This window comes from Ornithorhynchus anatinus, chromosome 7 (genome assembly GCF_004115215.2).
Source record: "Ornithorhynchus anatinus isolate Pmale09 chromosome 7, mOrnAna1.pri.v4, whole genome shotgun sequence".
In the NCBI taxonomy this organism is placed as follows: Eukaryota; Metazoa; Chordata; class Mammalia; order Monotremata; family Ornithorhynchidae; genus Ornithorhynchus; species Ornithorhynchus anatinus.
Genome location: NC_041734.1, coordinates 55,138,558 through 55,261,043, shown reverse-complemented (window position 1 = coordinate 55,261,043; position 122,486 = coordinate 55,138,558). Strand labels below are relative to the sequence as shown.

The 122,486-nt window shown below is 39.8% G+C and overlaps 3 protein-coding genes and 1 long non-coding RNA gene across 6 annotated transcripts in view; 3 read left to right on the top strand and 1 right to left on the bottom strand.

Moving 5' to 3' along the window:
* Positions 1 to 7,293: 7,293 nt before the first annotated feature.
* Positions 7,294 to 28,808, top strand: LOC100074592 (bile acid receptor-like). 3 transcript variants are annotated; one of them, XM_029069224.2, is made up of 11 exons: positions 7,294 to 7,534; positions 11,445 to 11,572; positions 15,960 to 16,178; positions 18,612 to 18,752; positions 20,947 to 21,086; positions 21,183 to 21,287; positions 21,405 to 21,504; positions 23,883 to 24,011; positions 25,576 to 25,695; positions 25,876 to 25,989; positions 27,108 to 28,808. In XM_029069224.2, exons 2-11 carry the CDS (start codon positions 11,482 to 11,484, stop codon positions 27,344 to 27,346), a joined length of 1,398 nt encoding a protein of 465 aa, XP_028925057.1. In that variant the 5' UTR covers positions 7,294 to 7,534; positions 11,445 to 11,481; the 3' UTR covers positions 27,347 to 28,808. The 3 variants fall into 3 exon arrangements, with proteins under 3 accessions (XP_028925057.1, XP_001506185.3, XP_028925056.1); XM_001506135.5 differs by having other exon boundaries at positions 15,960 to 16,322; XM_029069223.2 differs by lacking the exon at positions 7,294 to 7,534 and adding an exon at positions 10,374 to 10,418 and having other exon boundaries at positions 15,960 to 16,322.
* Positions 28,558 to 94,879, top strand: SYCP1 (synaptonemal complex protein 1). Its single transcript, XM_016228058.3, has 30 exons — positions 28,558 to 28,606; positions 29,797 to 30,152; positions 34,628 to 34,712; positions 34,829 to 34,872; positions 38,062 to 38,226; positions 39,906 to 39,973; positions 43,065 to 43,138; positions 44,842 to 44,900; positions 47,869 to 47,938; positions 50,386 to 50,459; positions 51,281 to 51,389; positions 52,297 to 52,391; positions 52,535 to 52,719; positions 54,049 to 54,116; positions 58,821 to 58,882; positions 61,352 to 61,456; positions 65,610 to 65,713; positions 66,933 to 67,050; positions 68,436 to 68,506; positions 71,607 to 71,685; positions 74,567 to 74,629; positions 75,784 to 75,900; positions 76,934 to 77,044; positions 79,044 to 79,136; positions 80,767 to 80,841; positions 85,977 to 86,036; positions 87,327 to 87,506; positions 89,237 to 89,383; positions 93,941 to 94,027; positions 94,118 to 94,879. The coding sequence occupies exons 1-30, from the start codon at positions 28,558 to 28,560 to the stop codon at positions 94,259 to 94,261; spliced, it is 3,117 nt and encodes a 1,038-aa protein (XP_016083544.2). The 3' UTR covers positions 94,262 to 94,879.
* Positions 94,880 to 120,644: 25,765 nt separating this feature from the next.
* TSHB (thyroid stimulating hormone subunit beta) lies at positions 120,645 to 121,750 on the top strand. The gene is made up of 2 exons (XM_007670009.4): positions 120,645 to 120,896; positions 121,395 to 121,750. Exons 1-2 carry the CDS (start codon positions 120,735 to 120,737, stop codon positions 121,620 to 121,622), a joined length of 390 nt encoding a protein of 129 aa, XP_007668199.1. The 5' UTR covers positions 120,645 to 120,734; the 3' UTR covers positions 121,623 to 121,750.
* LOC120638531 overlaps positions 120,898 to 122,486 on the bottom strand; it is a 4,015-nt gene continuing 2,426 nt past the window's right edge. The window contains exon 2 of the long non-coding RNA XR_005660227.1: positions 120,898 to 121,038. This is a non-coding gene — a long non-coding RNA (uncharacterized LOC120638531). The remainder of the gene's footprint in view (positions 121,039 to 122,486) is intronic.

The following is a 122,486-nucleotide window of genomic DNA, read 5'->3' as shown; positions in this document are numbered from 1 at the left end:
TAAGCTCTTATTAAGTGTCAGGTACTATTCTAAATGCTGGTGTAGATAGAAGTTAATTAGGTCAGACACAGTTCCTGTCACCCATAGGGCTCACAGTGTGAGTAGAAGAATGGGTATTGAATCCCCATTTTACAGATGAGGGAACTGAGGACTAGAGAAGTTAGCTGCCTTTCTCAGGGTCTCAAAGCAGGCAAGTGGTGGAGCTGAGATTAGAACTCAGGTTCTCTGACTCCAGGCCTATGCCTTTTACACTAGGCCACGTTGCTTCCCTAATATTATACAGTAAGTAACTTTCTTCATGTCAATAATATTATTGTCACCACTACCCTTAGGAGTTAGATTAATTTGCTGGGTCTCTGTAAGCCAGAAATAAAATTAGCAGGATTTCACATGACTTCAGATTTAGTACCTTTCTCCTTTCTTCCTAGCTGCCCCTTCGTAATTTTAAAAAAATCATCAAAGCTCTTTTATATGTTGTTTCAATTTAAAGGTTTCTTCAGAGTTAGAATGACACTAAAAGATAGTTCCACCTATGTGATGTAACATCCTTAAAACGCAGGCTTCTTGGGAGAAGAAAGTCTTCTGCATGACTTTTTCATTACATAGGATCTCATTAAAAATAATTTATGATTCCATTAACACAATACAGATCTCAGTATGAGTTTTCTAAACAGACAAGTGGTGCTTTATCTTTGTACTGAAGATTCCAGGTCTTGAGTCATTGCTCAAAATAAGGTTCTACCTGTTTCAAATAATAGCTGTTACCATCCCCCCACCCCCACATACCTTAAAGTGGGAATTACAGCATGTTTCCTAGTGCAAAGAGCACAGGCCTGGGAGTCAGAAGGACCTGCATTCTAATTCTGTCTCTTCCACTTGTGTGCTGTGTGATTTTGGGCAAGTCATGTGTCTTCCTTGAGCCTCAGTTATTTCATCTGTAAAATGGGGATCAAAAATGTGAGACTCATGTGGGGCACGGACTTGTCCTACCTGACTATCTTGTATCTACTCCAGCGTTTAGTAGGCACTTAGCAACACTATAAAAAAATGTGGTTGTACACATGACTCTAATATGGAGTACTTTTTCCCACAATCTTGTATGTTGTAAATGAGGATTTATTCCAGAACTTCTGGAAAATAATATTCAACTATTGTTTAATCATTATTCAAGTAATTTGAAGCCTACTGTAAAGATTGTATATTATAAATGATTTATTTATATTAATGCCTGTCTCCCCATCAAGATTGTAAGCTTGCTGTGGGCAGGGAACAGGTCTACCAACTCTTTTGTGTTCGTAATGTGACTATGAATCTTTGCTACAGAAGAAGCTTGCTCCGCTGATTGTATTGGATTGTAAAACTTTGATGTGGTCCTGGATGAGCAATAATTTCTATGAATGAGATGCAATTAATTTATCAATATCTACATCATATAATTCTAAACTGAATTGTCTCTCTAGTTCAACAATTTATATGGTTATCTATTAGTCTGGTATGGCGGGGGCTGGGTGTTGGGAGGGTCTTATCAATGCTGTGAAAATCTGACAACAAACTGTAGGCAAAGCTTCCTCCAAAATCCACTTGTTGTTCAATTCTTAATCTCAGTTCAGGTTGGGGAAGAGACAGGGATTTCTTATCACACTGAGCCTGAATATGGAAGTCGTGGGAAGCAGAGTGGTCTAGTGGATAGAGCACAGGCCTCAGAGTCAGAAGGACCTGGATTCTAATCCCAGCTCTGAAACTTGTCTGCTGTGTGGGCAAGTCATTTAACTTCTCTGTGTTTCAGCTAAAAATCTGTAAAATGGGGATTAAGACTGTGAACCTATGTGGGACAGGGACTGTGTCCAATCCAATTACCTCATATCTACTCCAGCGCTTAGTACAGTGCCTGGCACATAGTACACTAAACAAATACCACGTTTATTATTATTATTATTTTTAGAGACTATGTCTAGGGAGGTAAAGTAAAAGGCATCAAACAATACTGGTTGAATCCCCGGGATGATTACACTGTGGGCTTACCTGTAGTTTCTCCTGCAGAATGAGACCTTTATTGATTGATATAATAATGACACTTTCTTTTTTTATGGTATTTGTTAAGCACTTACTATGTGCCAGGCATCTATGCTGGGGTGGATACAAGTTACTAAGATTGGACACATTCTTTGTCCCATATGGAGCTCATGGTCTTAACCCCCTTTTACAGATGAGGTAGCTGACACAGCTAAGTTAAATGACTCACCCAAGGTCACACAGCAGACAAGCATAAGAGCCGAGAAAGCTCCTTCTGACTTCCAGCCCCGTGCTCCACCCACTAGACCACATTGCTTCTTTTTCTTTTGCATCTGAATTCTTTGGAGTTGTAATCTCATATTTTTCAAGGTTGATTAATTGATTTTTGTAAGTAAAGCGGATGATGGAGATTAAGAAAGTATGTATTGTAACAGGCGGTATTGATCTTCAAAACACAAATGGTTTAGAGTTGTCAGACATCCTGTAAATGCAGCCTACATTATTTTGACCCGTTCTTGACCAATTCTCCCAGAAAGTTCTGTCAGGAGGAGACATACAACTGCTTTAAGGATGGACCTCTCTGGAGGATGGAGGGAAGATGAAACAAGATTACAGTGTGTCCTGCTTGAGCAAAATTCTATACTGAAGCACTTTAGAGACTCTTTTCCTATTTCTTGACTTCAGCAAATATTTAAGAATTCAGACGAGAAATTTTGTCTCTTGGTTCTTAGAAACTTATTTTAATGTCTGTCTCTCCCTCTACACTGTACACTCCTTATGGGCAGGGATCATGTCTACCAACTCTATCATACTCTTCCAGGTGCTTAGTCCAGTGCTCTGCACATAGTAATCTCTCAATAGACACATTGATTAACTGGTAGATTGATTTCTTTAAGGAGACTTTTCTTTGGTCCTTGACAAAACAGAAAAGTGGTTTTAACTTCTGTCAAATGGGATTTTTTTTATGGTATTTGTTAAGCTCGTACTGTGTGCCAGACACCATACTAAGAACTGAGGCACTGAATTTCAGAGAAGAATGGACACTTGCTGAACAAGACCCTGCCACTCTCTCTGTCCTTTCTTTCCTAAATCAATGCTGAGTATTACCATATATAAAATCTATCTAAATGAAAACAAGGGTGATGTGTCTATCCCAGCACTTCTGTGTAAGAATAAGCCTATGTACACAATTAAGGGCAAAGTGAAGACTTCGTATTATACTTTTATTAGTGTGTGATGAAGTGTTGAAGAGAGAAAAGTTTACTTGGCTTTACTTGCAATTCATTTTGATTTTTTTGTGACCGAAGGCAAGTAATGACTTCTAAGTGAAGGCAAGTAACAACTTCTAAATGCCCCAGTTAATCTATCTGCAAAATGAGGATATAACATTTACTACCAGTCAGCAGTAAAGTTCAGGGTATAGCGCTTGTAGCTTTTAATGAACTTTGAGATCCCTGGATGACCAGTGATGTGTAAATGAATCGTTTTATTTAATGGTATTTTTTAAGCACTTACCAGATGTCTAAACACTGTTCTAAGCTCCGGGGTAGATACAAGTTAATCAACTGGCACGCAGCCCCTGTCCCACGTGGGGCTCACAGTCCAAGCGGGAGGAAGAAGAGGTCATTATTCCCCATTTTACAGTTGAGGAAACTGAGGCCCAGAGAAGTTAAGTGACTTGCCCAGGGTCACACGGCAAGTAATTGGAAGAACCGAAATTAGAACCCAGGTCCTCTGGTTCCCAGAATTGTACTCTTTGCCTTAGGCCGTGCTGCTTCTCAGCGGATCACCGAGCTGGACAGGATCTGTAGAGGTCATCTGCTTCAGCTGCTGCTTTCATGAAGGTACTAAAATGGTAGTTACTGAGCATCTACTCAGTGCAATGCACTATACTAAACTCTTTGGAAATACATCTGAAGCACAGTACGTGTTTCTTATCCACAAGAAACATACAGAGAATCATGGAAATATTGACTAGTAATAAATGACTGAACCAGCCAGGATAGATGAATTGTTTTGTATGGCATGATCCAAAGGGCAAATGGTTATTCTTTCATTCACTCATTCAATAGCATTTATTGAGCGCTTACTATGTGCAGAGCACTGTACTAAGTGCTTGGAATGTACAAATCGGTAACAGATAGAGACAGTCCCTGCCCTTTGACAGGCTTACAGTCTAATCGGGGGAGATAGACAGACAAAAACAATAGTAATAAATAGAATCAAGGGGATGATAATAATGTTGGTATTTGTTGAGCGCTTACTATGTGCAGAGCACTGTTCTAAGCGCTGGGGTAGATACAGGGTAATCAGGTTGTCCCACGTGAGGCTCACAGTCTTCATCCCCAATTTACAGATGAGGGAACTGAGGCACAGAGAAGTGAAGTGACTTGCCCACAGTCACACAGCTGACAGGGGGCAGAGTCGGAATTCGAACCCATGACCTCTAACTCCCAAGCCCAGGCTCTTTCCACTGAGCCACGCTGGTTATTTGAGAAGGCCCCAACTTCGACAGAGTTCTCTCTGCGCTCGTAGAAAGGGCCACTCTGACCGATTGTGAGCACTCGCTTATGCCCTCTCCAGCTTCCTTCACCTAACCTCTCTTCTATCACTTCTTCCTTCCCCGGCCATGCCCACAGTTCAGGAGACTTTGTTTTGCCCATCTGACTAAAAGTGGTACTGTAGTGATCTCCAGGGGCAGACTTTACAATTTCCTTGGGTAGCCTGTTTCAGTATTTTATCATTCCTTCAGTCAAGAGTCTCCCTCCATTGCAGTTTAAGCTCATTTGCCCTTGTTTGGTCTTCTGTGAATATGAAGAACAACAGATCATTATTCCCCTCATAAAAACCCTTATTTGTTTGAAGACAGTTATCACCCTTTAATCTTCTCTTCTCTAGGTTAAACAATTTACTCTTTTAATCTTTCCTCACAGGTTCTTCAATTACTTTTGTCACTCTTTTGTGGTTTCTCTACAATTTCTCCACAACTTTTTTAAAATCCAAATTCCCGAACAAGATACTGTTCCCAAACAAGACACTGTACTTTATTGGAAGTTTGACTAAGGCACAGTTTTAGTAGGATTACTTTCCAACTCTTGCATGCCATATACAGCTGTCCTAATCCTGGGGGTAAGTGTAGCTAATAAGAGAAGCCATGGAAAGCGGCATGGTCTAGTGGATAGAGCACAGGCTTGGCAGTCAGACGGACCTGGGTTCTAATTCCGACTCTGCCACTTGTCTGCTGTGGGACCTGGGACAAATCACTTAATTTCTCTGTGCCTCAGTTACCTCATCTGTAAAATGGGGCTTTTTAAGTAAAGAAATGGAACCCCCAAATTAGAGAAGATCCCTTATAAAGTGAGGTGCCTGACCACCTTAGGAAGCCTACTCAATTTTAGAGTCATCTGAAAATCTGATGGGTATATTCTCAATTACTTTGTCCAGGTCATAAAAGTAGCACATCCTTATTTTTATTTCTTATATGCCATGTATTTGTTTTGGTTCCTGCCCCTTTTTCTCTCTTTTCTTTTGGCCTCCCCTCATTACAAGTACATTCTTTTCTATCCTCGAATCCCTGAATAAGAACATTATTGTTGGAAATTTATCAGAGTAGGGAACACGTATGAGAACATTGTCCTAGGCAAAGCCATCTACAGGTAATCGTCAAATCTCTCATGTTTGAATCAATCAATTTTTCAGTTGGTCATTTACATTTTTGTACTATCGTTTGCTGCGTCAACATCATCTAAAACTAGGCATATCTTGATTCGCAGATTAATTCACTTTGACAATTTGGTTTAGGCCAATTCACAAAAATGTAACCAAAATAATTTCCCATGGTCTTTATCCCTCATTTAGCAAATTCAGTAGAATTAACAATACATGCCTCTTAAGGCAGATTGAGTACGTGGGGTCTGGTTTTTATAATCTAGAGACATAAGTATGTAGTTGAAAAATCAGCTTTTTGCATCAGTGGGATCAACATTACCATACAAATATAATTACCCTTGCATAAGAGATCTCTGATAGGTCCTAGTAGACTGATGCCAAGAGAAATACTCTGTTTCCATGTTTCCTAATTTTTAAAATGGAAAACAACAACAAAGAAACCAAAATGTCTTGGTAATCAGTTTCAGTAGCTTTTAAAAGGCTGTAACTTTCTGAGATCCTGTTCTTTGTTTAAATTTTGTTTGACAAGTGTTTTATAAATGATTAGAAGAGGTGGTTTATGTTTCATTAATGAGGCCGATAATGGTTAATTACTAAAGTGGAGTAAACAGTCCAATACCAGATCAAGCAGGAAGGGTCAATTATGTAGAGAAGAGCCAGCTGGACTAAATATGATTTCCTTTAACTAGTAGGAACCCAAAACATGTTATAAACACTCAAGCAGGGAAAAAAAACACTAACAACCAACTACCAGTTTAATGTTTCTTAGGGATCTGGCCACACTTGCGCTAAAAACCCAGGTAGTGCTACTGTCAGATTCCAAACCACCTAAGAGCACAATATACCAGGTAAAACCTATTTTCCTTAGTTTCACAGGACTTTATTTGAAAAGACAGTGTAGTCTCAGGTTCAAGGAACTGCAACTTCCGATCATATCTCTTGGACTTCTGCAAGATCAATAAACCATTTTTGCACCTCGAAGTGTGCATACATGATTGCTATGTGGCCCAATGGTAACAGAATCCTCCAGGATGCATGGATAAGTATATTCCCAGAAATGATCACTGTTTTGCTTGTATAAAGGAATATATTCAGATTTTGGTTCTGGTGGAATCCATGCTTGGCAGGAATTCCACTTTGCTAAATGTGAGTTTATACAGGGCTTTATTTCAGGAGAAAGTTTTCTACCATGTCAGTTGAAGCTATATTTTCCTGTTTCTTCTTCTCAGGAAAGAAGGAAGTAAATACCTTATAAACAGAACCAGGTTAACGGAGGCGTGCTATCATGCCGCTGACTTTATAGAGTTAAAATGGTTGCTCTCTCTATAAATATACATATATGGAGTTAAAGGTAAATACAAATTCATCTTCCTATGCCTAGGTGTCAAAATTCCATTGCAACATTCCGCCAGCCAGTCATTTCAGCTATCCATGTTAACTCACATGTGAAGAGGTATCCTCGTTTTGCCACCAAAATGAGAGAACGTGGAACTCAATCAAGAAAACAAAATATTTATTAAGTAAACAATAGAGAACTCTGGGAAAGTGTGACGTGAAGGTCCCAAAGGCCTCTATCCCTGATGATCCAGTTATTATTTGATTTATGTAGGCTTGCAGCTGCCCTTGCTTTGACCCTAGGGAGGGCTGTGTGGGAAGTTTGTCTCTCAGATAGAGCAAAAACACTGCTCTGCAGAGTGTCTGGAGGCTAAGTGTATGCAAAACCCCCTGATAAATAGGGAAAAGGCCCCGTTTGCTTCAGCTGGAAATCAGAATGTTGAAGTAATTGCTGAATCCTCCCATACTGTATTCCCTTTCTGTGGAAAGGGGCAAGCTCTAGTTATATCTTCCTTCTGTGAGTATTTTATTTGTCTCCTTAAAGAACTGTGGATTTTATCATTTAAATGTAAGCATAAATCAATTTATAGTTGTATGTTCATTTACGATGTGATTTTATATTTTGCATAAAGGTATTATGAAGATAACCGAAGTATGTATAATTTTTAGGCTTGTAATTTTTACTGTCACCATTTAATTCTGAACTTATATGCAGGTGATCAAGCATAGGATGTATGCCACTGTAAGTATTTAGGAAAACGTATTTTTCTTCTTCAGGTAAGGAATTTGGTTAAACAGGAGCATATACAACTATGATTTGGATTTTGTGAACTTCTGAGTTACTTCTGTCCTATGTTTGGGCTTCATTTAATTAATATTTGTTGTGTTAGCGTGTTTGGGAAATGTTTAAAAAGATGCAGCTTAACTACGAGATACTTTATAAATAGTCATGTTCTAAAAGTTACTGGGATGTATTTAAGAAAAATAACAGTAATAGAATGTATTTGGAAGGAAATATGTGTTGATGTGACTTTCTATGTATCTTTTGCATAAAGTATCATATTTATTTTTTATTTTCTTATCTTCATTCAATTTATCCATTCTTTATCAAGCTTTAAAAAAGACACAAATTAATATCTTACTCAATTTTGAAAAATGTGAATGAGGACTTGGGCTATTAGGGGATAAGACATTCTACATTATATACAGATTTAATTTAAAAAATCTAAAGTGTTATGTCACCTTTTAGGAAAACAAAACCACCCATTCTAAAATTGGGAAGCTCAAAAGATTCTGAAGACAAATGATTTATAGTCTCTGGGAAATTTTAGGAAAATCAATTTCTTCCTTTTCTAGAGCTCTTAGAAACCAGAAAATGAGTTTTAGCGTAAAAGTATCTCCAGAACATGTCAAAAACAGTGAGAATGTTAAGTTTTTTGTATAGTATTACTACCTGTAGTTTGAAATCTCCACTAGAAAAAATGTTTTGAAAACTGTTTTAGTGCATCTAAACTACTCTTATTCTAAGTAGAATGTTATAGAGAAGTTCAAAAGTCTTGCTATGTAATTTTTGATGTAATCATAATTTTAAGCAATCATTTACAAAATGTTGGTAAAAAAGCTTTAGCTATTTTATAATGTTTTAATCAGTAATATGACATATAATTTAATATATTAATTAAGCTCTCTTGAATAAACAATGATTTTTTCCTAGTAAATTCTATTTACCTGGAACTGTTTTTTTAAATATGTGAATGTTCACTGGTCCTACTGAACATATGGTGCATACAAAGAAAATGTAACTTCAATACATTTTAAAATAGTTTTCAATTAATGTACTACCATCCAAAGTATATTAACATCAAAGTGTATATATACATTTATATGTATATATATATTTCTCTTCGTTTGGTTAAGAAACATATTTACTAAAGAAAAAATGTAGACTTTGTCCATGCCAAATTGATTCCACTGATAAGAGCACCTCCCTTAAGTCACTTTTGTTTTAAACAAATATTTACCGGCAGAGATAACAAAATGACAACATTCCAGGTTCATTGTAACTGTTCACCTTCCTTTACAAGGAGAGAGGGAAAGTTTTTAATTTCAAACTTCTCTTTACACAAAAAATCCAAAGTATTTTCAGCCTTTTTAACCTTTTAGTTTTGTTTCGTGTACTAAACTTATACACACAAACACCCACAAAAGAAACCCTCCTTATAACATTTAGCTCTGGACAGAAAACAAAAAGTAGTGAGCTAAAAATGTGTTCAATAGAAAATAATGCACTAGTATCAGGATATACAATGAAAAGATAAACATTACCACCAAGAATATTGTGCAGAACATGAACATACAGATACGAACAAAGATACAAAAGCCAATCAGAAAACAAAGGCTTAAATTTTCATTTTTGTAGTGTGGTATCATTGAAAAAATTCCTTTTGAAGCATCTGAATCTCCATCCAAATGATGGAGTCAAAGAGCGATTCTTCAGATGGAAGCTAAATCTCAGGTGAACAGACTGGTTGCCAAATGTCACATACATGCATACATACATAGAGTCTCTTGCTCTCTGCAGTCACAACACCAATTGCCATTCATTTCTGATTAAATAAAGTGTGTGACAAACTGCTTCCTCTGTTACTAGAAGTCCTTCCAGACTCTAGGTGAGCTGAGTAGAGAAACATTCTCCTCTTAATAAGGCTTTGCTACAACTGTTGTTTTCTTCCTGTAATAAAAATATATATTTTTCTAATTTCTAACAGAAAAAATATGGGAAGGCATTTATTTCCAGCTGAGCCTTAGAGGAGAGACAACAGATATGCATTTGTCAAAAGCATTGCAGTATAAATAATAACCTAGAATGTCCTCAGAAATCCATGAGAGTAGTTTCTTTGCTCATAGGTTGACATGATTTAAAAAAGAAACACTGATGCCTCAAAGCAATGTAGATCGTATTGGAAGATCAGAAATAATGATAGAACTTTCTGTTAATTTTTCCTGAGAGTTAATGAAGTTTTTCTCATCAATCCAAAAACCACAGTACCATCCTTAATGAGCTTTCTGTAGAAACAAAGTGATAATAAGACTTTTCTATAATCATAATAGTACTTTTCTTAATGGGAAGTAGTAGATCACATAATAAATGGGCTAGAAAAAAATCTCAAATGTTATTTATTCTTGTCTCTACAATAAGCTGAACCTAAGTAAAAAGGCATCTAGCCTCTCTAAAATCTCCAGGGAGGAGGAAACCATGACCGCCACAGGGGTGAGAAGCAGCATGGCGTAGTGGCTACAGCACGGGCTTGGGAGTCAGAAGGTCGTGGATTCTAATCCTGACTCTGCCACTTGTCTGCTGTGTGACCTTGGGCAAGGCACTTCACTTCTCTATGCCTCAGGTACCTCATCTGTAAAATGTGAATTGAGACTGTGAGTCTCATTTGGGACAGGGACTGTGTCCAAACCAATTTGCTTATACCTACCCCAGCACTTAGTACAGTGCCTGGCACAAAGTAAATGCTTAATGAAAACCATTATTATTATTAGTAACTTGTTCTGATGGCTGGGTATGTACAGTGCAAGCTTGTTTTACAAAGATCATTTTTCATTAGAAATATTAGAAATACTTTTGGGCTCAAATCTGCCCCAGGATAACATACCATTAGGTCTACCTAACATCGACAAGTATTGCTACCTAGAAGTCAAGATCCCACTACCCTTGATTCTGTCTTCAGTCTGCTGCAGAAACCTTGACACAAGCGAATGACATTCAGAATTGCATTTTTTTCAACCTAACGATCATAACTGTGGTCTCTGTTAAGTGCTCACTATGCATTAAGCACTGGGGGAGAGGCAATATGATCCAATCTGATAGAGTCCCTGTTACTTCCACACGAACTGATAACAAATGCTTTGGTTTAGGGATGATCTTCATTTTCAATCACTTTCTCTTTTTATATTTGAATTTTTTTGGGGGTCTTATTAGAAATCATTTATATTACTTCCCATACTTCTACATAACGAATATTTTACGTATCTCTCGGAAGGCAAAAAATTTCTATGTAAAGGTTGTTTTTCCTGTCGGTTGTTTTCTCACATTTTGATCAGTGAGAGTTAGTCTAATTCTGACTTTGAAATGTATTTTTTTTTCTGAAAATAAAGGCAACCTCATTCAGTTAAAATAGAATGCATAGGTACCAGAAAATGAAACAGTGAGAGCTTGGTAAATTATATTAACAATTCATTCGATTTTTATGGATGTTCTCACCACTTTATTTTGTCACAAGTGCAGATACCTATCGCTTTTACAAAGTAGATACTGTTTTCTCTTCAGCTAAATGATTTCCTTGAATCTTAGTAGCGGTATTCTTTTTTAATAGATTTTAAAGTTTTAAAATGATCTACAAACCATTTCTTTCTTGCAGGTTTTTTCCTTAGAAAGTCCATCATTCTTTGAAGTGAATGAAACAGTGGAAGTTGGGACAGAGTATGGCAAATACTTATGTGACGGTATCTGATGGGTACTGTCTTTCTGAACCCATACAGTATTATGGTATGTAAGACTAAATTTTGAAAATTCAAGGAAGCAATATCTGGTATGAATTATGTTTAAGATGGAGGGGTTTATTTAGGAAAAATATAAATTTAGCAAATCCTCCTCCTCTTCCTCCTCCGTGGTATTTACCGAGTACTTAATGGGTGCAGAGCTCACTTCGTTACTCTCCTACCACAACCCAGCCCGCACACTTTGTTCTAATGCTAAACCTCTCGCTGTACCTTGTCTATCTCGACCATCTGGCCGCCGACCTCTCACCCACCTCCTACCTCTGGCCTCGAATGCCCTCCCTCCTCATATGAGACAGATAATTGCTCTCTCCCACTTCAAAGTCTTATTGAGGCACATCTCCTCCAAAAAGCCTTCCCTGACTAAGCCCTCCTCTCCTCTTCTCCCACTCCCTTCTGCTTCACCCTGACTTGTTCCCTTCATTCATCCTTCCTCCCATCCCCACAGTCCATAGTTATATACCTGTAATTTATTTATGTATATTATTATTAATATTTGTCTCACTGGGGGCAGGGAATGTGTCTGGTGTTGTACCATACTCCCCCATGCGCTTAGGACAGCGCTTTGCAAACAGAAAATGCTCAGTAAATACGATTGAATGAATGAACGAAAGTGCTTGGAAGAGTACGACAAAGACTGTAGACATTCCCTGCCCACAAGGAGCTCACAGTGTAGAGGGGGAGACAGACATTAATATAAATAAATAATTTGTAAAATGTAATTTATAGATACCTTCAAAAGTGCTGGGGGGACGGTGGGGTGAATATCAAGTGCTCAAAGGTCACGGATCCAAGTGCAGAGGCAGTTCAGAAGGGAGAAGGAGCGGGGGAAAGGAGGGCTATATCGGGGAAGGCCCCTTGGAGGAGATGCGACCTTAAAAAAGCTTTGAAAGTGGGGAAAGTTGTCGTCTGATGATACGGAGGGGAAGGGAGTTCCAGGCCAGAGGGAGGATGTGGAAAAGGGGTTGGCAGTGAGAGAGATGATACTGGGGTACAGTGAGTAAGCTGGTGCTGGAGGAGAGAAATGTGCAGTCTGGGCTGTGGTAGGAGATCAGTGAGGTAAGATAGGAGGGGAAGAGCTTACTGAGTGCTTTAAAGCCAATGATAAGGAGTTTCTGTTTGGTGCAAAGGTGGATGGGCAACCATTAGAAGTTCTCGAGGAATGGGAAGACATGGACTGAAAGTGGTTTTTGGAAAAATTAACTGTGTAGCACAGTGAAGTATGGACTGTGATGGAGAGAGATAAGAGCCAGGGAGGTCAGCACAGAGGCAGTAGTCAAGGCAGGACATGAAAGTGCTTGGATGAGCGTAATAGCAATGTGGATGGAGAGGAAAGGGAAGATTTTAGCAATGTTGTGAAGGTAGAATTTACAGGATTTGGTGGCAGACTGAATATGTGGGTTGAATGAGATGAGTCACAGACAACACCAAAAGTAACAGACTTGCGAGATAGTGGGGAGAGTAGAACTGCTTATGGCGATGGGAAAGATATGGGGAGAACTGGCTTTGGGTGGGAGATAAGGAGTTCTGTTTTGGATATTTTTAGTTTTAGGTGTGTTGGGACATCCAGGTAGAGCTGTCCTGAAGGCAGGAGGAAATGTGAAATTGCAGGTGAGAGACATATGTTATAGCTAGGAGCACCTCTAGATCTGATTGATCGATAGAGAGGTACAGGGCACAAGTGACCAAATGCAGGTCCCCACTGAGTAAGCACTTATTCTATCATCAGCCTCCTCGCTGACCTCCCTGCCGCCTGTCTCTCCCCACTCCCAGTCTATACTTCATTTTCTAAAAAAAGTTCAGTTCATGTCTCCCCACTCCTCAAGAACTTCCACCTCTGCATCAAACACTCCTTACCATTGACTTTAAAGCACTCAATCAGCTCTCCCCCTCCCACTTTACCTTGCTGAATTCCTACAACCCTGCCCTCATATTTTGCTCCTCCAATGCCAACCTACACCCCGCACCTTGAGCTCATCTATCTCACCACCGACCCCTTGCCCACATTCTCTCTCTGGCCTGGAACTTCCTCAAGTCAATCGATCAATCAATCATTGGTATTTATTAAGCCCTTACTGTGTGCAGAGCACCATACTAAACACTTGGGAGAGTGAGTACAATACAGCAGATTGGTAGACATGTTTCCGGCCTACTAGGAGCTTACAGTCTAAAGGGGGATGCACATTAATCTAAATAATTAAATAAATTACAGATTTACACATAAGTGTTTGGGGCCAAAGGTGGGGTCAGTAGCAAGTGCTTAAAGGGATTCCAAGTACATAGGCGATGCAGAAAGGAGATTGAGTGAGGGAAAAGAGGACTTAGTTGGGAAAGGCCTCTTCAGGGAGATGTGATTTTAGTAAGTCTTCGAAGGTCGGGAGTGTGGTGGTCTGTCACGTATGGAGCGGGAGGGAGTAATAGCCCAGAAGGAGGACGTGGGCAAGGGTTGGCAGCGAGATAGATGAAACGGAGGTACAGTAAGTTGATTTTGGAGGAGCTCTCCTCCAAGAGGCCTCCCCGACTGGGACTCTCATTTCCCCTGCTTGCTCTCCCTTCCTTGTCACCATGCATTTGGATTTGTATCCTTTAATCACTTGGTAGTCAGTCACTCCACACTCAGCCTCACAGGACTTATCTACATATTTGTAATTCATTTTCATTGTAGCCTGTAAGCTCCTTTGGGCAGGAAAGGCATCTGCCACCTTTACTGTATTGTAGTCTCCCAAGTGATCTGCACAGGGCAAGCCCTCAGTAGATGCCATTTATTAATTGATTAATTAAAGAGCTGAAGTTCTACTTTCTTCTTTTCCTTCCTCCCCCTTCCCTCTGGAACAGCGGATTGAGGCTCCCTTAATGTGTTCCTTTGCTTCCCCACACCCTGTGAGGTTCTATCCCCTCACAGCAAACTTGCTTCTGGGGATGAAGGGGAAGTGGTTGGCCATCAGACAATCTTTTGATCTTTTCCCCGTTCACTGCAGCGAGGCACCCATCAGGAGTTTTGTTCATCAAGAGGGGCGAGGCCCTTGGACCTGGAACAATTACCCTGAATTTTTAAGCGGTCACAGTGTTTTTTCCGGTACTCCAGCCACCCACTGAAATTGCAAAAACAGGACTGCACTGGGGGAGTCTAAACTAGACTAGACTAGATGGCCCTGATTATGTGTGAAGAATTGGAGAGATTTTTGGAATTGGAACTGTAACGAGAAAGCCTTAAATACATCCTCACAAATTTTTGGACTCGGGGGGCAGCAGGAGCTAGCCCATCCATCCCATGGACCTAAATGGGGGCTAGCTGATGGAGAGAGGGAAGAGAATATCTGAGAGTGGAATCACCAAGACGGTGGCTTCCAGACCTTTTCAGGCCGTGGCTAGAGCATACCCCTTTTGCAGCTAGGAAAGGACAAGATTCCTAGCAGCTGGGAAAGAACTGAAGCTTGCTTCAGTCATGGGAGATTTCTGGTTTGTTAAGTCTTCATCTTTGTCTCTGTCTTGTTTTTGTCACTGCCTCTGTCTCATCTCTAGTTTTATAAAATCCCTGCCCTGGCTCCATCTTTGCCTTTCCGTGGTCCAAGCGGTACCTCAGTCCTGTCATCTCTGTTCTCTTTTGTCACGTCTTTGAACCTGGGTGCTACTCTATCTCCCCTCTCACTGCTCCCCCTTGAAAACCATGCCCCAGAATTCTTGCCCGCTAGAAGTAACTGATCTAAACTTACCTCCAAGCTCAAAATTGAAAATTGTCCCTTGCATTCCTGAAAATATTTATGTTTATTAATACCATGAATAATCTGAAGCATTACAACGTAAAAGATTCAATCCCCCTAAACTAATGCTTTATTTTGGGGACCTTATGCTACATTTGAAATGGATAAAATAGCTTTGCCCTCTGAGGGTCTGTTAATTAAAAGCCTTCGTATGTATACGTCATAGAAAAAAGGTCTGGAGTTTCTGAATTTCTTCTGCTTACAAAAAAATGAAATGTAATTGAATAACTTCAGATCTGTTATATGTAGTCTTTAAATATACTATAAAATGCTTTAGGATCTTTAATGTTGATTTTTAAATATTTCTATAGTGACTAAAGATAAGAAAAAAATTAAAATGTAAAAATTCAGGGATGAATTTTTATTTGCTTTGCCTCAATATATTTTTTCTTTTTACATTTAGATTTCTTCTACTTACCAAAAAAGAAATGTAATTGAATAACTTCATATCTGTTATATGTAGTCTTTAAATATTCTATAAAATGTTTTAGGATCTTTAAAGTTGATTTTATATATTTCTATAGTAACTAAGGATAAAAAAAACTTAAAATGTAAAAATTCAGGGATGAATTTGTGTTTGCTTTGTCTCAATATTTTTTTTCCTTTTACATTTAGATGTAATGCCAGAACATATTAATTATCAGCTTCAGGACTCTGATTTTCAAGCAGCATCTTATTGCCAGTATTCAACTGTTCAATTTCCTCCAGGACTACAAACCTCATCTTCACAAAGTCACTACAATACATATAGCCTAGATACACAGTATGGTGATGGGCAATATGTACTCAGCGCCTGTGAATTAAATAAGCCCACTTGCATGGTGGCCCATGAAGGTGAGGATGGATATCCTGGACTAAAAAGGCCCAGATTAACTCATTCTTCCATGCGCATTAAGGGTCAGGAAGAGCTCTGTGTCGTTTGTGGTGATAAAGCCTCAGGATACCATTATAATGCACTTACTTGTGAAGGTTGCAAAGGTAAGACACTGGAAATATTACACCTGCTTCTTGAAAATAACATTTTACCTTTGTAGTTTCGGATTATTAAACCTACTGACAGTCAGCATTGTGGACAGTGACTGAATATGTAGCACCAATTGAAAACAGTAAACTTCTATTATAATTTTTAGATCATAGAGACTCCTGAATTATGAGAAAGTACCCTGTGAACCCACTAATAAACTCTAGCACTTTCCCCTGCCTGTGCTACTTTCTTTAAGATCCAGGGACATTAAGAGGAAGTGGGGATCATTGGAGCCAACCTGGATCATTGTCTAAATTCTCCCAGGTCTCTGGCTTCCTCAGTCTCTGCTCTTTGGGAAAATGGAGCTGGGAAAAAACTAGAAGTGGTGAAATAGGAACTCGATTGGTGATCAAGTCTCTCCCAACACCTGCTCTTGCAACTTCACTGGTGGCTGGGGACCTGGGAAAAACATTGTGACAACCTGAAAATCCCTATGGTGCTAATCCTAGTTTGCTTCCGGATAATAATAATGTTGGTATTTGTTAAGCGCTTACTATGTGCCGAGCACTGTTCTAAGCGCTGGGGTAGACACAGGGGAATCAGGATGTCCCACGTGGGGCTCACAGTCTTAATCCCCATTTTACAGATGAGGTAACGGAGGCACAGAGAAGTTAAGTGACTTGCCCACAGTCACACAGCTGACAAGTGGCAGAGCCGGGATTCGAACTCATGACCTCTGACTCCGAAACCCGTGCTCTTTCCACTGAGCCACGCTGCTTCTCTGCAGGCCACCCCCCCCCCCCCCGGGAGCTGCGGAGGAAAGCACCACGGGAGACCAAGGGGTATCCACTCTCAGAGGTGGCAAAGGCAGGTTGGCAGAGGGGGAGTACCCCTGTCAAAAGCATGAGTAGAAGTTCCCTGGTACCATGGACGAGGCATCATGTCTTGGGAACTCCAGAGACCCAAACAGATAACCTGAGCACCTCATATTCTTTTGGGTTATCGGTGCTATCTCTACTCTTTTACTTGATTTCATAGTAAGACAGTTGATGGAATCGTGAGTTTACTATATAATGTAAAAGTGATAACCACTTTTATATTCCTTTCAAAATGGAAATTTTCTGTTTAATATTTGAGAACTATTGCTTACTGATTAATTTTGGAGCGGTTGTTAAATGAGTCTGAAGGTGAAATGGAAATTATTTATACCCTCTGATTTTTAGTTTCCAGAATGGAGACCTCTAAATGGTTCTTTAATAGTAAATTTTAATGGTCACCTGAGCTTTTAAAATGCTAATAATTGCTCAGGTGATGTTTAATTAAAACAGTTGAACATAGATTCTTTTTTTTTAGCTAGATTGCTGATGTGAAGACTTGAAGTAATTATCCAGATAATTATCCAGATTTTCAAAGGAAGGCTCTCAGGTTGTCTTCCCAGCTCAAGTAAAGTGGAAATTGGGTTGAAATATGCAATTTTTTGATTAATATGAAGTAAAGCAAGTAATTCAGGTCCCATATTGAAATATTTTCAGTTTGGTTGGATACAGTGAATGAATTTAATTGATTATTGACAAATTACCATTTCACTTTGTGATGTGAAAAATTAGACATTATTATTGAATGTAAATATATTTAATCAACTTGACCGTTAGCTGCACTAGACAGAGTCTATGCAGGCAAATGTTCTTTTTTAGAGGATTTTTTCATTTGAAATCCCTGTTTCTAATTCACATCTGTATGGTGTAAATCTAACACTTGGAGGTCAGTGCGCTGGGTAAACAGGAGTTGTATGAATGGAATTCCTCACCCCAAGTTCTATTTTAGAAAAATAAAATCTTGATATCTACTTAATGGACATATTACTTTGGATATTTCCAGGTTCCAGCTCTGAAACCCATTCTACAGCCACCCTGGAAATCTTATGACAAACCAGTGAGGCCAGGCAGGCTGGCAACAGGTCGAAAGAAGTAATATAGAATTTTAGGGGAATCTAGAGAAACAGCTGTCTGTCAGATTGACCTTTGTGCTAATTAGGAAATGTATATGAACACACAATCTCATGGCCAAAAAAAATCTATAAACCTGCACCAGCTGAAACAGATAGATTTCAGACAATTTAGAAATATTGCAATAAAAAGACCTGGATGCCAATTCCCTTTGTGATTGAAAGGGAGGCTGGAAATATTTGTGGGTTTAAGAATTTCACTGGACATAAACATTGGTTTTGCTTCATGTGAACTTGGCCAGGAACTAGCTGGAATTTCAAAAAATAATTAGATTTTTGAAAATATCTTTGTTCTTAGGATTTTTTCGCCGAAGTATCACCAAAAATGCAGTATATAGATGCAAGAATGGGGGGCACTGTGAAATGGACATGTATATGCGTAGAAAATGTCAAGAGTGCCGCTTGAAAAAGTGTAAGGCAGTGGGAATGCTGGCAGAATGTAAGTGATCCGCTGTTTGTTATCTGTCATTTTTCTTGGAAGAATTTTCTGTGACTGTTTCCTTCTCCTCTTGAGAATGGAATTTCAATATCTAAATTATACATTCCATATTTACACATGCGGAAGGTCCCTGGTTGTGAAACTGCTAAATTTGGAGGACCTATCCCAATATGTGGGGGGGCTTCGAAGTATTCTTTTAACATATTTTTTTCTGAATGGAGCAATGCCCAGCTTGTCACTTCTGTTTTAGATTAAACTAACATGAATAGACAGCTCCCTCTGGGTATGTAGTACAATCACACTTTTTGGGGGTCCCACCCTGTGGTCACTAATGGGTTCCAGTTTCTTTTAGTTGGCATGGTGGGAGGGAGCCCTCCAGTGTGGCAGGAGTGGCGACGGCAGGGGAGCAAGGATGAGGAAGAGGAAAGAAGCTGCCCACCTTCCTCTTTGGTAGTATAATAATAATAATAATGATAACCATTATTATTATGATATTTTGTTAAGAGCTTATTATGTGCCAAGCAATGTTCCAAGTGCCGGGGTAGATACAAGGTTATCAATTTGGACACAGTCCCTGTCCCACATAGGGCTCACAGTCTTAATCCTCATTTTGCAGATGAGGTAACTGAGGCACAGAGAAGTAAAGTGATTTGCCCAAGGTAACATAGCAGACAAGTGGCAGAGCCGGGAGTCCTTCTGACTCCTGAGCCTGTGCTCTTTCCACCTGCCACGCTGCTTCCTCCGATAGCAGTGGGGGTATAACTGCCACTGTAGCCGAACTGGCATATCCAGCTACATCCACAGTCTACTGAGCTGCAGTTGACTGGAATAAGCTACATATTAACTGAAACGAGGTGTTTCTGGTATGCCAGAAATCCTACTTTTTTCTCACTCCCACTTTATCACTGTCTGTCCTTTTTTCTCTCTCTGTCTCCCTCCTTCTTCTTCCTCCCACTCTCTCTCCCCTCCTTTCTCTCCCTGCCATCCCTCAAAATCTGTTTTCTCTTTTCTCTGACCTGCGCCTCCCAACGCCCATTGCTTTTCTCCTTCTCTCTGTCCCCACCCCTCTTTTCAGTCTGGTCCCCTTCTTCACCCTGCCTTGGGTGACCCAAATTTGGTGGCCTTTGATCAAATTATTTCTGTACTGGGGGTTCTCTTTGTTTTCTGATGCCTCTGCTGCATTTAAGCAGTGTATCCTGAATAAGTGGTGTTTTAAAGTAATAGTTCTGTGTTCTTATTCTCGAAGGTAATTTGTTATTCTTCAGAATCCTTGGTGAATACTACTGGCAGCTAACATGTTCAGTCAACAAAGGGTGCTCAGGGTATTCTGACTACATAGACAGAAAAGAGACTTTGCTCATTTTCACTTTCCACGAGAAACTTTCATGCTCATGTGGTCAAGAGCCAAGGATAAAAGCACGCTTAGATAAGACTGTTTGAATACTGTGCACATTCAGTCTAACTTTAAAATCGATTGACGGGGAGCATATTGCCACCATTATTCGATGAAACGGGAAATACCTCTGACCTGAGAGAAGTCATGATTTCAGGGACAAGCAGGTTTAGAATTAGTCTATAATTTGAATCTTGAAAGTCAGTTTAAAATTCTATCAACCACAAAGACGAGTTGATTCCTCAACTGGAAGCAGACTAGAAGCAGTGTTCTAGTACTTTGGCAGACTAAGAGTTATGATGGGACAAGGGAAAGATTAAGGAATAAAGCTGCGTGACTTTGGGCTAGCCACTTAACTTCTTTGTGCCTCAGTTACCTCATCTGTAAAATAGGGATTAAGAGCGTGAGCCTCTTGTGGGGCAACCTGTGCTTAGAACAGTGCTTGGCACATAGTAAGCGCTTAACAAATACCATAATAATTATTATTACTGGAGAAGAGAGGGATGAACCACAGAAGAGACAACAAATGATTATGACTGAGCTAAGGTACAAACGGAGATATGGAAATGGACTAGGAGAAAACATGATTGGAAAGACTGAGGAAGGTATAATTCTCTCTATCTTTCTAGCTGGTCTGTTTTTGTTAGTTTAATTAAGTAAGCAGAAACAGATTTGATTTCACATAATGATCAGCCAGAGAAGTGACATGTTAAGATGCTCACGCACAACACAACCATTTTGTAACTAGTAATACTTTTTGAAATCTCAAGAGCATTTAATATGGATTTTGAAATATTGCAGGCTTGTTAACAGAAGTCCAGTGTAAATCAAAGCGACTACGAAAGAATTTGAAACAGAAAGGCAGTTTCTTTTGTAACATCAAAGTGGAAGATGAGGGAGCAGACAACAAACATGTATCATCTACAACTAGATCTGGAAAGGTGGTAAACATTTTTTCTCATCTACAGATTATTTTCTTTATGAATTTTTTCTGTCTAAAGCAATAAACATTATGTTTTCTTGTATTTTTTTAAAAGATCCAGGAGAGAGTGGAACTAACTCCAGGGGAACATCAGCTCATTGATCACATTGTGGCAGCCCACCAAAAATACACAATTCCTCTTGAAGAAGCAAAAAAATTTGTACGAGTTCATACCCAGCTATTTAAATTCAGATAATTAATACCATAAATATTCAATTATTTCTACTTTGCACATACAATCTGATGAAAGTATTTCAATAAATTGTCTTCTTATTAGTTGCAGGAATCTGCAAATCCTGAGGAAAGCTTTCTGCATCTCTCAGAGACAGCAGTACTTCACGTTCAGGTGTTGGTAGATTTTACCAAGAGGCTTCCAGGTAGCAAAATTCCTTTGCAAGTTTTGTAAAGTAAATGGAAATAATTATTTGATGATTTTTTTTTTAAATCAGTCTTCCCTTAATTGTGCCATGATTTTTTGAGACGAGGAAAAAATTTTGAGCAAAATCAATTAATTATTGGCATTTCTTGAGCACCTAGTGAGTACAAACCACTGTACTAAATGTCTGAAAAAGTTCAATAGAAGTAAAAGACATGGTTCTAGCCCTGAGGGATCTTGCTTTCCAATGGAGTTGTTTACAATCTAGCTAGTACTCTTTTTGATGAATAAATATCTATCATTCTGATTCTTCCCCTCAGTAAACCTTAGTTTGGGTTATTGGGGAAGAGAAATTAGTTACACAGTGAAGATGTGGTGAGACTGGAGCCAATTTATTCTGCCCAAATTGGAAATTTGAGGTCTAACCTGATCCAAATGATCCCAGTTCTAGCCCGTCTCCTCCATCTTGGTACTGGCTCTGGTTCCTGACATCTGTGTGCCTTGCCAGTTTGGAAGTGAGCCTGAAACAAAACAGAAGTCAGTCCATACTCACGTCTGAGAGTCCCTATTCCATGTAAGCTCCCCTTTATACTGTAAGCTTACTGAGGGCAGGGACCAGGTCTGCCAGCTATTATATTATACTCTCCCAACTCTCAGTACAGTGCTCTGCACATAGTAAGTGCTCAATAAATGGTAATAATGATCATGATGATATATACAGTTCTCCACAGAGCTACATGGGCCCAGGGGAAAGCCACATGCATGAGGAACTATTATTGAACATGTGCAGAAGTGGTTCAGTCACAGTGCATAGCTTCTCAGTCTGAATCCCCTGAAATGGACTGAAATCCCGAGAGAGCGACTCAAGAAGCTAAGGGGATTGTTTAAACCTGTCTGAATGGAAATGGAAGAAGCATGGCATAGTGGATAGAGCATGGGTTGGGAGTCAGAAGGTCATGAGTTCTGATCCTGGCCCCACCACTTGTCTGCTGTGTGACCTCGGGCAAGTCACTTCACTTCTCTGGCTTCAGTTCCCTCATCTGTAAAATGGGGATTGAGACTGTGAGCTCCACGTGGGTTGGGGACTGGGTCCAACCCGATTTGCTTGTATCCACCCCAGTGCTTAGTATAATGTCCAGCACATAGTAAGCACTTAACAAATGCCATAATAATTATTATTATTAAATGGGTTTGCCTTGGTGCTTACCCCAAACCTGCCCCTGTAACACTCTATTTTTCTTCACATTATCAGTGAGTTTAATGATTGTGAAAGGCCAGTCAGCGTACCTTCCTTCCCTCTCTTCAGCAACTTCCTACTGAGCACAGAAGCAACTGGCTTGAAGACATTTTTTTTCCCCCTCAAATGTAAAGAGAGAATTTTGGAATTATGGTTGCCAGATGTCCTGGAAATAATTTCCATATTTCTTTACCTTGACTCTGTGTACTCAGAAAATTTTACTTGGAGTGAACCCAGATTTGTCTCTTATTTAAGAAACACAAATTTGTCTCTCTCTCAAGGACTGGAGGTAGTGGGAAGGTATACTGCTGCTTACATCCCATAGTCTCGAAATCGAAACACTAAAAGAGGAAGGATGTTTTTCCTTTCTATGTCTGATAATTTTGCCTGCAACCCACCAGGCTGAAAGGAGAAAATCAGGTTTAACTATGGAGGGGGAAAAGACCCTAATTTCAATGCCATCGAAATGAATATTCCCACCATCTCCCTTCCACTAAAGGGTAGAACTATGGTTTGTAACTGGGGTAGTTGCTTCAGGAGCTCAGAAGTTTAAGGGAGAAGGCTCATTCCGAGTCCTTTGGGGGGTCCCTGCTTCCTTAGAATTGTAGATAAAACTTCTATTTAGAATAATGTTTCTAGCGTAATGCAGAGTATTATGAGGTCTGCTTTGCAGCTTGAAGCAGTTCGTCCTTGTGCACATGCTGTATTTTGGGGGCTGTCACATTTTTTTTTTTAGACTTCAAGAAGGGGTGGGTTAGACAGGAGTGGCTGGAAAAAGGAGTTGGCCCAGGGGCCTGGAAAGTAAACCAAAAAACACAAAGGTCCGAAAATCAGGTTACTTCAACTTTGGCACAAAAGAATTTAAAATATATTTAGCTAACAGGCTACACCCCAAGTATGGATATTACTAATTTAATAGATTGCATCTACATAATCTGTTACTTTTATCCCAACAAATCTGATTGATTAGATTACTGAAAATTTGTTAAAAATTAAAATTTTTAATCAAGCATTTTGCTTTAGGGTTGGACACATTATTTGAGGGAGCGTTGCTTGTGAGAAGCAACTTGGATGATTTAAGATGATTGTCTTTTTGAAGGAATCCTGGAAAATACTTTAAGATGCTTTTTTTTTTTTTACAGGATTTGAAAGTTTGGCTAATGATGACCAGATTGCACTGTTGAAAGGTTCAACAGTTGAAGCAATGTTCCTGAGGTCTGCCCAGATCTATAATCAGAGATTTAATGACTGTCCTTCATCAGCTCATGAAAGTAAGAAATTTGTGCCGTTGCAACAGAGCTTTTGGATGGTAGCTCTTGTTTAAAGTTTCATCATGTAACACACCTAACTTTTCCTTTTACACCCTTAACTGCCCCTTGGATAAGTTATTACAGACCACTCATCTATTAGTTTATCCAATTCTCTTAAAACTCATATTTTCAGCCTGGACAAGTGATTAAAATACTGAATTTTGGGTGCTTATGACATGAATTGTTTCATTTGGTTTGTCATGAACTTACTCCCTACAAGCTTCTTTGGGTGCCCCTTTATTTGGTTGTGGGATTTAGTAAACAACAATTCCATGTTCTTACATTCCCTCTCAGCCTTTGTCTTTCCAGACTGAAGAATCTCAATTCTTTTCCACCTATTCTCATATGAAAAGTTCTTCTTTCCCCTGATCATCTTGGTTGACCTTCTCCATATATTCTTCTGTGCTAGTAATCATAATAATAATAACCATGGTATTTGTTAAGAACTTACTATGTGCCAGGCACTGTTTTAAGCACTGAGGTAGAGACAACTAATCAGTTCCCTGTCACTGTTGTGCCTGGAGCTCAGTCTTAATCCCCATTTTACTGATGAGGGAACTGAGGCACAGAAAAATGAAGTGACTCACCCAAAGTCACACAGCAGACAAGTGATGGAGCTGGGATTAGAACCCAGGTCTTTCTGACTCCCAGGCCCCTGCTTTATCAGCTAGGCCATGCTGCTTCTCTAGTATGGTATTTATTGAATGTCCCATGGGTGCAGTGCATTGTACTAAGCATATGGGAATAATAATAATAATATTTGTTAAGTGCTTAATACATGCCAAGCACTGTATTAAGTGCTGGTATAAATGCAAGATAATTAGGTTGGACACAGTCCCTATCCCATGTGAGACTTGCAGCCTAAGGGAAAGCACAACAGAAATAAGAATTACATTTCCTGTTCACAAGGTGCTTCCACTTTGAGGGGGAAAAAGATATAAAAGTATTTACAAATAGAAGCTAGAGTAAACTCTTTTTGCATTAATAATTGAATGTACAGTTGAGGAAGGTAATATGGTAGTAAATAACTATGAAGGGATAGAGATGGCTGGTGAGATGATAAGAGCTGGAGTGTTGGGAATTAATCAGAGAGGGCATAAGGAGATGGGGTTTTATATCACATCAAGAATCCAAATATTGAATCTTATTTTCCTAGTTCCCTTTGAACGGCAGGGGTGAAATAGCCTCGTAGTGGTGTGAAAGAGTTTAATGTGCCTCAAAGTACCTCATTTACTTTAGACTGTGGGGAAAATTAAAGCTGTTACTGAGAGTACACTTTCTAAAGTGAAGTCTAAAGTATCTTCAATTAATGATGGGGAAGTCCTAAAAGTCAAAGAAAGAAAAAATATGTTTTCTAGGGTCATCAAGCATCTAAATCTCGATACTGTGGTGAACCTTCCCAGTTAAACTTTCATTTGCCTACAGATCTTGCCAGATGAAATGAAATCAGATATAATTTTATGTGTAGTACCTACTTAATGAATAGTTAAAAATTAAACAAAATATTTTTTGTTTTCCTCTCTAGATGCAGTAAGGTTTTCAGAACATGCTTTGAATTGTCACATTCCGGGTTATGACAGAAATGTTATTTATTCTATAGACACTTCTCACAGTGAGGAGAGTCCAACTTCTACTACTACATCAGGTAATATCTACAAATAATAACAAAATGGCCACTTTATGGTATGAAATAATATTTGGTTTGGCTCGATTTATTTTATTTTCTTTATTTTCTTTTCTTATTTGAGAAAAAGGAAATTATAATTGTAACATGTTTTAGTCTATATTGAATTCTGATTGGAATATGTTATGGCACTTTTTTTAGGTATTACTGAAGAATTTATCACTGCACTGTTTTACTTCTACAGAAGTATGGGTGAACTTAATATAACTGAGACTGAATATGCCCTGCTCTCAGCAACTACTGTGTTTTTTTCAGGTAAAGTCTTCAATGGAAACTGTATTGAATATATTTTTAAATTATTGATTAGTGACATTTTAAAATAGCAAACAAAACTAGAATATCCAGAAGTTACTGAGCTAAAACTTAATGAAATTTATATAAATTTGAAAGGATCTCAATATCTTGGGTTTTCTCTTAATCCTCAATCAATCATATTTATTGAATGCATATTGTTTGTAGAGCTCTATATTAAATACTTAGGAAACTATAATGCAGAGGTGGTAGAGGCATTCCTTGACTAGAGAATGAGCTTACAATCTACAGGGGCATATAGACATTAAAATTGATTATCAATTGGGGAAATAGTAGAGGGGTGGGGAGATAAGGGAAATACAGAGTTTAGGAGGGTTAGAAGGAGCTTGGCCTAGTGGAAAGAGAAGGAATCTGGGCGTTAGAGGACCTGGGTTCTAATTCCACCTCTGCCAATTACCTGTTGTGTCACCTTAGGCAAGTTACTTAACTACTTTGGACTTCAGTTCCCTCATCTGTAAAATGGGACTCAATATCTCCTACTTACAAAGTGAGGCCCATGTGGGACCTGATTATCTTGTAATTACCCCAGTGCTTAGTACAAATACCAGTATCATCATTATTATTATCGTTCTTATTAGTCTGGGAAGCCCCCTTGGAGTTGTGACTTTAGGAGGCTTTTGAAGGTAGAGAGAGTGGTGGACTGTCAGATATGAAAGGGGAGGGACTTCCAGGCCCAAGAGAGAAGATAATAATAATGTTGGTATTTGTTAAGCGCTTACTATGCACTGTTCTAAGCGCTGGGGTAGATACAGGGTCATCAGGCTGTCCCACGTGAGGCTCACAGTCTTAATCCCCATTTTACAGATGAAGAAGTTGAGGCACAGAGAAGTTAAGTGACTTGCTTAATTTAGCTGTGTGAAGTTAAGTCACACAGTTGACAAGTGGCAGAGCTTGTAGTAAAGAAAAAATTCTTTACTACAAAGAAGTAAATTCTCCGCCAAACTAGTTATCTTTAAAAACACTGAGTAGCATATCATCATTACTATAGTTTTTATTCATTCTTATCCTTTGTGTTTTTATTAGGAAACATTAAGATAACTATGGTGTCTTTTATGTTTCAGATCGTCCGCTCCTAAAAAATAAGCAACATGTGGAAAAGCTGCAAGAACCACTTTTAGGAATTTTGTATAAATATTCAAAAATTTATCATCCAGAAGATCCGCAGCATTTTGCTCGTCTCATAGGGAGACTTACAGAACTGAGAACACTAAATCATAACCACTCAGAAGTGTTGATCACCTGGAAAACAAAAGACCCCAAACTGACAAGTTTACTCTGTGAGATTTGGGATTTACACTGAATAGTTAATCACATGTATTGAAATTTCAGAATCACGTGGCTTGTCTTCAACTTAGGGAAACCCAAATCGTTCAGGTAGTTTCAGTTTTTTTAATGTTCTAAGATATAAGGATTACTCTGATTGAACGTGAAAACAATTGATATGTGAAGATAATGACATCCTTAATATAAAAATGCACATTCAACACTATCTGCACTGAAGCTACAATTTGTGGGACACTACTGTCTATAAGGACACCTGGGGAGCTTGCAAAAAGTCATCCACAGGAGTTCACCTCTAATACTGACTACTGTTAAATATTTCCTCCCCTTGGAAAATGCTGCCGCTCAGTGAAGCAGACATTTATCTGTAGGGAACTGCCTTTCTGGGCTCATTTTTTTATCTTCAGTGGTATTTTTTGAGCTCTTACTGTGTGCACAGCGCTGCACTGAGTACTTGAGAAAGTACAGTGGAACAGAGTCAGTAGACACGTTCCCTGCCCACAGCAAATTTAGCAGCAAATTGTAATCAGAGGTGTCATTAACTGATTTTCGAACTCTGTACAGAATAGACCACTTCCAGTGAAAAGGAGGACTGATAAAAATAATAGATGGTGGAACAAATGTAGTGAAATAAAAGGTGGTTGGGGCAATAGTTGTAGGAAAAGGCATTAGGTTAATTTGATAAAAATAATATGAAACCATAGTCTCTATCTTTTTAAATTTGCATTTTCTAACTGTAAATGACGAAAGGAGAAGCAAAACACTTTTGGGGAAATGATCATCGTCTCTCTGTCTACTAAATAAGTCTATTGTCTGTTTTATTCTATGTTTTCCTCTTCTTTATTCTAAAAAGAAATTGAATTTGAGGAATGCCTAGCAACACTGTTTTTATAATAGTAAATTTTCAGGGTATGTTATTATTCAGATATAGCTATAAAATGTATCAGCTGATTTTTAATCACATTTCTTATCCTATGGTTATTTTTGTACTGAACTATTATGCATACTAATACCCTGAAATAATTCATTGCAGCCTACCCAATTTTGAAAGTTTGTAATGGAAAAAAAAAAGCCCAGAATTCATCACAAAAAGTATTCTTTGAATTCAAAAAACAAAATGCTGTAAAACTGTAAGTTACTTCAGTACATTTTCATATCACCAATAAAAAGAATTACCTACAGAAAAACGAGGTACAAAGACTAAATTCTATAAAAGAATCGGGAACCCCGATGGGAGAATCAGAAAATATCTACAGTAAATTTTGCTTGGAGATCCCAAGTAATATAAATCGAAAATTGGCAATAAAAGGTCATTTTCATTCTGGTCATAGCGAGGAAGAACATTTGGAGTCTAACCAGAACGGCTCAAAGAGCCAAAATATAGTACCAATTGATGTTTGTTTCTGATGAAAAGCTATTTTGAACGCATTCGTTTCTATCGCTTTAAATGCAAATTAAATGTCACAATTGTCACCAGCTGACAGATCGTTCACATTTTTCTAAAAATGTTTTTTGTCTTATTGGGATTTGGCAGGTTAGTATAAGTTCACCGATTTATTTGTCGAATCTGAATAAAACTAAGGTCCCTGCGAGATCTCCCTCAACAAGCTGAGCTTTTACATCAGCTCCTCCTCTATCCCTCAGCTAGTCCTACCTAACACCTGCCACCTCCAACTCTCTTCGACTCCCTGGTTTATGTCAAGGGCGTAAACTAGATGAAGTAGAAGGTCAATAAAAGGGAAGCCTTAAAAAGTGAGAAATGCTGGGAGGCTAGGGGGCTTTTCAGGCCAGGTGGTGATGTGCGTTTGCTTCATTCAATAATATTTATTGAGCGCTTACTATGTGCAGAGTACTATACTAAGCGCTTGGAATGTACAAATGGGTAACAGACAGAGCCAGTCCCTGCCCTTTGACAGGCTTCACTTCAGTGTGGCTCGGTGGAAAGAGCACGGGGTTTGGAGTTAGAGGTCATGACTTCGAATCCCAGCTCTGCCACTTGTGGGACTGTGGGCAAGTCACTTCACTTCTCTGGGCCTCAATTCCCTCATCTGTCAAATGGGGATGAAGACTGTGAGCCCCACGTGGGACAACCTGATTCCCCTGTGTCTACCCCAGCGCTTAGAACAGTGCTCTGCACACAGTAAGCGCTTAACCAACACCAACATTATTATTATTATTCACTTGAGGCTGTGAGGGAATGGCTGGGGAAAAAAGGGCTGAATGGAAAGCAGCGCACCCAGTGAACTTCGAAACCTGATTTTTAATTTTTTTTAGTGGTCACCTCCTCCCTGAGGAGAAGGGATGATTGGATTGGGGGACGGTGGGCTCCCCTCCCTGGCCCAGGCCTAACCTTCCCTCCCCGCCTCCATCTTGTCCCCTCCCCCCTCCGCTCGGCCGGCGCCGCCGGGGGCGCGAGCTTGTGCGTTCTGCGCCGGCGCGGCTTTTCCCGCCTCTTTCCGGGGACGCGAGCGCTTGTGCGTTCTGCGCCGGCGCGGTTTTTCCCGCCCCTTCCCGGGGACGCGAGCTCGTGCGTTCTGCGCCGGCGCGGCTTTTCCCGCCTCTTTTCCGGGGACACACGCGCGCGCGCGCGCTCGTGCGTTCTGCGCCGGCGCGGCTTTTCCCGCCTCTTTGCGGGGCGGCCCGGCGGGCGCGCGAGGCCCAACGGCTCCTGGGCCTCGACGACCCGAGAAGAGGCGGCGGCGGAGCGTCGACGGAGAGGTGCCAACCGTCCGTCCCGGCAAAGCTTCCAAGTCGGCCGAGCCGCCCCCCGAACCCGACTTTCCGGGGGAGGGCGGCGAAGGGAGGGAGGTGTGGGAGGACCTCGAGTGAGTAATGGCGCCTGGGGCCCGCCCTGCCCCCTCCCCCCCCACAGTGGCCTGGAAACCCCCCTGAGGCCCCCCGAGCGACCCTTATCCAAACCCCCCAATTCTGCTCTTTCCTCCCCTTTGGGCTCCCCTTTCGCCTTTCCGAATATTTCCATTTTGAAAGAACATTAGGCTGTTGGGGGAGATAATAATGGTTGGTATTTGTTAAGCGCTTACTATGTGCCCAGCACTGTTCTAAGCGCCGGGGGGAGACACGGGGGAATCAGGTTGTCCCACGTGGGGCTCACAGTCTTCATCCCCATTTGACAGATAGGGAACTGAGGCCCCGAGAAGTGAAGTGACTTGCCCACAGTCACACAGCTGACAAGGGGCAGAGCTGGGATTCGAACTCATGACCTCTGACTCCAAAGTCCGTGCTCTTTCCACTGAGCCACTCTTTACTACAAATATGTTGGGGACAGAAGGCGGAAAGGGTGGTGTGAATCCATTAGGCGGGTTTGGGCAGCAATTACGCTCCCAACGGCTAATAATAATAATAATGGCATTTGTGAAGCGCTTACTATGTGCGAAGCACTCGTCAAACGCCGGGGAGGTGGGGGGTACAAGGTCATCAGGTTGTCCCCAGTGGGGCTCGCAGTCTTCATCCCCATTTTACAGATGAGCCAAATGAGGCCCAGAGAATGATGATGATGATGGCATTTGTTCAGCGCTTACTCTGTGCGAAGCACTCTTCTAAATGCCGGGGGGGCGAGGTGGTACAAGGTCATCAGGTGGTCCTCCATGGAGGCTCACGGTCTTCATCCCCATTTTACAGATGAGCCAACTGAGGCCCAGACAATGATGATGATGGCTTTTGTTCAGCGCTTACTCTGTGCGAAGCACTCTTCTAAATGCCGGGGGGGTGAGGTGGTACAAGGTCATCAGGCTCACGGTCTTCATCCCCATTTTACAGATGAGCCAACTGAGGCCCAGACAATGATGATGATGGCATTTGTTAAGCGCTTACTATGTGCGAAGCACCTGTTCTAAGCGCTGGGGCGATACAAGGTGATCAGGTGGTCCCCCATGGGGCTCACGGTCTTCATCCCCATTTTACAGATGAGCCAACTGAGGCCCAGAGAATGATGATGATGGCATTTGTTAAGCGCTTACTATGTGCGAAGCACCTGTTCTAAGCGCTGGGCGATGCAAGGTGATCAGATGGTCCCCCATGGGGCTCACGGTTTTAATCCCCATTTTACAGATGAGGTCACTGAGGCCCAGAGAAGCGAAGTGAGAAGTGAAGCAGCGTGGCTCAGTGGAAAGAGCATGGGCTTGGGAGTCAGAGGTCATGAGTTTGAATCCCGGCTCTGCCACTTAGCTGTGCGACTGTGGGCAAGTCACTTAACTTCACTGTGCCTCAGTTACCTCATCTGAAAATGGAGATTAACTGTGAGCCTCACGTGGGACAACTTGATTACCCTGTATTTACCCCTGCGCTTAGAACAGTGCTCGGCACATAGTAAGCGCTTAACAAATACCAACATTATTATTATCATTAAGTGACTTGCCCCAAGTCACACAGCTGACAAGTGGCAGAGCCGGGATTAGAACCCACGACCTCTGACTCCCAAGCCCGGGCTCTTGCCACTGAGCCAGTCCGTCGACCCTAATAAAGGGCTGACATTTTTCTCACATAGCACCAATGGCTTTCAGTACTTAACTCCTTGAATTTGCGTAAACATTTGCTTTTCACCCCAGAGGTGGTTTTTGCTCCATGCCTTGTCCCAAAGATAAGTAATAAGGTATATTAGCAGGGACAAAATTCACACCTCTGTTTCTTGAGATGCGTAGATACCTGTCTGAAGACAGCTTTGCTAATGGTGGGATCTTATTGAATAATAAGCTGGTTGAAAGATATATACAAACCAAATCCTGTACAGACTTTAAAACGAATTAAAGGTATCTAGATATAACAGAATCCCATAAATGAAAATATACTGACAAGTATTTTAGAGTTTTACTCAAATGGAAAATCTAGTCAAATGTAGTTCAAAAAGCATACAATACAAGCATACAAACTCTGAGATGGATACAAGCAAATGCAGTCCCTTGACCCTTGCGGGACTCACAAACTCAAGCCCTGTTTTACAGATGAGGGAACTGAGGCCCAGAGCAGTGAAATGACTTGCTCTAGGTCACATAGCAGACAAGTACCAGAGTCAGGATTAGAACCCATGACCATCTGCATTCCAAGCCTGTGCTCTACCTCCTACACCACGCGAATGTAGCTGGCCAAAAGCAGACCTTTCTGAGCCGATTAGGATGCTCGTAACTAGGTTTGATTATAATAATCGCATGAGTTTGTAAAGTACTTTTCCTTTTCAAGACACTTTCACATCAGTCATTTCATTCCAGTCTCACAACAACAGCCTGTCAATCAGATATCCCTATTTTGCCAATGAGAAAACAGAGAGGTTAAGCATTTTGCTCAAGGGCACACTGCAGGCTAGTGACAGTTATAGTCATAACCTGGATCTGACCGCCAGATCTCGTCTCTTAATCACTAAACCATGCAGTATAGTCTGAGAGAATGATCTATGCCTCCCCAGCAACTAACTGGTGAATAGAAGACGACCATCTCACTTGGTTGGGAAAAAGGGAGAAGGAAAAAATGTTTTACAGTAAGCAGGATGAAAAAGTAATTTGTTTTTCAACAGTGAACCATTCTCACTGAGGCCGATTTGCACGTTTTGCAAGGCAGCAGACAGTGGTAGTGGGTGTTGATACTAAATAGAAAATCTCATCTGAGACAGCAACAGGCATTGTTGTGCCTTCACAGTTTCATAAATCACAGTTGAGATAATCTCCATATTGTTGGAAAAAGAGTTGTGGCCTTCACTGCTTGCTGGAGTTAGTGGAACAGCATATTCGAACAATCTGAAGGTACACCAAGAGCCCAAGCCTGATCTGTATTGTATGCTTTTTGAACTACATTTGACTACATTTTCCATTTGAGTAAAACTCTAAAATACTGGTCAGTATATTTTCATTTATGGGATTCTGTTGTATCTAGATACCTTTAATGTGTTATAAAGTCGGTACAGGATTTGATTCTGTAAATATCTTTCATCCAGCGCTTAGAACAGTGCTTGGCACGTAGTAAGCGCTTAACAGATACTATGATTATTATTATACAGGGCTTTGCCAGAAAGTAACAAGCATCAACTTCTTTTTCTATCAGTTTGGTAGATTTCCCTTTTTTAAAAAGTGAATTGTACATTAGCTGAAGTGATGTTCAGCATTTTCATTTAGACTTGCAGGATTTTCATATGCAGGATGTCCTTTACTTCGTATTTTCTAGTAAAAGAAAATGGAAAAAGAACAGGCTTTGAGATTGTCTGTTCCTCCAAACAACTAAGTAACAGTCAAGAGTACCTCATGTAATGGTAGAAGATCCTAGACATCTATACATATAAATCTAATTTAGTATATTTAACCGTAACCAGATAGATTTAAAGAGACGGTAAGAGAAAGAGGTAAGTGGAGATACTAGGAAGGCCAGACTAAACTCATCACACAGTGATACAGGCACATACGCACTAGAATTGCTTAGAATGGTGCTCTGCACATGGTAAGCACTCAGTAAATTCTATTGATCGATTGAATGCACAGACCCAACAAAGGCAGAAGAACATTTTCTCTGCTCTTCTTTCTCTGTTCTCAACAGAGATACACAATGAATAGGCATAGTTTCATGTAGTGCCCATTTAAAATTTGTCCTGTCCCTAAGTACCAACATGTTTAAGAGAAACTGTGAAAAAGAGAAGCAGTGTGGTCTAATGGATAGAGCATGGGCCCGGGAGTGAGAAGGACCTGGGTTTTAATTCCGGCCCTGCCACTTATCCGCTCTGTGATCTTGGGCAAATCTTTTAACTTCTCTGTGCTCCAGTTTCCTCATCTGTAAAATGGGGATTAAAACTGCGAGCCCCATGGGGAAACATGAACTGTGTCTAACCTGATTAGCTTGTATCTACCGCAGTGCTTAGTACAGTGCCTGGCACATAGTAAGCACTTAAATACCATAAAAAAGAATTTATCTTCCTATTTCACACTGACTTAATAACTTGAGGATTTTCCAAGACATGGCGTTTTCCAAGAGCATAACTACAATGTATTCAGCGTGGCTCAGTGGAAAGAGCACAGGCTTTGGAGTCAGAGGTCATGAGTTCGAATCCCAGCTCTGCCACGTGTCAGCTGTGTGACTGTGGGCAAGTTACTTAACTTCTCTGTGCCTCAGTTACCTCATCTGTAAAATGGGGATTAAGACTGTGAGCCCCATGTGGGACATCCTGATTCCCCCGTGTCTACCCCAGCGCTTAGAACAGTGCTCGGCACATAGTAAGCGCTTAACAAATACCAACATTATTATGAAGTTCTACTCTATTGGCATCACAACTACACAGTAAGATTTTTTTAATGAACTCTCTTTTTAGGAGTTTGATGAATATATTGAAGACTATTTGAGTTCACATTTTGAAATGGTTATAATGTCAAACTGTGCTGAAACCATGAATTCAGGTGAGAAGCAGAACCAACCAAAATGATTTCATTTATATAGCTTTTTTTGCTTTAGATAGATATTTCATATACATAAATATTTAACTTAACATTAATACTAATATTTTATTTTGCAGGTGCTGTTTCACAAAATGTTAAGTGTCTGCCCATAGGCGAAGAGGTCAGTTAAGCCTACCTTCATATATTTATTAAAATTTGTCCAAATGCGTAGCTGTGGAAATGAGGAAAAAACGCTCCTCTGCCTACAGTTCTAAATTAATTTGATTCCTCTTTATATCCATTAACTATTTCTCTTTGTCAGATCTCAGCAGAAAGTTTTACTTAAAGAATACCTTGACAAAATTCATTCTTGTTTTAGGAAAAAAAACCCTGATCATTTCTTAATGCCACAAATGTGTCATATTCCCTTTTCTCTCAAACCAATGCAGACAGTAGATAACTCAAAGCTGTCTGGTCCAACTTATGCAGACGTGTATTTTTGGCTATTGGACTGTATTGTGGAGGTCTCCTTATTGGCCTAAGGGTCCAGCCGACTGGCAACTGCTCACTGGGAGTGTGTAGGGCTCTCTTCTGTTTTCCTCCATAACCCTAAGCCTGTCTGGATTTCTGGGAACAGGACCAAAGTCAAAGAGAACGACTGTGGACTGAATGAGCTTGAGGTAGGTGATAGAGCTGATGGCTGCAAAAACCTAAAACGCCATCTGTTAGGCAGGCATGATCATGTCATGGGAAAGATTCTGCAGTCCCAAAACATTAACCGTCTCTATGGGGCTTGTGCCGCACGTATTAATGTGTTACCAGGAGTTAGATTTGGCCCCATGTAGATTTTGGATTGCAAGAGGAACTTTTGTTTTAAAAAAATCCCCCCAAACACTCCTCTTTCCCGATAGATTTAGTTATTCAGCCAATCAATTAGTAGTAATATCTATTTTGTACCATAAAAGTGATTCAATTTCCAGATATAGGTATTATCGTGTTTTTAGATAGTGGAAGAATTATACTTTTTGCTTCATTTTCAATACCCTTCCTGATGATGCCCAGCATTTTGTCTGTGTACCTGAAGGTACAGTTGATAATGATCCCGAGATATCTTTCCCGAGTTCTGATGGGTAGTTGGATAACGTTCTGTTGACAGCTAAACCCTAGTCCAGTCACGAAGGCTTTGGGACTGAAAACCCAAACAGTGGAATTGGTTATAATTCCAGGGGCTTGCCAGTGCCACATGCACTCTCTCGTACCTGCAAGTCATGTTCCTCCTAAGGAACAGAAACCCTTTTCTGTTCTGCGTAGACCCCCCTGCCATCTCTATCATCATAGTCCAGCTGGTGGTTGCCAGGATAGCTGCCTTGGGAACCCCTCTTGTCTTTAGTCGGTCACATTAGCCAGGTATTTTCAAGATTACCTCTGAACCTCCACCATGCCAAAAGGTCCCATGGGGTTCTTCACTCAGAAGCTTTGATCATTGATAGCACAACCCTAGCAGATATTCCCCTACCTCGTTTCAGCCCTGCGTTGTGTCAGAATGTGGGTTGGACTTTGTGTATGTGGGTGTGTGTGTAGTGGGTGCTGGGTAGGTATAGCTTGGAATGTCTTTTCCTAGATGTATTTCCTTGTACTTGCTCCCATGGAAGCTCTTTTGTTATTTTCTGCTCATTTCAGGGCGTTATGGATTGGGAATGGGTCTACCAACTTTGTCGTATTGTTCTCTCCCAAGTCCTTAGGAGAGTGCTCTGCACACCATATACTCTTTATAAACACCATTGATGAATTCACTCAGCTTTACAGAATCATCTCACGATTTATTCTCATTAGCAGTCCTTAGGGGCAGGGAACGTGTCTGCAAACTCTCTGGTATTGCATTCGACCAAGAGCTTAGTATGGTGCTCTGAACATAGAAAGCACTCGATAAAAGCCATTGATTAATTAATTGATTGGTTAGCATGGTATTTTATCATATTTATATTTCTGTTACCTATAGAATGTTTATGTAACGTAACATTGTAAACTCTTTGAGGGCAAGGATCATTTTTCTGTTGAATTTTCCCAAGTGCTTAGTAAAGTGCTGTGCACAGAGTAAGCACTCAATAAATACTATTGATTGATTAGATTAAATAACTCATAATTAAAGTATAAGCATGGGATTTAGAATTTTTTGGGTTTGATAATACTCTAATTAATCAATCAGTGATGTTTATTGAGCACTATGTACTAAACTCTTGGGAAGGTATAATACCAAAGAATTAGCAGACACATTCGCTGCCCATAACGAGTTTACAGTCTAGATGGGGAGACAGACATTAGGATAAATAAATCAATAAATACTTGTCAAGCTGAGAGAATACCCTACTGCCTACTTCCCAGTGGGCTGACTAGTTTTAGGGTGCCACTTTTTGTGCACATTAATTATCTGCACAAAAGCTGTTTAGATGAAGTTCATACTTTGCCCCAGAGACCTAGTTTTGGCACCACCACCTCTATTAACCCCCCTGAAGTTGGCATCTCGGATTCCTTACTAATTTTCTTCTATCCATTTGCTTAAGAACTCCTTCAAAGAACTCCAGCAGAATAGATATACTTTCTCCTTTATAAAAACAGGTTATCTTCCCCCATTGATTGTGTTGTCTAAGCACATACGGTTTCTAAGATTAATTATAGATTCTACTAGTTTCCCAGGGTCACCTCTGGAGTGTTTCTCAAGGTAAGTTACAGTAGCAATTTGCAAGTTTTCCATTATGAGGGTCATTTGTAATAACCGGTTAAGCACATTAGTCAGGAGTCCCACAACTTCTCCTCCGAGTTCCTTCAGAATTTTCAGTTCATTGTCGAATCCACCGTGGTCATCTAGGTTATCAGTTTGTCTAAAACTTCCCATGTGTTTACTCTAATTTGATTTGTGTCTTGGAGATTGTTTGTTGTGGGAACTTTACAAATATTGTCTCAGCTCCTTCTTTACATTTATTAGTGCACCTTTTATACCAAGATCATCTAGAAACTTCACTGATTCTATAGCAGTGTTCCTGCTTTTCACATATTTGAAGGACCTTTCATTATTAGCGTTGGCATCCTCTTAAGGGGTTCTCCTACACATTTTTTCTCCTGTTTAATTTTCTATTTGCACTTGACTGATGGACTTTGCCGACTTTCCTGTTACTGTTTTAGTAAGCTTTTCGTGTTTTGAAAGAAGATTTCTTTCCTTTAGGACTTCTTTTAATCCAACAGTTAGCCATTCAAGGTTTCTATTTTTTATTTTTTTCCTATGACACCACATGATATCTGAACTTGTAATTTGGTATTCATAAGAAATACTGTCACTCTGATGTTTTAAAATATTGAACATTTATTTCAATAGAATTCTCAGGTGATGAGCAATCTTTACTCAAACCTGTACAAGGAGCTCGGAAAGATCAAGAAGTGGAAAGTAAATGTAGAATCTGATTTGAAGCAGAAGGATAAAACTTTGCTAGAAAACAGAAATATTATTGGAGCACAGCGGAAAGCTATCCAGGAGTTGCAGGTATCATAAAATTATAATTTTTTAAAGCAAATATTTGTTACACAAATAGTTAAATTCTATTTTTAGTATTAAGACATGGATGACAAAGTTTTTAAATTATAGAAGAGTTTTTAAAAGCATTTTAGCATAAAAGTTTAATCTCACTTTACTACAATGAAACTCACTTCAGATTGTATTAAAAATAGCCTACCATGAGTGCCTGCTGGACATAGTGTACTGTACTAAGATCGTTGCAAGTACAAAACAAAGAAGTCACATGTTTCTTGTCCACAAGGAAGTTTACACTCTAATTTAAGAGTAAATTGTTTTTTATGGGGCAGGAAATGTTATATTTAAATAGCATTTGGAAGTGAAACTTTTGTATTTAAATATATCGACACCAAAATACATAGTTGTCCATTGTTGAACAAGACATACTGACTGTGAAATTCCGTAATAAAAATAATAATAATGGTATTTGTTGTGCACTTACTGTGTTTCAGGACTGTACTAAGCACTAAGATAGATAAAATATAAGCTGGTCGGACTCAGTTCCTGCCCCTCATGGGGGTCACCGTTTAAGTAGGAGGGAGAGTAAGGATTCAGGACCTCATTTTACAGATGAGGAAACCGAGGCACAGAAAAGTTAAGTGGCTTGGCCAAGGTCACACAAGGCAAATTACAGAGCTGGGATTAGATCCCAGGTCCTCTAATCCCAGGCCCTTGCTCTTGCCCCTGGAACACACTGCTTCTCTATGAGTGCATGTGTGGCTTAAATGGCTAATACGGGATCCACAGATCCAGCCACACTGGGCATATTATATAAGGCCGTCCAAACAACTGCTCAGTTATGTGATCAGTGTTAGCGGGGCCGGGTGGTGTTTTCTCTTTTTCCTTTGTTTTTCATTCCTTACAAAGTTTTTGCTTGAAATTAGCCACTCCCTTCTTGACAGCATTATTCCATGATTTTTGAGCTTCGGCAACTGACTCAGATTTGAGCCGGATGCAGCATTGTTTGAGACTTCGCTTTACTGGGCCCTTAAAATGTTTCCTGTGTCCTCCTTGCTTTCAATTTTCAGTTTCAGCTCTCCATACAGCAGTTGTTTGTTTAGAGAAGCAGCGTGGCTCAGTGGAAAGAGCCCGGGCTTGGGAGTCAGAGGTCATGCGTTCAAATCCCGGCTCTGCCACTTATCAGCTGTGTGATTGTGGGCAAGTCACTTAACTTCTCTGTGCCTCAGTTCCCTCATCTGTAAAATGGGGATGAAGATTGTGAGCCTCATGTGGGACAACCTGATTACCCTTTGTCTACCCCAGAACTTAGAACAGTGCTCTGCACATAGTAAGCGCTTAACAAATACCAACATTATTATTATTACCTTGCTGTTGCTCATTCAACTTGTGACCCTCCAAAATAAAAGATAGGAAAGAGTGAATTAAAGATCAGAATGGGATTTTTTTTGGTTGGTTCCATGCTCTGTGAAGCTGATTCATAGGAACTGACTAAAGGTCAAGAGAAGCTATGTTTTTGGATCAGGTTCAGGGATCTAGGCAATAGGGAAAGTGAGAATTAAATTTATTCTTAAATTTCCACGTAATTATTGGTAAGCAATAATTTTTTGAGGATTTTAAAACTGATTTTTGAAGGATATTTTGAATAACTGAAATGGGAACTAATATATTGGTATCTTTTTGTTAAACAGTTTGAAAATGAAAAAGTAAGTTTGAAATTAGAAGATGGAATTCAAGAAAATAAAGAGCTACTTAAAGAGTGAGTAATATTGCTAACATGATATGCTAACCATTGCCAATGTGCTTTATATTTGGAAAATACAGTGCTGGAAATCTTCAGTTTAGGTCATTCTCTTAAAACAATTTTTGTGTCCAAAACATTTCCAAAACAGAACTCTATATCTTCTCACCAAAACTCTGTCTTCCCCCTGAGTTTCCCATCACTGTAGACAGCCACCACCATCCTTCCTGTCTCACAAGCGTGTACCCTTGGTATTATCCTTCACGCCTCTGTCTTTCAACCCACACATCACTAAATCCTGTTGATTCAACCTTCACAGCATTGCTAAAATCCGTCCATTCCTCTCGATCAAAACTTCTACCAAGGTAATCCAAGCACTTATCCTATCCCACCTTGATTATGTATCAGCCTCCTTGCTGACCTCCCTGCCTCCTGCCTCTCCCTACATACATCACTCTGCCCAGATCGTTTTTTCTACAGAAATGTTCAGGCCATTTTTCCCCACTCCTCCAGAACCTCCAGTGATTGTCCACCCACCTCAGCATCAAACAAAGACTCCTTACCATCAGCTTTAAAGCACTCAATCACAGCTCCCTGAGTTCCCTACCCCCCAGCACCCATATACATATCATTTATTTATATTTTTTATATTTACATTATTTGTATATTTATGCTAATGTCTGTCTCCCTCTCTAGAATAAGCTCGCTGTGGGCAGGGAATGTGTTAGATATATTGTTGGGTTGTACTCTCCCAAGTGCTTAGTAGAGTGCCCTGCACACAGTAAATGCTCAATAAATATGATTGATTGACTGATAGTACAGTTAGAGAAGACTTCACTCTTCACTGGACCAATTTGTATGGGGCAAACAGCAGCTACAAAAATTTCACAAATTTTCCCTATCTTTAAGATGCTAATTATATCTCATTCCGGATCCAGTAAATATGAGGAGAATTTGATACTTCAGCAAAGTTTTGTATTTCACACCTTCAAACTTAACGAAATGATCCTTTGGGTATTCCCCTATACTTGTGCAACACTCCTCACGGTTGACAAACTCACTCCATGTCACATTATTTGTTCTCTTCACTCACTACTCCCAACCTCTTTGCTCCTCTTTGCTCCTCCTGAGGGCTAACCTTCTACCCCACAGCATTTATGTATATATTCTTATATCCCTTCTGTTTCCCCTTAATGCAATTCATTTTAATGTCTGACTTCACCCCTAGATTGTAAACTTAAGGTCAGAGATGTGTTTATCAACTCTGTTGTATTGTGCTCTCCCCAGCGTTTAGTACAGTGCTCTGCACCCAGTACCCAATAATTACTACTGAGTGATTAGAATATAACTTTCTGTTGGACTGGACATGTGTCATTTGCTTGTTTAGTAGTTCCAAAGTGCTTAGTAGAGGGCTTCTCACCTATTAAGTGCTCAATAAATGCTACTGTTACTTCTCTAGAGACAACTTTACGATATTTATATAAATTGTCTGCTAATCTGATTAACAAACATTTTAAGGTCCAGACTATCTGATCTCTCTCCCTCCTGATATCTGTTCCTCAGGTTTCAAACTGTAGTTGCTTCTCAGAGGCTCCTTTAAAAACATTTTCCCGAGTCCTAGAAAATCATCCTCTTCCTCTGACTTTTACTTTTGGGTGGAAGCAGTGAAAAACATTAGGCAGAAATTATATAGATTGCATTGTTTGCATGTATATGGTGTTTATTGAGCATTTACTGTATGCAGAACACTGTACTAAGAGCTTGGGAGAGTACAGTACAGTAGAATTGGTAGTCATGATGCCTGCTCACAAGACGTTTATAAGCCATATCTTTTCATGCAATCACACTGTTTTTTGTACCTTTAAATTGGACTATGAGTCTATCCAGTTGACAGCTACCTTTAGGGAATCCCTAGTAGCATTCTATCCAAAGCATGTAGTAAAAATATCTGTTACAGAGAACTGGATATACTAGATTTCTGGAACCTTGATCCTATCCGTATAGCACCTTCCTCCCTAATAGAATTTGATATTTAAATTCAGATTTGCATGATTAGGGGGCAACAAAAGTAGATTTCAAAACTACGCTTAGTTGTCTAGCCCAGCCTATGGGTAAGCTTGATCAAGTCATTTCTTTTCTTTGCTCATACTCCTTACTTTAGAAAGAAATTAAACTGGTGAGGATAACTGTGATCATACCTAACACTCACCAGGCTAGAAAATCCTTTCTGGCTCATTTTACATCAAGTTCTCAAGAATGCCTCAAGTTTTCCTAGGTACGTTAAAGAGAATTTAATGCAGAAAGAGTTTTTGATTTTCCTAGTCTCTGCTTTCACTTATCAATCTCTTTTTGTATGCCAATCATTTTATTGCATTCAATTTAGTAAAAACATCAGTTATTCAGGATTTAACCCCATGATGCATGGTCAAAGATTTCTTACTTTATGCCATGAAGATTAAAGGACTAGAACTTCTTTCACCCCCTAAGCAGCGTGACCTAGTGGAAAGAGCCTGGGAGTCAGAGGACCTGGGCTCTAATCCCGCGTTCACCACTGATCTTCTGCGTGACCTTGGGCAAGTCATTTAACTTCTCTGTGCTTCAGTTACCTCATCTGTAAAATGGGGATTAAGTTCTCCTCCCTCTGATTTAGATTCTTAGCCCTATGAGGGAATATGGACTGTGTCCAACCTGATTATCTTGTGCCTACCCCAGTGCTTAGAACAGTGCTTAAGACGTAGTAGGTGCTTAACAATTCCATGAGAAAAGGCTAGGAAATCACAGAAAGATTTATAAAAAGAAACTTTCTCCTTCTCGTTCCCTTACATGCAAATCTGGATTGTTAACTAAAATGTGAGTTGATGATTTCTAGAATAGAGTCCAGTAGCTCCCCGGGTATAAGGAAGGAACTGACTGCCAGCATTATTACTTCCTTTTTTTGCCACTGCAGAGAGCTCTCAAGTTGTGCATAAAATATCCAGCACCTATCGAGTTTATCACAACCAAATTATTATTAGCCAGATAATAACACCTAAATATAGATTTGCTATACTGAATTTGCTACTGTGACAAGTTCACATTATATTTATTGGTGACATTTGCTCTCTTTCAGAAATAATGCCATAAGACACTTGTGTAATCTACTCAAAGAAACTTGTTCTAGATCCACTGAGAAGACTAAGAAATGTAAATATTATTCTTGCTTTATTTAACATTTTTAAATCTGCACTCAGTTTCCTCTTCATGAAATAACTCATTTTCAACTTTGCGAAATCCATTTTGGTTTGAGCTATGGGCTCATGATTTATTCTCTTCTCTTGTACAAAAAATCTTTCTATTTTTAGTTAAATTATTTGATCTGGAGACTTTTCAAATAAGTATGCTTATTTTTCATGTGGTGTATTTTTAGAAGGTATTATGTAGTCCCATAAAAATTAAAACTATTCAGACTCTATTGCAGTGTACTCTTCCAGGCACAGAGAACAATCCTCTGCTCACATTAAGCATTTGGTAAATACCATTGATCAACTGACTAAAAGTTATTCTGTCTGGAACACCAGGAAGTTAAATTAGGAAGTTAAATTGAGAATGAAAGATCATTTTCATTCAACAAATTATATTACTTAAAAGCTATTTATTATAACTTTCAGATTTGGATTACGGTGCACCAGAGCATCTTCTGTACTTAGTGCAATGTTCGGTTCACAGCAGACTCCCCCTAAAACTGTCAATTGATTGGGAATACAAGGCAAACACTCTCAGACCCTCTTTTCCAACCGAAACTAGTGCCAATTTAGAGTCTCAAGAGTAAGCTGATTAATAAGCCTACCAGGACTCTCTGTGTTCAGATTTTTATGATATAAGAACTGGGATGTTACAGAGAAAGAACAGGGCCAGGCCCCCTCCCTTGAGGGACTTAAAATTTAATCAGGGAGACCAAACGAACACAAATATCCTAATATACAAATAGAGAAGATAACTGAATGAAGCAAAGCATGTAAAATATTCACAAGACCCCTAGCAACAAAATCATTAATGAAGAATTGTCAGGGAGGCATATGAATACCAGTAGGTATTGGAGTGATTAGTAGGAGTTTTATAGTTTTAATTGGGTAACTGGAAGCATTGAAGCAATGCTTGTACTTAGATTTGCACCCTTTATTCATCCTTCCCTCAGCCCCACAGCACTTATATTCATATCCATAATTCATTAATTTTTACATTAATGCCGGTCTCCTGCTCTAGACTGTAAGCTCATTGTGGGCAGGGAACGGGTCTACCAACTCTGGTATTTTGTACTTTCCCAAGTGCTTAGTACAGTGTTCTGCACACAGTAAGCACTCAATAAAAATGATGGAATGGTCGATTGAAACACTGAAAATTCTAGTCCGGGGAATCTCAAATAATCAATCAGAGATAGAGAGTCATGTGAGGAGATGGTAAAAAGGATTGAAATTGAAAGCTGCATTAGAGACTTTACCCTTAAGTTACAAATTTGTCACCATTTGGAGGAAGAATATTGGTGTGAGGATAAAATATTACTATAATTCTCCTTCTGATTATGAATGGGCTCTTCTCTTCTACTTCTTCTATTTCTACTTTCAGAAGACAGAGTCTTAGGGCACTGGTTTGCACTTATTATTTGCATAGCCATAGTAGAGTAGATTAAGAAAGGCGCACAGTGGTCATTAATGTTCTGTTTGCTCCTAGTCAAATAGTTTGTTTATTTTGTGCAGATGGGGAATTTTTTTCTGTGTATAACAAAATAAGCGTGCTATATTATCCCTCAGAGGAACAGTGGTCTGACCTCCTGAGGTTTCATAATAGACTGTCTGCATTCCTATTCATGATTTAAAAGTAAAATTTGGTACTTTTTATACTGATAATAGATGAACTCGAAAGGGAAGAAACCAAACAGCAATACATGGATCTCCATGATAATGTTGAGGTAAGTGGTGGCAAAAAAACTTAAACAATTTTCCATATTTGGGATCCCCCGATTCTGTTGCAGGGCATCCAGCTTGCCTGATACAAAAAGCATAAAACATAACTTTTCTTTTTTTCAATATTTGATACCACCACCTATAAATTTTTAACAGGCCTATATTGTGAGTGCTATTGATTTTAAATCCTATATATTTTGGGACTGTATTGAGTCTCATCTTCCCTAGGTGATAATGTATTTCCTGGGAGTAATTTAATTGCATAGGAAGTTTTTAATCCCTAGGGGGCTATTTAGTGAACTGAAAGTGAATAATTTTATCAAAGAACCTGTAGTTTTTTGGGAGGTGATATTCATCATCATCAGTGATTGTATCTATTCAATATTTATTGTTATGAGAGTTCGGGGCCAGGCCTGCCAGACAAAGGCTGGGAGGCCAAAACTGGAATGAGAAGGGTTTGGATTTCTAACAGTGTGTCACTTCCTATTTTTTTCATCTGTCTGGAAACAGGGGCTGAATTAAATGTTCCTTCAAGATTCCCCTGAGAACTGTATTTTTCTATGATTGTGTTAGGGTGCTGGTGATTGAAGAACAAGAGGACGGTTTTATTATTAAATGCCTCTTTCTACTATTGAATACATGGTAGTCCAAAACAAGATAAAACTTGATGTAACAGCTCTTTTCCTCTGGGACCATTTATTTAGATAATTGATCGATTTGTGATAGGGGGAGAATTTTTCTCTGTGAAAAACTGATAAGCCAGTTAAAAGCAGGGCTCTTTGTGATCTCCTTGTAGGCTGTGTATTTAACTACTGATACAGGCATTATTTATCTAATTTCATCAGGTTCAACCTCAGCTAGCATCCTAGGAAGGGAAAAAAGTACTTAATATAATGCCTGATGCATAGAAAGTGCTTATTAAGTCCCATAAGGGAAAGAATAATTTAGGATTGATTGAGGAGCTCTGGGCCTTAGTGGTAAGAGCATGGGGATGGGAATCAGAGGACCTAAGTTTTAATCCCGACTCAGCCTCTCTCTCCTCTTTATGACTGGGGGCATTTAGCTTCCCTGTGCCTCAGATTCCTCACGTGTAGATTCAATGCCTGTTCTTCCTTCTACTTAAACTGTGAGCCCCATGTGGGCCAAGGATGGTATCCAATCTGATTAACTTGTATCTACCTCAGTACTTAGAACAGTGCTTGACAATTAGGAAGCACATGACAAAAGTAACAATGATAATAATAATAGAAAGGGAGATTGGGTGGGGAAGAGTCAGAGGTCATGAGTTCGAATCCCAGCTCTGCCACTTGTCAGCTGTGTGACTGTGGGCAAGTCACTTAACTTCTCTGTGCCTCAGTTACCTCATCTGTAAAATGGGGATTAAGACTGTGAGCCCCACGTGGGACATCCTGATTCCCCTGTGTCTACCCCAGCGCTTAGAACAGTGCTCTGCACATAGTAAGCGCTTAACAAATACCAACATTATTATTATTAAGAGCAGCTGATAGGCAGGGGTAAACTACCTGGTTTGGCATAGGAGAAGAGAAAGCTAAGGGATAACAAGAACATTAACAGTGCCTTTACTGGGTTAAGCCAGAATTCTGTCATTAAACTAGATAAGCAACATGGCCTAGTGGAAAGAGCATAGGTTTGGGAGTCACAGGTCCTGGATTCTAGTCCTGGTTCTGCCACTTGCCTGCTCTGTGAATTTGGACAAGTCACGTAACTCCTCTGTGTCACAGTTCCTTCTCTGTGTCACAGTTCCTCATCTTTAAAATGGCGATTAATGCCCGTTTTCTCTCTTATTTATACCGTGAGCCCCATTTTTTAGTCCAGCTCTTATCATGTAGTAAGCGCTTAACAAATATCACAGATACATGATGCTGGAGGAATTGTGTGATGACTGCCTCTTTGGACACCAGTCCTGGTTTTAGAATTGCACCTCCAAACACCTCAAACTTTTTTTCCTTTTCAGGCCACAGTTTCCTTCAAATGCAGTACTCCATTATGAACCATTAATCAGTGAATTTAACCAAACCACTCTTGAATCTATTGGATGTTAAGAAGGAAATCCATCATAATGTTTTCCAAATGTCTTATCGCCTCTGTTGAGACATAAAAATGGATTGGCTAGACTGCTGGTCTGACTCGGAAATGGCACTTCTTATATTCTTTTAATGAGGGATTAGTAAACCTGGGAGTCCAGCTCAAAAAACCGTGGGGGCAGCCGTCCTCTTACAACAGTAGAGTAGCTAGCTATGATCAAAGGAGAGAAAGTAAAGAGAAAATTTTATACAGACCATTTCATTTATTCATTCCTTCAGTCATAGTTATTGAGCACTTACCCTGCACAAAGCATTGTATTAAGTGTTTGGGAGAGTACAATATAACAATAAACAGACACATTTGAGGAGTTTAGGAAGGAAAGGGGAAAGGACGATGGGCTATAGCTGAAGGATATATATATATATGTACTCTGCCAGGTGCTTAATACAGTGCTCTACACATAGTAAGTGCTCGATAAATACCATTAATTGACTGATTGCTAGGGTAGGGTCAAGTGATTTTTTTTTTTTTCAGAAAGGACATATTTGGAAGCAGAGAGGAAGAAGCCAGCACAGAATAAGTGGTTGAGGATAGCAATAAGAAAAGGGAGGACAGTGGGACAGCATTTTTAGGCAGTGATAAGTGGATTGATTTCAAGCCATAGGTACAAGGGGTAGTTTTCAAAAGTGGAAAATGTCCTCGGAAGCATCTGGGAAGGAAGGATATATAGCTGTGCATGAATGTGAGGAGGACCGTTGGGGAGATTGAAAGAGATAACATTAAACTAGGTCATTGGTATTTAGGGAGGGAGAATCTTTGGGTGGGGTGGGGTACTGGAGATTTCAGAATGGAAGTGGAAATCTGGTATTGTCCCTGGAGATAGTTGAAATGGTGAAATAATTTATGGAACTAAATTTTATATTTCAGAAGATGATAGTAGCCTTTGACGATCTCCGCATGCAAGCTGAAAATTCCAGATTGGAAATGCAATTTAAGGGTGAGGAAACCACTTAATGTTTGTTTTTTTTATGAGTTACAGTGACCTTTTAATTATTGAGAGATATGATTATGAGGACCTTATAGTATCACAAGAGATTTAAAGTCTACGAGTGATATAAAACTTAATATTATTTGGGACTTTAAAAAGGAGTGTCCATTTCATGGATTTCAAGTTTACAGTCTTCATTCTTAACAAAAATGTAATTAAAGAGGTTACTTTTAAAAATGGAGTTTCTTTTGCCAAAATCAGTAAAATATGGAAACAATATCATCATTTGGCAAACAATGAATCCTGGCCATAAGGTGACTGAAAGGGGAAGTGTTCAGATTAGGCTTGATTCAGAGCTGAGCAAGGGTTGAGGTAGAAGAGGGAAGGAAGAAAAATCCCTGGCTCCTTTAAGGTGAAAGGCTGGAAATGAATGAAAACATATATATAAGTTTTTGGTGCAATCATTTGAAAATTCTGAGACGGTAGAGCTTTGATAGGGGTGAGGGACAGCATTCCTTAGCCACTGAGACAGAGCTGGTGAGTTTGGGCAGGGAGACAGAGTCTTTGGCAATCCACCACTACAACTTCTATCTCCCCACCTCATCCTATGCTCAAAAGCACAGGGTGCTTCAACAATAGTGGGCAGTGGTGTGGTGCTCTCTGCAGACCACAGCACAGCAGGGTAGAGCAGATGGCCACAGAATTTGCCCATCCAAATCTGCCAGTCAGGACTGTAGCTTTGTTGACACAAGGGAAAATGGATACTGACCAGGGAGCAAGATAATGCCGTAAATGCTCATTTATCCGACCCACCCTCCTCTCTGTATCGACTGTGCGCTTGACCGTGAACTCCTTAAGCACTTTGATACTCACCCTAACTCCACGACACTCATATACATATCTTTATATTCTGTTTTCCATATCTATAGTTTATTTTAATGTCTGCCCCCATGTAGACTGTAAGTTCTTTGTGGGCAGGGATCGCGTCAACCAACTCTATTGTAGTGTACTTTTCCAAGCACTAGTACAGTGCTCTGCACACAGTAAATGCCTTTGGTTGATTGATCTCACCCCTCTTCTGTTCTCTGTGTGAGCTGGAGTTTCTGTCCCAGCTGGGGCGGTCATAATTGGAAGTTCCCTCTCCTATTCCTTGATCCTTCCAAACCAATGTCTGTTTTGGCCAAAAGTCTGCTGATATTGTACATCCTGTTCTCTGACAATCGCTGGGTTGGTTTTTTGCTTTCCTCCTTCATGGATGCCAGGTTCTTTATCCTCCTGATCTGGTCCCGGGAAAGGAGCAGAAAGCTGGGTGTGGAATAAGTTATTATTGGAAAGTGGCTTAGGGAGAGCAAGAAGCTAGGGATAAGATGAAAGCTGATAGTGTCCCAAGTGGGAGAAAATGGGACTGGAAGGAAAGGAATTCTGGTTGGATTGTCTTGCCCTCTCTGTGATGCCATGTAAGATGTGGTTTGGAGTTAAGAGGAGAAAAATCTGGGTCTAGACAAGGAGCTCTCCCATGACCTTGATCCTCCTGATTTAATAATAATAATAATAATAATAGTGTAGGTATTTGTTAAGCGCTTACTATGTGCAGAGCACTGTTCTAAGCGCTGGGGTAGATACAGGATCATCAGGTTGTCCCACGTGAGGCTCACAGTTAATACCCATTTTACAGATGAGGTAACTGAGGCACAGAGAAGTGAGGTGACTTGCCCACAGTCACACAGCTGACAAGTGGCAGAACCGGGAGTCGAACCCATGACCTCTGACTCCGAAACCCGGGCTCTTTCCACTGAGCCACGCTGCTTCCCTTCTTGGGATTTCCGTAGTGTATACAAAATGCATGTTATGGCAAAACTGAGCTCATTACAAGTGGGTCCTATGGTATTTTAAATGACTTTTTTCTGTTTCTTTTGCTCACGTAATCATGCTGTCCTGCTGGTCTGTTAGCAAATAATAAATTCTATGAAATATATGTGATGCTCTGAAAATTGTGTCAAATTAAAGAAGGATTATAATAGCCATTTTAGCCTATTGAAAGAGAGCTTTATATGTGACAAGATAACTATCTTGGTTGAATGGGTATTTGTGTCAGGGAACAAATCTACCAACTCTGTTGTACTGTACTCTCCCAAATGATTAGCACAGTGCTGTGCACACAGTAAGCACTCAATAAATGTGATTGATTTGATTTAATATGGCAAGGCTTCAAGGGCTAATCATTATATTTCTTGAGTGCTTACTATGTGCAGAGCATTGTACTAAGCACTTGGGAGAATACAATGGAATTACATGTTCTGTACCCATAACGAGGCCATAATCTGTCATCATCATCATCAATAATCAATAACTTATTATTGAAATCTGTTATTGAAAAGCTGAGCAAAATATTTAAAAATCTATCTCGTTGAATAATTTTTGTATATTTACATGCATAATGTTTGCTTTCTTTAAAGTGAAGGAAACTTACGAGCATTTTAAACAACTTGAAAAGGACTATCAAAAAGAAGTCAGTGATATGGAAAAGCAGGTTGGTTGGTTTTTTTTTTTTCAGAGTAACATCAAATAAATAGGGAGATAGGTGATAGGTAGGTGGTACAGTGAATTCCAGGGAGGGTTTTCTAATAATAAGGGAAACGTATCAAATAAAAGTCAGAGGGGAAGGCATCCATGGACAGTGAGCTGTTGAAGATGGTCATCAGGGAGGGAAGATGAATGGTACAAATGTTTTTTATAAATCGGATGGGGTTGGAGGTGGAGATGGTAGATTTTTGAAAGCAAGCAGGAGATCTCTTCCTGAAAGATGGCCAAGAAGGATGAGAGACGGGATGAGGGATTAGGAGAGAGATGAGGGTAAAATGTTGAGGCAGTCATGACTGATTTTCAGTTTTGCCTTCAGAATAGTTGGCAAGGTTATCATGGATGAGAGAGGGGAGAGATGTGGGGTCTGTGGGTTTCAGGCAAGTGTTTAAGATTTGGGATAGTTGGGGGCAATGGGCATGGCATTTTATTTTAAAATTCAAATATAAACAGGGAAATGCTAACATTTCTCTATCTTGCTTTCTTAGCTGCTTTTCAAAGGACTTGACTCCAATGTTTCAGAAATACGATGGCCATATTTAAAGGCTGATAATTATGTTTATTTCACTGCTATGGCCTATAATTATAGATGTGAGAATGTCTCCCATAGTTCAGAGATTTATGGGGCTTGCAAAAATGTTAAAACTTCTGAGTTGCAGTTGACGCTTTGGATTCACCCAGCCCTCATGGATCTGAACTTCATTAACACACTCTTCCAAATATAAGAGAATCAGCTCACTTTATCATTTGTACACTGACTTTTTTTATTAGGTGTCTTTGTTATTGATTCAAAATGATGAAAAAGAAGAGAAAACTAAAGATTTAAAGTCTCAGCTACAGAAATCCAGTGAAAAGATTAACCAGTTAGAAGCAATAGCAAGTATGATTTTTGATATTGAAATACAGCACTGTATACCTTGTTTAAACTGTTTTACAAGCTTAAATTTTTGATCTTAAGATATCTGGGTCCACTGACTATTAAATACTCTCTAGTGCATGTTCTTTTTTCAGTTATCTTCTTACTTTTGAATATTCTTGTTCAAACTAGAAATACTAAAAGACTGCTAAGGATATATGTATATTGAGCCTGATTTCTTTCTCCAGAGCAGAGCAGGCTATTGGAAAGCTGCAGAAGGCAACTCAAGTAGGGAGGTGGAGAGAAAAGGGCAGTGGCTGTTGGGTTGGACTGCTCTCTGACTCTATTCAACTTGTTGAATTTCAGCTTTTAGCAAGGATTTTTCTTGGCCAGTGGGAGATTGTGATGCTGACGTAGGGATTCTTCAAGAGGGGTTTACTAACTTTGAAAATCTATGTTGGAGGCACAACGATATTCTCTACTCTGCATGAAGTGCAGAATTGGACTCATGTAGAACATAAAATAGTGAATATTAGTGACCCTTCTAGTGTGATCTAATTATGAGTTTAGGGGATATAAAAGAGAAAAAGATTCAACAACACCTAAAAGTGATATGATGGAGATCATATTCCAGGTCCTCACAGCCAAAGAAAATAGAGGATTGAGACAATTATCTGGAAAATTCAGGAAAGAAGACATGGGGGTTATGGCCCAAATGTGCCATGTCCTTGAAATAAATAAATCTATTTTTAAAACACTTTCAATTTTATATTTGGCTAAATTTTCACCCACGATTATATTATTATTAAGGATAACAGTAATAAATTTGGAATTTAAATTCCTTTCATGCTTTCTGCATTCTTTTGTTTTCATGGTATATTTTCCATATTAAAATTAGGCTTTGTCTAATATGCAACAATTATTTATTTAGAACAACAAATTGAAGATTTAAAAGAATCAAAACACAAACAAGAGTATTTGCTGTCAGAACTGGGAGATGTTAAACTTTCTTTGCAAAAAAGTGAGGTATGCTTTATTCAGTCATTTAAAATTCAGATTAATATGCAGAATATCAAACAATTGCATCTGCCATAGATCAGAAAGCTATAGCTTTTTATAGGAAACTTGTATAGAACAACAGTTTTAATTCTGAACTTTATTCTTTTTAGGGTGCTAAAAGGACTTTAGATGAAGAATTGCAGACTGCAGTTAAAACTTTAATTGAGGTCACTGGAGAAAAAGCAGCACAAATAGAAGAAATTAAGCAAGCTAAAGCTACACATTCATTAATTGTTGCTGATCTTGAGTGTACTATTTGTAGTTTGAAAGATCTGCTTTCAACAGAAAAGCTAAGGTAGTGATATTAAATTACTTGCATCTACTATGTATTCAGAACTAATAATACTTTGAATTTTTATTGCATTTTTGGTTTTCCAGGGACTTTCACATCAATTATCTTAATTTATGTTTAGATAAATTTTAGAAGTAGGTCTTTGAGGTGGAGACAGAAGTTGTTGACCCTGTTAAGGCATTTAATGATATCGAGGTACACAGAGGTTAAGTGACTTGTCCAGTGGCAAGTCAGAGGCAGTCCACCAGATTAGTGGCAGAGCAGGAATGATCATTTATTGCTGTTAATATTTCTGAAGAACGTTCAGTAAGTAAAACACTATAATTACAGGAAAAGATATTATGACTGTCCACAAAGAACTCACAATCTGTGTGAGGACACACACATTTCAAAATGAGAACCTAAAGTTATCAACCAAAAAACTGGTTCAACCCCACAACTCAAAAGTAGTAGAATATGTAGGTTAAACTATAAATCATCCGCCTTTTAGCAACTTATCATTTCTTTCTAATTAGTAAGAAACTATCAAAACGTTCTCAACTTTTTAATTGTGAAGGAAAGTGTCTACCCACCTTCTGCTCTGTGGGGAACAGGGCTAATTTGCCTTGTTGAGAGTTGATAGAATTGGAGCAGCCCCAGTCATTATTAGGCTATGAACCCTGGGGGTCTAGTTGGTATGATCTAGAATTCAGGTGCCCTGTCTCCCAGACCCCCACTCTTTCTACTAAATTCCACTGTTAAAGGATCTGTTACATCCCCATAGTATATTCAATTTTTACTCAGGGATTGGAGAGGGAAAGTTTCAGCATCACAAATTGCTACCAGAGGAGATGAGAGATACATAAAACAGTTCTATAGAAAAGCAGGCGGCTCCTATTAGAACAGTACAGAGAAGTTGTTAATGGTTCAAGACCAAGATATCTGCCACACTTCCAGGAACACAAAAATCTTTTGGGTATATGTTATTTTGGAGTTGTGTCAGAGAAATTTCTCTTACAACAGTCGCAAGAAAATGAAAGTGAACGATTTATTTGATCGACATCTACTGTATGAAGCAACTTTATTGTTGAAAATGCAGGTATATTTGTGGATTCAGTCTTTAATATGCAATGTTGCAAATCTGCCCGTTTTCAAAAGTGCTATGCTGTTGAAATTGGGCATAAAATGAGTAGATAGGAGGAATTCAAAGAGCAGGTAGAACTATTACTCGCCTTTTGAAAAACCTTTCATCAAACTGCTCTGGGTACCCGAATTATTTGCTTTAATTTATTTGCTGTTTGCAATTGAATTCTAAATGATAACATTTTAAAATTTGAATTGACATTTTTAAAGATCAAAAAATATTGAAGATGAATTCCAAAGACTAACCTTGGAGCTGCAGAAGAAATCAACAGAATTAGGTGAGATTTCCTACCTCATACTGTTTCAAAGATCATATCTTTGTGTGCTTTGTTTCTCTTTGTTTCCGTTTCATGCAGTATAACAGTTTATTGAAAAGTAAATGCATAAATGTTAATTGCTGACAAATCAGTCAGCCATTTAATGTTCACTTGTTAAAATTCATTCATTGACAGGAGAATTACCAACATCTACCCTGGTAAGACGATTAGTGATGACTGGGTCTGTCAACGCTTGATTTTTAGAAATGTTGATGATTTGCATTATAGACATTTGGTTTTAAGTGATGTTTTATCTTCTATGTCACTCTGCTTTACCTTACTGCCCCCGAGATCTGGATTACCTCTATTTGAGTGTGCTTTTTCTACTTCTATTGTGAACATTAATGTGAATCTTACTTCTGCATCATCATCATCACAACTGTCGTCAATTATTTGTTCAACTTATTTTGATGTGCAGTGGTGTGTTAGGATCTTGGGAAAACACAGTAAAAATTAAGAACTATCCAATCTCTGCCCTTGAGCTGACGGGAAGAGAAAGGTATCAAATATCTGCTAGACTAGCCCTAGAAAGATCATTTTATTTATGACATTCGTCATAGCAGTGGTAAAGAGGTGGTGCAGTAAGAGGAAATATGATCTCTAGGTATTTCCCTCATGCCCTGGGTCCTCTCTTGTTAGAGGAGAGCCCAAGACTACATTGCCCACTTTTTTCATGCTCTCTATAACTCCATGGAGTGGAAAGAGCATGGGGAAAGGTCAGAGGACCTCTTGCCACATACCTGCTGTGTGACCTTCGGCAAGTCACTGCTCTGTGCCTCAGTTTCCTGAGCTGTAAAAATGGGGATTCAATACCTGTTCTCCCGCCTACTTAGACTGCAAGCCCCAAATGGGACAGGGACTACGTCCAACCTGATTATCTTGTAGCTACCCCAGCTTGGCACTCAGTAATCACTTAATAAATACCACAAGTATTATTGTAATTGATGACACCATCCTCCTTGTTCGAGAAGCTCCAACACTGGTGTCATTTTTGACTCGCTTCTGCTTTTGAGCTCTCACAGTCACCTTGCTTTTAAATTTTGCCATTCTTTCCTCTATAACATTTCCCAGCTATCACGCTGGTCCAAACTTTTATTTTATGTACCACAGTTAGAGTAATCTCACCGTCTTCTCACTGGTCTTTATGCTTCCGGCCTCTCCCTCTTTCAGACTATCCTGCACACTGGTCCTATACACTTCTTGAAGAATTACTTGGCAGAAATCTCTCCACTCTAAAAAAAAAACCACCCCCAAATAGCTATCCATCACTCTATATCAAGAGGAAACTCCCTACCATGACTTCTCGGCTTTCCTCCAGCTTTCTCCATTTTGCATAATCAATCCATCAGTCATTGACTGACTGGTTATTGAGGACTTGCTGAGTGCAGAGCGCTGTACTAAGCTGTTGGGAAAGTACAGTACAGCAGTTAGAAGACATATTCCCTGCCGATAAGAAGTTTACAGTCTAGAGGCTCTCTTCACCTGCTATTCCCCAGTTTACTTTCCAACTGTGTCTCAAAGTTAATTCTCCCACCTCTGACCCTTATCCCCTACCTGGAGCTCTCTCCTCCTACAGATGTACTAGACATCACAGCTCTCCCCATCTTCCAAGCCCCTCTAAAATCTGACCTCCTCCAAAACTCCTTCTCTGATTAATTCATAATACATTAGCGATGTTAACCTGGCAATCGATCAGTTGTATTTATTGAGTGATAACTGTGTGCAGAGCACTGTACTAAATGATTGGGAGAGTACAGTATAACAACATAAAGTTGGCAACAGCCACCATTAACCTAGTTTATCCTCAGCACTTACATATGTATGAATAGTTGTATCTGTGTATTAATTTATGTATATAATTGCTTATTCAATCCTTAGCCATTTCCAACTGATGCAGTTGTACCTCTTCCTATTACATTCTTGTTCTTCCTCCAGCTCCTGATTTTTGAAAATCATTTTTGTCTGTCTCTCCTATTAGATTGTAAACTGCTTGAGGGTAGGTAATGTGTGTCTTCCTCTTATCGTACGCTCCCAAATGTTTCCCACGTATGCACTCAACAAATACCATGGCTTGACTGATTGAGGCTGGGGATGCTTAAGAAGCAGGGATTCTGTCATTGTCCCAGAAGGAAAAAAGAAGCCTAAGCAGAAAATGATAGTCTTAGTGTAGGCTGGGATAGGGTGGCTTTTCTATTTTAAAACCATGAATAGACTCTTTATATGATGTTCTAAAAACTATACTGAAAAGAGAAATGATCCCTAAAGAAAACTGGCTCATATGAGAGAGTAAAGAAAATGACTAGAGACAGGCAGGGAATAGTGGAAAGCGCTGAACATTTCTGGGGAGGGAGGGATGCAGGGGAGGGTGCAATCCCTACCTGTAAACGATTTCGGTAAGATTTAGAAACTTGAATATATTTTGAGAGGAGTTCACCTTCTCCATATATCGAACCTTCCAGTGCCTCTAGATGGAGCTATGTAATCACGGTGTCAGAAACCAGCAGAGACCAGTTCATCACCTTTATCTGGAGCAGTATTTGAGTTCCTTGCTCAGGATCTCATTTTATTATTCAAAAATATCAATCTGTCATATTTATTGAGCACTTACTGTGTGAAGGGCACCGTGCTAAGCACTTGGGAGGGTACAAATAACAATACAACAGACCCATTCCCTGCCCTCAGTGAGCTTTCAGTCTAGAGAGGGAGACCCACATTAATATAAATAAATTACAGTTACGTACATAAGTGCCGTAGGGCTGGGAAGGGGAATAGATAAAAGGAGTGAATCAGGGTGATGCAGAAGGTAGTGGGAAAAGAGGAAATGAGGGCTTTGTCAAGGAAGGCCTCTTAGAGAACATATGCCTTCAGTAAGACTTTGAAGATGGGGAGAATAATTATCCATCGGATATGAAAAGGGAGGGTGTTCCAGGTCAGAGGCCATGGGGAAGAGGTCAGTGGCGAGATAGACAGTGAGTAGGCTGGCATTAGAGGAGTGAGGTGTGTGGGTGGAGTTGTAGTAGGAGACTAGCAAGGTGGGAGAGGAGAGGGCAAAGCGGGTGGATGGGCAACCACTGGAGGTTCTTGAGGTGTGGAGAAACATGGATTAAACGTTTTTGTAGAAAAATGATGCAGGCAACAGAGTGAAGTGTGGACTGGAGTGGGGAGAGACAGGAGGCTGGGAGGTCAGCAAGGAGGCTGATACAGTAATCAAGGTGGGAAAGGAGAAGTGCTTGGATTTTACACTCTAGTCCCCCATCCAATGCATTTTTCGACTTGAACATATTATGTAGTTGGCTAATGTGGACTTGGACTTTAGCTTGTCATCTGCAAGACTTGAGAATAATTTGGAAATTTAACTGAACTCCCTTATTCGTCAAATCTGCCAAAACACACCCCTCCCCACAGCCCTCCTAAAAAGTCACTTCTTCCCAGTAGCATTCCTTGGCTGATCTCACATTTGCTGCTGTTGCCATCAGCCACATTAGCACTCATGTGTCCATTCCCCTATTTGCCCACTATTCTGCGTCGCCTGTCCACTTGGATCTGTAACCCTCAAGCACTTGATTTCCACCTCGTGCCCTGCAGCACTTATGTACAAATCATTACACTCTGCCCTTGCCCATAACTGTAATTTATTTTATTGTCTGTCTCCCACTCTTGTCTCAGTAAGCTCCATCTGGGCAGGGATCAGGTCTACCAACTCTTTCCTAGATGTTTAGTACAGTGCTCTGCATGCTGTAAGTGCTCAATAAATTCCATCGATTGAAGGAATGTTTGTTTTCTATATAATTGCTTACTTTTGTATTTTTCATTTATCTAATCCGTTAGTAGTATTTACTGAGCACTTACTTTATATAAAGCACTGTACTTAGCCTTTGGGAAAGTTCCATAGAGTTAGTAGATATAATCTCTATTGTCTAGGGCTTACAATCAAGTGGGGGAAACAGACATTAAAATAAATTGAAGGTAGGATGAAGAAGGAAAGGGGAGGATAGTATGTACATGAGCTGCTGCTCAAGTAATAGGGTACATAAGATACCATACTCGCAGAAGTGCTTAGCACAGTGCTCTGTAAATAGTAAGTCCCCAATAAATACCATTGATTGATATGGACGAAAATTATACCAAAGATTGTTAGTATTTAAGTGCTTCGCCCAGAAGTGCTGAGAGGCAATAGGGAGAATATAAGCAAGGAAGATTAGAAATTAATCAGTGAAGGCCTTCTGGAGGAGATTTGATTTCAGAAGGGTTTGAAAATGTGGACAGCTGTTGAAAGTGAACTGGGAGGAAGTTCCAGGCAGGATTACACAGTAAGCACTCAAATTCCACTGATTGTTCTGGCGAGGTGTGCAACTTTTCACCGAGTAATTGTTTCGGATGGTGTATTTGACCGTTGTTAAAGTAGCAGTGCAATTTTTTGAGGTCTTTTTATGAGCCCATTGAAAAGAGGCAATCATCTGCATATAATAAATGACATTTTTCCTAATTTCAGAACCAAAGCAATTTGAATATAATTTGATATCTAAAATTACATCTAAAATCTTGCTGATGCCATTTCTCAAATTGCTTCAGATTTGCAGAGTGCATTTGATTACAGAGCTCCCTTTAAGAATTAACAGTACAGTGGCATATTTTCTCTTATGTGATGCTTTTAATATATTTCAGGAGAGATGTCTAAACAAAAAAATGACAAAGAAATGCAGATGGAAACATTGAGAAAAACATTGGTAAGTGTAGGCATACCTCTTAGTAATTCAGTAAAACAGTAAGTGCTTAGTACCTCTGAGTAATTCAGTGAAACATTGTGCTTAGTACAGTGCTCCGCACACAGCACTCAAAAAATGTGTTTGATTGATTGAAATTTAATTCATAGTTTGGTGGTTTTCAACCAAAGTATAATTGAAGGCTTTGGTCCACTGTAGGCAATCTTTTTAAAGTTAAAAATATTAGTCCTGAAATTTGTTTTCTAAATTCCTTTTGAAGTAGAAAATTATGTTTCTGTGAACCTATTTTCATGTAGCTAATTAGCTAGAGGACTTTATTCTAGCTAATATATTTTTATGTTATTTTAATTCAGGCTTTTCAAGGGCCTAAGCTCTTTCTTGGTGAAACTTAGGCAGCTTTGAAAACTGAATGAATATTTTCTGTCCTCTAAAGAATGATTTAATGTAGGCAACCATGACAAATAATTGTGATAATGAATGACTTTATAGGACTGTAAATGCTTTTTTTAATTTCTGGCCTGCTGTTTCTGTTGAATCTGCTTTTTTTAATCTTTTGTGGAAAATCTGCTGAATTTTTATAACATTCTTCCCATTGTGCTTGTAGTTTTGGGCACAGTTTTCTATAGTTGGAATTTATCCTAAAATGTTTCTGCCTTGACTTTGAAAACATCATTTAAATACTTTATCTGCCCTCCTCATGAGAATGCCTTATATTCAAAAGAGAAAATGAGACTTGCTTTGGAAATCTAGTGTCAGAAAGGCAATGTATCTTGCCAAACACTACTTTGATAGATTTATACTCCTGGTGTTTGCTTTTGCGAAGGTCTTTCAAAAAAATTATAAGGCTCTTTTAAAGAGACTATAAGCTTTCCCAAGCTCTTGGAACAGACCTCTGCATGCAGTAAGCACTCAGTAAATAACTTCGATTGATTGATAACATTAATAGTAACCAAGTTCTTTCAAAGATAGCATTAATAGTACAGGACTCTTTCACAGATGGCATTAATAGTACCATGCCTTGCCTTTTCCTGTAGTTATTCAGGTTTTAGCAATATGTAGTTGCATAGAAATAATCACCATCATCATTTACAGTATTTGAGTATGTAATATAAAAGGTACCTAGCAGGATATTGAGAAAGGATATGATTCCTGTCTTTGGGAAATGTACAATCTAATGCAGAAGCTGAACAATAATAGAATATAATAGCCTCCTTAAAAAAGGAAGCTCAAGTGGGTAAATAAATCATTTGATAGAGTCTTGAAGCAGTAGCTTTTTGAATGATTAACCGAAGGAGTTAATGAAGATTTTTAAGAAGCTAATGTATAACTGTAGATTTATTCAGGTACTGGCAAAATTTGGCGTATTAAATAGTAAAATAATTTGATTTCCTTTGTCAGTAAATCAAACCATAGCAGAATAATTAATAATTTCTAATGCACTACATATCTCTTAAAAATGAAATTTCTGAGAAGCATAAATATTAAATCAGTGAGAATTAAATCAGTTTGTTCAGTTATTACTGAGTCACAGCAGATCTAAGGAACTTTAGTGCTCTTTTTCTATTTATTGCTATTGTTCTTGTCTGCCCGTCTCCCCCAGTTAGACTGTAAGCCCGTCAAGGGGCAGGGACTGTCTCTATCTGTTACCGATTTGTACATTCCAAGCACTTAGTACAGTGCTGTGCACTTAGTAAGCGCTCAGTAAATACTATTGAATGAAATGAATGAATGGATTCTCAACCATCAAATTAGTAATGATGTATTTTTCAGATTAATTGTACCATTCTTCATGGGAAGCAGTGTGAAAAGAGCTCAGGCCTGGGAGTCAGAGGACCTGAGTTCTAATCCTGGCTCCACCACGTGCCTGTTGTGTGACCTTGGCCAAGTCATTTTATGTTTTGTGTCTCAATTTCCTCATTTAAAATGGGGATTCAATACCTACTGTCCTTCCTACTTGGACTGTGAACTCCATGTGGGACAGGGACCATATCTGTCTTGATTAGCCTGTATCTACCCTAGTGCTTAGTACAGTGCTTGGCTTACAGAAACAATAACGACCACAATAATTGTTAGTATTATCATTCTTTTTAACTTGCTTTTCTGATATGGGGGTTCTAAATATAATAATGTTAAATTCCAAATATAATAGCGATAATTAAAAATGCTTAGTAAAATACAGAAAAAAATGATATAATCATAATAAAAAGGGATTTGTACATTCCTAAACTTAGTATACCACTCTGCAGAATTATATATGACCATCCTACTCCCAGGATACACATATGTAATTGATTCATTTGCCTCAATTTATTTATTCTCATTACATTTGACAACTGATTCTATTACTTTTATTCATTTACGTTCAGGAAAAAGGAGAAAACTCCACAGATATCCTTAGTAAAAACACAAAGCTTGTGAATGGTCTTAGAATTTATTCTTCTGATTTTGAGATTTATCCCTATTTTCAAATAGGAGTTTACCCAAAAGCTGTTAGAAGAAAAGAATCATTTTGAGAAGATCGCTGCAAACTTTCAAGAGACAAACAAAGAATTGAATGATGCTCTCCAAATCAGAGAGGTCTGTGGAAAAAAAAACTTCTTCTGATTGTTAAACTTTACCTTCAGTATTAGGTTATAGGGTGTTTGATGCTGATGCATATCAATCAGTAGTATTTATTACGTGTTTTCTTTGTGCAGAGTACTGTATTATGTGCTTAATATGTTCTTGTGTCCTTGAAATATTTAATACTATTCATTCATTCATTCAATAGTATTTATTGAGCGCTTACTATGTGCAGAGCACTGTATTAAGCGCTTGGAATGAACAAGTCGGCAACGGATAGAGACAGTCCCTGCCGTTTGACGGGCTTACAGTCTAATCGGGGGAGACGGACAGACAAGAACAATGGGAATAAATAGAGTCAAGCATTCCCCTAAGTTACCATCTTTCTACAAGGCAACCACCCTGGGCTACTATGAGTATTGCTAGTTCCTTACCCCAACCATGCAATCAATCAGTTGTATTTATTGAGAATTTACTGTGTGCAGAATACACAGTACTAAGCTTTTGGAAGAGTGCACTGTAACAGAGTTGGTAGACACATTTCATGCTAAGAGCTTGTACTCTGCCAGCCTCAACACTCTGACCAAAATTCAGTTAAGTACAGGTAAGTAAATTCCTATCCACTTTTTCCCCATCTTGGATTGAGATTAGACAATCAACAGTAAGTGCATCGTGGAGGAAATCCTGCCTGTAATAATAATGATATTGATTATTATGACTTTAAGCGCTTACTCCATGCCAAGCACTGTACTGAACGCTGGGGTAGATACAAGATAACCGAGCTGGACACAATTTCTGTCCCATATGGAGCTCACAGTCTAAATAGGAGGGAGTAGGATTTAATCCTGGTTTTACAGATAAGGAAACTGAGGCACAGAAGATAAGTGACTTGCCCAAAGTCACATAGCAGGCAAGTGGCAGAACTGGGATTAGGACCCAGGTCCTCTGACTCCCAGGCCCATGTTTTTTCCTCTAGCCACGCTTCTTCATATCTTGCATCAGACTTTCAAGGCATAACTCCTGAACGAATAACCAAAGAAATTGACACACTGTGGAGAAAACTTAATTCAGATATAGTTGATGCAGATGTTGGCAACTTAATTGCATCTCACTGGGAGGAATCATAGTTGAAGACGAACCACATGAAATTTTAGCAATCCGTCCATCTGTGGAATTTATTGAGCACTTACTGCGTGCAGAAGATTTGGAAGACACATTCCCTGCACACAGTGAGTTTACAGTCTAGAGGATCTGTCCATAAGTGCTGTGGGATTCAGGAAAAGTGAATACTAAATGCCCAAAAGGTACAGATCCAAGTTCATGGGTGACAGATGAGAGAGGGAGTAGGGGAAAAGAGGGCTAAATTGAAGACAGTCTCTTGGAGGAGATGTGACCTTAATAAGGCTTTGAAGGTGGGGAGAGGGGTGGTCTGGCGAATATGGAGGGGGAGGGAGTTCCAGGCCAGAGGTGAGACATAGGAAAGGGATCGGCTGTGAGATAGACAAGATTGAGGCACAGTGAGCAAACTGGTGTTAAAGGCTGGGCTGTAGGAGGATAATCCTACTATCCAGTTCATCACTGAAAGATGCAGAAGCAGATGAAGAAGTTATGGCTTCTCTACCACTGGCTAAAATCTTGCCATTTGAATGCCTTGCATTAAATTTCAAGAAAATGAATTTCTTTATCATTAATTTATATTTGAATGATAAGATCCAGATGGAGAGAGGAGTTGAAAGATGCCCAGGGATGATCAGAAGGATTTAGCCAGCTATCAGATGTTTTAAGATGAAATGAAGCCTGTTGTTCAATTTGAGTTGGACAAATTGTTCTCCGAAGGTACAAAGCCACTACCAGCATCAGCAGAACTAGCTTCTGCAACTGCAGCCTCAAGCAAAAGCACATGATCGTAATTACGAAGAGCTGAATGGCCTAGGTTAAACAATATGGAATTGAGAGTTAAGGGACCAGGCTTGTAATCCCAGCTCTGTCACTGGCTTAATATGGGTCCTTGAGCAAGTCACTTTACCTCTCTTGGCCTCTGTTTCCACCTCTCTAAAATGCAGATAAGATCCCTGTTCTCCCAACCTCTTAGACTTTGAGTTTTGTGTGGAACAGGGACTCTGTGATCTGATTATTTTTTACCTACCCCTAGTTCTTTGGCCTCTAGTAAATGCTTAATAATTACCATCATTATCATTACAGCTGCCCCTTTATTCAGTATTAATGTTATACTTTGATTTTAATAAAGAATAAACACCACTTTAGTGATGATGGTCTTGAAGTACCTAGCACCTCAAAGAATTTCAAAAACTTTTCCAGAGGTTCTGGAATGGATCTTAATCTGTAACATGTAAGTGTATGGGAAATCATACCAAATGGTACAATCTTTCATGACACAAGCATATTTCTAAGAGACATAATCTGGTTGTATTGGGCCACATGCTTTTAATTTAGTTTTGTTAAATGATATAATCATTGGATTGCAATGCAGTTTCTAAGTATTGTAGAGGGAGCCCTGTTTAATGCTTTTAATTAGTTCTAAAAAAACAACAGCTCTGAGTTTATTTTTCCATACATTCAATTGAAGGTAAATAGATTTGGTCCATTGGACCTATCTTTAGAGAATACTGAATACTATGAAGGGCATATTGTATTCACAATCGACTAAATAAAACAGGTTTAATTACTATAGTGAAATATGGAAATTCAGTATAGAAATTCTTATAAACAAAACTGCAACAGAGCTTTTACTTAGCTTTAATTTAACTTGAAGGAGTTGAGAAATAGCTTTCAAGGTATTTTACGGAAATTGAAGCCTATCTTATTTGGGTATTCACCTGCCTCGGTATGTTCAATAAATCCACCTTTATCATCAGATTCAATTTTTCCTTTTTTTTTTAGCAATAGAAAGAAAATTAACTGCCTGCTTTGAATAATAATAATTTTGATAAGAATCTATCTCTGAATGAAAAACAAAGGGTACTAATGCACTGGATGTGAGGGAGAAATTTCAGATGGATACTAACTTGCAAGAGTGGTCAGGGCACTGTTTTGCTAATTTGTATGATACTGTCTGGTAAACAGTAATGCAAGCATTAAAATTGAGAGGGTGAAAAATGCAAGGGTATTAATATTTAGAGTGCTGTTTCAAATTAATGCCAAGTAGAGTGCTTTAAATTAGGAACCGTATGTACCATGTGCGAAATAGTGCAATGAGACTAGGCAGCAGCTGTGAAGCATAGCAGCTTCACGTCATGCCCACAGTGATTTCTTCCTAAACTAAACACACCTGTGCCATTTTGAGGATTTGTGTTATCAGAAAAGACTCAGATTGTGGGAAGAATGTTCCCTAATTCTTCCATTAGATAATATTTAAATCAATTTGGATAGATCCAAATCATTTAATGAAAAAAAAGCAGAACTGACTGTGTTTGTAAATGTGTATATACTTAATTCTCCCAGATATTGCTTTCTCTATGTGTTTTGGAAAGAATGTGACATCAGAATTAGGAAGCATTTTCCCAACACGGTGTATCTGTTCTGCTAGAGTGTGACATTGTGCTGAAAGAAATGTTTTTGAACATGTACAGGGGGTTGGACATGAAATGAGTACTACACTGTGAACTTTCCAAAATGTGAGGTTCTGCAAGATAGGATTGATTTATGATCATTATTTGGATAATGCAGGTTTTGTTATATTTTAAATGAGCTAAGTCCTCCTCTGAGTAAGGGATATATAAATGAAACTGAGAGGCAATATGCATTTTAAACTAGATTGTAATTTACCTATATTTTTAAAACCAATGGAATTGCAGGATTTGTTTTAAAAAAAATACAAGAGTAAATCAATTAATAATAATATGACTTTTCCCTGATGAATTCCCCAAACCTTCCAGTCACATGATCCCATCAGACATCTCTTGTGATCTGTTTAGTTTTTCATTTCAGTCATTACGCCTATTTTTACTCATTGTTTATTTTGAATATTTGTTTATTTATAACTAGTGTTCCCTCATAAATTCATTTAAGGCAGGTTTTGTGCTTTTGCACCATATTCCACAAATGCCTAATAAAATGCTCTGCACAAAGTAAATGTTGATTATATTTCCTTATCTAGCACTATTTTTATTTGTAAATGTGAATTTTTAAATATGGCACTGTTTTTCAGAGAGAAATACATGAATTTGAAAAAGAGGTATCCCTTTTGATTGAAAATGAACAGAAGTGCTTACAACAAGTTAAGGAACTGACAGCACAACTTGAGAAAGAGAAGTATGTGTTTGTTTTAGGTGTATTAGCTGCTCTCTGCATTGCTCCAGATTACTGCTCTTAAATAATTAGACTGGCTAGCTTTCTGAGTTCACAGCTCTGAATAGTTATCAGGTGATGAGCCCCACCTCAAAAAATAGAGGTTTATCAGATTTTTAGAAGTCTAGACTCTCTTTTTTTCACTTCTGTATTTTCCTCCTTTTCTTGCTTGAACCATTGGCTTTGCCCTCTAAAAGCCCTGTTCCCCCATCTCACTTTGAACTCTGGAAAATATAGTATAGTTATGTTAAAATGAAGGTTTTTTTTTCAGGTCAACAGTTTAGTAAATTGTCACTTTACTGCTCCTCCCCCTCTCCCGTCCCATCCCCTCAGCACTGTACTCATCCGCTCAACTGTATATATCTTCATTACCCTATTTATTTTGTTAATGAGATGTACATCATCCTGATTCTATTTATTTGCTATTGCTTTAATGAGATGTTCTTCCCCTTGATTCTATTTATTGCCATTGTTCTTGTCTGTCTGTCTCCCCCTATTAGACTGTAAGCCCGTCAAAGGGCAGGGACTGTCTCTATCTGTTACTGATTTGTACATTCCAAGCGCTTAGTACAGTGCTCTGTACATAGTAAGCGCCCAATAAATACTATTGAATGAACTTTAATGAGGATCTATTTTAAAGGGTTAAAAAAATATATTTCTCAGTGTGCTGTCCCCTCCCAGGAATGACAGGGTTAAGAGTGAGAATGGCACTGTGCAGCTCACCATTGCTATCATCATTCCCTTCATGCAGTACTCACTTTTGAAATCTCAGAACCAAGGCTCATCCTTCTATCTCAAAGAGAGACCCTATCATCATTTTAATAATACCCCAATAGTTTCAAAGATCTACAATTTACAATTAGAAAATCATTTAGACCCAGTAGGATCTTGTACAGTGAATGCCAAATGGGTTTGCTTTCTTCTTAGAGGTGATTTGCTGAACCCATTCTCCTACCTGGAAATCCATAGGGATTTGTAGCCACCATACAGCTTTGGATTAAGACCCTGGCAGTGGCAGGGTCATTACATGCCTAGGAATTAAGATAAACAATTCCCTCAGTCTAATTCTTTTCAACTCAATCTTTGTTCTGAATATTATTTGCTAAGTTCCTTGATGTTTTTTGGTATTCAAAATTGAATTAATTCCTCCCATTATTTAGATGTTTGATGTATTATTTAACAGGCTAAAAAATAATGAACTAACGATGAAGTACAACGAGCTCTCATTGGAAAGAGAACAAATGGCACAAGAAAGAAGTGATACGATTCTTGAACTCAAGAAACTGCAAGAAGATGTCAAGGCAAGTTGAAAAACAACCCGATTTCTGTTGACACCTCTGTTTGAAGGGAAATATGTTGAGGTACTTTTTTGTATTGATGGAAAATAGGAAGAGCATAGATAAATCCTGATTTAAAATCCTCATTGTATTCCGTAACTTCACCTTTCCCTCCACTGAAGTTTATTATTGGAGTTATTAACAAAGAACAAGATTTTACTTTAACTTCCTTATTTGGTTCTCCCTGGTCTCTGGTATAAGTGGTAATGAGTTATGATGTGTCCCAAAACTAGATTGCAGGAAGGATGACAGATTTTAAGACTAGGGAAATCCAAAAATCAGTTAATAAATCTCATAAAACAACATTCTGATGAACCTTATATAGAAAATGATCATTTTAATAGATTTGATTCCCCTACTTACTAGCGCTTTGTCTCCCAGAACAGAGTAAGGAAGAAATCATCTCCCTTTCCCCTTTCTGAATCCTCTGGGGAAACCACAATTAGATCCAACTGCATCTGGAGTATGAACACTCTGCTACAGCTTACATGTTCCCAGTACCACACATCTTTTCCCCAAATCTTTGCTTTGGACTCATTTATTTCCCAACTTCTCCATTTGTAGCTTTATTTACCCCTTCCTAATCCCCTGAGCGCACTTATGTGCACAGCTGTAATTTATTAATTTATATTAATGTCTCTCTCCCCCTCTAGATTGTTAGGTTGTTATGGGGAGAGGATGTGTCTACCAACTCTGTTATGCTGTGCTCTCCCAAGGGCTTAGAACAGTGCTCTGCACACAGTAAGCATGCAGTAGATACAATCAATTGATTGATTGGTCCAGAGTGGCTCTGGGGTGGGGATGATCCAAGATCATATATATCCACTTTTAAGGATCTGAGTCCACCACTGCAGGAACTGCTTATTCATTCAATCATATTTATTGAGTGCTTACTGTGTGCAGAGCACTGTACTAAGCACTTGGAAAGTGCTTATTTCTCTGGACCATATATATCTATAATCTATTTCACTTTGTTTGATCCAAAGGGTGCCACCACGGTGGCCAGTTCAGTGGTAAGCTTAATACCTCGTAGATAGCGACTCTTTGCTCATCTGCCCCTCTTCCCCAATAGAACCACGATTTCCATACCAATACATGCTTACACTACTAGTCAGTCCCCTTACATTAGAAGGAAGTTGGCCTGGATACAATGGCTAGTTTCAAATTCTATGTTTTAATTGAAATTTTACTGATGACTGTGAGCCAGTTGTTGGGCAGGGACTGTATCTGTTGCCAAATTGTGCATTCCAAGTTCTTTACAGTGCTCTGCACACAGTAAGGGCTCAATACAACTGAGTGAATGAGGAAACCAATAATTTTATAGTAATGTCTATTATGTTTTTATGTAGAATAACAAAATTCAAGAAGAAAAGGTGATGAAGCAAATAGAAAATCTGGAAGAAACAAAGAAACAACTAAGGTAAAGAAAATGAAAAGTAAACCAGTTAGATTTAGAGGATTATATTATCTTTCTTTCAAGGGTTTTTTTAAATTAGCTATTTGGTTCACTTTGGATTCATCTTACATAGGAAACACTTTAATGTCAAAATAGTAAAACATTAGTGTTGCCAAGGAGTTAAAAAGTTAAGACGTTGGAAACATACAATGCCCAAATTTGTCTTTAATAACTGATATTCAGGTAACAGGCATAGGAATCTCAGACTGTTGGACCAATTCATTGCCATCCAGATGACCCTGAGAGCCCAGGCCAGTTAAATCTCTGACTCTTTGTTTAGGGCTCTTTCCAGCCTGCCTTCCCTAACCCCACAGGTCACCCCCAGTGACATATCCCTACCACTCCAGGATGAAACACCTATTGAATAGTAGTATTAAGCACCTTAATATGTGCAAAGTACCATGCTAAGCACTGGGAAAGAAATACATGGATGAAAAGTGGACGCACTCACAGTTTATGAGGAAGTGGGGGAGAGGGTTGATGACAGATAATTAAGGAAAGTCAAACCACAATATGAAAGAGAAGGATGACAGTCAACACAAGAAGCAGAATTTCAGGCTCTCCGAAGTCACAAAGTCATAACTGCAGCCACGATGGTGACTGTCTCAGTGTTTTAAAATTGAAAAGGCCTGTCACCCTTTGAATCCTTCCTAGACAGGAGCAGGGGCTAATGGGAGTCCACTTGGCATGGGGATGAGGCCCCAGAGATCAGCTGTAAGAGTAGCTGTGGATGGCTCCTGTGGCTCTCCCAGTTCTAAGTTGTTCCCTGACTGGAACAAGAGCCGACGGGAGTACTGGTGGTGTTGGGGGGGGGGAGGGGGGAGGGGTGGAGGGACAGTATCTCTCTTGCATGGTTGGGTCTGGGTGTTGGCGAAAGGTGTAGTGGTAGATGACTCATGCTGCTGCTGCTATTGTTTGAGTCCTTCCAGGGCTGAAGGACTTGAATCGTAAAGGTTCAAAACAAACAAAAAGAGAGCAATTATTTATAAAATAATAATAAGAGGCATATGGTCCCAATTTCCACAAGAAATTGTGTGTGTAAACAATATTAGGGAGTTCAAAAGGTATTTGGTACTCTTGTGGAAAAGCAGTCAGAAATAGTAGGTTCTTAGAGGAGAATCAGGGATGCAGAGGGAAAAAGATGGGATGTTAGATGATATCTCCTTGAAGGTTAGGATGGTGTCTAAGAAGGCAATCCACTACAGTTTCTGAAAACATCCTGTTATCACATTAAGAGACATAATTCTAAACTGACTAGTCTGTTGGCCAGACCTTAGAGATGCCAACTCCATGGCCTCATCTCTTAGTATTGGCTACAGGAGAGCGGACGGTCAGAGCTACTCTGCTCAGCTCTGGAGCCAGAGTGGAACTGAAGGTGGCTTGTGTCCCTGCTGGCAGAATGAGAAAACAGTGCCTTTTCCACCTTTCTCATCCTCAGCGTGTCTTAGCCAGGCCCTCTTGTAACCAAGGTCCTGTGAGCATGAGCCATCCACTTATCTCCTACTTGTCTGTCCCTGGGCAGCCTAGTCACAGATGCCTCTTGAAGGGGGTGATTGTGTCCCCCCATGGCCTCCGTGCCATTTTCCGCCAGCCGTCACCACCTGAACAGCAATGCCTCCCTTTCCGTGGCGACTTGCATGCTGATGCTGCTGAGAGCAGCTGGAAACTTCTCCCTCCTACTTAGATTGTAAGACCCATACAGCATGGTCTAGTGGAGAGAGCACGGGCCCAGAGTCAGAAGGACCTGGGTTCTAATCCCAGCTCTGCCTCTTGTCTGCTGTGTGACCTTAGGCAAGTCAATTCACTTCTCTGTGCCTCATTAACATCTGTAAAGTGGCGTTAAAGGACAGTTATCGCATACTTCCCTCCTACGTATAACCTCGTAGCCCAGGTAGTTCTTCTCTATAATATTTAATGAAATTGCCCCTTCCTCTCCACCCTGCCTGTGACTTTCCTGGTTGAAGTGTTGATAACTTCTGGGTTGAATTACTGTAATCGATTCCATACTGATTTCCCCATCTCAAGCTTCTCTCCTCTTCAGTCTTCAAGATGGAATTCAGAATTCATCACTCCTCACCTAAATGGCCCCTCTTTCCTTCTCACATAAAACTAAAACTCACAACTCTTGGCTTCAGTGCTCTCCCTCACTTATCTCATTCTTCCTTCTCTTCTCCCACTGCTACATTCTTTGCACTCCAGGCCCCTCCCAAATACATCTTCTAACCCTGCCCACAATTCTTGTCTCATCCATTCTCACACTGTTCCCGAAACTGAACTCCCTCCCTTCTCAAATCTATCAAACCACACCTCACCCCAATCTCGTAAAACCTCCTAAAAATCACCCCCTTCAAGAGGCATTCCATGTTAAATCCCTTTTCCTACTTCTTATACGTCTATAGCCACTTTATCATTCAATCAATTATGTATGAGCCCTTACTGTGTGCAGAACATTGAACTAAGTTCTTGGGAGAGCACAGTAAAGCAGACCATATCTACTTATGTATTATCTATTTATTTACTCGATGTCTTTATTTCTTATTATGTGTAGTTACGTTCCTACTTTTTACCTATGGTATATTTGGTTATTTCTCTTCACTTGTCTCCCTTATTAGATTGTAAACTCCCTGAGGGCAGAGACATTGACACACTGTTATTGTGGGCAAGTCACTTAACTTCTCTGTGCCTCAGTTACCTCATCTGTAAAATGGGTATTAAGACTGTGAGCCTCACGAGGGACAACCTGATTACCCTGTATCTACCTCAGCGCTTAGAACAGTGCTCTGCACATAGTAAGCGCTTAACAAATACCAACATTATTATTATTATTACTGTATGTTCACAAGTGCCTAGTACAGTGGATGAATCAATATATTTTGAGCACCTCAGCAAATTATTGATGATGATATTGTTGCATCAAGAAATAATCACAAATAGTGAAGAAGATAAATGCAAGAGAAAATAATTCTCCTGAGTAGAGATTGACTTGTTTTCTTCCTGATTAATATTAAGTGGGTTCGAGGTAGTATTATTTTAATGACAATCTCACTCTCCTTTACCATTTTAGAAATGAACTGGAATCTTTGAAAGAAGAACTGAAAAAGAAAAATGAAGAAATTAGTGTCTTCGAAAAGAGAGAAGAAAATGTATGTTATAATTAATATTGAATTTTTATACCACATAAAAACTGATCATTTATTGTAAAAACTATCCCACAAAGTGACAGGAGCACACTGATTTGGTAAACGGCAAACTACAGCAGTCAATCGGGATAATTCAGGGAGTGGTGGTTTTTATTTTTCTGGCAATTTTTTGAAGCACTTCTCAAGCGTATAGTACAGTACTTTGCAAAGAGTAAGTGCTCAATAAATACCATTGATTGTTGGAAAATCCTTAATTCATTGGATAAATACTTAGCCACTTAGCTTTGTTTGTGAAGATCGTCAAAAATGTTTCTGAAGTGCAATATTGAAAAGTGACAACTGCTAAAATTGGCTGTCTTCAATTGTGATTTTTTCCAGTTCTCCATTGTTATTTTCTACTTTAGTAAATTACATTATGGTATTCACTCTGAAACCATCAGAACCCAAATGAGTGATAAGTAGTAAATATTCAACAAGTAAACACCTCTCTAATTTGGACTAAAGACAAGGATATCCAGGTTTAGTTAGGGGAAAGTATGTATTGTAAAAATTTGTATTACAGTATTCTCTGTGTGTGTGTGTGTTTGTGTGTCTTTTTGTGGATTGTCGTTAACTTTTCATTCCTGATGTCCCACTGAAGATCTTCTGAAAGAAATCTAGTTGGACAGGAAGTCTCAGTCTTTCCCTTTTTCTCTTGATTATGCCACTGTTCCTATGTAGTCTCTTGGTGCTGACTAAATTAAAGTGTTGTAGATCAAAAGAATCCTACTTTTAATCTATACAGATCTTCTTTGGCAGTATCAGAGAAGGTTATAGAAGGAATAAAGCGGTCATTTCCAGGTCCTAATTAACACTAATTCAAAATTTGGGATGTGAATTTTTTTTTTGTACAATTCAAGTTCACATTGGAGAATTTAGTGTGGTCCTTTCCATTTCCCCCAGAGTAGTTTTCCTGCTGCCTCTAACTACTGTGACAGCCTTAGTTTTTCAAATTAGTAACTAATTTCACACCATCTTGCTATTATTTTAAAAACTAGTACAATATTATAGCTGACTGAATTAAAGAAGAACCTTTTCTAATAAGACACAAAGAAAAACTATAAACTCTATAGGTTGGGCTAAGATTTTTGTGATTGAATCTGACATAGTAAGTGAGGACATTCAATTAATTTCTAAAAGTCTATTGTCATTTAATAAGATTTTAAATATTTTCAGGCTAGAATTATTGAAAATGAAATGAATAAAAAAGACAAACAGTTGAAGATGTTGGAAAACAAGGTATGACAACATTGCATTGTGATTTTGACAAGATAATTCTTAACATTCCTTTGCTGAAAAGTTAACTGACATGAGGTTACCTTATCCAGAACATCTGTTTAACCCATTAAATGTCTATGTTATTGGATCTGTGAGGAAGGACAATGTTTCAAAAATTCTGGAGACAGTCCTAAAAGATGCTTAGATCGTCTAAGTAGCAGTTAATGTTTCTATAAATACAGGTTTCTGATACCTTTAATTTATATAATAGGCAGTTTACTTTTTTTTTGTTTTCATTTCTTAATGTGTCATATATTTCCATATGTTGTTAACTTCCAGTTACTGAGAAGCAGTGTGGTTTAGTGGAAAAAACATGGACCTGGGAGTCAGAGTTCGGGGGTTCTAATCCCGCCTCTGCCATTTGTCAGCTGTGACTTTGGGCAAGTCACTTATCTTCTCTGTGCTTCAGTTACGTCTTCTGTAAAATGGGGATTAAAACTGTGAGCCCCACATGGGACATCCTGATTACCTTTTATCTACCCCAGCGCTTACAACAGTGCTTGACACGTAGTAAGCGCTTAAATGCCATCATTATTATTCCTTTTACATTTTAAAAGACAAGTCTTGGTCATAGAAGAGAGAATTCGATTTCATAAATTATATTTAGGTCTTTCCTCTCTCCTAGTTTATCTTCATTTGGTCTCCACATATACAAAAAGATCTTACAACTTCAGAATTTAACAGCTTTTTAGTGTTCATGCCCTATATCATGTTTCTGGGATCAGTGTTTTGTGTTCTTGGATCAGGGAACTGCTGTTTCTTCTCAGCCTATGGCTCTTTCTGTATTTTTCCATAAGCCTCTTGGCCCAGATCTGTGCCAAGAGGTGATTATGGTGCCACTTAGACCGATAATATTAATTTTATTAGAGTCTGGACATTGGGACCCTGTCTCAAGCTTGGGTGCTTTCCCCTTCTCTCTTGGCAACATCAAAATATTATCAGATTTCAAAATGTTTTGGTACCTAAACTGAGTATACATTAACATACTCCAGCCCAGATGTGAAAGCCAAAACAGTCCCAACTCTGGGTATATTTTTTGTAGATATGAATGTACATGTATAGTTACATAAGCACACACATACATATGTATAAATATAAAATATATTTGTGTCTATTAAAATCTCCCCTGCTTCTCATCAGTCCCTTCCTCCTCCTGCCCCATCTTGGACCCTCCCATCAGTATCTCCTGCCGCCTCTTAAAATTGATTACCTCCACCTTTATGCCCCCAACTCAATCCCTTTACTCCTTATTAAAACACTTGTCCCCTCCCTTACTCCCTCCCTAACTGTTGTCTTCAAACAATCACTCTCCAATGGCTCCTCCTCCGCTGCTTTCAAGCATACCTATGTGTCCCCTATCCTAAAAAAACCCTCTACTCTGACCCCGTGGCACCCTCCAGTTATCACCTTATCTCCACCTTTTAATTCCTTAATTAGCCTAGGGTTCATGCCATAGCGGGACTCCTCCAAAATATGATGTTTAAAAAGAGCAATTAAACTGAACTCAGCAATTAAAATTTAAAAAAAAATAACTTTTCAAACACTTATCACTTGGATTTTTCTTTAGTTGAGCCATTTAAAGAAACAAGTTGAAACTAAAAACAAATCTATTGATGAACTACAGCATGAGGTATGAATATTTTTTTTAAAAGGTATGCTATTTTACCTGAGGTTATTAAATCAATAATGTTTTCAGTTGTTCTTATAACCTTTTAATTATACTTCCATGTAAGGCCAGTGACATTCAGCACCTAAGGGGTAGCATCATCCTAGCCTTAAATAATTGAACTAAATTTAATATCTTGGTTTTTGGTGATTTAACTAAATAATGCCTTGAAAAAGAAACGTTCAGCAGAATACAAACAGTTGAATTTTTATGTATGGAATATATTTAGTTCTTTAGATTTGGGGGAAATGAAATGTGAAATATGTAGAAAACAATATTAGGTACTGTTTTTATTATTTTCTTTAATGTGAAAATTCATTTATTTCATTGTACTGAAACATATATTGTACATAACCTTTCTACCTATACCATACCATAGCTGTCATTTTCAAAGAACATTATTTTTTAGGATAAATTAGTGTCACAAAGGTACTGATTTAATCTTACCTTTATTGTGTTAACACTTTCTTACATGTCTGCAATTACATTTTTAAGCAAGTGAATTGAAGACAGTGTATCAGATTGATGTCTCTGTGTACATCAGTGTAGTCAAATGCAGCTCAACCGGTCCTGGCACATGGACCTACATTTGGGATTATTTAGTAATGCCACATGGCTATTACAACCACAGAACATGGCCCACAGCATTCCCTCGGGACTGTCTTTTAGCATGTTTATACTTTTGGAATGTTTATGCTATTTAAATAGCTTTTTATTGGAGAAGAAAATGTAGGTAAGACATTTTTGAATTTTTTTTGTTTAGCCGCTCATTACTAGCAAGACTAAACACATTTATTGCGGCTCATTTCCCAAAAACGGAGAGATTTCGACTCTATGTCTAGCAAGGCTAACATTCATTGTGTTTCATTTCCCAGATAAAGTAGACGTTTCGACTGTGTGGTATAATGAAGCAAATCTCAGCATTGGAGATTTAGCAGTTCTTTTGGAGGGATGGCAAGAAGAGACTGGGAGGGGAGGGCATGAGAATAGAGGGAGACAAAGGGGTGTTAAACACTGCTGTATTTTCCAGTAATTTTTATACATAAACTTCCCGAAGGTGAAAAATGTGAAGCATGTGCCAAAATTATGTAACTGAAATGCTTTTGATTTGTTTAAAGATAAATAAATTACGTGTAGAGATAAAGAATGTTAAGAAGCAACACGAAGAAGAAATTAATTGCTTCCAAAAAAGAATTGATGAAAAAACAACAGCAGAAGAAAAGCTTCTGGGAGAGGTAGGAATTTTAAACGGGTTTGAAAATTTTTGCATTTATATGTTGCACTTTTCTACCTGGTGTTCTTCAGGGTAAAGTTTTTATTCATTGTATAGTAGTTTTGGTTCCCAGAAGTTGCATGGACAAGTAGGCATATAAAGAAAAATGCCTACATTTCTATAGAATATTTCCCGGTGAGATATTGTCTAAGCAGTGACTACATTGTGTACAGACCTAATATGAAGTGACAGAGTTTTGCCACTGAGTGCAGTTCTCTAGATATAAAGCCCATATAGCTAGTCCATTTTCTAATAACCTTGGGTCACATCTCTGCTTTTCAAGTTCCCTCTTTCCTTCCTCCTGCTTTGGCAGGCAGGATTTTGGGGTAGGAATCTCCCACAGCCTCCATACTAGTTTCTCTGTCTCTAGTCTCTACCTTCTTCAATCTATACTTCAATGGGGGCAGGGGGATCCTATATTTGCCCAAATGCTTTGTACAGTACTCTGGTTCCAGTAGTCATTCAATAAATATGGTTAATTGATTGGTTAAAGGCAGGTGGTAACTTGGCAGTAGTTCCACTCTCAACTGGAAGATAAGGTAGGATGCGTGAATGGAGGGTATCTGGGTGGTTATGTCACTTTCCCGCTTTAAAAGGGGAAGTGAGTTACCAGTGAGAGGAATATGAACATGAAGCAGTCTATGCAATGATATGGCTTTATTCAAATGTAATTTGTCTGGTAGACTGTAAGCTTTCTGTATCAATCGATCATACTTATGGAACACTTACCGTGTGCAGAGCACTTAGTTTACTGCTAAGAATTTAGGAGAGTACAATACAACCGAGTTGGTAAACACAATCCCTGCCTACAAGGAACTTGCAGTCTACATTCGTGACTACCAAGTCTGTTGTAATGTACTTTTTCAATATGCTAATATACTACCTTAGTATACTATAATGTCCTAATTATACTAAGAGCACTTGGTACAGTGCTCTTCAGCCCTCAATAAATTGATGGATGCTTACAAATACTAAAAATTACTTTATAATTCAAGTTCGAAAAAGTGAAGGCAATGGTTGATGAAGGAGTAAAAATGCAGAAAGAAACTGATTTACGATGCCAGCATAAGATAACTGAAGTCATAGCACTTATGGAGAAGCATAAGGTAAGTGGATTTTTTTTTAGGCTTATAATAATGAAGAATAAGGACATTAAAGCATTTCAATACAGGCAAACATAGTGGCAGCAGAAAACTCTCATTACTTTCCATCCTGGCAAAGCAATTCCGGTTGAATAGGAATCTTCTGGGATTTTTTGACTTAATCATTCCCTCTGGTCATTGAGGCAACTTTTTTTTTTTAAATTCTATAAGGGATCATCTGTAAAGTGACTTACAAGAAAATCTCACTCTCCCTCTCTAGTGTAGAAGGATGTAAAGATAGTTACCTCCCAGGTGGTAGAGGGTAGAAGCAGTGAGAAGCATCGTGGCCTAGTGGATAGAGCATGGGCCTAGGAGTCACAAGGTCATGGGTTCTAATTCAAGATCGGCCACTTATCTGCTGAGTGACTTTGGGCAAGTCACTTCACTTCTCTGTGCCTCAGTTACTTCATCTGTAAAATGGGGATTAAATCTGAGCCCAATGTGAGACAGGGACTGTGTCCAACCTGAATTGGTTGTAATCCCATCCAGCGCTTAGTACTATGCCTGGCATATAGTAAGCACTGAATGTTATTATAATTATTCAGCATGACCTAGTGGAAAGAACATGGGCTTGGGAGTTAGAGGACCTGGGTTCTAATCCTGGCTTTGCCACTTGCCTGCTTTGTGACCTTAGGCAAGTCACTTCTCTGTGCCTCAGTTGCCTCACCTGTAAAATGAGGATACAGTATCTGTTCTCCCTCTTTCTTAGCAGTGAACCCAGGTAGGACAGGGGCTGGGTCTAATCTGCTTATATTGTGTCTGCTCCAGTGCTTAGAACAGTACTTGACACATAAGAAGAGTTTAACAAATACTACAATTATTCGAGGAGGGCAGGAAATGTGTGTACCAACTCTGTTATATTGTACTCTCCCAAGCACTTAGTATGGTGCTCTGCACACAGTAAGTGCTTAATAAATTTGATTGATCGATGAATTATTAATAAATATACCTTAGTTTTAAAAGTTGCAAGTATCAATCATTTTGAGCCAGGGTCTAAAATGGGGTTTGACAGAGTTTTTAATCAAGTCCCTTGAAACCTCTATTTATCATATGTCAGAGATTTGGTTTATTCTGGTAATTTTGTGCAGTAAATAAAGACCAAAATGTTTAGCACCTAGATACTGTTCCTTATATAGTCTACCTGGAAAATGATCTCATTTAAACCTTGTTCTATTAGAGAGCTTAATCTACAGCTCAAGACAGACATAAATTTCATAACCAGGTTACACTCATCATGGTATATCTGGCTGGTCTGAATCCTGTCAAATTTTAAAAAATTAGCCTAAGGTGGACCTGACTGTTTTAATATTGATGGATGCAGCCCATTTACAGATCATCTGAGTGGGTAAAGGTTCCTTTAACTTTCTGCATTTTACCCCCAGACCAACATCCCCTCAAAAATCAGAATTATGACAAGTTTCAACTGGAGATGTAAGGTGCATGAGGCTTTGTGTCTCAACGTACTGCAGTATTTTCAACATTTCAAAGGTTCTAGTTAAATACTCTGCTTATCTTAAAGGAGTCACACATATCTGGCCAAAGGTCAGTCTGAATTTTGGTGGCGGCTGATTTGGATTTGGGACTTCATTCTGGGATTGGCCATTACTTGTCTTTTTTTTTCTTTCTTTCCCACTCCATTTTGCCTCCAAACCCATCAGGCTTATGACACGTAAACTGATCAGAGCCCTTGAAGGGCTCTAGTTTTGTTATCCGTATCCAAGTTCTTTTGTGTGCAATTGTCCATTCAACTCATAAACTGACATTTTTTATCCTACAGAAAGGAACTATTCCGTCTTTAAGTTGATGGAGTTTAGTAAAGGTCAAATGATTCATTTTTTAGAGTTGGTCTTCGAAATAAAAAATGGAGGTGAAAACTGAAACCAAAGGCAATTCTTCTATAATGTTATCCTTATCGATAAGTATTTAGAGTAGTTCTGCCTAAGTCTTTGCTTGTTCCTTACAGCTTCAATATGATAAGACTATTGAAGAAAGGGACAAAGAATTAAGACTGCATTTGAAAAGAGAAAAAGAGCTGTCATCAGTGAAACATGCTTTGGTGAGCTAAGTATAATAAGCAATACTCAGAAGAGTTCTTCATTTTTAGAAATAATTTAACGTGAAAGAGTTCTATTCTAGTCGTATGCCTTCCCTTCTTTGCCGTTAAAAATGTTATTATTGGAGTTCACTGAGAGGGGCTGTGGTCCACACCAATTGAGAATATTTCAGAGAGATGCCCGTAGAGAATGGAAAGGATGACAAGAGGAATCACATGAAAGATGTGGAAAGAGCAGTAAAAAAGTTGGGAGAACCAGAAAATGACAATTATAGAGTTCAAATCGGAAAAGACAGAAGTGAAAGTGATCTCAGATAGAAAAAGCAACCTATTGAGGATAGAGGAAAAATATTTAGGCTTTATTATAAGGAGGTCAGTGGAGACCAGCATAGTGAGTTACAACCTGCAAATCATGACGTGCAAGACCAACCCACTGCATGCTCTGTCTGTGTATGTCCTAAGAGCTGTTTTAACTCTGCACACGTTGGAATTACAGCTCAGGCTAGAGTGAGTTAAAATTAGTTAGTGCATTCATCGACCAATACTTCTCTCCTCTCTTCCTGGTACAGTTGACAACTTTTCTCAGTCAGTCAGGCAGTGGTCACCTTTACCAAGCTGCTTTTTCTCTCTTTTTTCCTGTTTGCCCTCTGGTCAGTTAATCAATGGTAGCTATCGAGTGTTTACTGTGTTCAGAGCACTGAACTAAGAGTTTGGGAGAATACAATAAAATACAGTTTCTAGGCTGGGTCCCTTCCCTCAAGGAGTATTGCTCATGGTCTGCCAGAGAAGATTTTCCGGACTGCATGTGAAGGGGCAACCAGCTGCTGAGAGTGCTGGTGACTGACCTTGATCTGAGCAGATTAGATGATCTCCTTTCTTTTTAAATTTTTTTAAAGTGCAGTATTATTTCCCTATGAGGCCTTAGGACATATGACCAGATGACCTTAAAAAACCTAAAAAACACCCAGTATTAAATTGACTACTGTAGTTTTTGTCATGTTTGGCCCAGCACCTCTTCCTTACTCTTTCTTTCTATTCTCATTCTCTTAAACACCCGGGGGATTTTATATCAATTGTACTGAGCTGTCAGTATTGTCTCTCTCTCTTCCTCTTCCTCTCTCAGTCTTGACTTTTTTTTCTTTTTTGGCTTCGAATTTGTGTTCATTTTTCTCTCTTTTCCTTTATTACTCTCTGTTCTCCTTTTCTGCTTTCCCTAACTACTGTTAAATTGTCTACTGCTGCCCTGCTTCCTTTAAAGCCCATCTCTGCATTGTCAACACAAGCCTCTGTGTTCAAGTGGTGAACCTCAGCCTCAGTGCTTGAGCCCCTGTGTTCAAATGTGTATTATGATTTTGTATTGAGAAAAGCAAGTGAGCCAATTGGGACATTTACTGGAGAACAAGGAAGAGAAGAATGGTGGAAGAAATAGAAATGGTGAAAGAAGGAGGGGTAATCTTACTCACTTCTTAAAAAGAACAAGATCCACCCCAACAACTGCACTGTAGTAAATTGGTAGTGTTAATATTTAGAGGTATATAAAATTAAAATCTAAATAAATTTATCTGCAAATTTAATTTGTATCACTTGTTTTCATTTTAGTGAGACTCAGAAACATTTGTCTTTTTCCCCCTAGGAAATTCAGTTATCTGACCTCAAAAAAGAACTTATCTCCATGAAGAATCAGAATAAACAGGAAAGAATAGAAAAAGTAAGTTTATATCACATGTTAATTTCAAATCTAGGATTTGGTATTAATGTATAAATTAGCATTTTTATGCACAAACTGTATATTTGATTCTTTTCTTCCCCTATTCTTCTACTGCAGAATAGTATAAAGGGCGGGAGGGAAAAGGTTCCAACTTGGCCTTTAAAACCATTCTTAGAAATTTCTAAATTCCCATTCCCAAAAATATGTCCTAGCCACTCTGAAATAGTTTCGTGGGTTGGAAGCTGGAATTTGGAGGGAAAGGAGGAAAGAAGAGTAAAGGTCAGGTACTCAACCTGCTGAGTAATCTGACAATTAATTCCAAAAATAAGAGTTTACAGTCAGTCTTTGGGTCTGTTCATAGATGTTTTTACCATCTCCTCTCCTCCCTATCTTGAGTTTTCCCCTCTCTGATCCCTTACAAATGTCCTAGGCAGTTTTTCCTTCATAACATTTCCTCTATGTGTCCTTTTCCTTGATTTTTCTCCTCTGTACCCCTCCCCTGCCTCAGCTCCTCACCAGTCCATTCCCTTCCAGAAGCAAGAGATAGAGGGGACTTGGGTACTGTGTAAACACTGCTATATTCTACAGAGTGCACACTCCTTCCCCATCCCTTCTAATGTTGGCACAGTCCTGAGATGCTGGGGAATTAAGTGGATGAATGTTGGGGAGGAAGGGTGTGCTCCTGTGAGCCCCATGTGGGACAGGGACTGTGTCCAACCTGATTACTTTTAATCTACCCCAGAGCTTGGCACACAGTCCCCTAATTATTATTATTCCTTTCCTTCCTCCCCTACTTTCTGCTTTTTAATTCTCCTTGGATTCGCAGCTCCACCTTTTCCTTGTTTCATACTTCAGCTTCCCACTCCTACTCTTCTCCCTCATTTCTATAACTGGCCAAGGTCCTTTTCCCCTGGTCTGTGTGTGACCCAGATGTGAGAGTTCAGGTCTTTCCCCTGGTCCCCTTTCTATCTCTCCCAGAATCTCCTCTCCTTCCCAGTCATCTTCAGTGGACTATTCCTTGGTTTCCTCTCCCCATTCCTTTTCCTGATTTTTCTTTCTTTCTCCAACCCATTAGTATATATTAACACATAGTAAGCGCTTAACAAATACCAACATTATTATATTAACCTGTGTGAATTTATCTGTCAGTCTATTGGGTTTTTGTCCCCCCCGAGTGTCTGGTACACATTAGTCTGTAAGTGTATGCATGTGTATATACACAGGTACGGTCCTACTATGATGATGGTATAACTAGGGACAGATGTATAAACAAATTCTGATGGTGGACTCTTGGGTGGACACCCATGACAAAATGAAGGTTAATAGGGAAATCTCTCCTGGAAGAGGTGGGTTTCCAGGAGAGCTTAAAGATATGGAGAGTCTGTGGATATGAAGGGTGAGGAAGGGCTTGAATAAGGAGTCAGCAGTGGAAGATTTGAGATATGAAGCGAAGTAATAAAGTTAGTCTGGGAGGAATGAAGAAGGGGAGCTGGGGTGTTCCAGGTGAAGAGTGCTGATAAATTTGTTGAGAGCTGGTGTAATGCCTTGAAACCAATGGACAGAAGAGATTTGGAGAGAAAAGGTAGCCAGTGAAGACCTTTGTAATGCAGGGATTGTGTTATCAACCGTATTTATTGAGCACTCACTGTGTGCAGGGCACTGTACTAAGCATTTGGGAGAGCAAATACAATACAGTACAACAATATATCAGATATATTTCCCTGTTCTTGCAAAACCTTATGAGGAAAAATCACATTATATTACTCATCTGTGCAGCCAAACTATATATTTCAACACTAAAGAACACTGTTTATAATAATAATGGTACTTGTTAAGCACTTTCTATGTGCAAAGCACTGTTCTAAGCACTGGGATAGATACAAAGTTAGTCAGGTTAGACACAGTTCCAGTCCCACAAGGAGCTCACACTCTTAAACTCCATTTTACAGATGAGGTAACTGAGATCTAGAGAAGTGAAATGACTTGCCCAAGGTAACACAGCAGGCATATCGTGGAGCCAGGATTAGAACCCATGACTTTCCTTACTCAGGCCTAGTGTTTCTCCACTAAGCCACACTGCTTCTATGTTATCCAAACATGCTCCTATTATTGAATAAATGTTTATCATGCTGATCCAAATACTTATCATTCAGTTTCATCCCCACTTTACAGATGAGGAAGTTGAGATATAGGGAAGTTAACTGACTTGCCCAAGGTCACACAGCAGACAACTAGCAGAGTCAGGATTAGAATCCAGTTCTTCTGATGCCCAGGCCCCATGTTTTTTCCATTAGACCAGATAGAGAAGCAGCGTGGCGCAGTGGAAAGAGCATGGGCTTTGGAGTCAGGGCTCATGAGTTCAAATCCCAGCTCTGCCACTTGTCAGCTGTGTGACTGTGGGCAAGTCACTTAACTTCTCTGTGCCTCAGTTCCCTCATCTGTAAAATGGGGATTAAGACTGTGAGCCCCACGTGGGACAACCTGATTCCCCTGTGTCTACCCCAGCGCTTAGAACAGTGCTCTGCACATAGTAAGCGCTTAACAAATACCAACATTATTATTATTATAAACAAGGCTGTCCTTTACTGGCCATTGTGTAAAATGTCAGCTTTATTTGATTGCACTTTTTAGGTACAGGAAGAGGAAGTAGAGTGCTCTGATAAAGTATTTTTAAAATGCTATGACAAGCATATTTTAGTTGGATATGAATATATTTTCTGGAAATGGGTATAAATCTTGCTTTTGCCCCAGTCAAGAAGTAGAGATCAATTTTTTGTTTTATACTCAAAACACTGAGTGACAATTTTGCAGATTAATGCCTACCAATTTCAACATTAACAAGAATATTTAAAAAAATCCATGTTAGCATCTGTGATTTTTTTGGTCCCCTTAATGCCTCTCTTCTGTACCTTTTTCTCCTTCAGTCACTGCTTTTAATGCTGTGCTAGTTTTCTGTTGCTTCCTCTCTTTCTCTTAAACCTGGAAGCATTTTTCCTCTCTCTTTTTTCACTTCTATCACTTTCCTGCCTCTCTTCTTTCTCATCATCCTCTTTTTATTTAGGCCTACTACAAAATTATTTTTCATCCAAAAGTACTTACAGAGAACCAAAAGTGACAAAGCTGCAGACACCAAGGGAAAAAATCCAAAGTACACCCCCATCACTTTTTGAGTAAAACAAAAAACATAGCTATTGGACTCCTCTTACCTAGTTCCTCTTTCTCCTGCAATATCCAAGCTCGTACTCTTTACTCCTCCCATGTTACTAACTCTCACTGCCTTGTGACACTCCTACCTCAGACTCATTCCTCACACCTGTATTAATACAATCACTCATCCTATCCACCTGGTTTACTGCGTCAGCCTCCTTGCTAACCTCCCAGCTTTGTTTCTCCTTGTTTCACTCTCCTACTTCACTCTGCTGCCCAGATGACTTTTTACAAAAATGCTCAGGACTTTTCTCCCCATCCTTCAAGAAACTCCAGTGGTTGCCCATCCACCTCCGCATCAAAGAACGAGTCCTCACTGTTGGCTTTAAGCACTCAATCAGCTTGTCCCTTCTTACGTCATCTCATCTCACTACTCTCCTACTACAACCCAGCCCGCACATTTCACTCTACCATGCTAGTCTTACCACTGTGCCTCCATCTCATCTGTCTCTCCATCGACCACTTGCCCACGTCCTGCTTCTGCCTCGGAATGTCCTCCCTCCTCAAATCCTGCAGACAATCACTCTCCCTCCCTTCAAAGACTTATTAGGGGCACATCTCCTCCAAGAGCAAATTGTACTTTGCAAGTGCTCAGTACAGTGCTCTGCATGCAGTAAGCACTCAATAAATATGGTTGAATGAAGAGGCCTTCCCTTGACTAAGCCCTCCTTTCCTCTTCTCTCACTTCCCTCTGCATCACCCTGACTTGCGCCTTTTGTTCTTTCTGGCTTCCAGCCTCACAACACTAATGTCCAAATTTGTAATTTATTTATATTAATATCTGTTTCCCCTGAGCTCATTGTGGGCAGGGAATGAGTCTGTTTATTGTTATATTGTACTCTCCCCAATGCATAGTATAGTGCACTCTGCACTGTAATGAGTGAAAGAATGAATTAATCTGAATGACCACCCTTCCCTATCAACTTCAGATCACATTCCTCTACTTTTTCATAGCCTTCATAAAAAGACAACTCCATTTTCCTCTCCTCTGATTTTATCCCTCTTCCTTCTCTATCATACCACTTCAGCTGTCTTGTATTATTTTGGTATTTACGATGTCCCAAGCACTGTACAAAGAACTAGGATATGTACAAGTAGGACAGTACACAGTTCCTGACCCACATGGATATTTCTCTTTGTTACTGATGTATTCATTTATGTCTAGTATTCATATCTATTTTTTCTCACTCTTAGCTATAGCCATTTTATGTCTCCAGTTCCCTCTATTACAGTTTAAACTCCTTGAGGGAAGGATTATATCTAGTAATTCTATCTTAATTAATCTCTCTCCCAAGTGCTTAGTACAGTGCTCTGTATACAGCAGGTCCTCAGTAAAGTTAGTGGTATTGCTGTAGTTTAAATCAGTGGTATTTATTAAGCCTTTACTGTGTGCAGAGCACTGTATTAAGCACTTGGGAAAATACAACAGAATTGGTCAATGCACTCTCTGCCCACAAGGAGCTTACAGTCTACAAAAGCCAAAAGATTGCCTCCAAGCAGATGCTGAGTCTCCCTTCTCAGAAACATTTGCATAGTGAGGAAATCCATGACAATTATTATACTCCAGTGGGATGTCTGGAAAGCATGAATATCCCAGATTTTTAATTTCCACTTATTTCTTATTTATGCTGCATTCATTAAGGATCTGCTTACTTCAAGCTCACTTTAAAAATTAAAACTATGCCATTCCTTGTGCCCCCTGGGAATCATCTAATTTTGCTGAACTATAATCCCACCCCTACAATGGGATATTTGGCTACTATTCCTAAGCGTCAGACTTGTAGGAAGTGAGTGAAATAGTGGAGAAAATAAGGTCCAGCTTTTGAAGATGATTCGGAATTGTTCATAGTTATGTAATGAGGTAAAATATGGCATCAAAGATATTTGCCAATTAGAAAACTTAATTCATGTTCACAATTTTTCTGTAGGAAAAGATGGCAAGTGAAATACAAGAAAATGTATTTTTGTCCAGTGAACAAAAGAATAAGGTAGAGCTTACTGAATTTTCATAATTGCATCTTTATAATTAATTATCCTTTAGTTCCTTTGAGGGACATACACTATTCAGAAGTTCAAAAGCCAAAGCCATAAACTAGCTTCCAGGAGCCACACACGAGGCCTTCTGTCCCTTATTTATAGTTTTGTTGTTCTCCACCACATATTTTGTCTTAGTCCTTTTTCCCCCCTTTTTTTATAGTTACTGCAACATACACAAACACAAACACCCCCACACCCCTACACATACACTGCCTGTCTCAGTGAATTCATCCCAATGCCAATCTCCCACCACAAAATCAGTTTAACTCAGACATATAGGACATATACTCAGATGTTCTCTGCATATTCACATAATTCCTTTCATATTGCTCCTGGGGAGTAATAATTATAATAATAACAAGTATTTGTTAAAACACTTATTATATATCAGGCACTGTTCTAAGGGCTGAGGTAGATACAAAGGCATCAGGTTGGACACAGTTCATGTGGGACTCACAATCTTAATCCCAGTTTTTCAAGATGAGGTAACTGAGGCTCAGAGAAGTTAAGTAACTTGCCCAAGATTCTAAAGCAGACTAATGGGAGTGCCAGGTTCTGACTCCCAGGATCATGCTCTATTGCTAGACTATGCTGTTTTTCCTAGGCCATATTGCTTCTCCTCTCACATACATGCTCTTAGCATATCAAACATCAATACATACTCTCAAGACTGGTTTCAGACATTTGGCTACCCTGAGGCAGAAAAAGAAAAAGCTGTGCCATCCCTAGAGCGGCCGCTGCAGATGCAAGGAATGCTGCATTTATCACCCCGGCATGTAGCCTAATATAATGGCATCCGCCCGAGTCTGCCCAAACTTAGACAATTTTTCATCTTGCTCCAGAGCTACTGTGTTCCATTCTGAGGTCCTTATTAATATAGGCACTGCTTCCGAGCTGTGCTAATTGCCAGCAGGAACGGGGAGTGGGGGAGAAGAAGGAAACTGGACACTTTCAAATTTTCAATTTTCACCACTCCACTGCCTCTCTTGCTTACCACCTGAAGCCGGCCATGCATATTTTCTGACTTTTCTTGTCAGGAATCGAGTCCTTTCCAACGTAGTTTACGAGTAATGAGTAGAGCAGTTAAAGTGATTTGTCCAAAGGTACTTAGTAAGTGACATTTAAGGATGAGGTTAATATTAATTCCACTGGACTATTCTGCCTCTCCTTATTTAAGAAAATAAATGATTTCTTCGATTTTTCTCCGTGATCTTGAGCACAGTACTTTTTATGTGTTCTAGAAAATACAGACATCTGTCTTGGAAGCTACTGAAACCAATTGCCTGAACTTTGATAATACGATAGCTGCTTCCCCCCCAAATTCCCCAAAGTTCAATTCAACTAATTATGGAAAGTTAGAAAAGAAAACTCTACCTTCTCGAACGTCTAATAAGAATGCTTGGTCTTCACCATCAATGAAGGTTAGTTCCTTAAGATTCTACTCGGAAAATAACACCCGCTAGGTAGTGGGAGTGAACCGGTGCTGTACTGACCAATTAGTCAATCGAAAGCATTGATTGTGCACCTCCTGGGTCCGGAAACCTGCAATAAGCACTTGGGAGAGGACAGTAGAAGTAAAATACAGGATCCTTGCTGTCAGGGACCTTACAGTCTAACTGGGGAGACAGACACAAAATTATTTGTTAGGAGGAAAAAGAGACGTACAATAGAAAGAGAATGGAAAGATGGATATGTGATAAATAGTTGCTTAAACAGTACATTACATAAATTGATATGTACATAACTGCCGTGGTTAGCTGGGAGAACATAAGTGCTGAAAATAAAATATAATTAGAGAATACCTCCTGGAGGAGTTGGCACCCTTGAAGATTAAAGGAGTTCTGGGTAGTGGGGCAAGTTTGAGCAAGGGTCTAGAGTTGGAAAGGTGAGACAGAGGGATAGTAATAATGAAGGTTTACTTGGGAGGAGGATAGAGTGTAGACCGAGGACAAGTGGCTGAAAAGGGCCGATTGGAAGAACAGATTTGGATGAGTGCCATAAAGGCAATGACCAGGGTTTTCAGCTTTATTTGGAGGGAAATGGGAAGCCTTCGGAGGTTTCTGAGAAAGACATTAGGAGGCTTTGGTTGAGACTGTATTCTGGCAACCTGGATGGCCCCTGTTGGTCCCCTTTACCACCAGTCTCGCTGGACTCTGAGTAATAAAAAATCGGAAACTCTGCTACTGTCGCCACAGTATCTTACTACTTTTTCTATCTTTATCATTGTCTTTGGCTTTCACGTTGTTCTTGTGTTTTATTGTTTCATATTTCCTTATGCATCTGTTGCCAAACCTCTCCCCTCTACCCCCTCTACCCTCTCATTCTTGGGTTGTGAGCCCCTTGAGGCTCAGGACCTGTATATAATTCCCACCTATGTTTTTTTTCGTAAATACTTTGCCTGTCTCCCCACCACCCCTCATCGCATTATGTTGTTAGCTCCTTGAGTACAGGGAATATGACATTCTGCTTCTGTTGAATTCTCCCAGGCACTTAGCCCAGAGATTGGAAAACAGTAGGTACTCGGCAAATAACATCTAGTGATTGAGTGACAGTATTAAGAGGGGTAAGTAGGTCTTGAGCTGGTAGTTAGAGCAGCAACTGAGGCCCCTTCTGCCCCGCCATCCACAATATAGGGAGTTAGTGCAATGGTAATGGGTGGACGGGGTAGAGGATTATGTCCTGGCCAGCAGAACCCTCTGCTGAGGTTGCCAGGGAAATGATGACCTTCATATATCCATATATGTATATGTTTGTGGTGTGGTAATGAGGCATAAGGACATTAAACATTATAAAATGCATTTCTGTAATTGAGAATAAATAAAATCAGTGAGAATAAATAAAATCAGATTCAAACTGACTGACCTGCTAACTCTGGATAGTGAAGACTTTTATGTTGTTCTCTTTTGATGACTTATCACCTCTCTATTCTTCAAAGGATCTGTAAGCAAAGCTAGAGAGAGAGAGTTGTCTTAATTTTTTTCCGAGCGCTCTGGAACTTGTAAAAGTGACTGATTTCAAACTTTTACTTCATAAAAATGCAACAATAAGAATAATTTGCCAGGACCCCCCAAATTGTTTCAGTTCTGTTGCATATGATATATGCTACAGATTTGTTGAAACTCATCTTTATTCTTTCATTTTTCATGGGTAGACCTACGCAGTGAAGACTCCAATGAAAGAAGATAAAATACAGAAAAAATACAAGAATCCAACTATCCAAAACAGAACAAATAAAAAGAGAAAGAGGCTGTTTGATTTTGATCTTCATTCAGATAGTTCAGGATATAACGACCTTCTGGTAAGTGCTCTGATGACTGTATTTTTGTTGTCTAACTTGTTGGTTGGTGTATATAAATCTAGAAGTAGCAGTTTCCTTACTGTTCGGAAAGGAAAACATCTGTACGTGAACCCTTGTTCTTACAAAGCTTACTCTCGTTACTTCAGAATTGATAATCTAATTTGTGGATTGTCGATATACGTTACTTGCTTCTCCTTTTCCTCACTCCGCACTCCTTGCTTGCTTGCACACTGGCCAGATTGCTACTCTTAAATATTTCCACCAGTATGTGGATCAAGGAAGGAAGAAAGGAAGGATCAACTTCACTTTTCCCTTATTGCAAGTGATGTGTGTGATAAAAAATGGTAGAATAAGAGGTTGAAATCAATGGCTAAAAAAGTTTAGTTCTGGGGTTAGGGGTAGGTTTCATTCTTCATGCTCTCAATACCCTATTAGCAATATACAAAAAGAGATGACTCTAGATAATTTGAGAAAGGCCTTGGGCCTAGTTCAGGATTTTAGGTATTCATGCATGGACTCTCACCTCACAAACTTCTTGCTAGCTTTTCTTCTTTATTTTCCTCATCCTATTTGTCTTTACTCTTGTCTCTTTCTTCTATTTTGTCTTCTCCGCTTACTACTATTTTTCCTTGTTGCTCTCTCCTATTCTGATCCTGGCTTAATTTCCTCACTTTTCTTTCCGTACGTTATTGTTATCATTATTATTATTACAGTTCTTGTTAAGTGCTTACTATCTACCAAACACTGTACAAAGCGCTGGGGTAGATTCAAGATAATCAGATTGGACACAGCCCCACAATACTGTGTACGTGTCTATATGTCATTTAACTTATGTTAATGTCCGTTTCACCCCCTAAACTGTAAGCTTGTTGTGGGTAGGGAATCTATCTACTATCTCTGTTGTATTAAACTCCCCCAAGCACTTAGAACAATATTCTACACATAGTAAGTGCTCAATATATAATAATAATAATGATGGTATTTGTTAAGCCCTTTCTATGTGCCAAGCACTGTTCTAAACGCTGGGGGGTATACAAGGTAATCAGGTTGTCCCTCATGGGGCTCACAGTCTTAATCCCCATTTTACAGATGGGGGAAGTGAGGCACAGAGAGGTCAAGTGACTTGCCCAAAGTCACCCAGCTGACAAGTGGCAGAGCCAGAATTAGAACCCATGACCTCTGACTCCCAAGCCCAGGCTCTTTCCGCTGAGTTTGATTGATTGATTGACACAGTCCCTGCCCCACATGGGGCTCACAGTGTAAATAGGATGAAGTAAGATTTCATACTCACTTTATGGTTGAGGGAACTGAGGCACAGTGAAGTTAAGTGATTTGCCCAAGATCACCCAGCAGACAAGTGGCAGAGCTGTGATCAGAACCCAGGTCCTCTCTCTCCTAGGCCCTAGGCCTGTACTCTTTCCACTGGGCTACACTCCTTCTCATTAGACCATAAGTACCTCAAAGGGAAGGACTGGTTTTTAACTATCTTCCCAAATGCCTAGTTCAGGGCTTTCAATAAATGCTTCAATATTTCTGACTACCTTCCTTGTTTGATTGCCACCCATGGGAACCCTGCATGAAACATATTTCTCTTAGCTTCATCCATAAATTTTCAGCACATAAATAGTTTTTCTCATATATGAATAATTCCATAAATACATTTATGAAATTTAAGTAAATTCCTGAAAAATAGAATTATCAATCTTCAAGAGATACCTGCCATTTCCTCTTGGTGCAAAGTTTCAAAAATATTTAGACTAACAAAAAAATTGACTAGCCTACAAAATTTTTATCGGTTCTTTACAACTGTCTTAGGGACAATGAGCACCAGTAAGATAAAGAAATATGGTACTAATAATAAGGGTTGTACTTTTAATTTTTATTGCAATATTTACTTGCTCACAGAATGATTTCATTTTGGCTGTTAACCTTAGAACCCAATTTGCCTGAAGTACTACTGAACGTAGAATTGCAGAATATGTTCAAATATTGCTACAGATATTTATTTCACACAGTCTCAATTGTCCAAGTAAAATGGGGACTTTAGAGTGAACTGTAAGATCAAAATACAGTAATTCTGCCTTTGGCAATATTGTTCTCAAAGATGTGCTTGGCACATAGTAAGCGCTTAACAAATACCATTATCATCATTTATCACTGTGCCTCCCTGAGGTAATAAGTTTCTTGTTGCCCTGTGGTTTAGGCAGAAACAAAAAGCATGTCCTCTCATATTTGATTACATGGCTTCTCAAGCAAGCTCGCATTCAAGCCACTGTAAATGTACAAGGAATCATGCCTCCTCCTTTGTGTACTGCAAGCTATTTGTGTTGCGATATGCTCCAATATTTTGTAGGTTACAAACTGCCATGGAAAAAAATTGTTTAAAGAATTTGGATGCGTATAATAGGTCAGTTACCTATATTATTAATTATATGTATATTTTATGTCATATTTATATGTTCATAGAAACCTTTTTTGCTTTTACTTGAGAAATTGCCTTCTTTCATGTAGTCATATTTGCTGCTCGAGGCCCAAGACTGCTAGAACTATTTACTGGCTCTAAAACGCTGGAGTTTCTCTGGGGACCTTGGGGAAATGACAATACACAATTAAACAGTATTCTTTCTGTATAATTTGGGAAGCAAAATGAAGATTTTAATTTTCTATTTTGTGCAACAATATGGACCCATTTTACAATTACGATTTAAACCACTGTGACATGTGAAGCCACTTGTGAATAAAGCAGCAGTGACAGGCTCCCCTGCCCCTCTCCTTACTGTTCCAAGTTCATGGGACGGCCAGTGCCTCTGCAGGAGGATGGAGGAAGAGTTCTATTTCTTCCACGTATAAAATATATAGCCGTGAATATTTCACTTCAGGGTAGTTGAACCTCAGAGTGGTTTCCATGGGTAAGGGGCCAGGTCCCTTGCCTGACACTGCCGTTCAGAGCACGGAGGCTGCATGGGTGATCTTCCTCTCCCTTTTGTCTACCTTGCTTGAAGTGGATGCATCCCAGCAGCCTGATAAAATGACTGGTGGTGCTTGCGACAGAGCTTTGCACCTGTGACTCTTCTGCAACTTTAACACACCCCGAGTGAGGGAATGATGACAAAATGCCCCTGCAGAGGCAAAAATCAACTCAGTCCTACAGTCAGTCACCCAATGGTAGGCCAAATCAGGGGGGACTCCTACTGCACGTCCTGTATAGAGCCCAGAGTTGAGCCGTGGAGAGGGAAGGTGCTATGGAGCCCTTTTTTGTGGGGGAACCATGCTGCCCGATCTCCCCAGTTGGACTTCATTGAGTTAATTCTTAGTTGACAGAAATTGTAGGAGTTGCTGCTCTTCAAAGCCTCTTGGGAAATGTGGTCTTTTTCCTAAAATGGCTGCCTATATAATTTCATCATGGGTAAACATTCCAGAAAGCTTATCTTTTTGGTTTCCTTCTTGTTTCTTCCTTCTTCGCATCTGTATCTGTGGTTTGTTTTCTTGGATTTCTTCCTTCGTAACTACATTCTCCTATGACCCGATTTTTTTTTAACCTCATAGCCCCATGTCGTCTTTATTCCCTTACCTCCTTCTTATGCTGAACAGAGAGAGCAGGCAGGTTACGTTCCCTCCTTCTCTCCCATTCTCTCGTATCCCGTTTGCAAGAATATGCTGAGTTAATTGTTCTTATTTCACAGTAAGAAAGGTTGGGCTGAGAAGTACTCTTATCTGAGGAGCATTTTTAAAGCATTTCTGTGTTGTTGGAATTAGTAATGCCAAAGGTGAAAGACAAATTAAGGATATTGTAATGAGGAAAATATCAAGGTTATATGAAGGGTTAGTCTTAGGAAAAAATTCCTATCAATCAATCAATTGATTGTATTTATTAAGTGTCTACTGTGCCGAGCACTATACTAATCATTTGGAAGAGTACAATACAACAGAGTAGACACTTTCCGTGCCCTACAGTCTAGCGGGGGATGAAGAGCATTCATTTATTCATATAAATAAGCACATTACGAGTCTGTACATTAAGTGATATGGGGAGGAGAGTGGGGTGATTTAAAGGTTCAAATCCAAGTGCAAGGGCGTTGCAGGAGGTATGAGAGAAGAGGAAATGAGGGCTTAGTTGGGGATTTTAAAGAAGGCTTTAAAGGTGGGGAGAGTGATCGTCTGAAGGCTATGGAAGGGGAGGGTGTTCCAGGCCAGAGGCAGGATATAGGCGAGGGGTCGGCGGTGAGATTGAAGAGCAAATCAAGCTATCAAACAAGCAGTCACTTATTGAGTGCTTACTATGTGCAGAGCACTGTATTAAGTGTTTGGGAGGGTACAATACAACAGGATTAGCAGATATCTTCCCTGCCCATAGTAAAATTACAGTCAGAAGGGAAAGACGGATGACAAATACATGGCAATGAGGGCAAATATGAATGCCCGATTCATTATTTTTACATTCTGAATCATTGGTTTCAAATACGGCAGTCATCTTGGTTTCAGAGAATTATGATCCTAGCAAAAAAAAAATCCTCTTTTTTTCATTTTTTAAATTTTGTTTTGTTTTCTCAACTGAAGACTCTGGTTTCAGAGGAAGAATCATTCAAAAAACTTTACAGTGACTATCCACAAGCTTCTCGCCTAACTGACATGGCTGCCCAAAAGGTAACTTTCAAGTTGCATTTAAGGCAGAAGGAAGAAAAAAGACTTAAAAATCCCAATAAAAATCCTATGTGATTTAATTTTTGTCTTTAGACTTACACTCCGTCTTCCGTGAAACCACCTGGTTCTACAATGAAATTTGGATCGATGAAAAAACTGAGGGAGGATGGCTGGGCTGCAGTTTCTAAAGTGGACAGGAAGAAAAAAATGAAGGCTGCTGAAAAGTTGTTTACTTAAAATTATCTCCAGAGATTATGATCCTTAACTTGTTTCAGTAGATTTTTAGAGGTATTGTTTTGGAGGTTTACTGTCAGGCAATTTAGGTTATAGATTTTATAGAATAGATAAATCCAAATGAAAATAGATTATTTGCTCGTATCTTAAGGTAGGCATATATAGTTGGGAATTTTAAAAATAAGCTTCACATTTCTTCATACTTATGTCTTCTACACATTTGCTTGCAGATGAATCATTATTAGAGAGGTTTGAATTAGAGCTGAATCAGAGTTCAGCTTTTGCTCTTTCATTCTTTCATTGAAATGAAATCTTAGTTTTTTCTTAAGAACAAAATTATTCACTATTTTAGAAAAAAGTTACTTTACATTTGTTGTACTTTAGTTTCTAGTATTCTACCTTAGTTATAAAATTATGCTTGTAAGTCATTAAATAAATAATTTTGAAAGTATACTTTTTGCTAAACCCTGTCTTATTTAAGCCAATGTATATGTAGTGTCCATATTAACTTTGAAACAGTGTGTTCACTCTACCTATCTACTGACTTTGTTCACTACTTTCGGTCTTTGAAAATAAAATAAATACGGTCTCCAGTTTGAATAAAAGTTAGACATACATAAAGGAGTATCAACTATTCATTTTGAGCAGGGGGCAGACTTGGGGGTGGGGTTTGCGGGGACAGGGAAGGAAGAATTGGAGGAGAAAGAAGGAAAAGAAGGAGGGAATGGAAGGAGAAGGATAAAATGCTATTCTCTCTCCGTTTTGTGCAACTTTCCCTTTGTTTATGCCCTTGGGTCGGTATCCCCTAAGCACTCTGATACTCGTCCGCCCCCAATTCTGCTGCTTCTCCTTGTGTAGTTTATTTTAATGTCTGTCTCTCCTCCTGGACTGTAAGCTCCTTGAGGACAGGGATCATTTCTACCCGCTCTATTGCAGTATGTTCTTCCAAGCTCTTAGTACAGTGCTCAGTAAGCGATTGAGAGACAAAAAGGGGACCGAAGAGGAAGCAAATTACCAATTGAGGTGTGCCTCCTTCTCCACTGCCTCCCCTCTGGTCCTCACCGGGCCACCGGAGCTGGATATGGATGGCTCCCTTTGACCTTGCCTCAGATCCATCTGCCCGTCTGTCTTCCCAAAGCCTGCTGATGGGTCTCAGAAACCACATGTAGATGCTGCAATGATGCCACAACTCCAGAGTTTTGATTAAGGCCCTAGTTCAGGTATAAAAAATCTGTCCAGTGGGTTGTCACACATGTCCAGCCCCTTTTTCATAGCAGGGGCTCTGGTCCTTTGACTCTAAGCTGACTGTGGACAGGGAATGTCTCTGTTTATTGTTATGCTGTACTCTCCCAAGTGTTTAATACAGTGCTCCGCAAACAGTAACCACTTAATAAACACAGTTGACTGACCGACTGATCTGTGCTGGTGAAGGCCATGTGCAGCTCCCACTTGTGTCACGAAGTTTGTACTTTGGGGGCCCCACCCCCCATTTGCTCTATGCCCCAGCCCCCATTCTCGTCGCAGAGACCTTAGGCCCTATTCGTGCCCAGCCTCCTGCCACCTGTGAGATTCCATCCCCAGCTGGCTGGGAACAAATGATCGAGCTGTCATCTTGTATGTCTCCTCCTCTGATCCTATACTTTTTCAAATCCAAAGGGTGAGGTGGGCTAGCTAGTCTAGCTAACTAGGTCACCTTTTCTTTCCCCCAAACTGGGGGTGGGTGGTTAATGATGAAAGCACTGACCTAAGCACTTGGGAGAGTACAATAGAGTTGATAGGCAAGATCCCTTTCCACAAACAGCTTACGATCTAGTAGGGGAGAAAGTCATTAAATTACCGAGAGGGGAAAGAGGAGAGTACAAGGATCAATCAGTCAATGCTATTTATTGAGCATTTACCATTTGCAGAGCATTTACCCTATGCATTTACTAAGGACTTGGGAGAATAATCAATTTAGTGCTTATGGTGTGCAGGACACTCTACTAAGTGCTTGAGAAAGTACATGAGTCGGTAAATGCAATCCCTGCCCACAAGTAGCTTAGAGTCTAGAGGGAGAGACAGACGTGAAAATAAATTATAGATATGTTTATGGCAGAGGGTAAAGATATGTCTAAGTGCTGTGGTGCTGAGGGTGGAGTAAATGAGGCATTAATCAGGAAAGGCCTGCGGGAGGAGATGTGATTTTTAGGAGGGCTTTGATGGTGGGAGAGTGGTGGTCTTTCAGATTTGAAGCGAGAGAAAGTTCCAGATGAGAGGGAGGACCTGGGCAAGGGGCTGGTGCTGGGATAAACAAAATTGAGGTACAGAGAGTAAGGTCAGTTAAGAGGTTGTGAAGCCTGAGGGTTGGGTTTGTAGAAGCAGATTGGCAACATAAAATGGGATGGGGAAAGCCGGTTGACTGCCTTAAAGCCTTAAAGATAAGGATAAATACATAAGTGCTGTGGGGCTGGGGTGAGTATCAAAGTTCACGTACTTAGGAAATACAGACACAAGGGCCTAGGCGACACAGAAGGGGTGGAGAAAAGAGCAGGGGAGAAGAGATTAGTCAAGGAAGGCTTCTTGAAAGAGATATGATTTTAGTAATAATAATAATAATAATGTTGGTATTTGTTAAGCGCTTACTATGTGCAGAGCACTGTTCTAAGCGCTGGGGTAGACACAGGGGAATCAGGATGTCCCACGTGGGGCTCACAGTCTTAATCCCCATTTTACAGATGAGGGAACTGAGGCACAGAGAAGTTAAGTGACTTGCCCACAGTAACACAGCTGACAAGTGGCAGAGCTGGCATTCGAACTCCGAGCCCTCCAAAGCCCATGCTCTTTCCACTGGGCCACGCTGCTTCGAAGGACTTCGAAGATGGGGAGAGTGGTTCTCTCCAAAATATGAATAGGGAAGAAGTTCCAGGTAGTGGGGAGTGGGGAGGGCATGACCAAGGGTTCAACTGTGAGAGAAATGAGACTGAGGTGTAAGTAGGTAGGTGTTAGACGTATAAAGTATGTGGGCTGAGTTGTAATAGGAGAGGAGTGCGGATAGGTAGGAGGACAGAAAGAAAGAGCATGGCCTAGTGGATAAAGCGTGGGCCTGGGAGTCAGAGGACCTGAGTTTTACGGGCCTGGGAGTCAGAAGGGCATGGGTTTTAATCCTGGCTCCACCACCTGTCTGCTCTGTGACCTTGGGCAAGCCACTTAACTTCTCCATGCCCCATTTACCTCATCTGTAAAGTGAGGATTGAGACTGTAAACCCCACGTGGGACGGGGGCTATGTCCAATCTGATTTGTTGGAATCCACCCCAGCACTTAGTAGAATGCCTGGAACTTTGTAAGTGCTTCACAAATAACATAATTATTATTATTAATCCTGGCTCTGCCACTTGTCTGCTATGAGATCTTGGGCAAATCACTTAGTTTTTCCTGTGTCTCAGTTGTCTCATCTGTAAAAGGGATTAAGACTGGGAACTCCACAAGGGACATGGACTGTATCCAACCTGAGTAACTTGTATCTACTCCAGCTTTATTTAAGTGCCTGGCCCATAGAAAGTGCTTAGCAAATACCATGAAATGAAGAGGGAGAGAGATAATTGGATACCTTAAAGCCTGTGGTGAGGAGTTTCTGCTTAATTGTGGGGATGGACAGACAATCAACGGAGGTTTTTGAGGAGTGGGAGACATGCCCAGAATGATTTTCAAGAGCTTCTCCTGAAGCCATGGGAGTGGATGAGCTCCCTGGGGAGTGAGAAGTGTAGGATATTCATTCAATCATATTTATTAAGCGCTTACTGTGTGCAGAGCACTGTACTAAATGCTTGGAAAGTACAATTCGGCAACAGATAGAGACAATCCCTACCCAACAACAGGCTCACAGTCTAGAAGGAGGAGGCAGACAACAAAACAAAACAAGCAGACAAGATATCCAAAACAGAGTCCTGAGGGACACACGGATATGGTTAAAGGGTGAGAGACAGTGACTGAGATGGAGAAACCAGAGAGGCAGGAGGAGGACCATGAGAGAACTATTTTGGTAAAAACCAAGATTGAATAGTGTTTCCAGGAGAGGAGAAGTGGTTCGCGGTGCCTGAAGCAGCTGAGGGATTGAAAAATAGAATGGAGTAGAGTCTATTATATTTGGTTAGAAGGAAGCCTTTGGTAACCTTGAAGGATGTGGTTTCAGTGGAGTGAAGGGAGGGTCGAGGAGGGAGTTGGAGGAAAGAAAGTGGAGACAGTGGGCGTATAAAACCCATATGAAGAATTCTGGGAAAGAATGGGAGTAGAGGGATGGGATTTTAACTGGAGGAGGGAATGGAATTCAGAGAAGGTTTTTTTTTTAGTATAGGGTAGACCTGAGCGTATAACCCGTTGGACATTGTCAGCACTTTATTAAAGCTTAGAACCGGCTGGAGGGTGGTGCAGGACCAGGGATTATCCACCCCTAATATATATATTTTTGAATTGTATTCGTTAAGCGATTACTATATGCCAGGCATGATACTAAGCTCTGGGGTAAATACAAGTTAATGAGTTTGGACACAGTCCCTGTCCCGCACGAGATTTACAGTCTTAATCCTCATTTTATAGATGCAGTAAGTGAGGCACAGAAATGTTAAGTGTCTTGCTCAAGATCACATCGCAGACAAGTGGCAGAGCCTGGATTAGAATGCAGGTCCTTCAGACTCTCAGGCCCATGCTCTAACCACAAGACCACACTGCTTCTGCTTCAGAGAGATGCCAGTGCTAGAGCCAGGTGGCCTGGTGAGTGATTTTGTGTGTGTGTGTGTGAGTGTATGGGAAGAGAAAAGAAACGAAGGCAGCCCCAAACAGGGGGAACTTGGAATAACTATTGCTCACACCCGTGCTGACTACCAGTGCCTCTAGGAAAAATGCCAAGCTAAAAAGAGTGAGGGAGGAGTCTGGGCTGAGAAGCTGGGGATTGTGTGTGTTTGTGTGTGTGTGAACACATGGGTGCTTTGCAGTCGTATTTTGTCACGGAAAGCAAGAGAGGATATGAGCATAAATACCCCTCGTGTATGACTAAACGTTGTATGACTGCTTCTCTTTCATGCATGTCTCACACTTTGTCTCCATACTTCCCCTTTCCACCTTTATTCCTTTCCCTCATATATGTTGGGAGGTTTCGCCTGTGGGACTCCCTGTCCAGTTTGAGCTCAAGAAAAATCAAAAAGTCATTTTACCCATAATTCACTTGTCAGTCATTTTATCCACAAAAATGACAGTTTTGGAAATGTCAAACTTTCTGTACCATATCATTACTTTTTTCTTTCCCAGGATGGGCTCTTGAACTCCTAGGTGCTCCATTCAGCAGCTTGGCATCATGGGAATTCATCTGACCTCTGGCCAAAGCTGGGAGGTGAAGTCTAGGTACAGTTAATTCAGAACCTAGTGGAGAACGCAGGGAGTTTCAATCATTTCTAACTAGGTCTACTCCCCAGTTAGTGTTGAATTTCACAGATACGGCGATTAAAGGTATTAGCTGGCAGGTTCAGATGTTATGTCACTTGACACCAGTGTGCTTCTTCAAATCCCCTGCACTATAATATTTCAAAACAAGCAAGCTCATCATTAGCTCAACGGAGAACCGCTCTTCCTTATTCTAGGCATTACAGATGCAAGAACCTTTTCCATTACGATAAAACCTCACAAATTCAAATGAAAGGGTGGAAAGTCCAAGCCGAATTAGTGTCCCTGCCTAGCCAAGCACAGGAAAGCTGTGATTGATTTTCTATTTATGTAGGTCTCACGATGTTATTGACCAGTTCTCCAGTCAGTGCAGTACCAACAAGAATGCTTTAGAGCAGTCACAACCTGCTTCCACGCTCAAACCGTGGGAGCAATGACTCAAATCAGAAAACACATGGATATATTAGTTTTCGTTGTCTTTGATATACACATTTCACCTAACCCCTCATTCTTCTTCTCCAGAACAACCTACTAATAATATTAATGGGTATCATTACTTATTATTATTGTTACTACACTCGTTAAGTGCTTACTATGTTCCGAGCATGTACTAAGCACTGGGGTAGGTTCGAGATAATCAGGCTGACCACAGTCCTGTCCACATGGGGCTCAAAGTCTAAGCAGGAAGGAGTGGGATTGAATCCCCATTTTACAGATGAGGAAACAGGTTCAGAGAACTTGTGACTTGCTCAAGTTCCCACAGAAACCAGTGGGAGAACTGGGACTAGAACTCAGGTCCTCCGACTCCAAGGCCTGAGATCTTTCCGCTAGGCCGTGCTGCTTTTCAACCTAGTCGTTCTTTCCCTTCTCGACCTGGACAAGAGCCCAAAGTGCCCCTGCCCAACATCAACCATATTCAAACATCCCTTTCAAAGTTAGCCCAGGCTCATCTGTCCCCTTGCTCTTTCTTAGCTCATGATTACCTGCTCTGGTCCTCTCTCGTAAGGAGTTTCCACCACAATACCCAAGGCAGAGATACAACTGAGCACCTCACTGTGACTTCGTTGTTTGGGAAGAAAGAGTCTGAATTCTAGAAGGGCATTTTTAAAATGTGGGATTGCTAAGCCCAAATTTACCTCCCTTGGAGCCTGTACTAGTCTGTGGTTTGTTTGCCTTCTAAAGCTCTTTAGAAGACTTCATCATCTCATTTATGCATTCATTCATTCAATCACATTTAATGAGCACTTACTGTGTGCAGAGCACTGTACTAAGTGCTTGGAAAGTACCATTCAGCAACAAAGAGAGACAATCCCTTCCCACAATGGGCTAACAGCCTAGAAGGGGAGGACAGACATCAAAACAAGTAAACAGGCATCAATAGCATCAGTATAAATTCTCTAGTCACTCTCCAATACCCAACAATATCCAACCTCACCAAATCTGAGATTCTTCTCTCCAGTCACAGCCTGCTGACCTGCCTTCTCTCCCCCACACATCCTTCTTGTTTATCTGTCCCGAAGCCCCACAAAGCATGTCCAAAACAGAGCTCCTCAACTTCCCAAACAACCCGTCCTCCCCGTGACTTTCTCACCACTCGAAACAGCACCACCACCCTCCCCGTCTCTCAAACCCATTACCTTGACATTATCCTCCATTCATCTCTCTCATTTAACCCACTTATTCGAATCTTTCACCAAATTCTGTCTACTACTAAATCATGTTCTACTTTCACAACATTGGAAAAATCTGCCTTATCCTCTCCTCTCAAACTGTTACCACACTCTTCTAAGCATTTATCCTATCCTGTCTTGACCAGTGCATCAGCCTTCCTGCTGATCTCCCTGACACTTGTCTCTTCATCTCTCCAATCCACGCTATGCTAATTTTTCCAAAAAAGTGTAGTCCACATCTTCCTTTTCATCAAGAACCTCCAGTGGCTGCCCTTTCCATCAATTCCACCAAACTCCTTTCCATCAACTTTAAAGTACTCATTTCTCCCCATCCTACCTTTTCTTGCTGATTTCAGTTGTATTTATTGAGTGCTTACTGTATGCAGAGTACTGTCCTAAGTGCTTGGGAGAGTATAGTATAAGGGAGCTGGTACGCAAGTTCTATGACCACAAGGAGCTGACAGTCTAGAGGGGAAGAGCAACATTAATAAGAATAAATAAATGATGGATGTGTACATAAGTGCCATGGGGGGAATTCTTTCCTACTTTAAGCCAGCCCACACACTTCGTTGCTTCAATACCAAACTACTTACTGTACCTTGATCTTGTCTATCTCACCACTGACTTCTTGCCCACATCCTCCCTCTGGTCTGGAACTCCCACCTACTTCATATATGACAGACCACCACTCTCCCCACTCTCAAAGTCTTACTCGTTCATAGATTGTGAGCCCTTCAAAGGACGGGGCTTTGATCCCGGTTCTCCCACGTGGCCGCTGTGTAACCTTGGGCAACTTCCTTAACTTCTCTGGGCTTTATACCATTGAGTATATGGTATACCAGGAATATGAGAAGCAGCCTAGCTTAGTGCAAATAGCACAGGCCTGGAAGTCAGAGGACTTGAGTTCTAATTCTGGCTCTGTCACCTATCTGTTATGTGACCTTGGGCAAATCACCTAACTTCTCTTTGCCCAAGTTACCTCATCTTTAAAATGGGGATTAAAGCTGTGAGACCCATGTGGGACACGGACTGTGTCCAACATTATTATCTTGTATCCATTCCAGCTCTTAGTATAGTGCCTGGCACAAAATAAGCCCTTAACAAATACCATTTTAAAAAGCATACATTTTTCTTCTGAAAAAAGACAAAATTGACATTTTTTGGGTGATTGATTTAACAAAGTATTAATAGAATTAGCAACTTTCCACAAAGGAAAAGTGAATGAGCAGATTTTTATTGAGAATTATGTCACCGCTTGATTCTTAAAAAGTAATTTAAAAATTACTTTGAAAAATAAAATTAAAAATTTAAATATCAGTTTTGAACACTGACAAAGCCAATCATCTATTTTGACCATGGTGAAGTAGTATTTCATATCTTCAGTTTATGGATGATGGTTTTTGGCATATGCTGTTGACTGAAAGGTAGATAAGAACCTAAGATTATAAGGGAAATATACTAAATCCCAGGAGGAGAGAAGCAACTGTATATTATGAATCTCTATTTGTTAGACAATTTTAAATTAATTGTGCATTTAAGCACTATTTGGCTAGGAACGTGCAAAATTTCATGGTAACAATTCTGTCTACTTATTTTGTATTTGAACATATATATTAGGCCAGGTCACAGATTTTTAACTTCCCTTTCTAATGAAGTCCACCATCACAGTCACCTATTATTAAATATATAGATGAACATTTTTTTTCCCATTTTTTACAATTTTCCTTAGATTTTTCCCTTTCATGTCAGAAAAGCTGTTGCTCTAGCTTGCATTTTTTTCATATCAAACTGCATTTGCCATCTGCTACCTAAACAGTCTCTTCACTTTGGGATCAGGTTTCTTTCTACTCAGATTGCATTTTTCCTTCACTTTGGTGATATTTTTCAAAAATAAATACCCCCAATTTTTTTTTTAGTCTAGTCCTGTTGTCTATTGCATTTCTAAGTTCCTAAAGCTGAATCTGGGCTTTGAAAATGATAAACCATTTTAGAAGTGAGTAGCTTCCAGCAAGGTCATTTATATTTGTTTTTCAATCAACCAGTCATAATCAGTGGTATTTTTTAAACACTTATTGAGTGCAGAGCACTGTACTAAGAACTTGAAGAAGTATAATATAATTGAATTGGTTGACATGATCCCTGCCCACGTAATGCAGAGTTTTGAAAATCCAAAAGTGGTTTGCTTCAGCTGCTGGATTGTACTTTAAGACTACAGAAATAGGTCGAGAGAAATAATTTATTCCTTTTATTCATATCACTTTGTTAATTATAAGTGAAACTCCAGATGTTTTGATTACTTCCATTACTCTTTTATAGGAGTCATCTATAAAATTACGAATTCGGCAGTAACAAAATGACTTCCACTTCATGCAAATGTAAATGTGTGATGTCAAAGAACATGTTGCTTTGGTTAATATAAAGGTTAGAAATATATTATTCATGTCTCAGCGCCCTACAATATAATACAATTGAGAGTCCAGAGATTATAGTAGTACATCAAGAACTTTAGTATCTGAACAGGTGGCAGTTCAGCTGGGGGTCAGAAAAAGAAATTGATATACTGGAGACAGACAAAACCCTGGCAATATTTAGCCTTATGGAAAGAGATGCTTTTGAAAGAATAACTCTGAACATAGCCCAGATTTAATGAACAGAACCAGTAACTTGGATAAGAGGTAGGGAAATGCCCACATTTAGAAGGCAAGTTAGAGGCAGATTCTATCGCCCCACTATTTGCCATCCACTCCCTGGCATTTTGATTTGTTTTCAACATTTTCACCATCTTCAAAATAATCATCAACAGTATCTATTGAGCACCTGCTTTGGGCAATTCACTGACTATCTTCTGATCCCATCTTACCTTTATCTTCTCTACATTCTCTTTTCTAAAGAGGTTTTCCTCCACTGAGTCCCTTGCACCCAGGCCTGAATCTTTAATCTCCAAGAGTTTTGCTCAAATGGATCATACATGCAAGGATCGTACATCTTCCTTCCCTCTTTTAAATCATAGTTATGGACGACCTCCTCCAGGGGCCACTTCTCAATGATCTCCTTCACTATTAACTCACAGTCCAAGCCTCTGACCCAAATTCCTTTTAACTCGAGCCTCTATCTTTTGTATGGAGGTTATATGATTATATTATCCTAATAAAAATAATAATAATTATAGAACTTGTTAAGCACTTACTTTGTGCAAAGCACTGTTCTAAGTGCTGGGGTAGATACAAATTAATCAGGTTGGACACAGTCCCTGTCCCACGTGGGGCTCACACTCTTAATCCCCATTTTACAGATGAGGTAACTGTGACCCAGAGAAGTGAAGTGATTTGCCCAAGGTCACACAGAAGACAAGTGGCAGAGTAAGGATTAGAACCCAGGTCCTTCTGACTCCCAAGCCAATGCTCTATCCATTAAGCCACGCTCCTTCTCTTTTCTCTAGTAGAATCTAACTACCTTATGAGTAGAATAATGTAAATTATTTTACTGTAGTTCTGGTGATCCAGAAATACTTGTCAATTGTATTCATTCTAGGCTGTGAGCCCGTTGTTGGGTAGGGATTGTCTCTATCTGTTGCCAAATTAGCATGTCAAAGGGCAGGGACTGTCTCTATCTGTTGCCGATTTGTACATTCCAAGCACTTAGTACAGTGCTCTGCACATAGTAAGCGCTCAATAAATACTATTGAATGAATTGTACTTTCCAAGTGCTTAGTACAGTGCTCTGCACACAGTAAGCCCTCAATAAATACCATTCAATTATTGGGCGTTTACTGTGTGCAGAGCACTGTACTAAGTGTTGGGGAGAGTTCAGTACAACGATAGACACATTCCTGCCCACAATGAGATTACAACCTAAGGGTGGGAGAGACAGAAGACATCATTACAGATAAATAAATTACAGATATTTACCTAAGTGCTGTGGGGCTGGGAAGGGGGAAGAGCAAAGGGAGAAAGTCAGGTTGAATACAGAAGGAGTGGCAGAAGAGGAAAGGGGGCTTAGTGTGGGAAGGCTTCTTGGAGGAGATGTGCCTTTAATAAGGCTTTGAAGAGGGGGAGAGTCATTCTCTGTCAGATTTGAGGAGGGAGGGTGTTCCAGGCCAGAGGCAGGACATAGGCTAGGGGTCGTTGGCAAAATAGATAAGATGGAGGCACAGTGAGAAGATTAGCACTGGAGGAGTGAAGTGTGCAGCCTGAGTTGTAGAAGGAGAGTAGTGCTGTGAGGTAGGAGGGGGCAAAGTGGTGGAGTGCTTTAAAGCCAATGGTGAGGTGTTTTTTCTTTGATGGCCAGAATCTAAATCTCTCATCTATATCTCACAACTGTCCGGTTCCTAAAAATAAATGGTGGTATTTGTTAAGTGCTTACTATGTGCAAAGCACTGTTCTAAGCGCTGGGGGTACAAGGTGATCAGGTTGTCCCACGTGGGGCTCACAGTTTTAATCCCTATTTTACAGATGAGGTAACTGAGGCCCAGAGAAGTTAAGTGACTTGCCCAAAGTCACAACAGCTGACAAGTGGCGGAGCTGGGATTCGAACCCATGACCTCTGACTCCCAAGCCCAGGCTCTTTCCACTGAGCCATGCTGCTTCTCTGCTCTCATCTTCTGCTTTGTCAGATATTGGGAAGAAGGAAGGTGGACGAAGGGATAGGAGTTTGAATAGCGGAAGTTGGGTCCAGGATTGTGGGAGGATGCGGTGGCCTAGACTGTTGGAGAACAATAGCCTGGGGAGTTATTTGCAAGGGAAAAAAGTTGTTGTCCTCTAAAATTTGCTACTCTAGACTATCATCATCACTATCATCATCATCAGTGATATTTATTGAGCACTTATTATGCCCAGAGCACCGTACTAAGCACTTGGGGGAGTACAATACAACAGAGTTGGCAGACACATTCCCTACCCACAGTGAGTTTCCAGGCTATAGTCTAGTTGTTCTAAGTATAAATCAGCCTCCAGCTGACTGAGGGATACTGGTGTCTTGCTTCCGCCATTTGACTTCTTCACTGAATCCTTTTGTTTGGAAAGAGGCCATAAAATCTTAATTTGCAAGAAGAACTAAACATCTAAATGGTTGTTAAATAATTCAAGTCATTACTTCACAGTTGGGATTCAAACCCAGGAAAAATCAAGTCTCATCTACCCAAGTTGTGAAAGAAATCTATTCTGGACCAAATTTAACTGGAATTAACAAACCCAGGTAAAAAATAGGAAGTGGTTATCAGAAATAAGACTTTAGAAGTGCTAACTCACTATGCATCGATCAATCAAAGGTACTTATTGAGTGTGGTACTAAGCCCTTGGGAGAGTACAATGCCACAGAGTTGAAAGACATGTCCCTGCCCACAATGAGATTACAGTCTAGAGTAGGGGCTGACAGAATTCATTTCTTCCATGGAATAGCTTAGTGTATAGTACACTTTATATGCCTATATTTATGTATCTACATATCTACATACCCATAAATTATATATTCTATATTATTTATATTAATGCCTGTCTCCGCCTCAAGACTCAGTTAATTGTGGGCAGTTACTTCAGCACATATATTTTAGACAGGAAATGTGTGTTTGCAAAATAATATATCAATTGAATTACATTTTTGTCTTTCATTTTAATCGTTTTAATCTATGATTTTTCTTTTTTGCCTACTTTATATTTGCAAGTCATTTCTCCTTGGATCCTCCACTAAAGGACAGGAACTGTGTCTTTTGCTTCCACATTCCCAAATACTCGGTAAGGTAATAATAATGTAATGTTGGTATTTGTTAAGCACTTACTATGAGCAGAGCACTGTCTAAGCAGTGGGGTAGATTCAGGGTAATCAGGTTGTCCCTCGTGAGGCTCACAGTCTTAATCCCGATTTTACAGAGGAGGTAACTGAGGCACAGAGAAGTTAAGTGACTTGCCCACAGTCACACAGCTGACAAGTGGCAGAGCTGGGATTCAAACCCATGACCTCTGACTCCCAAGCCCATGCTCTTTCCACTGAGCCACCCTGTTTCTTAAAGGTACTTTAAGACAGGGGTACACGTCACTGAGAGTGTGGGTAATAGTTTGTAAATTTACTGTTTCAGTTAGGTAGCCAGCGTAGGAAAAGAATAATCCAGAAGTTATGGTCTGCTCAGTTCAGGAGGCCGGATTCCACATTCTTTCTATCTACCGCATTCATTCAGTTTTCTATGAATATGAGGCAGATTGCTTTGTAATTCTCTGAAGCAGCTTTTTATTAAAGTTACAGCTGGAAAACATGTTTCTTGACTGTTAAAACTGTAAAGACCCTATTCTAGCCAATCCTTCAGAATGCTAGGCTAAATCCACATGCAACACAAACAAACCTACAGATGGCATTGTCTTAACCAATTTTTTTTATCTCAAATTCTGAAATTAGTGATTTGGGGATGAAGATAAGACAGTTGATCCTAACCATCCAAATTATGTAAAAGTATTATATTCATCATCAGTGGCATTTATTGAGTACTTAATGTGTGCAGAGCACTCTACTAAGTACTTGGAAGAGTACAGCAGAGTTGGTAAGCACATTCCCTGCTCAGAAGGAGTTTACAGTCTAGAGAGGACATCATAGTGGATAGAACACGGGCCAGGGAGTCAGAAGGTCGTGGGTTCTAATGCCAGCTCTGCCCTGTGTCTGCTCTATGACCTCGGGCAAGTCACTGCACTTCTCTGGGACTCAGTTACCTCATCTGTAAAATGGTGATTGAGACTGTGAGCCCAATGTGGGACAGGGACTGTGTCTAACATGATTTGCTTGAGTCCACCCCAGTGCTTAGTAGAGTGCTTGGCATATAGTATGCCCTTAACAAATACCACAATTATTATTATTATCTGTGCCTCAGTTACCTCACCTGCAAAATGGGTATTGAGACTGTGCCATGTGGGACAGGGACAGTGTCCAACCAATTTGCTTGTATCCACCTTAGCATTAGTACAGTGCCTGGGACATAGTAAGCACTTAAGAGATACTGTTATTATTATTATTAGTTCTTTTAGCGTGCTGGTGGCCCCTCAATATGGAGAGTTCTTGGTGGCAGGAAGTGATATACCTGAGTCCCCTCAAAATGGAAAGGTTGTGTTCTGGCAAAAACTCCATTAAGAAAAACTCTTTCTTGGGTATTCACCCTTTCTGACTAGGCATATGTGCACATGTATATGTACAGCAGGTCAAATCATTCTTTTTCAAAAATGAGGGCACATAATGTCATAAAAACATTCCCAAATTACCAAACAGGTTTCTAGCCAAACTGGCTGTTTAAAGCACATGCTATGGCAAAACTGAATGTAGAAGTTTGTAAAGCAGGTGAGAGGTCAGGGCTGAAAGTAGACTGCTAAGAGACGGTGGCTGAAACCAGGGAGTGGATAAGCTTCCCGAGAGAGAGTGGGAGTGAAGCAGCAACAGCATCTGAGAACAAAAAGCAGTCCTTTCTGCTGCTATTGCAGCTGCTGTCAGTCCCAACTGCTTTGCTCTCCTTCTGCCAGGGTAACTCCGTTTTTTCCTTAGGTCTTGGTGGAAGCATGAACTGTACAGAGAGTGGGTGGTGCGGGCAGCAGTGGAAAAGATTGGTTTCCAGTCTTGGTATTTCCCAGTGCTGCTGCTCCTTGGATTTTGCTCACTTGCTCCTCACCTCTGCAGGAAGCCCCCAGAGAGGCAGATAAACAGCAGCAGGAAAGGAAAAGAAGAGAAATTATCACTATTGCCTCAGTCGTAATGACCTCCAAGGTTGGAGACATTGTCTCCCCAAAGTCTGGATCTCTTTCACGTCATATCTGGCCCATGGCAACTGAATTGACTAGCACTGTGAGAGATCTGGCAACACGACAACCTCTTTTCATTTTTTTTATAGCGAGAGCTAAAGTAGAAGCTTACGATATCTTTGGCCTTGCACACGTTTTAATTTGCCAAATAAATACTTTGTCTACGAACAACTGCGTTTCATTAGATGGGGAATAAATGTATAGATAATAAGGTAAGAACTAGGTTGGGTCGAGAATGGGTTATATCATTTACACCAAGGATATCAAAACACTTAATTTTAGTTGCTGAGATGTAGTAACAGGTGTTTCTGAGAGTACAATTAATGCTGTACTCATGCCAATAAGCCAGAAAAAATCATACCTAGTTGCTTAAGAGGTTATGTAAAGAAACACAAGAAGAATCAAAGATCATCTGAAGAATGGAGAAGTGATTTTTATTCTCCAGAAAAAGAATTCTGTTTGGGTAAGACTTTATGATAACATTATTACTTGACTTCTCTGTGTCTCAGTTCCCTCATCTGCAAAATGGGGATTCTATACCGGTTCTCCCTCCTACTTTAAACTGTGAGCCACATGTGGGACCTGATTATTTTGGATCTACTAAGCACTGCTTAGTACAGTGCTTGGTGCATAATAAGTGTTTAACAAATACCACAATTATTATTAAACAACTTCTGTAAAAGGAGTGAATGGTAATAACAATAATGGTTAAGTGCTTACAAGTTAATCAAGTTGGACACAGTCCCTGTCCCAAATGGGGATCAGAGTCTAAGAAGCAGCATGGCCTAGTGGATAGAGCACAGGCCTGGGAGTCAATACAACTCCCGCCGCTTGTCTGTTGTGTGATCTTGGCAAGTTACTTAATTTCTCTGTGCCTTAATTACTTCATCTGTATAATGGGGATTAGTACTTAGAGCTCCACATGGGATATGGACTATGTCCAACCTGATTAGCTTATATCTAACTCAGTGCTTAGTACAGTGCCTGGCACACTTAACAAATACCATAAAAAAAGTAGGAGAGAGAAGAATGTAATCTCCATTTTACAAATGAGGAAGGTGAGGTGCACAGAGAAGTTAAGTGACTTGCTCAAGGTCCCACAGCAGACAAGTGGCAGAGCTAGAATTCATTCATTCTTTCATTCAATTGTATTTATTGAGCACTTACTGTGTGCAAAGCATTGTACTAAGCACTTGGGAGAGTACAGAACAACAATAAATAGACACATTTCCTGCCCACAAGGGAGGAATCCAGGTTGTCTGACTCCCAGGTCTGTGCTCTTTCCATTAGGCAATGCTGCTTCCCATGGTAGCTGGTACATCTCTATTAACAAACTGTAGGTTGAGATTTTAGACTGGTAATTGAAGGGACTACTCAAGAGTAAGTTCACAAATATTCCAAGGTCAGGTGTGTATTATAGGGCAACTAAGCATCAGCTTTAAAAAGAAATAGAATGTACATGTTTCTTAATAGTGCCAGTGAAATCTTTCTGGTTCATCATCTAAATGATAGGGCGATTTACACTCCTGCTTTTTGATGTAAATCTTTTTGGAAGTGCCTTCTAATTGGTCTAGGTTTCTTCCCAGTAGATGGGCAGTCCTGGGGACTCTGCGTTGCTTCATTCATTCCATCCAGAACACTCCTTTATATTATAAACATATTGTGGTCAGGGAATGTGTCTGCTTATTGTCGTATTGTACTCTTCCAAGCACATAGTACAGTGCTCTGCACATAGTAAGTGCTCAATAATGAATGAATGAATGAATGAATGAATGAATGAACTGCTTTAAGGCAGTCTCGCTAAAGGGACAGTTGCGGGTGGGCGGGGGTGGGGGGAACAACAAGCAGCTGAAGAAGTGCAACATTATCCTTTTCAGAAAAACATCGTGATATCAAGTTTCTCTGGTGGATTGTCAAATGAGACTAGCGGCTCATTGCTCCAAAAATATTTTTCTTGTCGGGCAAAGATAATCTTTACTGATGGGAGTGTGGTCTCTGTTTCATAATCATCTAACAAGAAAAAGTAAGTGGGCAAATACGCTGTAGAAAGTGAGGGACTGCCTTTCTTCCTTGGCCAGAAGTAGCATTTTAATCTCTGCATCATTTTAACCAAAGCAGTGTTAATGGAATCTCTGCTACACTCACAGTCTTGAAAGCTGCCTGAGAGACAGGCTGAGAAGCTCATCCTCATTGTTCATGCAGTTACACTTAGAGTTTAGTCAGTCAGTCAGTCAATCATATTTATTGAGTGCTTACTGTGTACGGAGCACTTTACTAAGCACTTGGGAGAGTACAATTTAACAATTAACAGACACATACCTTGCCCGCAATGAGCTTACAGTCTAGAGGGAGAGACAGGCATTGATATAAATATATTCCAGATATGTATGTAAGTGCTGCAGGCTTGGGATGGGAGATGAATAAAGGGAGCAAGTCAGTGCAACACAGAAGAGAGAGGGAGAAGAGGAAAGGAGGGCTTAGTCAGGGAAAGCTTCTTGGAGGAGATGTACCTTCAATAAGACTTTGAAGAGGGCAAGTCACTGTCTGTCAGGTTTAGGGTTTGGGGGTTAGGGTTCCTTGTTCCAAAAGGACTGCTGTGATGTCATCCCCGAGAATCTTATACCATTCCTTACTTTCCAGGGGCTTGATATTTAGCCTTATGATGGTTTGGGTCGTTTTAATGCAAAAATATGGAAAAAAAAGTCATTGGCCCTCATGGAATTGGAAAGGTAAATAGTGCTGGCCTATCTCTGCTTGGTCAATGTGGATAATTGATCCAACTGGACTGTGAAGACCTAACTAAATATTCAATCCGACTATATATTCAATCCATCTGTAGTATTTACTGAATCTGCAGAGAATTATGCTAAGTGCTTGGGAGAGTACCACAGAGTTAGAAGATACAATCCCTGCCGTCGAGGACCTTAAAGCCTATGGGGGGAGACAGATATACCATCATTTGCGTAAAGAAAAGAAAAATGAGTATGTAAATGAGTAAGTGCTTAAATAATCAATTATTCATATCTTTTGAGCACTTAACTGTGTGCAGAGCACTGTACTAAGCACTTGGGAGAGTACAGTATAACAGAGTTGGTAGACACATCCCTATCCATAAGGAGCTTACAGTCTAGAGGGGGAGACCATCATTAATATAAATAAATTAGGTATGTACATAAGTGCTGCGAGGCTAAGGTTGGGGTGAATAAAGGGTACAAATCCAAGTGAAAGGGCAACCCAGAAGGGAGTGGAAGAGGAAATGAGGCTTTAGTGGGGGAATAGTAGGGTAATAGGAAATAGTAGGGTATGTAAAGTCGGTATGCACAGAAGTCCTATGGGTGTAAAAGTGCATAACCGGCATAGGAGAGTTGAGGTGATAGAACGAGCATATGATTTGAGGAGAAGAAAGTCAGTCATGAAAGGCCTCCTGAAAGAGATACGATTTTAGAAGGGCTTTGGAAATGAGGGTAAGAACTGGTGGTAGATTATAGATGAGAAGCAGCATGGCATAGTGGCTAGAGCCCAGGCCTGGGAATCAGAAGGCCATGGGCTCTAATCCTAGCTTGGCCATTCGTCTGCTGTGTGACCTTAAACTGTAAACTTAGAGTGTAAACTTAAACTTAGACTGTAAACTCCAATTTTGGGCAGGAAACATGTCTGCTAACTCTGTTGTACTGTACTCTCCCAACCGCTTAGTACAATGCTCTATGCATAGTACGTGCTCAATAAATGCCATTGATTGATTGATTGAAGAGGGGAGAGATGTGTGCAGAAGAGTGACATATGAATTGGAGGAGGGTGATATTGGAATAAGGGAAACCATGAGGAGTCTGAGGCAGTAGTCAATTTAGGATTTGTTTGACATGAGCCTGGCCAGTGGGGTGATTGTTTGGATGCAGAGGAAGGGGCAGGTTTGGGGAAAGTTGTGAAACAGAATTTAACAACAGACTAAATATGAGAATTAAAAGAGAGGGATGAATAATCAAGGATAATACAAATTTGCATACTTTGTGGGAAGTGTATTTTCATTCTCTCTCCCAAATCCAAATCCCTAGTGATTCCCAAAGTTTACTTTTGCACGTGTAAGTGAGGAGAGGAGAAAAGTGGAGCAGATACAGAGAGAACAACCATCAACATCATCATCATCGCTAAATCATCTAGCAGTCCTGAGAGAACCTGGAAGTGTCCCGGTGAACCAATTCAGTGAATTCCCAGCCAGGCTATGATGTGCGGACAGCAGGACGATTAGCTCAGTTCTCTTAAAATGTAGGGGAAGTATTCTTAATGAACACTGTCTGAAAGAAAACTTGTGATTTAGAACATGCCCCTTCACCAATGTGTTTTCGTATGCCCATGACTGTTTCTTCCAACATAGCATCACATCTTTCCCAGATATTCACACATTGTTGGAAGGAAATTTTCTAATTCCCTAATCCCATTCTATCCAAAAGATATAAGATGAGAATATTCAAAATAATTCCAGAAGACAGTCAGCACAGAATTAGAGTGTATGTCACTTTTATTAACTATGGGGAACCTTACATTACAGCGATGGACAAGGATAGTAATCAAAGAATAAGAAACATGAGAGGAAATACTATTAAAATTTCTCGTTGGCAGCAGGCAATGCACAATATAAATTATTTAGCTAAAATATTTCAGAAGCTATGCCTTAGAGTGAAACAATAAAGTGCATACATTCTAGGAGTACAGTCAAAGCAAAGGGTCATGCAGATTCCAGAAGAATATGTAGCAAGCTAGGTGGACCTTCCTGTTCTAGTTTGAGTAAAGGGAACGAGCCCCATGACTCTCTCTGTGGAAATCTGTCTCTCTTGGTGCTTGTGATTAAACTTTACAAATGGGACAGTCACAGCACTACTTCCTAAAACGTTGCTACTTGCACAGAGTGACCTCTGTCAAAAAAGGCAGTTTTATATTTATTTCCCCACTATCAGTGCTTTTTCCCTCAATCTATTCCCCAGTTGTATCAAAACTTCTGATAACTTCCATACTGCCTGATGGCACCTGGTCCTTCCAGTCTATTTTATGTCCTGGTGGCCTTAGTGGCCTTCCCTCAGGGTCGCATCTGGAGACTAAGTCCGTCAAACGGCAGGGACTGTCTCTATCTGTTGCCGACTTGTTCATTCCAAGCGCTTAGTACAGTGCTCTGTACATAGTAAGCGCTCAATAAATACTATTGAATGAATGAATGAGAGTTTCCAGTGCTCTACCATCTCGGCTATGGGAGGGAGAATCAAGCAGAGGCAGTAGCTTGGGCAGTGGCTGGCGAGTGGAAAGCAACTGCTACAAGCCAAAACTCACCCATGCTGGGCAGCAGCAGCATGGGAGAGAGTCAAGGGCAGAGACTCGAGATTACTGCGCTGAAGGGGGAGGTGATAAACCACTTGCGTATTTTTACCAAGAAAACTCTCTGGATACGCTACCAGAACGATTACAGATGGAGATCGGGATGTTCTGGGAGAGATGCGTCCATGGTGCCGCTATGGGTCTGAAATGACTTGATGGCATAAGGCAAAAAAAGGCCTTAGTAGTAGCATCCTGGGTTCTTGGGTTAATGAACCGAGGAGTCACATAAAGGAGATGGAAGTATTTTGACAGTGTGAAGATGCGCTTCCTTAAAATGGCTAGCTCACCCCAAATTGGGCTAGTAAATAATCTGCAATCATTTTAGTGTTTTCTGAACTTCAGGAATTGAAGATGAATCAAGATAAATGCTTACAGTTTGAATCAAATTTATTATTAAGCTTTAGCAAACAGCACAGCTGCTTATCATGTGGCACTTCCATGAAGGGCTTGCCATTGTTTTGTGAATCAATCAGACTTTAGAAAGCCTTCAAAAAGCATCTAGACAAAATATTAAGTAAAGTTGCAGCAGTAACTCCCAATTTTCAACACCCAAGTCACCGAATCGAGCCTCCTCTCTAGTCTTAACTTCATTTGATAACAGTTTCTGAGTTGACTTTACTGTAGCATCAAAATAAATAACCAGTGCTTAGAAAAACAACACTTGGTTTTAAAATGGACAAAAGGAAAATCGATGCTGAAGTTATTAGTCACGGTTTCCAGGGAAAGATGTTATGAACTTGTTTGTTCCAGACACACTTTCTTTGGAGTGCAATATGAATTTTCAATAGATACTTTCCAGATAAGAAGGCTGTAATTCAAATGCAATTATATAAACAGGAAGATCAGAGTGGAATTAGCTCCAAGAGTATAAAACGAGCAGAATGCATCCAGCCTGGTTAATGCAGCTTCAGATCGCCAATGCGAAGCCAGGTATGTGCCAAACATTAGAATGAATTAGAAATGTAAGTTAGCGTATTTTCTTGGTCATTTTGGAGTTTATAAAATTGCAGGTCTAGAGTAAGATTATGAATAGTTTTGCTACTTTTATAGACTTATGAAGTTGGAATGAATACTCTCTGGAATCAGTGAGGTTCCCAATCTTGGGAGAAAGACATTTTCCAACCGATTTGAAATGTGGGTCAGTTTGTTTGGCCAAATGATAATAATGATGATAATGGATTCGTTTTCTTGTTTCCTTGTTAGTTGATTTATAGATTTTTATCGTATATAATAATTCGGGTTATGCATTTTTGACAGTTTGGAAATTCCTCCCTTTTTGTTGTGCATCACTGAAAAGTTCTTCTATCCATTAGGGGTCACTGTGCCTTTGGAAGTAGTGTTCCGCCTTTTGGATAGGCCCTAGCATTTTTGCCCTGAGTCCTTGTAGTTCCTAAAGTACTTTTTGTGAAAATCCTGAGTTTTTATTTGTGATATGATCCAGCTGTTTCTCATATTATGTTAGCTTCATTTATTTCCTAAAATCTTCATGAGATTTCAATCATACTATCATAATCCTGTTTAACAGATGTTGAATGCCAATGCTATGTGTTGCAGAATACAGGATGGAGAAAGCACTGGAAGGAGGAGAAAGATTCAGTAGGTCACCAGGCAAATAGGTTCTTGGGCAAAATAGGCAACAGGCAGTTACAATCATCTTTTGAGTGTCCAGTTTATCGGTGCTTATCTTCCCACAGAGGACTCCGTAATAGGAAAGCTTCCCTTTCATTATACCCACTTCACATCATGATATTGGCTCAGGCATTACCCATTTGGGTTTTTAGAGGGATTTGAAAGAAAGGTGTAAGGCAGCATTAAATAGGAGAGAGAAATTGTTCTAAATAGAGGGAACAAGGAAGAAAACATTGACAAGAAGAATTGAAAGAGGTAGGAAGGAGATTGGTTCAGGTAGAATGGAGGAAGCAAGATGCAAAAGTAGAGGTGGGGCAGAGTGATGGGAAGTAAGGCTAAATTTGTGGAAAGTAAGTTGAAAGAGAGACTCTCATGTTGGTAGCAAAAGGAAAGGTTTTAGAAGAGCATTTTGAGTTGACTGGAAGTAGAAATGTCAAAAGCCAGGGAGGTTGGGAGATTCAGAAGTATAGTAAATCACCCCTCGAATTTGTTTTGGGCTTCTGAAGAGCTCCAAGTGTTTCATGAGCATTTTCCTCATTCATCCATCAATCAATTAATCATTGGGATTTATTGAGCTCCAACTGAGTGCAGAGCACTGTACTAAGCACTTGGGAGAGTACGATACAACAGATTCGGTAGACGCTCACAAGCTTCAGTCTGGCGAGGGAGCTTACAGTTTTCACATTCCTGGGATTCCAGGAAGGGGAAGAAGTTGGTGCCCTAGTTTATTGGTGGGGAAGTGGAGGCCCAGAAAGAAAAAATAACTTTCTTAACTTTCCTTACTACATTGGTAGATTTGTAAATCAATCTATCAGTGCTAATTATTGAGCACTTACTGTGAGCTGAGCACTTAGTGTGTGCAGAACACTGTACTAGGAACTTGGGAAAGTAAGGGTTGGTTGACATGATCCCTGTCCTCAAGAAGTTTACAGTCTAATCTCCACCTTCTAATTCTTGAATAGTGCTCTTGCCACTAGGCTAAATGCACCTAAGAGAGTAGAAGTAGCGTAGCCTAATGGATAGAGCACAGGCCTGGGATTCAGGAGGACCTGGGTTATAATCCTGGCTCCACCACTTGTCTGCCGTGTAACCCTGGGCAAACCATTTAACTTCTCTATGCCTTAGTTACTTCATCGGTAAAATGAGGATTAAGATTGTGAACCCCATGTTGGGCTTGGACTGTGTCCAACCTGATTAACTAAACCCAATGTTCAGTGCAGTGCCTAGCACACAGTAATTGCTTAACAAATACCATTTATAAAAACCGGAGTGGGTGGTGATTTTTTTCATCCTTTGAGCCTCTAAATTCTCCCACAACCACACGTCTCATCATCCCTCCATCAGAAAAAAAGTCTGACTCCTGGCATGCGGAAGGTCGTCAAGGTCGGAAGGGAGGCTGTGCAGAGGGAGCAGTGGGGGAGGTGAAAGAAATCAGTTTATCCTTTCATTCACTCATTCATTCATTCAATCAGTCATATTTATTGAGTGCTTTCTGTGTGCAAAGCACTATACTAAGCGCTTGGGAGAGTACAAGACACATTCCTGCCCACAGTGAATCTAGCTTAAATAATAATAATAATTGTTATCATTATGGTACTTGTTAAGTGCTTACTACACGCCAAGCACTGTTCTAAGCACTGGGGTAGATACAAGTCAATCAGGTTGGACAAAATTCCTGTCTCACATAGGGCTCACACTCTTAATCCCCGTTTAACAGATGAGATAATTGAGGTACAGGGAAGTTCATTCATCTATTCATTCATTGAATCATAATAATGTTGGTATTTGTTAAGCGCTTACTATGTGCCAAGCACTGTTCTAAGCGCTGAATCATATTTATTGAGCATTTACTGTGTGCAGAGCACTGTACTAAGCGCTTGGCATGTACAATTTGGCAACAGATAGAGACAATCACTGCCCAACAAAAGGCTCACAGTCTGTGATTTGCCCAAGGTTACACAGCAGACAAGTGGCAGGGGAGGAATTAGAACCCAGGTCCTTCTGACTCCCAGCCTTATGCTCTATCTGCTAAACCATGCTGCTTACAATTTAGCATTGCCAACATCAGACTTCAGAGCTGTGTTTCTCCAGCAAATATGATTAAAGAGATTAATCAAGGGGTGGAGGCAGAAGGTGGACAGATTGAGACAGAAGAGAAATTAGGGTTTCAGGATAGTGGTGACAAGGACAAGTTGCAGAAGCAAGGCACATCTCCCAGAATGGCAGGCCAGTGAGATGGCATCCAAGCTGCCATGCCTGAACCACAAACCCCTTCGTTCACTCTCAACCGCTCAAACTTTCATCCTTGTTTCTCAGAACAGGAACCCGGATCCCCTGAGGGATCGTGAGGAAATTTGGAAGAACAAATGTGTGACTGATTCCCTCCATCTGGAGGGAAGGTGGGGCAGGGACCAGATCGGACACTGGTGCTTCCCAGCTAGAGGAAGTTGGCGCTAGAGGAGGTTTGCCAAGCCCTCTGTGGGTAACCCCGGCCTTAAGTGTAGTTTGGTTGCTGTCGTTCTGTCCCTCCTATCAGAGGATCCTTTCACTGCCTCTAGAGCTGCCTGGCTACCATTTCTGAATCCTCCTCCCCTTCCCTCTATTTGCCTTGCCTCTGCTTGGCGACCAGAGCATTGCTGCATTAAAGGAGCTCAGAGCAGTGGAATTGGAGGCAAAAGAGCTCTGCGAGAAGTGGAATCAGACTTCTCAGAGCAGTGGGAGAAGTCGTATCTGAGCCTACTCCTGGTCTGTCCGTACTCTTCCCCTCCTCCCCAAGAGGTACCTGGAACAGATGAATTGTCCCTTCCAGTCCCAGGAGTCTATATACTTCTGCTCTAAGGAACTGATTTCAGTGACGGTAGCTTGTGTGGCCCCACTTGGACTCTCCCACTGGGAAGTCAATCAGGCAATTTTATTTATCGAGCACTTACCATCTGCAGAGCACTGCACTAAACACTTGGGAGAGTACAATATAACAGACACATTCCCGGCCCACAGTGTGCTTACAGTCTAGAGAGGGAGACAGACATTAATATAAATAAATAAATTACAGATATTCATTCATTCATTCAATAGTATTTATTGAGTGCTTATGTGCATAAGTGCTTCGAGGGTGGAAGGGGGGGATGAATGAAGGGAGAAGGTCAGGATGATGTAGAAAGGAGTTGCAGTAAAGGAAAAGAGGGCTTAGTCGGGGAAGGCCTCTTGGAGGAGATGTGCTTTCAGTAAGGCTTTGAAATGGGGGGAGAGTAACTACCGGATATTATTAGATGATTAGTACAGTGCTCAAGCACTTAGCACAGTGCTCTGCACACAGTAAGTGCTCAATAAATATGACTGAATGAGGAGGGTGTTCCAGGCTAGGGACGGGATGTGGGTGAGAGATCGGCAGTGAGATAGATGAGATTGAGGTACCTGGAGAAGGTTGGCATTCGAGGAGTGAAGTGTGCGGGCTGGGTTGGAGTAAGAGAGTAGCGAGGTGAGATAGGAGGGGGTAAGGTGATTGAGTGCTTTAAAGCCAATGGTGAGGAGTTTTTGTTTGTTGAGGAGGTGGATGGGCAACTACTGGGGGTTCTTGAGGAGTGAGGAAACATGGCCTAAATTTTTTTTTGTAGTATAAATGATCCAGGAAGCAGAGTGAAGAATGGACTGGAGTGGGGAGAGACAGGAGGCTGGGAGGTTGTGTTTCCACCCGGGCAGAGAGTACAACGAGCGAGAAGGAGGGCAGGGATACAGCGTATTGTGAGAAGCACGTGCAGTCTCCACTCTCTTTAGCCAGCTCCAAGCAGAACCAGAACGACTATAGAAGTGTAAGGTTAGTTTCACATTCTATCAGCACAGGCTCCGAAAACACTGTACAAGTAATGGGTAAAACCTTTGGATTTGATTTCTAATAACTTGAAAAAGTTCAGGTAATTGCAATTGAGTGGACATTTCCAACACTGCTTGCCAAAACAGATTAAGATATTACAATTATCAGTGCTATTATCTTACAAGGATAACATTTTTTGTTCAGTACTCAGAATTTGGGAAGAAAGTAAAATTCAAATGCCTCTTGGTAACTGAACAGTATTTGGAAGAAAAAAAAATCTTCCTAGTCTCTTCAGTGATCAACTTACATTTAGAAATCTGAAAGTGGATTATCATTTCTTACCAGAAGAACCAAAATACATATGAGACATAGACAACATCCAGATCCTGAAAATGAATGTTGATTAAGAAATGAGTTTTACTCTACAGAATAGTTTCCCACTAAATCAGGTTGCCGGCATATATAACCATCTATATAATGAACTAAAATGAAAACAACCTATAGGTGTCTGTTTTTTGAACATGGACTTCTTCCATAGGACAATCGTCTCTACTATTTACCTTTAAGAAATCTTTTCAGTCCTGAAAATGAAGTTGCCTCTTTCTGGGCTACTTCAGTTGATCAAGCACAAGTTTTTCTTCTCCCCAGCTTCACCGTCCTCCTGAAAACTGGAATTTGTCTCAGGATTTTAACAGTAAAATAAATATGTTCCTTGTTTAATGTCAATACTAATTGTTTTACAATGTTATAACATTCCAGTGGGTTTCTCTGAATGTAGAAGGGCACATGTAATGGGTTCTTTAATTTTGTTTTTGGGTTTAGCATGACTCCTCTCTTCTTGATGTCTGTACTCTTTGGCCTTACATTTGGGCAGACGATGTCTTTCTGCGTTCCAACTGAATATACTATGTATATAGAAAAGAGCGAGTGTTCATACTGCCTGGCTGTCAACACGACCATCTGCGCTGGATACTGTATAACACGGGTACAGTAGCTTAAAGTTTATTATTTATAGGCTATACATTAAATAAAATAAGAAAACAATATCTTCTGATTTTTGTAGACACATGAACCGCATTTCCGAGACCAGCAGATGTTCCCCAATCCGTTCCATTCTGCAGGAAAGCCTAAGAGAAATTAGAATTTACGCATCTAAATCTAACAATGGTTGGCTCGCTGAAAGTTTGCGTACATATGGTTTACATGTAGGTGCATTTACATATGCGGAGAGAGATTTTAAACATGGTGCGTGAGATGCTGACCATTTCAGTGTTCTACCAACCTATTAGTGTGGATGGCTAGAGAAATATTTCTTAATCTTTCCTTTCTGTGGCCCCTGCATATGTGGTATATTGAATTCTGAAAGTCAGATGTTTCTTACTTTAATCACAGGTTTAAATGAAGCTCTTTTAAACCCTATCCATACATTGTCTATGTTTTTCTAAAACATAAGGTTCAAATAACCTTTCTTTCTTCTTTTTAGGACCCCAACGGCAAAATATTTCTTCCCAAGTATGCTCTCTCCCAGCGTGTGTGTACATATGATGATCTCATTTACAAGACAGTGGAGATTCCGGGATGCCCACAGGATGTAGCCGCTTATTATTCGTATCCTATGGCTTTGAGCTGCAAGTGCGGCAAATGTAATACTGACCACAGTGACTGTGTACAAGAGGCTAACCAGGCAAACTATTGTAGCAAATTACAGTAGCCCCTCCACTGTGGGATTTTTCTGACTGAATGAAACAGAAATGGAATTCACAACCCATGTTTAAATAGTCAGTTCATTCCATTTTGCATTCCTAGAGTATAAAGTGAATAAAATTACAGTAGATTTCATAACATCTCTTTGCATCATCTGTATATTGTTTCACCAGAAAAATGCATAAAAATATTAGGGGTGTTACTGTCTCCTTAGAAATGATTAGGGGTCGAATCGAGGAAGGACTATTTCCCTACAGCTTGTTGGAAGGCAACACAGAGCAGGTAAGGAAGCAAAATTCAAGTGTTAGGAGGGGAGCAGCATGGTCAGATGGAAAGTGCATGGGCCTGAGAGTTGGAGGGCCTGGGTTCTAATCCTGACTCTGCCACATTTTTGCTGTGTGACCCTGGGTAAGTCACCTAACTCCTCTGTGCCTCAGTTACCCCATCTGTATATTGGGGATTAAGACTGACACAGTCTTGTGGGACCCAGACAGTCAACAACCTGATTAGTTTGTATCTAACTCAGAACATCCTTAAGATTTTGGGTTTTTTCCATGATATTTAACAGAGTTGCACATACCTGTGCAAAATACCTGTGCCTTGTGAAAAGCAGCGTGGCTTAGTGAAAGAACATGGGCCTGGGAGTCAGAGGTCATGAGTTCTAATCCCAAATCCGCCACTTGTCAGCTGTGTGACTTTGGGCAAGTCACTTCATTTCTCTCGCCACAGTTACCTCATCTGTAAAATGGGAATTGAGACTGGGAGCCCCATGTGGGAGGGGGACTGCATCCAACCTGATTTGCTTGTATCCACCCCAGTGCTCAGTACAGTGTGTGGCACATAGTAAATCCTAAACAAATACCCTAATTAT

Excerpts from the sequence above, each read along its gene's own strand:
- LOC100074592 (XM_001506135.5), top strand. The coding sequence starts at position 11,482 with ATGAAACAGTGGAAGTTGGGACAGAGTATGGCAAATACTTATGTGACG. Across the intron at positions 21,087-21,182 it reads CTACAACTAGATCTGGAAAG|ATCCAGGAGAGAGTGGAACT; the intron begins GTGGTAAACATT and ends TTTTTTTAAAAG. Across the intron at positions 25,696-25,875 it reads AACTTCTACTACTACATCAG|GTATTACTGAAGAATTTATC; the intron begins GTAATATCTACA and ends CACTTTTTTTAG.
- SYCP1 (XM_016228058.3), top strand. The coding sequence starts at position 28,558 with ATGGGAGAATCAGAAAATATCTACAGTAAATTTTGCTTGGAGATCCCA. Across the intron at positions 34,873-38,061 it reads GTCTGCCCATAGGCGAAGAG|AATTCTCAGGTGATGAGCAA; the intron begins GTCAGTTAAGCC and ends TTATTTCAATAG. Across the intron at positions 65,714-66,932 it reads GCACAACTTGAGAAAGAGAA|GCTAAAAAATAATGAACTAA; the intron begins GTATGTGTTTGT and ends ATTATTTAACAG.
- TSHB (XM_007670009.4), top strand. The coding sequence starts at position 120,735 with ATGACTCCTCTCTTCTTGATGTCTGTACTCTTTGGCCTTACATTTGGG. Across the intron at positions 120,897-121,394 it reads CTGGATACTGTATAACACGG|GACCCCAACGGCAAAATATT; the intron begins GTACAGTAGCTT and ends TCTTCTTTTTAG.